Genomic DNA, 127,533 nt, shown 5'->3' with positions numbered 1-127,533 from the left:
GGTGGGGGAAGGGAAGGATGGAGTTTGAGCGTGCGCAATGCGCACAGCGGCGAACCGGACTAATCCCTTAGCGCTACGCCCCGAGAGGTGAGAGATTGGGCCACGCGCAGACGCAGACCGGATGGAAGTGGGGGTTACTGTCTGTCTGTAACTGGTTCCCCTGGGAAGGCTGTTCTGGTGATGAATTCAGCTCCTCGTCTGGGGCCCGGCAGTCGCGAGAATTGCGACCCCATGGCTCCTCCGGGGTGCAACAGCGCTGGAATTGTGTGGGTTTCCCGCATCTCGGGGGCAGGAATGGGCAGCGAGTGGCCGCCTGGTTGGAATAACCACCCCCACCTCTGGGCGCGGTTGGTGTAATTAGGTCACTCGTAGGTGGAGGAGCGAGTGCCTACCGTGGGAGTGCCGCGCAGTGCACCTGACTTCCCCGGCACACACCAGTCCCCTGACCTAGGTGTCTCGTCGGGCGCGATGGCGATGGCGAGGTTTGGGCTTTTCTTTGAGCCTCAAACCGCGGCTTGGTTCCAGGTGCACGGCTCCTCGCCGATGGTTGCTTTCCTCCAAGTTTGATTCCCCTTGGGAATGAGACCCTCAGCCCCTGCCCTCCCTGGCCTACTTTCTAGAGGAGAATCCCATAGAAGATGGATGCACCTGTCCTGACCGCGTCCCGATGGCGTTAGAAGCAGATGTGATCCGCGCTTTAAAGAGAGCTTGCATACCCTGGGATTGAATCTCTGTCTGGTTGTGAATCGCTTTGGAGTTTGCAAAACGTTTTCACATTCCATTGTCCCTGCTTTTACATACACATCTGGTTCCATAGAGCGCCAACTATGTGCCAGATCCAGAGGGGTAATCCAGACGGATGACCAGCCCTGGAGCTTGTATTCTCAACAGTATGGGCTAAATATGGTTTGGGATAGACAGAGATCATGATGCCCCCGAATTTGACAGATATAGAAGCTTTCCAAAGAACATTTAGCCATAAAGGGAAAGGCAAGAGCTGAACCTGGTCGCCTTTTCCAGGCGCCCCACCCTCAGTATCAGCCAACTCTTCCACACCAAGTGCTCAGCAGTGCTCGGAAGGAGAGTGCTCACTCTGCGGCTCTGAGGGCATCATCCCCACCAACAGGCTGAAGAAGGCACTGGAGGCCCCAGCAGCCAATAGCAAGACTGAAAATCCTCCTTTATCCAAGACAACCTGTTTGGCGAGGCCAACTGGCTTGGCCTCCTGGGCTGGAAATTGTTAATTCTGCTTTCCCTTCATACCTCCCCTTAGTGTGCAGAAAAGAAACTACCTCAGATCTACTCTTCCAGAAGTCTTCTCACATACTGAATTGACCAGACTGGGAAAAGACTCTAGCCCAAATTCTGTCCTTGTTTTGCAGTTAACATCCCCAAATGATAGAAGGGTATGAGTTAAGACCAAGTAATGAATGAGGAAAAATCATCACTTGGTGCCCATAATTATAAAGCCATATCCAGTATGCTAATCTTTTTTTTTTTTTTTTGAGATGGAATTTCGCTCTTGTTACCCAGGCTGGAGTGCAATGGTGCGATATCGGCTCACTGCAACCTCCACCTCTTGGGTTCAGGCAATTCTCCTGCCTCAGCCTCCTGAGTAGCTGGGACTTCAGATATGTGCCACCGTGCCCAGCTTATTTTGTATTTTTAGTAGACATGGGGGTTTCACCATGTTGGTGAGGCTGGTTTTGAACTCCTGACCTCATGATCTGCCCGCCTTGGCCTCCCAAAGTGCTGGCATTACAGGCTTGAGCCACCGCGTCCAGCCTAATCTTATTCTTTACCGTTGTCATGAACCTATGTGGGAATTGGTCCTGTCTGATAGGGCAAGAAGTAGACAAGCACTCAAGAAAGAGAAGGGACTTGCCCAATGTGGTGGTCAGGATTTAAAACTGCATACTCCCAAGTACAAGTTCTCAGTCATAGTCATGCAGCTGTCAGTTCCAAGATCTGACATATGGAACAGAATCAACATAATTTCTCTTTGCCTAGATTATCTTACCTGGAAAGGTGGTGGTGATGTTAGTTTGGTAGATGATGAAGTATGGAACACCCACTATATGCTAAAATTATAATGAGTTTTTCCAAAGTACTGTGAGCTCCTTGTTGGTAGCATTAGTGTAGGTGTTATTTATTTTCTCTTGATGCAGTTTACTTGGCTCACCACCATCACAAAATGGAGGGAACATATAATAATTTTATGTACTTAAAACATCCTGTCAAATAATTAAATGCCATGACTTAACTTCTTCAGGAATGTATTTTAGGAAGCTTTTTTCTTTTTTTTTTTTTTTTTGAGGCAGAGTCTCACTCTTCCCAGGCTGGAGTGCAGTGGCATGATCTCCGCCTACCACGACCTTTGCCTCTGGGTTTCAAGTGATTCTCCTGCCTCAGCCTCCCAAATAGCTGGGAGTATAGGTGTGCACCTCCATGCTCGGTTAATTTCTTTATTTTTGGTAGAGATGGGGTTTCACTATGTTGGCCAGGCTGGTCTCAAACTCCTGACCTCATGATCCACCTGCCCCAGCCTCCCAAAATGCTGGGATTACAGGTGTGAGCCACCATGCCCGGCGAATTCTAGGAAGCTCTTAGCATCAGACAGTGAAGCAAAGCATACATGATTATAAACAATACAGAACTAATCAGGATATCTTTTTCTTTAGAAGAAATCCAGAATGTTTGTGTATTTCATAGAACTCAAAATATCTAATTGACATGAAAATGAAAATTCAGTTTAACTTATCTGGTCTTGACTTGTTTGACCTCACTGAGTGAATTCTAGAGTTGAAGAATATTTGGAATAAAAATTTTAAAGCAAACCAAAAAGAATTGTCTTTTTAATTTCTTGGCAAACACCAGAGAGTAAATAAAGCAAATATGCTTTGAGAAAGAATCTTTGCTCAGATGGCAAATTCAGTATACAGCAAGTCTGAGTGTTGCCCAATGTTTAAACATAGCTATAAATAAAAATCATCTGATGGTGGGGCAGGGTAGGAGGAGGATAACCTTGAGCGAATAACTTTATAATAGGCACTCTTAGTCAAGATACACAAATTAACATTAAACCTGGAGTAGGAATGAGATGTGTCTTGACAGCAATTCTATTGGCATTAAGTTAGGTTTATTTTTTAGTTGTTCCTTCCAGTTCCCTGACTTCTAAACTTACTGAAACAGAAAGTAGAGCAGTGTTGGAAACGACTCTGGAGGCAGATGGAACTGGGTTTGAATTCTGGTTCTGCAACTGTCTAGGTGTGTGAAGTTTGGCAAGTTACCTAACTTTTTCTGACTCTTGGCTTTCTCATCTATAAAGTGAGAATAATTGTAATAGACAATAAGGTTCTTCGGATAATTAAATGAAATTATAAATGAATAAAACCAGGCTGGATGCAGTGGCTCCTGTCTGTAATCCCAGCACTTTGGGAGGCCAAGGCAGGTGGATCACCTGAGGTAAGGAGTTCAAGACCAGCCTGGCCAACATGGTGAAACCCCGTCTCTACTAAAAATACAAAAAAGTTAGCCAGGTGTGGTGGTGTTTTCATGTAATCCCAGTTATTCAGGAGGCTGAGGCAAGAGAATTGCTTGAACCTGGAAGGTGGAGGTTGCGGTGAGCCGAGATCGTGCCAAGATCCTGTCACTGCACTCCAGCCTGGCAACAGAGCAAGACTCTGTCTCAAAATTAAATAAATAAATAAATAACACCAGGCCGGGTACGGCGGCTCACGCCTGTAATCCCAGCACTTTGGGAGGCTGAGGTGGGTGGATCACGACGTCAAGAGATCGAGACCATCCTGGTCAACATGGTGAAACCCCATCTCTACTAAAAATACAAAAAATTAGCTGGGCACGGTGGCACGTGCCTATAATCCCAGCTACTCGGGAGGCTGAGGCAGGAGAATTGCCTGAACCCAGGAGGCGGAGGTTGCGGTGAGCCGAGATCGCACCATTGCACTCCAGCCTGGGTAACAAGAGCGAAACTCCATCTCAAAATAAATAAATAACACCAAAATAATATGAATTAATGTACAATAAGTGCTAGTTGTTAGTTTTATTATTATAATTTCTAAGTGGGCTCATTTTAAATACATACCCTTTAATAACAGGAGTCCCTCATGTCTGCAGTGAAATGCATAGTAGTATTTGGAAACAGAACATAAGGGTATCAAAATATCATGTAGGCCAGGCACAGTGGTCTGTAAATCCCAGCACTTTGAGAAGCCAAGGTGAGTGGATCACTGAAGGTCAGCAGTTTGAGATAAGCCTCACCAACATGGTGAAACCCTGTCTCCACTAAAAATACAAAAATTAGCCGTGTGTCATGGTGGGTGCCTGTAATCCCAGCTACTGGGGAAGCTTGCTTGAACCTGGGAGGCGGAGGTTGCAGTGAGCGGAGATGACATCACTGCACTCCAGCCTGGCTGACAGAGTGAGACTCTGTCTCAAAAATAAAATAAAATAAAATAAAAACATCATGTAGACACAAAGCCATTGTGAAGTGGAGATGGGGGAGGAAATTCAAGGAACAAAAAGAACAACTCCCGGGTGGGCGCAGTGGCTCACACCTGTAATTCCAGCACTTTGGGAGGCCGAGGTGGGCAGATCACCTGAGATTGGGAGTTGGAGACCAGCCTGACCAACATGGAGAAACCCCATCTCCACTAAAAATACAAAATTAACTGGGCATGGTGGCACGTGCTTGTAATCCCAGCTACTCAGGAGGCTGAGGCAGGAGAATTGCTTGAACCTGGGAAGCAGAGGTTGTGGTGAGCCAAGATCACACCATTGCACTCCAGCCTGGGCAAGAAAAGTGAAACTCTGTCTCTAAAACAAAACAAAACAAAAACTCCTCTCTTGCTTTGTCATCCATTCAGACTTGTATAGAGAGAAATTTACTTAGGAATAAATCCAAGAATTAACACAATCAGTCTCATGCTCCTTTCAGCTCAGAATCTTACATCTGAAAAGGGTGTCATAGTTGAAAAGGATAACATGCTCTTTGTACCAAGGCCTTTTATGCCTCAGAAGCCCCAAAATGAAGTCTGAGCAGTCAAAATCTTACTGGCTTTGGCTGTAGAAGACCTGTCATGCTCTGGCCAATAAGGCCTGCCCAGATACCATATTTCTTCACTCAGCTTACACAGTGATGTCTGCAACTCACTGGTATCTGTCTCTGTTCTTTGTAGTTTTCAGAAATATTAAGTTTATACTCCCCTTTCACCTGGAATTAGAATTGTATAAATGTAGCCAAAATTTTATGACCGGGAACTTTGCTACAGATATACAGCCCTTTCACCCAGCTACCACAGTCTGGCTAAAGAAAAAGGAGAGAAATGACCATGTCCCCTGGTGATACCCATGATTTCTGGAAGTGTTCTCAATTACAAAAGGAGACATTTTTCTGTTACAGGGAGGAAAAAAAAAACCCTGAAATGGAAGGCAAAGTTCATCACTCCGGAAGGCTGGGTAAACTTTAATAATACTGTCACCAACTCTGTAGCTATGAAAAATTCTATCACAGAAGTATGTTTGATATAGAATATTATTCATAGTATATTATTAAAAATACCTTATCAAATAGTATGCATGATATAACCCCAATTTCATTAATATATATTACAAATATATGTTTATAAGAAACTTTAGAAAGCCACACAGTAATAGTGGTTACTTCCAGTAAATAGGATTGTTTTTTAGTTTCTTCTTTTTACTAACTTGATTTTTCTGTAGTGAATACATAATGCTTTTATAATTATGAAACAAAATGTGTAGTCCTGGTGGCTCACACTTGCAATCCCAACACTTTGGGAGACCAAGGTGGACAGATCACCTGAGGTCAGAAGTTTGAGACCAATCTGGCCAACATGGTGAACTCTCATCTCTACTAAAACTACAAAAATTAATTGGGCTTGGTAGCAGGCACCTGTAACCCCAGTTACTCAGGAGGCTGAGACAGAAGAATTGCTTGAACTCAGAAAGCAGAGGTTCCAGTGAGAAAGCAGTGCAATCACACCACTGCACCCCAGACTGAGTGACAGAGCAAATCTCCATCTCAAAAAAAAATCGGGTGGGGGGAGCCAGGCATGGTGGCTGGAGCTGCTAATCCCAGCATTTTGTGGAGTCCTAGGTGGGTGGATCAGAGGTCAGGAGTTCAAGACCAGCTTGGCCAAGTGACCAACCTGGCCAATATGGTGAAATCCCGTGTCTCCTAAAAATACAAATATTAGCCAGGTGTGATGGCGAGTACCTGCAATCCCAGTTACTCAGGAGGCTGAGGCAGAAGAATTGTATGAACCCAGGAGGGAGAGGTTGCAGTCAGTCAAGACGGCGCCATTGCACTCCAGCCTGGGCGACAGAGCGAGACTCCAACTTAAAAAAAAAAAAAAAAAGTCCAGGCGCAGTGGCTCACACCTGTAATCCCAGTACTTTAGGAGGCCAAGACAGGCAGATCACGAGGTTAGGAGTTCAAGATCAGCCTGACCAACATAGTGAAACCCTGTCTCTACTAAAAATACAACAATTAGGTAGATGTGGTGGCACACACCTGTAATCTCTGCTACTCAGGAGGCTGAGGCACAAGAATTGCTTGAACCCAGGAGGTGGAGGTTGCAGTGAGCCGAGATCATGCCAGTGCACTCCAGACAGGCAACAGAGCAAGACTCCGTCTGAAAAAAAAAAAAAAAGGAAAATGTTGTCCAGCATATGTGAATAAACTTGACAAGGCATCTCTTGGGAGAATCACAGGTCTAAGAACATGTAGCCAATAGTTCTGCTAAGTATTACACTATTCCCTGCAGTGTTACTCATGGTCCCTCACTTTCTTATGGAAAGAAGTCTGAGCTCTCCTATGGCCTTCTCACATGGCCTTCTCTCCTGCCTTCTCTCTCACTATAAGCTCTCCTCAGCCTGGCTGGCCCACTCCCCAAACCAGTTCTGTACTCATCCAATTCCATTCCTTCTTTCACCCTTCGCTCACCCTGCCTTGGATCCCTGGGTTGCCCCCTGGTATCTATATGAACCTTACCTGTTATTTAAGGTCAGTTCAGGCCCCACTTTTCAGAAAAGACTCTGAAAAATATTCTCTGGTGACTCTAGGCCCCTATTGATCAAGAGTACTTAGTAGATTAGCAGGAGACTCTCAGAAACTGGTGGAACAGCACAGAGACCTGGTATCTGTCAGGGCAGAAGGGTGTAAATGGAGAAAGACTTGTTGGTGAGCCTATATGAGATGTTCCCTAGAGACTTACAGAAACACTGTGGAGGACAGAGATGCTTTGGAGGGAGCCAGAGAGGAAATCTGTTTATATTTTGTTCTTTATTTTCCGGATTAAACAGTTTACCAGTGTTCTACCTTGATTCCTGACAAAATTTAAAAATTAGATTCACCAAAGCAGATGAATTTGCAAGCACAGAGGTATCTAAACGGTGCTATGAAATTCATTTGCAAAGATAGAAACATAGGTCCATACTGCTCTCTTGTCTAATGGAAGAAAAAGAAACTCTCCCCTCATGGGAGTGTTTGTTTTCTGACCAATAGAGGGAACACCAAGCAGGAAGACCCCTCCAGTACCAGGTACTTCTATGCTCATGTTTAAATTGTGATTCTGGAAGATGGTAATGGAGTTGGGTCCCCAAACAAAAGAAGGAACAGATAGTACATACAGAGGAGAGAAACTGATGGGTGATTTAGTGTCTACAAGTTGATGGTTTGTTCTTAGAGGAAGGATTGCTGATCAGCTGTCTCCGTCTTTGCAGGAACAGGCAAGAGGAAATGAGCCTCTATCAAGGAGTAACAATGATAAGAACAAGCATTTATTAAGCACTTACTACATGTCAAATACTCTTCTAAGTGTTTCTCATATATTCTTCTGTTTTTGTTTGTTTTTTTGAGACAGAGTTTCGCTGTTGTTACCCAGACTGGAGTACAATGGCACGATCTCGGCTCCCCACAACCTCCGCCTTCTGGGTTCAAGCAATTCTCCTGCCTCAGCCTCCTGAGTAGCTGGGACTACAGGTGTGCACCACCATGCCCAGCTAATTTTTGTATATTTAGTAGAGACGGGGTTTCACCTTGTTGACCAGGATGGTCTCGATCTCTTGACCTTGTGATCCACCCGCCTTGGCCTCCCAAAGTGCTGGGATTATAGGCATGAGCCACCACACCTGGCCGTTTTTGTTTGTTTTTTGAGTCTGAATCTTGCTCTATCACCCAGGCTGGAGAGCAGTGGCAAAACCTTGGCTCATTATAACCTCTGCCTGCTGGGTTCAAGCGATTCTTGTGCCTCAGCCTCCCGAGTAGCTGGGATTACAGGAGTGTGCCACCACATCCGGCTAATTTTTGTATTTTTAGTAGAGATGGGGTTTCACTATGTTGACCAGGCTGGTCTCAAACTCCTGACCTCAAGTGATCCACCCACCTTGGCCTCCTAGAGTGCTGGGATTGCAGGTGTGACCCACCCCACCCAGCCATGTTTTCCATGTATTAATACATTTACACCTCACAATTTATGAGGTAGGTACTATTATTATCCTCCTTTTACAGATGGTGGAACTGAGGCACAGAGGGATTAAGTCACTTGTGTAAGGTCAAATAGTAAACAAAGGTGCTGGGATACAAGCTCAATCTCGCTTAAGTTCAGGAGAAGCACCAGACTCTTAACTGCTGGAGAGGCTTTAGCATCAGATCACGAGTGATTTTCATGAAAGAAAGATCTTGACCTTTGACCACCTGACAATTCCAATGCCTAACAATCTCCAAGGACAGCACAGATAATTCATGTCCTTACAGGTTCTGACTTGGTGAGCAGCCTGTGGCCCAGCCCACCACATAAGCCCTCTACTCCCTAAATATACTTGTTCTTTCTTCCATTGTCTTCTCCCCATACCATCCTCTTTTGCCCTCTTTTCTCCTGATATACCCCCTTTCTTTTTCCTCTCTTTCTTTCTCTCCTATTCGCCCACATGCCCAGCCTGCTGGGATAACTCATAGGCACTATTTGGTTCCTGTTTTGGTACTCAGAATCAAAAAGGCTGCTGGTCCCTGACCCACACCTTTCCAAGGCACCATTTTCAGAATGAGATCATCCATAGTCCACCACAGGCTGAGCACAGCCAGCCTAGGCAGCAATGGAATAAAAAAAATCCTAAAGACAAATTTCCCTACCTACACTCAGTGTTCTCTGCACACATCAGGGAATATCAGTTGCCTTGTTATATTGATTTGTCTTGCCTTTTTAAATCAAGTAAACAACACAATGTGAATAGCACTCTCTTCCTTCTAGCAACAAGTCGTAGATTAAGGAAAGGAGAGCTGGGCTCATCCTGCCTTGCCACTGTCAATCTGAATGACTTTGAACACATCCTCTCCCATCAGTTTCCCCAACCAACCATGCAGAAATTGGACTATATTAGAGAGTTCTCAATTTAGCATTCCTGGGTAGGTTCAGCTGGGGTCCACCAACTCTCAAAACATAATGTATGGGAATTTTATGTTTTTTAATTGAAATTTTTATTGAGATTATTTATTTATTTGTTTTTGAGAGGGAGTCTTGCTCTTGTTGCCCAGGCTGGAAGGCAGTGGCATGATCTCGGCTCACTGCAACCTCTGCCTCCTGGGTTAAAGCAATTCTCCCACCTCAGCCCTCCAAGTAGCTGGGATTACAGGCGCCCACCACCATACCCTGCCGATTTTTGTATTTTTAGTAGAGACGGCGTTTCACCATGTTGGCCAGGCCGGTCTTGAACTCCTGACCTCAGGTGATCTGCCCACCTCAGCCTCCCAAAGTGCTGGGATTACAGGTGTGAGCCACCGCGCCCAGCTGTGGTTATATTATTTTATCTATCTATCTATTTATTTATTTACTTGAGACAGAGTTTTGCTCTTGTCACCTAGACTGGAGTGCAATGGCACCATCTTGGCTCACTGAAACCTCTGCCGCCTGGATTCAATTGATTTTCCCACCTCAGTCTCCTGAGTATCTGGAATTACAGGTGCATACCACCATGCCTGGCTAATTGTTGTATTTTTAGTAGATAGGGTTTCACCATGTCGTCCAGGCTGGTCTCGAACTTCTGACCTAAGGTGATCCACCTGCCTCAGCCTCCCGAAGTACTGGGATTACAGGCGTGAGCCACCACACCCAGCCTTATTGAGATAATTTTAGATTCACATGCATTTATAAGAAATAATACAGAGAGATCCCAGTTTCTCAGTGGTAACCTCTTGCAGTATAGTGACATAATCACGACTTGGAAATTGAAATTGATTCAATTCCCCTATCTTATTCAGATTTCCCCAGTTTTACATGTACATAATTGTGTAGGTGTTAGTATGGGTATTTAGTGCTATACAATTGGGAATTTTCTTTTGCATGTGCTTTTTTCTGTTTTTTGTTTTTTTTTTTCTGGGGAAAGGCTCTTAGCTTTCATCGGATTCTCTCAAGCATCAGAGATCCACAAAGGGGTTTGAGTCCCAGCTCTGGGAATTCTAAGAAGACCATTCCCAAACCTCTCTAGCTCTCTATTTCAGCAATCAACATTTAATTAGCAATTACCCCATGGCAGGCATAGGAATGCATGTGAGTGAGAGGTGATAGAGAGGGGCGCTGGGAAAGGAGGGGAAGTTGCATACTACACTGTCCACTGAGCTTGTGCTCAGGTGAGACACACAGTCCAATAGGCAGGCAAATCATTTATTAAGCATACACACAAGAGGGATGGCCTTGTTGCTTGGGGAAACTGGGCAAGTATTTCCACAGAAGTTGATGCTCGAGTCACATCTTGGAGGATAATCCAGAATTTTTCAGATGAGGAGAGAAGAACTCATTGTTAAAATCATTCCCTCTAATCACATCTATTCTAGAAGTTTTGAAGAAAACATAGGAAACCATGCCTACATTTGTTTATTGTACAATGTTAAGGTGTCAGATTCAACTCCCATGTGCTGGTGCTGAGGCCAAGAGATTTTTTCCCCCTGAGTCTGTTTTCCACTATCTTGTCCAAATTGGATACCAGATCCTGTCTGCTTAGCTTGAGAAAGGCATTTTATCTCTGGTGCCTTGATGACATCAGAGCTTATATTAAAAGCATGAGTGATGAGAAGAGACCAAAGCTAAGACCTTGGCTCTGTCCCATCCCTAGAGCTCTCTCCTCTGCACCGAAGGCTCTAGAAGCCTGTCCTGCAATGGTTGGTGGGAGCCAGGGCGGGTCAGAGCCATAAATAAAACATCTCTGCCCTTGAGTTGATTCTCTGGTCACTGGGATGATCTCCTAGTCCCTCAAGGTCTCATCAGAAATCCTCAAGGGGACAAGAAATAAAAATTTAAAAAAAGAAAAGAAAACCTCAGGGGGATGCCAGGCGCAGACTCTTGCCTGTAATCTCAGCACTTTGGGAGGCCAAAGTGAGCATATCACTTGAGCTCAGGAATTTGAGACCAGCCTGAGCAACACGGCAAAACCCTGTTTCTACTAAAAACACAAAAATGAGCCAGTCATGGTAGTGGGCACCTGTAGTCCCAGCTACTTGGAAGGTTGAGGTAAGAGGATTGCTTAAGCCCGGGAGGTGGAGGTTGCAGTGAGCCGAGATGGCACCACTATACGCTAGCCTGGGAAACAGCAAGACCCTGTCTTAAAAAAGAAAGAAAGAAAGAGAGAGAGAGAGAGAGAGAGAGAGAGAGAGAGAGAGAGAGAGAGAGAGAAGAAAGAAAGAAAGAAAGAAAGAAAGAAAGAAAGAAAGAAAGAAAGAAAGAAAGAAAGAAAGAAAGAAAGAAGGAGAGAAAGAAAAGAAACCCTCAGGGGCTTGGGCACCAGTACTCCTCCATGTCTGCCCTCTCTATATTCAATGGTTAGCTGCCTTGAGTTACATCTTGGAGGATAATCCAGAATTTTTCACCTGAGGAGAGAAGAACTGATTGTTAAAATCATTCCCTCTAATCACATCTATTCTAGATATTTTGAAGAAAACACAGGAAACCATGCCTACATTTGTTTATTGTACAATGTTAAGGTGTCTCATCAGAAATGTGTAGGCTCTGGCTCAGACACCGCAAGGGGGCCTCTTTCTCTGTGTGAATTTCAGATTCCCATCAGATCATTCAGTTCTCAGTACTGTTCTCAGAGAAACCATTGAATCTCAGAGAAATATCTGGTGTAGCCATCCCTGGGTTTAGGAGACCAAGACTCTACCATTGTGTACCCTTTGAAGAACCTTCTAGAAACCTGATTCTACAGGGCACTATTTCCGCACCATTTCTTATCATCCATGTTCTTATGCAAGCTATTTAACCCCTTAAATCTTAGTATCCTCATCTGTAACATGGGGGTCATAATAGTACTATTCTCATAGAATTATTTTAAGTTTTAACTAAATTAATCCCTGTAAAACTATTAGCATATAATAAGTACCCTATCTATATTAGATATTACTAACATCTATTTTTATAATGTGATTATTTTTGGTTGTAAAAAAATCTTCGCAGCTAGGTGCAGTGGCTTATGCCTGTAATCTCAGCACTTTGGGATGTCGAGGCAGGTGGATCAGTTGAGGTCAGGAGTTGGAGGCCAGCCTGGCCAACATGGTGAAACCCTGTCTCTACTAAAAAAATATGAAAATTAGCTGGGTGTGGTGGCAGGCATCTATAATCCCAGCTACTTGGGGGGCTGTGGCAGAAGAATTGCTTGAACCTGGGAGGCCAACAAGAGCAAGACTCCGTCTCAAAAAAAAAACAAACAAAAAACTTCAGTATATTAAATTTGTGAACTACTGCAAGTTTAAGGAAGAAACAGTCTTACTTGGTATATTCTCTAAAGTTATTGGCTAAAAAAAAGAAAAAGGAAGAAATAATTATAACATTCAGAGATATGTGCTATTATCATTTTGACATATAGTATTCCCAGCTTTTTTTCTTCTTTTTCTTCTTCTTTTTTTTTTTTTTTGAGATAGAATCTTGCTCAGTTGCCCAGGCTAGAGTGCAGTGGCGTGATCTCAGCTCACCACAACCTCTGCCCCCCAAGTTTAAGCAATTCTCCTGCTTGAGCCTCCCAAGTAGCTAGGACTACAGGTGCACGCCACCATGCCTGGCTAATTTTTGTATTTTTAGTAGAGATGGGATTTCACTATGTTGGCCAGGCTAGTCTCAAACTCCTGACCTCAGGTGATCTACCTGCCATGGCCTCCCAAAATGCTGGGATTAAAGGTGTGAGCCACGGTGCCCCGATTTTTTTTTTTTTTTCGAGACATGGTCTTGCTCTGTTGCCCAGGCTGAAGTGCAGAAGTGCAGTGGTGCGTTCACAGCTCACTGCAGCTTTGACCTCCTGGGCTCAAGCGATCCTCTAATCTTGGCCTCCTGAGTAGCTGGGACCACAGGTGCTCACCACCATGCTTGGCTAATTTTTGTATTTTTTTTTTAATAGAGACAAGGTCTCACTATGTTATCCAGGCTGGTCTTGAACTCCTGGGCTCAAGCAATCCTCCACTTCAGCCTCCTAAATTGCTAGGATTACAGATGTGAGCCACTGTGCCCAACCCCTCCCAGCGTTTTATTTGTGCATATATATACTCAGGGAAAATAAAAAGCTGCGTTCATATTGTGTAACCTGTGTTATTCAATTTACGTACTATGAGCATTTGCCCATATACTTAGATACTATTAGAAAATAATATTTTTAGAGACTACTTAGTTTTCTAGCACATTGATATAACCCAATTTACATAGCTAATCTATTAGTTTGGTACTTATATTATTTCCTATTTTTATATTTATAAATACTGTGGCAAATGTTCTTGTTCAGAAATTTTTATATGTATCTCTGCTTATTTCCTTAAGATAAATGCTTAGAGCTGGGCACAGTGGTGCGTGCCTATAGTCCCAGCTATTCGGGAGGCTGAGGCTGTATGATCTCTTGAGTTCAGGAGTTCTGGGATGCCGTGAGCTATGCTGATCTGGTGTCCGCACTAAGTTCAGCATCAATATGGTGACCTCCCGGGAACAGGGGACCACCAGATTGCCTAAGGAGGGCTGAACCAGCCCAGGTTGGAAACGGAGCAGGTCAAAACTCCCGTGCTGATCAGTAGTGGGATCGCTCCCGTGAATAGCCACTGCACTCCAGCCTGTGCAACACAGCGAGACCCCATCTCTTTACAAATAAATAAATAAATAAATAAATAAATGTTTAGAAGTGAATTGACTGACTACACCCAAAGCTGTACCCTGTTTTTGTTTTTTTAACATCAGGTATACTGAATTAGATTAACCAGAATGCTTGGTTCATGGTCCACTCTCATAATTGGTATATGAATGTCCTGGTTTTGTTAATTTAGGTGGTAAATTCATTAATTTAATAATGTAATTAGTACTTGTGAATTTATAACCCCAAACAAAAGGTAGGACCTTGACAAAGCCAGTACTACCACAGCTCCCCTGACCCCCACTGCCCCAGCTCCTTTCTCCTCACCCAAGACAACCATCCTGAATCCTGTGCTCATTTCCTTGCTTTCTTTTTTATAGTTTTGTTATATCTGTATATATTCCTTTTTTGTGTGTGTGAGACAGAGTCTCACTCTGTTGCCTAGGCTGGAGTGCAATGGCGCAATCTCAACTTTCTACAACTTCCACCTCTTGGGTTCCTGCCTTAGCCTCCCCAATAGCTGGGATTATAGGCATGCCCCACCACACCCAGCTAACTTTTGTATTTTTTGTTTTTTTCAAGATGGAATCCTGCTCTGTCATCCAGAATGGAGTGTCGTGGCGCAATCTCGGCTCACTGCAACCTCCGCCTCGCAGGTTCAAGCAATTCTCCTGCCTCAGCCTCCCGAGTAGCTGGGATTACAGGTACACATCACCACACCTGACTAATTTTTGTACTTTTAGTAGAGACAGGGTTTCACTATGTTGGTCAGGCTGGTCTCAAACTCTTAACCTCGTGATCCACCTGCCTTGGCCTCCCAAAGTGCTGGGATTACAGGCGTGAGCCACCATGTCCGGCTCCTAACTTTTGTATTTTTAGTAGAGATGGAATTTCAGCATGTTGCCCAGGCTGTTCTTGAACTCCTGATCTCAAGTGATTCACCCACCTCAGCCTCCCCAAGTGCTGGGATTGTAGGCATAAGCCACCATGTCTGGCTAATATCTGTATATTTCTAAAGAATAGTTTTTAAATTATTCTGAGTTCCGTAAAAAAGCATATTATGTTGTACGCAATCTTTCAGGATTTCTTTTATTTTTCACTTAATATTATTTTGCTAAAATCCATCCATATCATTGCATTTCACTGTAGCATATTTGTTTCAACTGAGGTAAAATAATCCAATATATAAATATACCACAGTTTATCATCTACTCTCTTACTGATGGGTAACTGCATTGTTTCTAGGATTTTGTACTTGCACACACTGCTATTATGAACATTATTGTCAATGTCTCCTGTTGTACCTGTGCAAGTTTTTATCTAGAAAATCAATTGACACTTCCCCCAGCCATGGATGAGAGAGCCCCTGGATCCACATCCACTGGTATTGATATTTCCATCATGGTTTAGGATCCATGTTGTCGGGTTGCATTCCAGGTGGTTAGATCAGTTTGCCTCACCTCCAGCAATGTAGGAGAATGCCCATTGCCCCAAAGTCCTTCCGACACTGGGAATTTTTTTTTTGAGATGGAGTCTTGCTCTGTCACCCAGGCTGGAGTGCAATCGCATAATCTTGGCTCACTGCAACCTCCACCTCCCAGGTTCAAGCAATTCTCCTGCCTCAGCCTCCTGAGTAGCTGGGACTGCAGGCAGGCACCAGCACACCCAGCTAATTTTTGTAATTTTAGTAGAGATGGGGTTTCACCATGTTGGTCAGGCTGCTCTCGAACTCCTGACCTTGTGATCCACCTGCTTTGGCCTCCCAAAGTGCTGAGATTACAGATGTGAGCCACTGCGCCCAGCCTAATGTTGGAAATCTTTAAAAGATTTTTGACCATTTGATAGGAGAAAGATAACATCTTCCTGCTCTTCAACTTTGTGGTAAGGTACTGACTGCTTCAAAGCTGAGCAAGAAGGGATTTGGTTCAGAGAATCATTCCCAGTCTGGTCATTTCAATGACATTTCTGGAACTGATTACTCAGTGGCTCAGATGCTTTCCCATGTCCTAAAAGAGGTGACACTGTTGGGAGGGGGGAGTGAGGGGGCCAGGATGGAAACAAGCCCAGTCACCACAGTGCAAGCTTGTCTTCTGGTCCCAGCCCCTGCTAGTGTCAGATCACTTTATCTCCTAATGAAACAGGCATTATCTCCCCTACTCCCCACCCGAGAAAAGCCAGTATAATTCTACCCTTTGTTATTTGAATTGATAAATTTAAACCTCCTTCCCTCTCTTCAGTAAAAGAACTTTCTATTTTGGGCTCGGTGACATAGCCAACACCAAGCAGAGAGCAGCAGGCTGCAGCATGAATTAATAGTTTTTCTTCAAGGGAGAGAGAATCCATAAGCAAACAGAAGGCCCTTCCAAACCGTGTCGTCTGCATAGCAACATGCAGCCCATTTGCCTGTCTTTATGCTGACGAATATATTTATGAAAGGCTGAAAATTGAACACTACCTAATCTTCAGAGGAAGCTGGTGCATTAATTCTGAATTAATCAGATTTCTTAATTCAAATCAATTTCCCCCTCCCCCCCACTCTCTGCACTGGATTAGGTACTGTCAGGGAAGGGAATTCTGTTTTCAAGTGGATTTCTAGTCACCAAAAATTTGAGGAGTACCCAAAACACTTTCCTAATAATATGATTTCCTCTGCTAATTTGTTTTCATGCATGAAATCCACCATATTGGAGTAGGATCCTGGGTCTTAGAACCCGCCCCCCAGGCAGGCAGAGAGGCATGTTCAGAAGAGGGGAATCTATTTAAACCATTGGCACCTGTTTGCATGTAACTACAGCCTGGAAAAATGGGACAGAGACGTAAGTCCTCCTACCCTCTCCTTTGTTAAATTTTTTCTTATGGGAAGTTTCCAATACTCACAAAAGTAGAGATAATAATATGATAAACACCCTTACTTATTACTTGGCCTCAACGATGAACAATATATGGCAGTCTTGTTTTATCTACACCCTACCCCTCCCTCATCATCATTGTAAAGCAAATTTTAAAGCAAATCATAGTTACCTTCATATTTAAATACTATAAATTCTGTAACAAATGAGGACGTTTTTCAATAACCACCATGTCACATATAAAAAAATTAACAATAATTCCTAATGTCAACTGGTAGACAGCCCGAAATCAAATTGCCCTGACTTTCCTAAGTGTCATTCTGTAATAGTTTACTCTAATCAGGAGCAAAACAATGTCATTTGCATTTGTTATATCTCTTACATCTTTTTTTAGTTTATAATGTATGTATGTGTATATATGTGGGTGTGTGTGCATGTGGGCATGTATATACATGTGTGTGTGTGTGTGTGTGTGTGTGTATTATTTTTGTTGTTGTTTTTTGAGACAGCATCTCTCCCTGTTGCCAGAGCCAAAGTATAGTGGCACAATTATAGCTCACTGTAGCCTCGAACTCCTGGGGTTAAGCGATCCTCCCACCTCAGCCTCCCTAGTAGCTGGGACTACAGGCACATGCTCCCATGCCCAGCTACTTTTTATTTTTATTTTTTTCTGGAGACAGGCTCTTACTTTGTTGTCCAGGCTGGCCTTGAACTCTTGACTTCAAGTGATCCTCCCACCTTGGCCTCCCAAAGCTAGAGATTACAGGCATGAACCACTGTGCCAGGTCTTAATTTATAGCAATTACTTATTTTTTTATTGCTCTACTTTTTGGTGTTGTTGAAGATAATGGATCTTCTAGTTATTAGTGCTATGTAACAAACTACCCTAAACTTAGTGTCATAAAACCACCACCAATTTATTGTGCTTACAGATTCTGTGGGGCAGGAATTCAGAAATGGCGCAGTTGGGAATGGCTTCTCTCTGCTCTAAGCTGTCTGGGGACTCAGCTGGGAAGATTCAGCCTGAGGATGACTTCACAATTGGGAAATAGAAGCAGCTGAAGGATTGTTTACTCACGTGTCAGTGGCTGGGACTGATGCATTCAGAAACTAGGACTGCTGACCACAGCACCTACACATGGCCTCTCTCTGTGTCTTGGCTTTCTCACAAAATGGCAAGTCACACTTCTTACATGGCAGCTTAGGGATACAAATGCAAGTGTTCCAGCCACAAGGTAGGATGCTGTATCACTTTTTTTTTTTTTTTTTTTGAGACAGAGTCTTGCTCTGTCACTGAGGCTGGAGTGCAGTGGTATGATCTTGACTCACTGCAACCTCCGCCTCCCGGGTTCAAGCAACTCTACTGTCTCAGCCTCCTGAGTAGTTGGGATCACAGGCATTGCCACCAAGCCTGGCTAATTTTTGTATTTTTAGTAGAGATGGAGTTTCACCATGTTGGCCAGGCTGGTCTCGGACTCCTGACCTCGTGATCCACCTACCCTGGCCTCCCAAAGTGCTGGGATTACAGGTGTGAGCCACCACACCCAGCTGTTTTTTATTTTATTTCTTAGACAGAGTCTTACTCTGTCATCCCACCGGAGTGCAGTGGTATGATCTCGGCTCACTGCAACCTCCACCTCCCAGTTTCAGGAGATTCATTCTCCTGCTTCAGCCTTCCAAGTAGCTGGGATTACAGGTGCTGCCATTACACCCAGCTAATTTTTGTTTTTGTTTTTTTTTTTGAGATGGAGTTTTGTTCTTGTTGTCCAGGCTGGAGTACAATGGCATGATCTTGGCTCACTGCAACCTCTGCCTCCTAGGTTCAAGCGATTCTCCTGCCTCAGCCTCCCAAGTAGCTGGGATTATAGGCATGAGCCACCACACCTGGCTAATTTTGTATTTTTAATAGAGATTAAAAATACGGGGGTTTCTCCCTGTTGGTCAAGCTGGTCTCAAACTCCCGACCTCAGGTGATCCACCTACCTTGGCCTCACAAACTGCTGGGATTACAGACATGAGCTACTGTGCCTGGCAAATTTTTTGTATTTTTAGTAGAGACGAGGTTTCCCCATGTTGGCCAGACTGATCTTGAACTCCTGACCTCAGTTGATCCACCCACCTTGACCTCCCAAAGTGCTGGGATTATAGGCATGAGCCACCGTACCTGGTGCCACCAAGGCCCTTTTTTAATGTATGTATGTATGTGTGGATGGATGGATGATGGATGGATGGATATCCTTCTATCCTCCTTCCTGTCCTTCCCCATAGGCAACCATTCTCATATGTTTAATTATATATATATATACACATACACACACACACACACACACACACACACACACACACACACAGATTTTTTGGGGGCTTGTATGTGTTCATATGAACTATTGTCATTCCCAGCATTAGGTTCTGGCCCATGCTGAGGTCTGAAGGCAGATAATTGACAGAAGAACACTCAGGGGTCTGCAGGCAGATGAAGTATGATTTTATTCAGCAGCTCTCCTACACTGTCTGTCTCTGTCTTGGCTGCTTGCTGTGGCGCTGTGGCGCTGCGGCTCCTGCCACCCTGCGCACAGCTCCACAGCCAGCTCTCCCTACAGGGTCAGCAGCTTAACTCTTTCTATAGGCACAAGCCAAGCTGAGCCCTGGCTCCCCACTGTCCATCTACAGGATGGATAGCTCTGGCTCTGTTTCCCTAGGTGCATGCTGCATGCACAGTGTCAGCAGGGCAGTTATACCTTTTACAAACAATAGTGGCTCCAAGCCAGTTGATGTGCCTTCCCATGTTATGGCTACATAGCTTCAGTTATATATAACAAGTGGAGTTATGTGCCTGCACTTCAATCCCACTGAGTCATGCAGGATGTTTACCTTGGCCTATTCTTGACCAAAGCATATCCATGTACCTTACAAGTGTGTTGTTTGGTTTGTGTGTATTTTAATTTACATTAGTATTATTGTTATATATCTCATTCTGTCTTTCTTTTTTTTCACTTCTCACTCTGTTATTGTTGTGTGTTTTTTTTTTTTTGAGATGGAGTTTCGCTCTTGTTACCCAGGCTGTAGTGCAATGGTGCAATCTCAGCTCACTGCAACCTCCGCCTCCTGGGTTCAGGCAATTCTCCTGCCTCAGCCTCCTTAGTAGCTGGGATTACAGGCACATGCCACCATGCCCAGCTAATTTTTTTTGTATTTTTGGTAGAGACAGGGTTTCACCATGTTGACCAGGATGGTCTCAATCTCTTGACCTTGTGATTCACCCACCTCGGCCTCCCAAAGTGCTGGGATTACAGGTGTGAGCCACCGTGCCCGGCCCTTACTTTGTTTTTAAGACCTATACATGTTAGACTGGGCATGGTGGTTCATGCCTGTAATCCCAGCACTTTGGGGGGGCCAAAACAGAAGGATCACTTAAGCTCAGGAGTTCAAGACCAGCCTGGGCAACATGGTGAAACTTTGTCTCTACAAAAAATACAAAAGTTAGCCAGGCGTGATGGTGCCCACCTGTAGTCCCAACTACTCAGGAGGCAGAGGTGGGAGGACCAGGAGGTTGAGGCTGCAGTGAGCTGAGATCATGTCACTGCACTCCAACCTGAGCAACAGAGTATACATGTTGCTATGTACACATCCAGTCCATGATTCTGACTGCTGCATAGTGTGCATCCACACATTGGTCCTCTCTGCTTCCCCAGTACTGGGGAAAGTTGGAGGCACCCCCAAGTGTCTCCAACTTCCCACCACCAAGACAATGCTGCCATAGCAGCTGCACGTGTGATTTACTTTAGGCCCATGTGGGAATCTTTAGTCAGTCTCTCGCCTATATGGTGTCTTTATGTGCCTCAGAAAAGGCACCTTTTCCTCCTGGAAGATGCAGCCCCAATAGTAAAGCTGAAGGTTCAGGAATGTGGAGCGTGGGTTGGGTTTCAGCTCCTACTCACTCCGGTGGGTGGAGCCTAGTTAAGGATACAGTCTGTAAAACTGTGGGAAGTGGCCCTGCAAACAAACATCCTCTCCTTCTAACTTCAGCAGGTTTCTGTTGTTTGCAACATCTGTCCTGGTTGGTATAGGAAAGGGGAGGGTCCCAAGTGACTACAGAAATCTCATTATAGGATGTGCATATACTTAATTTGACCAAATATGCCATATTGCAAGAGCGCTTTATACATGGGTAGATGACACCATTTGTGTGTGGGAGTTCCATGGGAACTGGAAAGTCAAGTATGGCTGCAGCACACTGGTGGTAGAGCAGATGTGCCTGCCTGAGGCCAATGTACCGCACTCACCCACTTTGTCTTGGAGATGGCAGGGACACATCTTTTCCCTTAACACTATTGTCTTCTCATGTGTAGGACACAGGCAACGTGACTGGCCTTGTATACCTAGGCCAGCAGCTCTGAGTGACTCTGCCACAAGTGGTGGAGCTCTGGTCCTGAGCCATCCTGCCTCTGCCCTTTGGTGAGCAACCTGTGCCAGACACAAATGGGGACTAACAGTTCCCACTGAAGGACACCAGGACAGGCATAGATTCAGCCATCCAGGATAGCTCTATTCAACTGGTAAGGTTTAAAACCCATCAGAAATTCTTAGAATTCTTGAATTGATCTGAATTCCATTCAGATACATTTAAACTCTCTTAAAACAACCATGTGTAGAGGTAAATGAAACACCCAAATTATAAAGAAAGCTGTTACTCATTTTCATGCTGATATTTTCTCATGACAAATGAGGATAATCACAATGAGAACTTCTACAAGGAGACAGAAGACACAGTTCATGATTTTTTGGGAAGAAATCAATGAATTTTTCAGGTGATTTCTGAAAGATGATCCCAGAAATCAAACAATGACTATCTTTCTTGTGCTTGTGAACTTAGAATTACACCTCAGGACTTATAATAAGCCTGGGTAACAGCCCATTATGCAAGGATGTGAATCACTCTGAATACCATAGCTATGACCATTATTATGGGCAATTATAAGTAAGCAAGGAGGTGGGCTTTGAGAAACAGTACAAAGGAACAGAGGGAGAAATGTATACACCAGTGTGTGCATAAACAGGATCCAGAAGATACTTCCCACCAAAGGGGTCTAAACATAAAAACGGTAACATACACACGGCATTCCGAAAGATGAGCACAGGTTAAAACCTGGAGGCAGCTGCTATGTGACAAGACAGACCCAGAGATTCACAAATGGACTGGATGGCTCCCCTAAGACAAAGACATCCACCATCCAGTGGTGCCTGACTTACCCTTTTTGAAGGGCTCAGCGGGCTTTATTCCCTTCTATCCTTTGTCCCAGAAATGCATCACCCACTCAGGGTCCTAGAGCCTACCTGTTCCTGCCGTGCCTCTTTGTTAGAGCCCCATCCCTAAATACTCGGAGTCACTAACTCTCATCTTTGGGCTCTTGATGTTCCCTTTAAAGAGTCAGCATTGGCTTCTACTCCATGTGAATCCAGAGTCAGCATCTTTCCCTGCTGTGTCAGCCCGGGCCCTGCTCTTTCATCATAAAGAATGATATAAACCAGAATCGGCTCCTGTAACTCATTGCTAGGTCTCAGTTTGGGTTTGGATTCTCAGGCTACCTTTACTATCATCCCCATTCTACTTGATTCCAAGTCTAAGGTGTTCCCAGTTTGTTTATTTGTGTATTTATTTATTGGATTTAAAATCTCTTTCTTCTGAGAGGCTCAAAGCTCATAAAATTTTTTCAAGGAGCAGCTACTTAATAATGATAAAGAAGTTATTACGCTACCATATAACTAATCCAGAAATAGGTCCAAATTAAGGCAAAGAAGATTTGAGTTGGCTCCTGAGGAAGTAGTTGATAAAAGAGGAAGCACAAAGTAGGATTAGGCCATGGGCACATGGCCTGGAGTTCATCTCATCCTGGAGTTCTTCAAGGAGCAGACAGAGCAGTGGATCTCACATAGTCTAATCACCTGCCTGCCGGCAGGGTAAAGCCAGGGCTTCTTTTATATCAGGGAGCACTTTAGAAGGGTGGCTAGGTGTTGTACTTGCAAGCTATAATTCTGTATTCTTAATGATTGAAAAGCACCTATTTCAGAGTGATAATTAGGACTGAGAGCCTGCCTAGGATTCCAAGAGCTCAAATGGCCTGACATGTCTGGCCTTCTGGACCCTTGGAGCATGGGCCTGCCTGTTCACCACTCATTTTCCTAGCCACTGTTATAGGGCCAAGCAAGTGGAATCTTAAATGCTAATGTCCATTAAGTTAAAAACAGCTTCCAAATAATCAAATCTGACCTGCTGTATCCAAGCCACACTTGCCAGTTATCCATTCCCAACTACTATAGAAGGTTTCTATTAAAGAAAATTCTCCAGCAGTATTAATGCAAACAGAGAAGATCTCTCTAGGCAAAACCATTCAGGACATAGGCATAGGCAAGGACTTCATGAACAAAACACCAAAAGCATTGGCAACAAAAGCCAAAATAGACAAATGGGACATAATCAAACTCCACAGCTTCTGCACGGCAAAAGAAACAATCATTAGGGTGAATCGGCAACCAACAGTATGGGAAAAAATTTTTGCAGTTTACACATCTGACAAAGGGCTGATATCCAGAATTTACAAAGAACTAAAACAGATTTACAAGAAAAAAACAAACAAGCCCATTCAAAAATGGGCAAAGGATATGAACAGACACTTTACAAAAGAAGACATACATGAGGCCAACAAACATATGAAAAAATGCTCATCATCACTGGTCATTAGAGAAATGCAAATCAAAACTACATTGAGATACCATCTCACACCAGTTAGAATGGCGATCATTAAAAAATCTGGAGACAGCAGATGCTGGAGAGGATGTGGAGAAATAGGAACACTTTTACACTGCTGGTGGGAGTGTAAATTAGTTCAACCATTGTGGAAGACAATGTGGTGACTCCTCAAGGACCTAGAAATAGAAATTCCATTTGACCCAGGAATCCCATTACTGGGTATATATCCAAAGGATTATAAACCGTGCTACTATAAGGACACATGCACACGAATGTTCATTGCAGCACTGTTTACAATAGCAAAGACTTGGAACCAACCCAAATGCCCATCGATGATAGACTGGACAGGAAAAATGTGGCACATATACACCATGGAATACTATGCAGCCATAAAAAACAATGAGTTTGTGTCCTTTGTAGGGACATGGATGAACCTGGAAAGCATCATTCTCAGCAAACTGACACAAGAACAGAAAATCAAACACCACATGTTCTCACTCATAGGTGGGTGTTGCACAATGAGAACACATGGACACAGGGAGGGGAGTATCACACACTGGCGTCTGTCGGGGGAAATAGGGGAGGGACAGTGGGAGGTGAGCAGTTGGGGAGAGATAGCATGGGGAGAAATGCCAGATATAGGTGATGGAGAGGAAGGCGGCAAATCACATTGCCATGTATATACCTATGTAACAATCTTGCATGTTCCTCACATGTACCCCAAAACCTAAAATGCAATAAAAAATAATAAAAATTACAAATTAAAAAAATTTAAAAAACAGAAAAGATCTAACATCTCTAGAATTCCCATGAGCTGCTCAGAATGTGCAGGTGAACAGGCCAGCCCCAACAATCAGCAGTGCCCCACCCCTTCTCAGCTGGGGCCTGAGAACACATGAGTGAGAAAGTTTCACTCTGTTGCCTCAGCCAACAGCTAAAAATCCTAACTCGCATACCAGGCTCCTTAAGCAATGATAAATCTTCACTTCCTCCTTTATTTCCTTACCAAGAGGGTAGTTCCCAGTTTCAGTGTGGAGGCCAGAAAGAACAGATTACATCACTCTTCCCCCACAGTGATTTGCTCAGTCATCTTAGCAGGCTGCTTAAGAGATAAGTCACCCTCCCTATATTTCTTTTTGAAAGCCAAAACTAGAGATTATAGTTCTCAATATAGGGCAGTTGTTAAGATATCCCTTGATTCCTATCAGCCTAAGATCCTCAAAATAAGCCCTCAAGGTATATCTCTAGGACTTGGGTGGAGGTGGAGAGTAGGCTAATATACTGAACTCCAGGTTGAGGAGACCTGGCTTCTAGTCTGAGCCTTGGTGTATAACTATGAACTTGAGCAAGTCCCTGCACAATCGGAGAATGCCCAGCCTAAAATTTCTTATAGAGATGTGAAGGTGATCTCACCATGTTGCCCAGGTTGGTCTTGAACTCCTGGCCTCAAGCAATCCTCCCACCAACGCCTCCCAAAGCATTGGGATTACAGGCTTGAGCCACCACACTTGGCCAACAATAAAATTTTCTACAACTCTATACTAAAAGAAGAAAAGGGGCTACAGCTGCTGCATAAGACTTCTGGTAGCAAGTTCTTCTACTCACAAGAGCCACACCAATAAGAGACAGACCCTTAGTGGTGGGACAGCCACCTCAGGATAGGTCCATGGTCCCCATCACTTGGGAAAGACTGGGTCACAGGAGAACATGGCTGCCATCCCCAACCCTGTTTCTCTATTTCTCTCCTCTCCTTTCTCTTCTCTACCCTGAGACTAGATTATTTATACTTTACAGGAAGAAAAAGTGTGATACATTCTCCTGAGCTTCAGAGGGAATCACTGTCAGTGACTGAATTGAACTCAGATGTTTCTGACACATAAATCAACATTTATATAATCACCATTTCTTTGCCAGCCTTTTGAAAAATGTTGACTTACACTGTTTGATCTCATATTTAACAATTTATTTTCTCATACTTGAGACATCATAATACTTAGTGTCATAGGGTGAGGGGCCAGTTAAATAGAACCTGCTGTGATGAGATTTCTAATCTAATGAAAGAGAAGTCAGAGGTGAAAAGCTCTAAGATCACAGATAAAAGGCACAGACAAATGCATCCACAACTAATCACAGCTCTACAGAGTTAGTGTAGGCTTGGAGACAGTTGATGGATTGAATAGAGTATTATGCATTAAGAAGAGAAATTACTGGTCAGGCAAGGTGGCTCAAGGTGGCTAATCTCGGCACTTTGGGAGGCTGAGGTGGGTAGATCACCTGAGGTCAGGAGTTCGAGACCAACCTGTCCAACATGGTGAAACCCCATCTCTATTAAAAATACCAAAAAAGTATCTGGGTGTGGTGGCATGTGCCTGTAATCACGCTACTCGGGAGGCTGAGGCAGGAGAATCACTTGAACCAGGGAGTCGGAGGTTGCGGTGAGCTGGGATCGTGCCACTGCACTCCAGCCTGGCGACAGAGTGGGACTTCATCTAAAAAAAAAAAAAAAGAAAAAGAAATTATTACTGGGTATGCACATTTTTCTAGAAACAATTAATTAGCATTTTACCACCTATTTCACCACCAAATCTAAACATTGCCAATTCTGCTCTATACCTAAAGAGTGATCATTTTTAAGTTATAATTTCAAACATGGACAATAGCAGACCTTTTGTAAAATTAACAATTATTCGCTGATTTATATAGTGAGTAGTATAATAATCCATGTACTCACTATCCAGCTTCAACAATCATCAACTAAGGGCCATTATTATTTTATCTGCACTATGACTGACTTCCTCCATCCTGTGCTGTTTTGAAGCAAATCTCAGGCATCACCATTTCAACTTTAAATCTTTAATATTTAACTCTAAAAGATAAGAACTCATTTTAATGTAATCACTCCAACACTTAAAATTAATAACCCTATAATATCCAAGTGATCATGTTTTCGGTAGCAAGTGAAAACTGTTGGCCACTGGAGAGATGTGAAGTACTGTCACTCTCGTAGGCTCTGTGGTTAAATGCGACATGTTTCTAGCCTTGCTGACAAGACCCCAGAAAGTGGGTGATGAGATTTCACAGCAAATCTAATTTTTATTATTTGTTTATCCAGCAATCTCTGCCTCCCGGGTTCAAGCAGGGAAGTCATGAGCATGAACTCTCCATGAAAGGAAGATTAGGGAACCTGCCTCCTCATGAACAATTCAATTCTCCTTTGGAGAAGTAGAGACTGCATGTAATGAGCCAGTGCCATGGTGTCACACATTATGTCAGAGCTACACACATAGCTCAGGAATGTGAGTGAGTGCTGTGGACAAGGAAGTGCTTGCACAGCCAGAGCACAGTCCAGAAGCCACAGTCTATGGGAATTTCCCCTGTCTGATGCAGTTGGTTTCTGTTTCGTTGGAAATATTTTAAGAACTTACTTGACATTTTTACTTAAAGGTTTATTTAACCTATTTAGTGCCGTTCACAAGGGTTAGAAGAAAACATGGAGTCATGTAAAAAAATGTTTCATTGTTGTTTTGTTTGTATAGATTTGGGGGGTGTTATGTAGCTATGTTACATGGATATAATGTGTAGTGGTGAAGTCTGGGTTATGTCATGTAACCATCACCTGAACAGTGTACATCAGGCTCATTAATTAATTTTTCATCCTGCACTCCCCTCCCAACCTTTCACCCCTCTACGTTTCAAAAAAGAGTTTTAGTTATAAGGGATATATGCAAATTTGCCACATTCCTTTGTAACAAGGGATTGGTGATGTTCCTTTAAAGAATGTTATATAGGCTAGGTGTGGTGGCTCACACCTGTAATCCCAACACTCTTGGAGGCCGAGGCGGGAGGATCACCCGAGGTTAGGAGTTCGAGACCAACATGGCAAAACCCTGTCTCTATTAAAAAATGTACAAATTAGCTGGGCGTGGTGGCATGTACTTGTAATGCCAGCTACTTGGGAAGCTGAGGCTGGTGAATCACTTGGACCTGGGAGGCAGAGGTTGCAGTGAGCCGAGATCATACCACTGGACTCCAGCCCGGGCGACAGAGCAAGACTCTGCCTTAAATAAATAAATAAATAAATAAATAAATACATGGTTATATAAACAGAGGTCAATTTATGCAGTTCCTACAGTTTCATGTGCAAAAAATGTTATAAACCAAATCCTGTTTTAGAAGCTTTAAAATAGAGCACATAAAAAGCTAATAATTATTCCCTAATTTATGTTGTTTGGAGTCTAGATTTTTGAACACACTTTTTTTTTTCTTAAAATGAAACAATCTCAACTAGTCTTGAAGGATTGCATATCCTTGGGGCTATGCATGCCTTTTCACTCCTGCAATAGCCACCCAACTGGTTTTTATATCTCTCATCCCACCCTCTCACAATGAGTTGTCATCCTAAAGTACATATCTGGTCCTGCCACTTCACTGATAGGCATTTAATGTTTCTATTACCTTCCCAAAATCCCCTAGTTTCTTAGCATAGCATTCAAGTTCTCTGTGACCTGTTCCTGACTTGCCAAACAACCTTATTTCCCTCTGCTCTCCACCCTCCACATATTCCCTCCTCCAGCCATACCACTAGTAAATGCTTTTAGAACATAGTCCATATTTTTCCAAACACTGAACCACTGAATTCATTTCTAGAACTAGGGTCAATATAGCCCAGTATTTAAGAGTTGCAACACCAGGCCGGGCGTGGTGGCTCACATCTGTAATCCCAGCACTTTGGGAGGCCGAAGCAGGTGGATCACCTGAGGTCAGGAGTTCAAGACCAGCCTGACCAATATGCAGAAACCTTGTCTCTACTAAAAATAAAAAAATAGCCAGGCATGGTGGCACATGCCTGTAATCCCAGGTACTCAGGAAGCTGAGGCAGGAAAATCACTTGAACCCGGGAGGCAGAGGTTGTGGTGAGCATGTCAAATGCTTTGCCAGTGCCTGGCACATAATAAACATTCAATATATAGTAACTCTTATCCTCTACATTTCAATGTGTTAAGGTCCAGCTATCTGTCAAGACCTAGCTTAGCTGATACCACTCTGTGAAGCCTTTCCAGCTCCTCCAGCTGAAAGTCAGCTCCTGTCTTCTGGGATCCCACAGCTCATGCATACTCTCTTTCTCAGCCCTAACTACTTTCTGCCTTGTACTATAATTATTTATATATACATCTCTGCTCTGCTTTACTGAATCCCTGCTATGTGCTAAGTGCCGTAAGTTCCATGGGGGAATAAAAGATGAAGAAAACTTTGGTCTTTGCTGTACAACTGCTCACATTCTAGTTAGCAAACAGGGCAATTCAAATACAATTCACCAATGTTTGTTGAATAAAGTTGAGACTCATACTCATCATTAGAGTGTTCTGTTTCTCTGAGGTTCTCTTTTACAGAAGAATCTCAAAGTGTAAGCCAGATTTTAAGCCCAGGACCATTTCCCCACTATTAAGCAGAATTTATCTCTTGAGGGCAAACACACTGAAACATAACTTGAACATAGCTGAGTTTAGTGTATTATCAAGGGAAAAGTAATATTGGTGATGTCAGAGACAAATGATGCCATGGTACTATGACTTCCTTTGCTCCCAAAGCTTTTGCCAAAATAAATACACAATGTATTGGACCTAAAATATTGCATAGGGCTATAAATCACTTCTAGCCTCCTTTTCCTGAGGAGGTAGTTGTGATGAGCATTCTTGGTGTACTTGTAATTCAAGGCAGAGCAGATGGTAAAAAAGGCTGCATGCCCATACTGCATTCCCTGATCCTGTCTGCAAATGTTGAAGGCCATGAGGTAAACAGCCCCCTTGGGCATCCAATCCTAACTGCTGAAGGAGTCCTCTGTCTTGTAGTAAATGACACTTTAAGTCACCATCAGGTTCTGAATGTCACCAAGACTTCAAATGAGGCTGTTCAGTCTCCTGCCTCACCCAAATACCACAAGATGACACCTGTAGAGCCTACCACAAGAGGAAACAGAGCAGCTGGGCAGCATATTTTCACCATGTGAACAGAGCACATGTCATCAAGTTGGCTTCTCATGAAATGACTGCTCTGGGCTGCCAGAGAAAAAGTGGCTTATTCTCTCCTGGGCAAGGTATCCACTCCCTTTCTTCTCTGCCCTTCACTCCAGGCCCACTGAGCATGACAACCTTGTGAAAGGCCTAGGCTGGTTTCCTCACTCTATCTCCAGGGTTGTAATTCTATGGGTAACTGTGATAGAGGAAGCTTTACTCACATATGGGCCCTTCCATGTTTCTGAATGTAATGTGGTTCTGAAACACTGAAAAGACAAATGTATGAAAGTCAAACAATAGGCTTACCTGTGTTAAGGGCAGTTCATTCCCAGAAAGAGAAAAATATTATAAAATGCCGAGTTACATTTCACATTTTAATCACAGTATTGAGCAATGTATTTTTAGCATTTGTAGTTATTTTTTCTTTCTTTTTTTTTTTTTTGGAGATAGGGTCTTGCTCTGTTGCCCAGGCTGGAGTGCAGTGATGTAATCACAGCTCCATGTAGCCTCAACCTCCTTGGGCTCAAGTCATCCTCCCACCTCAGCCTCCCAGGTAGCTGGACTACAGGTACACAGCACCACACCTGGCTAATTTGTTATATTTTTAGTAGAGACAGGGTTTTGTATGTTGCCCAGCCTGGTCTCAAACTCCTGGGCTCAAATGATCCACCCGCCTCAGCCTCCCAAAGTACTGGGATTACAGGTATGAGCGATTGTGCCCAGCCTCTTTTTATTCTTAACAACTGAATATATGTCAGCCGACACGTGACTAAGAGTTCAGATGAGGCTAAAGATTCATTGCTCTCAGTGCCTCTGAGGAGCTTGTCTCTGTCTTCTTTTGGCACGCTTATGAGAGCAATGCTTCCAATCACTAGCATCTGCAGCCTCATTTATTTTCTCAGTTCTATTCATTTTTATTCTTAATAAAAAGAGGATAATAGGCCGGATGCAATGGTTCATGCCTGTAGTCCCAGCACTTTGGGAGGCCAAGGTGGTTGGATCACGAGGTCAGGAGATCGAGACCACCATCCTGGCCAACATGGTGAAACCCCCTCTACTAAAAATAAAAAATCAGCTGGGTGTGGTGGCACGTGCTTGTAATGCTAGCTACTCAGAAGGCTGAGGCAGGAGAATTGCTTGAACCCAGGAGGCAGAGGTTGCAGTGAGCTGAGATTGTTCCTGGTAACAGAGTGAGACTCCGTCTCAAAAGAAATAAAAGAGGAAAATAGAAATTGTCACTGAAACACCAGTGTGCCAACAACACAGAGAGCAACTGGCAAGACAGCATGCATTAGATCTTCATTGTCAAATGCCACACTGCAGCAGTCTAAATGGGAGATGAGAGTCCAGATATAAGACTAGGCTAAGAGGCTGTCAACGCTGTACAGTACCATACAGGTCACAGTTGACCTGTGTGGACACTATCTCATTTGCTCATTACCTCACTCTTTCATCTCACACCATACCCTTCACTTTTAAGGAAGAGCAAGGATGGTAAGATTATGGAAATCAGTATTTGCTCACCATGAATTATTAGTAAACAAGTATCATTTATCTTACTCAATACGGTAAATACTGAGTAACTGCATAACCATCTGATGAGATGTTAAGAAGAAAGATGTTAAAGGAGCTCTTTACACAGGACCACAGGAAGCACAACAAACCAACAATATTACAGAGTTAATAAATATCAGTGATGAGGCTGGGCTCACTGGCTCACACCTGTAATCCTAGCACTTTGGGAGGCTGAGGTGGGTGGATCACCAGAGGTCAGGATTTTGAGACCAGCCTGACCAACATGGTGAAACCCTGTCTTTACTAAAAATACAAAAATTAGCCAGGCATGGTGCCGGGCATCTGTAGTCCCAGCTACTTGAGAGGGAGAGGCAGGAGAATCCCTTGAAGCTAGGAGGCGGAGGTTGCGGTGAGCCAAGATCGCACCATTGCACTACAGCCTGGGTGACAAGAGTGAAACTCCATCTCAAAAACAAAAAAACGAAACAAAACAAAAAACACCAAAAAAAAAAAAAAAAAAAAACAAAAAAAAAGTGATGTACAAACTAGGCGTCTATGAAAAATGCTGTTGGGTTCTACAAGTTACCTGAAGAAGTCTAGAATCTTAACCCATCAATGGAGTGAGCCAAGTGCCCTTCACTGAGACTGTGCTCTGAAGAGTGAGATCTTCTGCATGGGGTAACACACCAGCAAGTAAAAAAAAAAAAAAAAAAAAAAAAAAATTAAAACAAAGACTTGGCCAGGCACAGAGGCTCACTCCTGCAATCCCAGCACTTTGGAAGGTTGAGCTGGGCAGACTGCTGAGGTCAGGAGTTCGAAACCAGCCTAGGCAACATGGAGAAACTCTGTCTCTACTAAAATTCAAAAAATTAGCCAGGAGTGGTAGTGTGTACCTGTACTCCCAGCTACTCAGGAGGCTGAGGCACAAGAATCACTTGAACCTGCAAAGGTTGCAGTGAGCCAAGATTACACCACTGAACTCTAGCCTGGGTGACAGAACAAGACTGTGACTCACCAAAAAACAAACAAACAAAACCACACAACAACAAAACAAAAATAAACACTTGATTCAAACAGAATGTAAAAAATGACACATGAGAAATTTGGGGATTTAAACACTGGATATTTGATGATACTGAGAAACTGGGCCGGGCACGGTGGCTCACACCTGTAATCCCAGCACTTTGGGAGGCTGAGGTGGGTGGATCAAAGCCTGACCAACATGGAAAAAACCTGGGTTTCTACCAAAATCACAAAATTAGCCGGACATGGTGGCATGCACCTGTGATTCCAGCTACTCAGGAGGCTGAGGCAGGAGAATCACTTGAACCCGGGAGGTGGTGGTTGCGGTGAGCAGAGTTTGCACCATTGCACTCCAGCCTGGGTAACAAGAGTGAAACTCCGTCTCAAAACAGAAAAAAGAAAAGAAACTGTTGGCTGGACGCAGTGGCTCATGTCTGTAATCCCAGCACTTTGGGAGGCTGAGGTGGGCGGATCACTTGAGGTCAGGAGTTTGAGACCAGCCTGGCCAACATGGCAAAACCCCGTCTCTACTAAAAATACAAAAAATTAGCCAGGCGTGGTGGCAGACACCTAGAATCACATCTGCTCTGGAGGCTGAGGCAGGAGAATTGCTTGAACCCAGGAGACAGAAGTTGCAGTGAGCCGAGATCTCGACACTGTACTCCAGCCTGGGCCACCAAGCAAGACTGTCTCACAAAAAAGAAACTGTTAATTATGTGTAGGTGATTATATCTTTACAAAAAGAACCCTAAGCTCTTAGTAATATATATTGAAATATTTAGGAAAGAATTATGTGATGTCTGGGATTTGCTTCAAAATAATACAAGAGGGTGGGAAATGAGTGGAGGAAGAGATGAAACAAAATTGATCACGTGTTGATAATTGTCAAAGCTAGGTGATGAGTAACAGGGGAATCATCATGAGATTCTATTTACTTTAGTATATATTTGAATTTTCCCATAACAAGAAGTATGTAAAATTTTGGAAAATTGGAAACATAAATTAAAACTGGATACAGAGAATCCTGCCACATCAACATGGACAAACATTAAGAAAAATATTGGGGGTAAGGAGTGGTGGCTCATGCCTGTAATTCCAGCTTTTTGGGAAGCCCAGGCAGGAGGATGGCTTGAGGCCAGGAGTTTGAGACCAGGCTAGGTAACACAACAATACCCTCTCTCTCCAAAAAAAAAAAAAAAAAAAAAAAACCAAAAGAAAAGAAAAGAAAGTAAATAAAAGAAAAATTATCCAGGCATATTATACGGACATAGTAGCATGAGCCTGTAGTCCTAGCTGCTCTGGAGGAGGATCGTTTGAGTCTAGGAGTTACAGGCTGCAATGAGCTGTGAGCATGCCACTGCACTCCAGCCTGGGTGACAAAGTGAAACCCTGTGTCCAAATAAAAACTGTAAAATAACATTGGGAAAAAACAGTTGCAGAAGGATAGGTACCAAATGATGCCATAATCTCATGTATATAAAATGTCAAACATGCCAAAAACTACAATATAAACCTTTAAGGGTACATGCATATATCAGTCAAATTAGGAAGACCAGCATAGAAAGGAGTGGTACAAATTTCAGAAATATGGTTACTAGGGATGGAGGAAGGGGAATACAATAGGAGAGGGTTATACAAGGGGCTTCAACTATTTTTGGAAAGTCTGACATCTTTTTGTTGTTGTTGTTGTTGTTCTGTGACAGTCTCCATCTTGTGGCTCAGGCTGGAGTGTAGGGTGTGATCATAGCTCACTGTAACTTCCAACTCCTGGGCTCAAGCACCCTCAGCCCCTAGAGTAGCTGGGTTGCACCAGTGCACCACCACAACTGGCTAATTTTTGTATTTTTAGTAGAGACGGGGTTTCACCATGCTGCCCAGGCTGGTCTTGAACTCCTGGTCTCAAGTGATCCTCCCATCTCAGACTTCCCAAAGTGCTGAGATTACAGGTGTGAGCCACTGCAGTTGGCCAAGCCTTACACCTTAAATTGGGTCATGGACACATAGGCAAATATGATATTATCTTCTATACCTTTCTGTATTTCTGAAATATTTCATAGGAAAAATATATAAATAAAATTTTAAATGAAAAAAGTGAAACAGGCTGGGCACTGTGGCTCATGCCTGTAATCCCAGAACTTTAGGAGGCCGAGGCGGGCATATCACCTGAGGTCAAGAGTTCAAGATGGGCCTGACCAACACAGAGAAACCCTGTCTTTACTAAAAATACAAAATTAGCTTGGTGTGGTGGTGTACACCTGTAATCTCAGCTACTTGGGAGGCTGAGGCAGGAGAATTGCTTGATCCTGAGAGGAGATTGCAATGAGCCAAGATCGCACCATTGTACTCCAGCCTGGGAGACAAAGTGAGACTCCATCTTAAAAAAAGAAAAAAAGAAAAGACAATTTGTTAAATTACTGGCAAACTTATTAAGAAAATAATTAGAGAAAACTCAAGATCAAAATCAAGAGTGAAAAGAGGCTAAGCATAGTGGCTCACGCCTGTAATCCCAGCTACTTGGGAGGTGCAGGCAGGAGGCTCAGACGGGATGATAGCTTGAGGCTAGGAGCTTAAGACCAGCCTGAACATTATTGTAAGACCCATATCTAAAAGAAAGAAGAAAAAAAAATCTAGGCATGATAAATGCCTGTAGTCCCAGCTACTTGGGAGGCTGAGGCAGGAGGATCACTCGAACCCAGGAGTTTGAGGCTGCAGTGAGCTATGATAGTGCCACTGCATTCTAGCCTGGGAGACAGAGCAAGAAGTGGAGGAAGAACTTCACTAGAATCTCACCAACATTACAAAATAGTAAAAGGATGTTATAAATAACTATATAATGATAAATTTTCAATTTTAAGTGAAATGGTAGATTACATACTTATAGCTTTCATTTATTCCTGATATTGTTAAGTTGTGTTTCTCTATTTCTTTACCAGTTTAGTAAGTTTATAATTTTTTTCATTCTTTTCAATCATCCAAATTTTGGTTACATTAATTTTTCCTAGTTAGTGTTTTCAATTTGATTGAATTCTTTCTTTTATTATTTCTTTCTTTATACTTACTATCAGTTCATTTTTTCTTTTCTAGCTTTTTTTCTTTTTTAAATTAAAGCTTAGGTCATCGAATTTAGATATTTCCTTTTTTCAAATATGAGCATTCAAAGCTATAAAATTCTCTCAAAGTACTGCTTTGGCTGCATTCTACAAATTTTGATATGTTGTGTTTTCATTATCATTCAGTTCAAAATATTTGCTAATATTCCTGGTGTTTTTTCTGTAATGCATAGATTATTTAGAATTGATTGTTTAGTTTCCAAATATTTGGGGATTTTTCTAAACGTTGTAGTTTTTTTTTTTTTCAGACAGAGTCTCACTCTGTTGCCAGGCACCAGGCTGGAGTGCAATGGCATGATCTTGGCTAATTGCAACCTCCACTTCCCGGGTTCAAGCAATTCTCCTGTCTCAGCCTCCCAAGTAGCTGGGACTACAGGCATGCACCACCACGCCCAGCTAATTTTTGTATTTTTAGTAGAGACGGGGTTTCACTATGTTGGCCAGGATGGTCTTGATCTCTTGACCTCTTGATCCGCCTTCCTAGGCCTCCCAAAGTGCTGGGATTGCAGACGTGAGCCACTGTGCCCAGTCACATTGCATTATTATTAATACTAATTTGATTCCATTGTTGTAGAAAGTAAAAAGTTCTTCTTCAAAGTTTATCTTTCTGTTAAAGAATAATAATAATAAATATTAGAAATAATAGTCTCTTTTAAAGACTTTCTTCAAAGCCTTCTTGCTTTTTGCTGGTAACTCTTTGTTAAGACTTAGCCTATGTAGCTATTAGATATAAAAGAATAAGGCTGGACGCGGTGGCTCACGCCTGTAATCCCAGCACTTTGGGAGGCCAAGGTGGGCAGATCATGAGGCCAAGAGATCGAGACCATCCTGGCCAACATGGTCTCAAAAAAAAAAAAAAAAGAAAAAAAGGGTGCGGTGGCTCACGCTTGTGTTCCCAGCACTTTGGGAGGCTGAGGTGGGTGGATCATGAGGTCAGGAGATCAAGACCATCCTGGCTAACATGGTGAAACCTCGTTTCTACTAAAAATACAGCCAGCATGATGGCACATGCCTGTGGTGCCAGCTGCTCCAGAGGCTGAGGCAGGAGAATCACTTGAAGATGGGGGTGGGGGGGTTGCAATGAGCGGAGATTGTGGCACTGCACTGGGCGACAAAGAGACTCCGTCTAAAAAATGAAACAAAACAAAACAGGTTTTATGGCCAGGTGCAGTGGCTCACACCTGTAATCCTAGCATTTGGGAGGCCAAGGTGGGTGGATCACCTGAGGTCAGGAGTTCAAGAGCAGCCTGGCCATCATGGTGAAACCCCATCTTAAAAAAAAAAAAAAAGAATAAATACATTCTATGTCCTTGTACTTTAACCAAGATATTTGTGCTGGACGTGCTCACAGGCATGTCCCAGCTCGCAGCCTATGCCCCTTCCTTATTTAGAAATGTTATAACTTTTCTAAGTCCTTTCACAAGCAACTTCCTCTTTTCCTTTGTTCTCCATTGCCTTTACCTACTTAGGAAAGTTTTAAGTTGTTAGTCAATCAGGTTTACCTTAAACTGTGAAGTCCAGCTCCAACCAACAGAAATAGGACACAGCAGTAAAGACCCAATGCATAAGAAGTAAATATTTCTGCCTTTCCTTTATTCAGTGTGCTTTCATGGCAAGATTGCTGACAGACAGCACCCTTACTGCAGAAAGTAAAATTGCCTTGCTAAGAAAACTTTTTGTCTAAATGCTAATTTTTCCTTGCGGCATATTACTACAATTTATCTTTACACTTAATATTTATTTGTATTTACCCACATATTTTCCCCCTTCAAATTTCCTTTGGGATTATTTTCCTTCTGCCCTAAGAATTCTCTTCAGTCCAGGCGCAGTGGCTCATGCCTGTAATCCCAGCACTTTGGAAGGTTGAGGTGGGAAAATCACTTGAAGTCAGGAGTTTCAGACCAACCTGGCCAACATGGTGAAACCCTGTCCCTACAAAATAAATTTAAAAATAATACCAAAAAAAGAGGCATGGTGGTGGGTGCCTATAATCCCAGCTACTTAGGAGGCTGAGGCACGAGAATCACTTGAACCCAGGAGACAGAGATTGCAGTGAGTTAAGATTGCACCACTGCAGCCTGAGCAACAAAGCATCTAAAAAAAAAAGAATTATCTTCAGCTTTTATCTCAAGGCAAGTCTTCTGGCAACAAATTATTTCCGCTTATGTATGCTTAGGTGGAGACTGCAATGAGCCCAGATTGTGTCACTGCACTCCAGCCGGGGCAACAAGAGTGACACTGTCTCAAAAAAAATAAAAATAAAAAAGAAGAAGAAAAGTCTTTATTTTGCCCTCATTTTTGTCACAGAGTATACAATTGTAGCTTGGCAGCTAGTTTCTTTCAGTACTTCAAAGGTGTCATTCCATCGTCTTCTGGATTTCATCATTTTTGTTGCGATCAGCTCCTTTAAAGGAAACATGTCTTCTTGCCTTTTAGATTTTCTTTTTATATTTGAATTAAGCAGTTTCACCATGATGTGCCCAGGTGGGGGTTTTCTTTGTATTTTTCCTGTTGGGGTTCACAGAGCTTCTTGAATGCATAAATTTTTTTCCTTCACCAGTTTGGTAGTATTTTTGGACATTCTCTTCAAATATTGCTTCTGCCTTATTTTATCTCTCCTCTCCTTATGGAAACCTAATTACACTTATGTTAGATCTTTCCACTCTGTCTTGAAGGGGAAATGAACTGTGTGGAGACTGTTCATGTCTCTGATGTTGTCACTCTAGCTGAATGAAACTACTAAAAATTTGTTAGTTTCTCTGTATCACAGTAGGGGTCCTCTTCCAGAGCTAAGTCTGAATTCTCAGTTTTTTCCTTGTTTCAAGCATCAGTCTATATTCCCCAGGGAAAAGCCACTGTAAACCATCAGCTCAACTCTCTAGGGTTGTCCCCTCAAATCACTATTGCATCATCAGCTCTCTGCCTTTAAACAGAAATTCCTTGCATTTCACCTGGCTTCAGTTGTTCTCAGTGGATATTTAATTTTGTTGCAAACAATCATATCTAGAAGCATAAGTCTCTTTTTCTCTTTTTAGCTATCCTTCTGAAGCTGGATTTTTTTTTTTTTTTTTGAGACAGAGTCTCACTCTGTCACCCAGGCTGGAATGCAAGTGCAGTGGTACAATCTCAGCTCACTGCAACCTCCACCTTCCAGGTTCAAGTGATTCTCCTGCCTCAGTTTCCCGAGTAGCTGGGATTACAGGCACCTGCCACCATGCCTGGATAATTTTTGTATTTTTAGTAGAGACAGGGTTTTTCCATGTTGGGTCAGGCTGGTCTCGAACTCCCGACCTCAGGTGATCCACCCACCTCGGCCTCCCAAAGTACTGGGATTACAGGCATGTGCCACCACACTTGTCTTTTTTTTTTGAGGCAGAATCTTGCTCTGTCATCCAGGCTGCAGTGCAATGGTGTGATCTCTGTTCACTGCAGTCTCTGCCTCCTGGGTTCAAGCGATTCTCCTGCCTCAACCTCCTGAGTAGCTGGGGCTACAGGTGCCCACCACCATGACTGGCTAAGTTTTGTAAATTTAGTAAAGGCAGGGTTTCACTGTGTTAGCCAGGCTGGCCTTGAACTCCCAACATCAAGTGACCTGCCTGCCTCGGCCTCCCAAAGTGCTGGGATTACAGACATGAGCCACCACACTTGGCTGCACTTCTAATGGTAAACTCATGTAGACATGGTGAAACCCAGTCTCTACTAAAAAGACAAAAAAAATGGCCAGGTGTGGTGGCTTACATCTGTAATCTTAATACTTTGGGAGACTGAGGTGGGTGGATCACCTAAGTCAGGAGTTCAAGACAAGCCTAGCCAATATGGTGAAATCCCATCTCTACTAAAAAATACAAAAAATTAGCCAGGCATGGTGGTGGACGCCTGTAGTACCAGCTTCTCAGGAGGCTGAGGCAGGAGAATCGCTTGAACCCAGGAGGCAGAGGTTGCAGTGAGCCGAGATCTTGCCATTGCACTCCAGCCTGGGCCACAAGAGCAAAACTCCATCTCAAAAAAAGACAAAAAAATAAACCAGATGTGGTGGCATGCACCTGTAGTCCCAGCTACTTGGGAAACTGAGGTAGGAGAATTGCTTGAACACGGGAGGAGGTGGTTGCAGTGAGCTGAGATCACACTATTGCACCCCAGACTGAGTAACTGAGAGAGACTCTGACTCAAGAAAAAAAAAAGTGAAATTGTGTTCACAGAATCTCTATTTGTGAAAATTCTTTAAGACCCTAGTTTAAAGTACATTATTCCAGAGAGGATTTGTGTTTGCTTCTGCCAGGTACCTGGTTTCATTACTTACCCAGTATCACTTTTTTTTTTTTTTTTTTTTTTTTGAGACAGAGTTTTGCTCTTGTTGCCCAGGCTGGAGTGCAATGATGTGATCTTGGCTCACTGCAACCTTGCCTCCTGGCTTCAACTGATTCTCCTGCCTCAGCCTCCTGAGTAGCTGGGATTATAGGCATGCACTACTACACCCAACTAATTTTGTATTTTTAGTAGAAATGGGGTTTCTCTGTGTTGGTCAGGTTGGTCTTGAACTCCCGACCTCAGGGGATCCACATGACTCAGCCTCCCAAAGTGCTGCGATTACAGGCATGAGCCACCGTGGCCGACCCCAGTATCATTTAAAAGTACATTCTAAGCTGGGCACGGTGACTCGTGCTCATCATCCCAGCACTTTGGGAGGCTAAGGTGGGCAGATCACTAAAGCCCAGGAGTTCGAGACCCCTGGGCTCCATGGCAAAAACCCATCTCTACTAAAAATACAAAAATTAGCTGTGTATGATAGTGTGTGCTTATAGTCCCAGCTACAGGGGCCTGGGTGGGGGTGCTGAGGCAGGAAGATCACCTGAGTCTTGGGAAGTCAAGGCTACAGTGAGCCATGATCATGCCACTGGACTCCAGCCTGGGGAACAGAGTGAGACCCTGTCTCAGCAAACAAACAAACAAACAAACAAAAAAGCTACATTATAATCTTGGGTATTTTGGATCACACATGTGGTGTGAATTCTGACACCAAACCTGCATGAAGGATGGTTATGAATTCTCAAGGAAAGGTTGTTAGGATTTTTTTTTCCATTCCATCCAGAGACAAGGACAAGAACAGCAAATTTTCCTTCAATATCTTTTTGAGAAGAAGATTTTTTTCTAATTCACTCTTTACCTAGGGTAACAAGTTTTTACGGACTTGACTTCAGGTGCAGTCTCAACTTCCAAACTTGCTTAGGCTCTCGGTTTATCTCCTTCCACCTGAGTGACCTATTCAAACCAATGCTCTAAACCATCAGTAACTTTTGGCCTTTGATGAGAGGTTTTATAATTGGAGCTTTTCAGGATATGCAGATATTTAATCAGATACCCACCACACATATTTCCAGAAATGAAAAAGTAGATTTGCTTTTGATCTAAGTCTGAAACTTCAGAAAATCTTCAACTACACTTACCTAAAGGCAAAGAGAACTGTGAATGCTCTGAAAATGTAAAGAATAACTACAGCATGACACTAACTTCCAACTCAAGATTTCTTCTGGCAAGCTTGCTCAGGGACATCTATACCTCAGATTCCTACTGATCATTTTTAACATTATCCCTTAATTCTCAAGCAAGTCTCAAAACTATCAAGGTTGTTTTGAATTTAAATTATTTTTTCCATACATATTAAGGTACATAATCATATAAAGGCGCTGGGGGTTGGGTGATAAGTTTGACAACTCTAACTTCCAAGAACTAATAGTTTTGTTGATAACACATAAATTAAGAGGTAACTAGCATCACAAAGCAGAATGTAAAACATGGTATAAACAATAGAATATGAGAACCTAGAAAAAAAGAAGATAACCTTGCATAGGAAGAGACCACGTCATGCAAGGAGGTCAAGCCATCTGAATGGCTATCAGATACATGGAAGTTGAAAAAATTAAGTTAATGCCAAGTTTCAAGCCAAGGAAAACCATAATATTACTCTTAAAAATAAGAAAAGCTGAGAGAGAAAGATAATTTGGGGAGAAATTAATGCAGTTTAGATATGGTAAGTGTATTAGTCTGTTTTCTCACTGCTGATAAAGGTATACCTGAGACTGGGCAGCTTACAAAAGAAAGAGGTTTATTGAACTTACAGTTCCACACAGCTGGGGAGGCTTCATAATCATAGCAGAAGGCAAGGAGCACCAAGTCATGTTTTACATGGATGGCAGCAGGCAAAGAGAGAGCTTGTACAGGATAATTCTCCTCATAATAACCATCAGATCACATGACGCTTACTCACTATCACAAGAACAACATGGGAAAGGCCTGCCCCGATGGTTCAGTTACCTCCCACCGGTTCCCTCCCATAAAGTGGGAATTCAAGATAAGATTTGGGTGGGGACACAGACAAACCATATCATTCTGCCCCTGGCCCCTCCCAAATCTCACATCCTCACATTTCAAAACCAATGATGCCTTCTCAACAGTCCCCCAAAGTCTTAACTCATTTCAGCATTAACTCAGAAGTCCACAGTCCAAAGTCTCATCTGAGACAAGGTAAGTCCCTTCTGCCTATGAGCCTGTAAAATCAAAGCAAGTTATTTATTTCCTAGATACAATGGAGGTACAGGCACTGGATAAATACAGCCATTTGAAATGGGAGACATTGGCCAAAACAAAGGAGATACAGGCCCCATGCAAGTCCAAAATCCAGTGGGGCAGTCAAATCTTAAAGCTCCAAAATAATCTCCTCTGACTTCGTGTCTCACATCCAGGTCACACTGACTCAAGAGGTGGGCTCCCATGGTCTTGGGCAGCTCTGGCCCTGAGGCTTTGCAGGGTAGAGCCTCCCTTCTGGCTGTTTTCATGGGCTAGCAGTGAGTGTCTGTAGCTTTTCCAGGCTCTCAGTGCAAGCTGTCAGTGGATCTACAATTCTGGGGTCTGGAGGACGGTGGCCCTCTTTTCACAGCTCCACTATGTGGTACCCCAGTAGGGACTCTGTGTGAGGACTCTGATCCCACATTTCCCTTTTGCATTGCCCTAGCAGACGTTCTCCACAAGGGCCCCACCTCTGCAGCAAACTTCTTCCTGGACATCCAGGTGTTTCCATACATCCTCTGAAATCTCTGCGGAGGTTCCCAAACCCCAATTCTTGACTTCTGTTTACTTGCAGGTTCAACATTATGGGGAAGCTGCCAAGGCTTGGGTTTGTTCCTCTGAAGCCACAGCCTGAGCTCTACATTGGCTGCTTTCAACCAAGCCTGAGCAGCTGGGAGGCAGGGCACCCAAGTCCCTAGGCTGGACAGAGCACAGAGACCCTGGGCCTTTCCTCCTAGACCTCTGGGTCTGTGATGGGAGGAGCTGCCACAAAGGTCTCTGACATGTCCTGGAGACATTTTCCCCATTGTCTTGAGGATGAACATTTGCCTCCTCATTACTTTTGCAAATTTCTGCAGCCAGCTTGAATTTATCCTCAGAAAATGAATTTTCTTTTCTATTGCATTGTCAGGCTGCAAGTTTTCTGAACTTTTATGCTCTGCCTCCCTTATAAAACTGGATGCCATTAACAGCATCCAAGACACCTCTTGAATGCTTTGCTGCTTAGAGATTTCTTCCACCAGTTACCCTAAATCACCTCTCTGAAGTTCAAAGTTCCACAATCTCTAGGGCAGGGGCAAAATGCTGCCAGTCTCTTTGCTAAAATATTACAAGAGTCACCTTTGCTCCAATTCCCAACAAGTTCCTCATTTCTATCTGAGACCACCTCAGCATGGACCTTATTGTCCATATCTCAATCAGGCTTTTGATCAAAGCCATTCAACAAGTCTCTAGGAAGTTCCAAATTTTCCCACATTTTCCTGTCTTCTTCTGAGCCCTCCCAACTATTCCAACCTCTGCCTGTTACCCAGTTCCAAAGCCACTTCCACACTTTTGAGTATCTTTTCAGCAATGCCCCATTCTACTGGTATCAATTCACTATATTAGTCTGTTTTCACGCTGCTGATAAAGACATACCTAAGACTGGGTGATTTACAAAAAAAGAGGTTTATTGGACTTACAGTTCCGCATGGCTAGGGAGGCTTCACAATCATTGTGGAAGAAGGCAAGGAGCAGCAAGTCATGTCTTACATGGATGGCAGTGGGCAAAAAGAGAAAGCTTGTGCAGGAAAACTCCCCCTTAAAATAACCATCAGATCTCTTGAGACTTACTGTCATGAGAACAGCACAAGAAATATCTGCCCCCATTGTTCAATTACTTCCCACAGAGTCCTTCCCACAACATGTGGGAATTCAAGATGAGATTTGGGTGGGGAACAGCCAAATCATCAGTAAGGCTGAACAAACAGCAAAATGATAAAGTGGAAACATTTAGCAAACATGTACAGACTGCAGCTTCACATAAATGTCTGTGGGAGAACTACAAATTTTGGAGTAATACCATCAGAGGTGGTAGCCAAGCTATAAGAGCAACACACTTCTCTCAAGAAAACAGGGAAGAGTGGAGGTCTTAAGAACTACCAGGGAGGCCAGGCGCAGTGGCTCACACCTGTAATCCCAGCACTTTGGGAGGCCGAGGCAGGTGGATCACATGGAGTTTGGGACCAGCCTGGCCAACATAGTGAAACCCTGTCTCTACTAAAAAGAAAAAAATTAGCAGGGCATGGTGGTGCACACCTGTAGTCCCAGCTACTCAGGAGGCTGAGGCAGGAGAATTGCTTGAACCTAGGAGGCAGAGGTTATGGTGAGCTGAGATCACACCACTGCATTCTAACAACAGAGCAAGACTCTGTCTCAAAAAAGAAAAAAAAAAAGAAAAGCACTTAGAAGTAAGAAGAAAATGATGACATGTGACAAAAATGATGGAGTGCTTTGAGGGGGAAAAGATGACTCATAGTGTCAAATGTGACACAAAGATCAGGAAAAATAAGGACTTTAAAAAGCCACTGAATTTGACAATTAGGTGATAACTGGTGCCCATCAAAAGCAAGTTTTTATTACTCTGGTGAAAACAGAACCCCAACTCAATTATTTAATGGATCAAATTTTAATTTTATTCTTCAAGGGGTGTTAAGCATAGGAGAGTGTTTCCTATCCTTGTGACTATGTTCTGTGTCCCTTCTTCCAAATGAAAGGTAATGAGTGCCACACAGCAGCAACCCACTGAGCAACCAGTTGTATCCCGTTTCACTTATGACAACTTCACATGGTCAAAGGACTAGAGACAGGACTCCCAATCATCACATGAATGCTACCCAACAGATTTTAAGACCTGGCCAGTTGACTGCCAATTCAGCTGCCACTGCCACTGCTATTGCCATAATCTACCTGTTTGCATGAGTTTTGGTGGCCACGGAGACCCACGTAGGAGCAATCCTATTAGCAGAGGCATATTTGTTGAAAGCCAGTGTGGCCCCTCCCTTGCACAGGCTCCACCCAATGCCATGGAAGCGGCCCTTCCAATTTCGCTTTTAAAATTTTGTGTTTTCTCCTCAAAAAGTGCCCTCATTTAAAAGCATCAGCTTCCATAAAACCTGGATCTGCCCAAATTAACCAGTAACTCATCCTCTCGACACCTTACTACAGTTATGTTTGTAACTTTACTTTTAAAACTCCGCTAATGCACCGACTCTAAGAAAATCCGATGTAACCCCTAAAGATAAAATTTGGGAAGTGTTGAGCTAAACTAACTTTTCTCAGGATGGAAAAGAATTATAGTACTAGTATCTCTCTTTTGACATGGCACAACTCTAACTGGGTCTCCAGAGATTAATTTTCCACCCAGTCACAATAGGGGACACATTATACAGTTCTCTTTTAAAACTGTAAATGCCATGTTTATTTTTGTATTTAATGAAACACTTTATGCATACAGAACAAATAACTCATGCCAGATTTATGTCTAAATAAATGGTGACCAGTGAATAGATATGCTAGGAATTTCACAGGCAGTATGCAACAAGAGTAGAGGACACTTTCAGACCTAGTTTATTCCCAAGGGGAATTAAGTCAGGATAAACTCAGACACCTTGCACAACAAAACTTAAAGACCATCATTCTTCATCCTTGAAGAAGACACAGAGACCCTGTGAACTATTAAATTTCATCACTACCAACCCACTGTGTCCTGTATGTGATAAATCTTGAGTCCTCACAATATCTCTGAGATAAGCAATTTTGTCCCCATTATCCAGCTGGGAAAACTGAGGCAGCAAAGCACCACACAAGCTTCCCAATGAAGAGGTGATAAAAAGCATTTGCCTTCTAACTCAGGTAGTCTGATATTAATCTGGACTCTCATAATATGTGGCTTTAAATAAAAATTGAATGTTCATTCAATAAACATTAAAAAATAATAATAAAAAAGAACCAGACTGGCCCATATAATGAGGCCCTGTCTCTAAGAAAAATTAAAAATTAGCCTGGCATGGTGGTGAACACTTGTAGTCCCAGCTATTCAGGAGGTCGAGGCCCAGAAATTTGTGTCCCTGCACTTCAGCCCAAACAACAGAGCAAGACCCTGTAAAAAGGAGAGAGAGAGAGAGAGAGAGAGAGCAAGCAAGCGAGAGAGAAAAGAAAAAATCCACAGGAGTTTGTAGATACACTTTCAATAAATATTCTGATACCATCATATTTTCTGTTTGAAGAGTAGAGAGAAATTAAAGAAACCAGTTTTCCAGACTCAACAACAATCCAAGGAATCCAACAATTATTATATAAGAAGAATTATTACATAATAAATCCTGTTGTTAAAGTAATTTCATGAGGCATCAGATGCTTTTAACATTATAATAATACTGTTCAATGTAATAATTAGTAGCCACAAAGAAATTACTCAGAGATGCCCAAGAGTAAATGTTGCCTGAAATGTGTATAATCTAGGTTTTGGTTTAAAATGTCCTAAGACTTTGGAGTCATTCATCTGAGGAAACCAACTTCCTGGTTTGCACTTTTGTTGCATCCTTCATCTAGGGGATTTAGAGCAAAAAGCACAGACATATTAGTACCCCGACTTCATACATTAGTTCAGTCCAACAGGAGACCAAATTGTTTGTCTTCTGTTAGGGGCAGGCTGACTTCAGCACCTGAAAATGAGGGACTGTGGACTCCCTCTGGCGGAGACTATGATAATCTAACTTCGAAGAGAATTTCAGAATCATCCTTACTCTCTTGAGCAAGAGGGGCATATAGACCATGTAATAGCTACTGGAAACCAACAGTCAATATAAAGTACTGTTATCCAGAAAATAAAATTAATACTAACATGACACAGAGAGCATATTCGACCCCACCGGTAAAATTATCTCATATTTCATTCTTCTTTTTTTTTTTTTTTTCCCTCAAGTGACTTGCTATGTGGGGTGCTTAGTAAATCCATTCATTCATCACACGCAAATGTTATCGAGTGCCAATATGTGCTAGGCATTGTTCTAAGCATGGAGAATATAGAAGCGAACAAGACATTAAAACCTTGCCTTCGGGGAGTCATTTTAGTCAAGGGACACAATTGATAATAAAGATTCAAAAGTAACATGTGGCCAGGTGTGGTGGCTCATGCCTCTAATCCCAGCACTTTGGGAGGCTGATGTGGGTGGATCACCTGACCTCAGGAGTTCGAGTCCAGCCTGGCCAAAGTAGTGAAACGCTGTCTCTACTAAAAATGCAAAAATTAGCTGGGCATGGTGGCAGACGCCTGTAATCTCAGCTACCTGGGAAGCTGAGGTAGGAGAATTGCTTCAACCCAGGAGGCAGAGGTTGCAGTGAGCTGAGATCAAGTCACTGCACCCCAACCTGGGTGAAAGAGCGAGACTCTGTCTCAAAAAAAAAAAAAAAAAAAAAAAAAAGTAACATGCATAGCTTGCCAGATAGGGAAATGCTATCTGATACAAACAAAAAACAGAAAAGAGAAATAGAAATGGGTAGAGTTATTATTTTAAGCAGGGTGGTAGAGGAGGCTTTGTACATGAATAAAGAGCATTGAAGAGTTTGTCTTGAACTGGAAGGAGGTGAAGAAAGAAATCATGCAGATGCCAGAGGAAAGAGATTTCTAGGCAAAGGAAACAGCAAGAAAAAATTTCTAAGGCAAAAGCATAACCATGTGCTGTAGGAACTGCAAAGGGTCCAGTGGGCCTGGAACATAATGAGCAATAGGGAGTAAAATAACAAATGGTGTCAAAGAAGGAACAGAGGCATACTGGGTAGGGCCATGTAAGTTATTGTAATGTCTGTGGCTTTTTACTCTGAATGAAGTTGGAAGCCATAAGGGTTTTGGGCAGAGCAATGACATCACCTGATTTAAGAATTTTTTTTTAAAAATTTTTGTACAGGTGGGGTCTCACCATATTGCCCAGGCTGATCTCAAACTCCTGGCCTCAGCGGATCTTCTTACCTCAGCCTCCCAAAGTGTTGGGATTATAGGCGTGAACCACCACACACGGTCTGACTTAAGTTTTATTAAGAACACCCAGGCGAGCCAGGCATGGTGGCTCTTCACTAAAAATAAAAAAAATTAGCCAGGTGCAGTGGTGCCTGTAATTCCAGCTACTCGGGGAGCTGAGGAAGAATTGCTTGAACCCGGGAGGCAGAGGTTGGAGTGACCCGGGATCACCCCACTGCACTCTAGCCTGGGTGACAGAGTGAGACTCTATCTCAAAAAACAAAAACAAAAACAAAAACAAAAAAGAACATGCAGGTGAGGCTGAGGCAGGAGAATCGCTTGAACCCAGGAGGCGGAGGTTGCAGTGAGCCAAGATCGCGCCATTGCACTCCAGCCTGGGCAACAAGAGCAAAACTCCATCTCAAAAAAGAAAATAAAAAGAACACCTTGATAAAAAATTGAAGGTTGAACAGAGGTGAGGGCAGGAGATCAGTTAGGAGACTTCTACAAAATCCAGACAACAGATGTTGTGAATAGCAGTGAAGTGGTATAAGATGGTCAGATCTTGTAATCCCACCTCTTAGGGAGGCAGAGGCAGGAGGGTAGCTTGAGCCCAGGAGTTCGAGACCTGCCTGGGCAATAGGGTGAGACCCTGTTCTCTTAAAAATAAAAAAAGAAAAGAAAAAGAGAGGAGTCGAGGATTACTACAAGATCTTGAGCAATTTGAAGAATGAAGTTTCCCTTAACTAAAGGGCAGAAAACGCTCAAGAAAGCATATGAAAGTGGGAAAGAGATCAAGACCTTAATTTTAGACATGTTAAGTTTGAGATACATATTACATATTTTAATATAGCTGTTGAATGGGCAATTGGAAATCTGAGTTTGGAGTTTATGGGTGAAGTCCAGGCTGGAAAGAGAGATTTGAGAATCATCAGCATATAAATGGTATTCAAAGTCATGAGTCTGGATAAAATTACCCAGGGAGGGGCCCGGCACGGTGGCTCATGCCTGCAATCCCAGCACTTTCAGAGGCCAAGGCAGGTGGATCATGAGGTGAAGAGTTCAAGACCAGCCCGACCAACATGGTGAAACTCCGTCTCTACTAAAAATACAAAAATTAGCTGAGCATGATGGTATGAACCTGTAATCCCACCTACAGGAGGCTGAGGCAGGAGAATTGCTTGAACCCAGGAGGCAGAGGTTGCAGTGAGCTGAGATCACACCACTACACTCCAGCCTGGGCAACAGAGGGAGACTCTGTCTCAAAAAAAAAAAAAAAAAAAAAATTACCCAGGGAGTGTAGACAAAAAAGAGAAGAGGTCTAAGAAGTGACCCCAAGTGTGTGAACTACAAAAACATCATGTCTCTTGCTTTCCCAATGTTTACAGTGTTCATCAAACTATTATTAAGAGAAACTAACCAGACTGGGCATGGTGGCTCACACCTGTAATCCCAGCACTTTGGGAGGCTGAGGCAGGCAGATCACCTGAGATAAGGAGTTCAAGTGTAGCCTGGCCAACATTGTGAAACCTAGTCTCTACTAAATACAGAAACATTAGCTGGGTGTGGTGGTGCACACCTGTAATCCCAGCTACTTGGAGGCTGAGACAGGAGAATCGCTTGAACTAGGAAGGCAGAGGTTGCAATGAGCCAAGATTGTGCCATTGCACTCCAGCCTGGGTGACAGAGTAAGACTTTGTCTCAAAAAAAGGAAAAAAAGAAACTATCCAGATAAAATAAAATCACAGTGATTATTTTATACCGTTTTTCCTGATTACTGTTAATCAACTTTTGGGATTCTTTCTAGGTCTCCAGGTTTCAAAATTAAGATAAACAAATTTGTTATTTTTTTGCCTTACATTTTTATGAAGGATGCTAGGATTGTCTGCCTTTTGAGAGATTTTCCAATAATAATTCAAAACTAATCAATAACACGTAATAATTTTTTAGCAATCCTAGAGTGAATGACAATATATTGGACCAGTTTGAACAGAACATGAAAAGCTCTTTCACTAGTCTTTTCCTTTCTTCTCTTTAGTTTGGGTTTTATCCCACCCATCATAAGTGCATTCTTCTGGTTATCTAACCGCGGGATGACTTTCTCAGAAAAGAAGAAAAATCATCATAATTATCTGCCTCTACACAGTCATCAGTTATCAGCTTTCCCTAGCCCTGCAGGAGGAGCAGGTGGGCAGTTGGGAGGTTAGTGAGATAGTAGGATATTTGATTTGTTTCTATACTTTTGCCTTTTATTAAAATCAAAGAATGCTTTCTTGCAATCTTTCATAATCTTATAATTTATGGCTCCCATATCACTTAAGAGTTCTCAATTGCTTCCCTATGTAATACTGCTAATTTTTTTTTGCTAACCTGGCCCAATTTCCATTTAGAGCCCTTTAATTTACACTTTCTGAATGTAGCCAACTTTGGTCACTGTGACCTGTTTACTCATTAAATATATCTTTCTCCATTTGGCTCTAAACAAACAAATAAACAAGCATTATTTTGAAGAAATGTGTCTAACTATTTATACAATGACAAGCCTAGAATTGCTAGCCATTTGGATAGTATAAGATAGATATAACAATTATTTCAATAATTAAGAAGATTTAGAATAGACTACTGTTGAACATATCAACAGATCAAACTCCAATAAAAGTTTCATAAAGCAAACATTTTATATTTAATATTCTGAGCATAATAGTCTTGCTTGTGAGAACCACAATAATAGTAATATTATTTTGAGACAGAGTCTTGCTCTGTCGCCCAGCTGGAGTGCATTGGCACCATCATAGCTCATTGCAGTGTCAACCCCCTGGGCTCAAGTGACCTTTCCATCTCAGTCTCCTGAGTAGCTGGGACTACAGGCATGCACCACCATTCATGGTTAATTTTTAAATTTTTTGGAGAGATGGGATCTTGTTATGTTGACTGGGCTGACCTCAAACTCCTGGGCGCAAGTGGTTCTTCTGCCTTGGGCTCCCAAAGTGCTGAGATTACAAGCATCTGCCACTTGGCTCCCAGCCTTATTTTTATTACCATTATTATTATTATGGAGACAGAGTCTTGTTCTGTTGCCTGGGCTGGCATACACCACTGGTGCTCACTGCAGCCTCAACCACTGGGGTTCAAGCCATACTTCCACCTCATCCTACCCCATCTGAAACCACAGCCACATGCCACCACACACGATTAATTTATTTTATGTCATTTTTCATAGAGACAAGGTCTTGCTACATTGTTCAGGCTGGTCTCAAATTCCTGGGCTCAAGCAATCCTCCCAGTTCGGCCTCCCAGAATGCTAGGATTATAGGTGGAAGCCACTGTGCCTGGCCAGAACCACATTTTTCTTTTCTTCTTTTTTTTGAGACGGAATCTTACTCTGTCACCCAGGCTGGAGTGCGGTGGCGAGATCTTGACTCACTGCCACGTCCACCTCTCAGGTTCAAGCGATTCTCCTTCCTCAGCTTCCCAAGTAGCTGGAATTACAGGTGTCTGCCACCATGCCCAGCTAATTTTTTTTTTTTTTTGTATTTTTAGTACAGACGGGGTTTCACCATGTTGGCCAAGCTGGTTTTGAACTCCTGACCTCAGGTGACCTGCCTGCCTCAGCCTCCCAAAGTGCTAGGATTACAGGTGTGAGCCACCATGCCTGGCCAACTTTTCATTTTTAATACTATTTATTGCACTCTGACTGAACAAATTGCTTCAATTCATTTTCTTAACAGCTTATTTACCTGTCTACAAAATGATATGCTTTGTAAACACTGGGAACACCAAAGGAAAAAAATTAGTTGCACATCCAGCATGTGGAAAACATTCTGCTTTACCAGATTTTTGTTCATTTGAAAACAGACCATAAAATCTTGACTAGCTCAATTAATATTCTTCCACAATGTAACGTGTTGTATCCCACCATATGAATGTACCCTAATGTACTTAATTAGTCACCTGCTCTTGAACATATTTGTACTGTTTTCAGCTTTTATTTTTTATTTTTATTGCATTTTAGGTTTTGGGGTACATGTGCAGAACATGCAAGAGAGTTGCATAGGTACACACACGGCAGTGTGTTTTGCTTGCTTGCTCCCCTTCACCCACATTTGGCATTTCTCCCCAGGCTATCCCTTACCACCTCCCCCTCCCACTGGCCCTCCCCTTTTCCCCCCAGTAGACCCCAGTGTTTAGTACTCCCCTCTCTGTGTCCATGTGTTCTCATTTTTCATCACCTGCCTATGAGTGAGAATATGTGGTGTTTCATTTTCTGTTCTTGTGTCAGTTTGCTGAGAATGATGTTCTCCAGGTTAATCCATGTCCCTACAAACGACACAAACTCATCATTTCTGATTGCTGCATAATATTCCATGGTGTATATGTGCCACATCTTCCCAATCCAGTCTATCATCGAGGGGCATTTGGGTTGATTCCAGGTCTCTGCTATTGTAAACAGTGCTGCAATGAACATTCGTGTGCATGTGTCCTTATAGTAGAACAATTTATAGTCCTTTGGATATATACCCAGTAATAGGATTGCTGGGTCAAATGGAATTTCTATTTCTAAGACCTTGAGGAATCGCCACACTGTCTTCCACAATGGTTGAACTAATTTAAACTCCCACCAACAGTGTAAAAGTGTTCCTATTTCTCCACATCCTCTCCAGCATCTGTTGTCTCCAGATTTTTTAATGATCGCCATTCTAACTGGTGTGAGATGGTATCTCAATGTGGTTTTGATTTGCATCTCTCTGATGACCAGTGACGATGAGCATTTTTTCATATGATTGTTGACCTCATATCTGTCTTCTTTTGTAAAGTGTCTGTTCATATCCTTTGCCCAATTTTGAATGGGCTTGTTTGTATTTTTCCTGTGAATCTGTTTGAGTTCTTTGTAAATTCTGGATATCAGCCCTTTGTCAGATGGGTAAACTGCAAACATTTTTTCCCATTCTGTTGGTTGCCGATTCACTCTAGTGACTGTTTCTTTTGCCGTGCAGAAGCTGTGGAGTTTGATTAGGTCCCATTTGTCTATTTTGGCTTTTGTTGCCAATGCTTTTGGTGTTTTGTTCATGAAGTCCTTGCCTACTCTTATGACCTGGATGGTTTTGCCTAGATTTCCTTCTAGGGTTTTTATGGTGCTAGGTCTTCTGTTTAAGTCTTTAATCCATCTGGAGTTAATTTTAGTGTAAGGTGTCAGGAAGGGGTCTAGTTTCTGCTTTCTGCACATGGCTAGCCAGTTTTCCCAACACCATTTGTTAAACAGGGAATTTTTTTCTCCATTGCTTGTTTTTGTCAGGTTTATCAAAGATTGTATGGTTGTAGATATGTTGTGTTGCCTCCGATGCCTCTGTTCTGTTCCATTGGTCTGTATCTCTGTTTTGGTACCAGTACCATGCTGTTTTGATTACTGTAGCCTTGTAGTATAGTTTGAAGTCCGGTAGTGTGATGCCCCCCGCTGTGTTCTTTTTGCTTAGAATTGACTTGGCTATGCGGGCTCTCTTTTGGTTCCATATGAAGTTCATGGTGGTTTTTTCCAGTTCTGTGAAGAAAATCAATGATAGCTTGATGAGGATAGCTTTGATTCTGTAAATTACTTTGGGCAGTATAGCCATTTTCACGATATTAATTCTCCCTAACCATGAACATGGAATGTTTCTCCATCTGTTTGCATCCTCTCTGATTTCATTGAGCAGTGGTTCGTAGTTTTCCTTGAAGAGGTCCCTTACGTTCCTTGTCAGTTGTATTCCCAGGTATTTTATTCTTTTTGTAATGATTGTGAATGGCAGTTCATTCTTGATTTGGCTTTCTTTGAGTCTGTTATTGGTGTAGAGGAATGCTTGTGATTTTTGCACATTGATTTTATATCCTGAGAATTTGCTGAAGTTGCTTATCAGTTTCAGGAGTTTTTGGGCTGAGGTGATGGGGTCTTCTAGGTATACTATCATGTCGTCTGCAAATAGAGACAATTTGGCTTCCACCTTTCCTATTTGAATACCCTTTATTTCTTTTTCTTGCCTGATTGCTATGGCTAGAACTTCCAGTACTATACCGAATAGGAATAGTGAAAGAGGGCATCCTTGCCTAGTGCCGGATTTCAAAGGGAATGCTTCCAGTTTTTGCCCATTCAGTATGAAATTGGCTGTTGGTTTGTCATAAATAGCTTTTATTATTTTGAGATACGTTCCACTGATATCAAGTTTATTGAGGGTTTTTAGCATAAAGGGCTGTTGAATTTTGTCAAATGCCTTCTCTGCGTCAATTGCAATAATCATGTGGTTTTTGTTTTTGTTTCTGTTTATGTGGTGAATTACATTTATATACTTGCGTATGTTGAACCAGCCTTGCATCCCCGGGATGAATCCTACTTGATCATGATGAATAAGTTTTTTGATTTGCTGTTGTAATCGGCCTGCCAATATTTTTTTGAAGATTTTTGCATCTATGTTCATCATGGTTATTGGCCTGAAGTTGTCTTTTCCTGTTGGGTCTCTGCCAGGTTTTGGTGTCAGGATGATGTTGGTCTCATAAAATGATTTGGGAAGGATTCCCTCTTTTTGGATTATTTGGAATAGTTTCAGAAGAAATGGTACCAGCTCCTCTTTGTGTGTCTGGTAGAATTGGGCTGTGAACCCGTCTGGACCTGGGCTTTTTTTGTGTGGTAGGCTCTTAATTGCTGCCTCAACTTCTGACCTTGTTATTGGTCTATTCATAGTTTCAGCTTCCTCCTGGTTCAGGCTTGGGAGGACACAGGAGTCCAGGAATTTATCCATTTCTTCCAGGTTTACTAGTTTATGTGCATAGAGTTGTCTGTAATATTCTCTGATGATGGTTTGAATTTCTGTGGGATCTGTGGTAATTTCCCCTTTATCATTTTTTATTGCATCTATTTGGTTATTCTCTCTTTTCTTTTTAATCAATCTGGCTAGTGGTCTGTCTATTTTGTTGATCTTTTCAAAAAACCAGCTCTTGGATTTATTGATTTTTTGAAGGGTTTTTCGTGTCTCAATCTCCTTCAGTTCAGCTCTGATCTTAGTTATTTCTTGTCTTCTGCTGGGGTTTGAGCTTTTTTGATCTTGCTCCTCTAGCTCTTTCAATTTTGATGATAGGGTGTCAATTTTGGATCTCTCCATTTTCCTCATATGGGCACTTATTGCTATATACTTTCCTCTAGAGACTGCTTTAAATGTGTCCCAGAGATTCTGGCATGTTGTGTCTTCATTCTCATTGGTTTCGAAGAACTTCTTTATTTCTGCCTTCATTTCATTGTTTATCCAGTCAACATTCAAGAGCCAGTTGTTCAGTTTCCATGAAGCTGTGCGGTTCTGGGTTGGTTTCTGAATTCTGAGTTCTAACTTGATTGCACTATGGTCTGAGAGACTGTTTGTTATGATTTCCATTGTTTTGCATTTGCTGAGCAGTGCTTTACTTCCAATTATGTGGTCAATTTTAGAGTAGGTGTGATGTGGTCCTGAGAAGAATGTGTATTCTGTGGATTTGGGGTGTAGAGTTCTGTAAATGTCTATCAGGTTTGCTTGCTCCAGGTCTGAGTTCAAGCCCTGGATATCCTTGTTGATTTTCTGTCTGGTAGATCTGTCTAATATTGACAGTGGAGTGTTAAAGTCTCCCACTATTATTGTGGTAGGAGTCTAAGTCTCTTTGTAGGTCATTAAGAACTTGCCTTATGTATCTGGGTGCTCCTGTATTGGGTCCATATATGTTTTGGATCGTCAGCTCTTCTTGTTGTATCGATCCTTTTACCATTATGTAATGGCCTTCTTTGTCTCTTTTGATCTTTGTTGCTTTCAAGTCTATTTTATCAGAGATGAGAATTGCAACTCCTGCTTTTTTTTGCTCTCCATTTGCTTGGTAAATCTTCCTCCATCCCTTTATTTTGAGCCTTTGTGTATCCTTGCATGTGAGATGGGTTTCCTGGATACAGCATACTGATGGGTTTTGGATTTTTATCCAATTTGCCAGTCTGTGTGTTTTGATTGGTGCATTTAGTCCATTTACATTTAGGTTTAATATTGTTATGTGTGAATTTGATACTGCCATTTTGATGCTAGCTGGCTGTTTTGCCCGTTACTTGTTGTAGATTCTTCATTATGTTGATGCTCTTTAGCATTTAGTGTGATTTTGGAATGGCTGGTACTGGTTGTTCCTTTCTATGTGTAGTGCCTCTTTCAGGAGCTCTTGTAAAGCAGGCCTGGTGGTGACAAAATCTCTGAGTACTTGCTTGTTCACAAAGGATTTTATTTTTCCTTCACTTCTGAAGCTCAGTTTGGCTGGATATGAAATTCTGGGTTGAGAGTTCTTTTCTTTAAGGATGTTGAATATTGGCCCCCACTCTCTTCTGGCTTGTAGTGTTTCTACTGAGAGATCTGCTGTGAGTCTGATGGACTTCCCTTTGTGGGTGACCCGACCTTTCTCTCTCACTACCCTTAGTATTTTCTCCTTTATTTCAACCTTGTTGAATCTGACGATTATGTGCCTTGGGGTTGCTCTTCTTGTGGAATATCTTTGTGGTGTTCTATGTATTTCCTGCATTTGAGTGTTGGCCTGTCTTGCTGGGTGAGGGAAATTTTCCTGGATAATGTCCTGAAGAATATTTTCCAGCTTGGAGTCATTCTCTTCGTCCCCTTCTGGTACACCTATCAAACGTAGGTTAGGTCTCTTCACATAGTCCCACATTTCTTGGAGACTTTGTTCATTCCTTTTTGCGCTTTTTTCTCTGATCTTGGTTTCTCATTTTATTTCATTGAGTTGATCTTTGACTTCTGATATTCTTTCTTCTGCTTGGTCAATTTGGCTATTGAAACTTGTGCATGCTTCGTGAAGTTCTCGTATTGTGTTTTTCAGCTCCTTTAATTCATTCATATTCCTCTCTAATTTATCCATTCTTGTTATCATTTCCTGGAATTTTTTTTCAAATCTTTTTTCAAGGTTCTTAGTTTCTTTGCATTGATTTAGATCATGTTCTTTTAGCTCACAGAAGTTTCTCATTACCCACCTTCTGAAGTCTAATGCCGTCATTTCATCACAGTCATTCTCCGTCTAGCTTTGTTCCCTTGCTGGTGAGGAGTTTTGGTTTTTTCTAGGAGGCGAGGTGTTCTGGTTTTGGGTGTTTTCCTCCTTTTTGCGCTGGTTTCTTCCCATCTTGGTGGATTTATCCACCTGTCGTCTGTGTAGTTGCTGACTTTTTGATTGGGTCTCTGAGTGGACACCCAGATTGTTGGTGATGAAGTATTTCTGTTACTTGGTTTTCCTTCTACCAGTTTAGCCCCTTCGCTGTATGACTGCTGAGGTCCACTCCAGGCCCTGCTTGTCTAGGGTGCACCTATATCAGCTGCGGAACAGTGAGGGATGCTACCAGTTTCTTTTTCTGCTATCTTTGTCCCAGGATGGTGCCTGCCAAATGTCAGTGTTTTGGATATAGAGGGGTCAGGGAGCTGCTTGAGGAGACAGTCTGTACTTTATAGGAGCTCAAGTGCTGAGCTGTGAGCTCTGTTGTTCATTCAGGGCTGTTAGGCTGCTATGTTTAATTCTGCTGCAACAGAACTCATAAAAAAAAACCTTTTTTTCTCAGATGCTGTGTCTTGGGGGGTTGGGGCTTTTTTTTTTGAGTGTCCGTTGCACTGTCCTGCCCAGCTAGGAGGCAGTCTAGTCACTATTTGCATGCCGAGGCTCCACCCTGCTGGTGTGAGGTTCGCCCTGTTGCTGCAGGCTCTGACCTTCTGCTGTGGTCTCCGCCCTGCTGCCACGGGCTACGCCCTGTGGTGGAGTCTCTCTGTTGTAGTGGGTTGCCTCGGCAACGGCAGGCTGCATCAGCAATGGGTGTGTACCTCAGTAGGGGCTGATTGCCTTGGTAATGGCGGACGCCCCTCCCCCACGGAGCTGCGCTTTCAGGAAACCTCCCCACCTGGAGCGTTTGGGATCGCCGTTTTGTTTGTCGCACTGCGCTACCCCAAACGCTGTGTCCCTAGAATCTCCTTGGCTGGCTCACTGTCCAAGTCCCGTTCAGTCTCAAGTTCAGCCCTCTCAAGTCTCAGGTTGCCGGTTCAACAGGGCACCTGGACCAGTGCCCTTTGTGCGGAGTGCTGTGGAGCACTGCTGTGCCACAGCATGGGCCGCCACCATACTGGCTGCCGGCTACACCAGCCAAAACCTCTGCCTGGCGTCCCGCGTCTCTTTTATACCTGGGAATTTCCCCGTTCTGTGGGCAACAAAGATCCATCTGGAAATGCGTCCCTGACTCACTCTCTCTGCGCATCCACTGAGAGCTTCAATCCTGGGTTGTTCTCACAGCACCATCTTGAGTCCTCCCCCCAGTTTTTATTTTTATAATTAACATTGTGCTTCAATTTTGAATAAATCACTTCCATATGTAAAAAGTTGGGAGATCCCATTAGAGATGAAGAATACAAAATACACAAAAAAACAAAACAAAACAAAAGTTGAGAGGGGGATAAACTCCATTGCTTACTTTTTCTAGTGAAAGTAAGTTGTGTTTATTTGGCCATTGTTTTTAATCCATAAAGTAAGATATTAAAAAGATTTGGAAGTGAAAAAAACAAAACTTGCTCCTGTCTAACTGGTGTTGTGGCAAAAGAAAAAACAACAACACTTTGACTTCTAAAGGTGGAAACCTTAACTTACTCTGCCCAAGTCACATATTAAATACATAAATTAAGATATATGAAGTTAATTAAAATTGTGAAAGCACTAAGAAAATAATGGCCTATTTTCATCTCAGGAATAAAAAAAGAAACTAAGCACATTTTTAAAGGTGTTAGAGGCTGGGTGCAGTGGCTCACACCTTTGGGAGGCTGAGGTAGGAGGATCCCTTGAGCCCAGGAGTTTGAGACCAGCCTGGAAAACATAGTAAGACTGTGTCTCTACAAAAAATGAACAAAATTATCTGGGCATAATGGCACATACCTGAAGTCCCAGCTAGCTGGGAGCCTGAGGTGGGAGGATTGCTTAAGCCCAGGAAGTCAAGGTTGTGGTTAGCTGAGGTCATACCACTATCCTTCAGTGTGGGCAACAGAGAGAGAGCCTGTCTCAAACACACACACACACAAACAAAAAAGTTCTAGAGCCTTAAAGATAGAGCAAAGGAAAAAAGAAGTAATGTTAAAAGAGGTCATTTTTTAAATGAGTAGCTTCTTGCCTTGCTTGAATAGGACCTGTATCCTCTTGCCTGCTATTAGGCATAACTTGTCCAGTAGATTGTGAAGAAGTTTGTTGCCTTTTTGCTCTCTCAGTTAACCTAATATTTAAAAATGAATAAGAAGTCATTAGAACTCCCCAGAAATGCTTTGTTTTTTTTTTTTTTCTTTTTAGGCAGAAGCTCACTCTGTCACCCAGGCTAGAGTACAGAGGCACGATCTCAGCTCACGGCAACCTCTGTCTTCCAGGTTCAAGCGATTCTCTTGCCTCAGCCTCCCACACAGTTGGGATTACTGGTGTGCTCCACCACACGCAGCTAATTTTTGTATTTTTTGTAGAGACAGGGTTTTGCCATGTTGGCCAAGCTAGTCTCAAACTGCTGCGCTAAAGTGATCCACCTACCTCAGCCTCCCAAAGTGCTGGGATTACAGGCATGAGCCACCACACACAGCTAATCTTTGTATTTTTAGTAGAGATGGGGTTTCACCATGTTGGTCAGGCTAGTCTCAAACTCCTGACCTCAGATAATCCTGCCTCAGTCTCCCAAAGTGCTGAAATTACAGGCATGAGCCACCGTGCCTGGCCAAGATTTTCTATTCACTGTGCTTATAACTCACTCTGCAATGGATCCAATTACTAATTGCTTCCATTCAGGTTAAATATTTTCACTCCAAAGGGAAAGAAAGTAAAAGCATATATTGATGCATTTAGGACATTTCAATCTGAACACAAACCAAAATGGTATTTAAATACCTTTTTTTTTCTTTTTTGAGATGGAGTCTTGCTCGTCAGGCAGGCTGGAGTACAGTGGCACAATCTCAGCTCACTGTAACCTCCACCTCCTAGGTTCAAGCGATTCTTCTGCCTCAGCCTCCCAAGTAGCTGGGATTACAGTCATGCACCACCACGCCCAGCTAACTTTTGTAGTTTTAGTAGAGATGGGGTTTCACCATGTTGGTCAAGCTGGTCTCGAACTCCTGACCTCAGGTGATCAGCCTGTCTCAGCCTCCCAAAGTGCTGGGATTACAGGTGTGAGCCACTGGCTCCCGGCCTTTAAATACTATTTTTAAATTATTAAGAAATACAGCCGGATGCAGTGGCTCACGCCTGTAAGCCCAACATCTTGGGAGGCCAATATGGGTGAATCACTTGAGGTCACAAAGTTATACAGCAGCCTGGCCAGCACAGCAAAACCCTGTCTCAAAAAAATCAGAATAAAAGAAAGAAAACAAATAATACAGTTGCTGAGGCCTGCCTCCTGGCTTAAGAGTGGCAGCCTCCTTCCAATTAGGCTGCACTTCCATAAACGCCAGCACGAGTGGTGCAGTACGTGCATGCAGTTTCCAGGCACCGAACACTGGCCAGCGCTGGACTCGGATGCCCAGGTTTGAGCCAGCATCATGCATCCCTGTCGCATCCTCCATTCTCTGCTTCCCTGAGCACCCCGTGTGCCCTTCAGCATGATAAGAATGATCTGCTCTGTGGTGTTCACATGGGGCAGGGAGAAAATCACATCATCAGGCTCTGGGCTGCTTGCTCAGTGACCCACAAGAGGCAGAAGCATTTATGCACCATCGCACGATTTCAGATGCAGGGAACTGACCACCGTGTTCACTCCCATGCTGCATCTGGTCCAGGACACGGTGAGTGTGGAAGGGTTGGGAATGGCAGAAAGCCAGCTGCTCTAAGCACTCACCTCCCCAGCCTGTTTTATTCAGAATTTGAGGAAAGGGCTGATGGAGTGACCAGCAGTGAGACTGGAGCTGGCAGCCGCCATCCCTGTGCTCTGCAGCCCCAGGGAACGCAGGCCCCGGGAGGGGTTCCAAGGTTGGCTACCATCTCCCACTGGCCGGAGGCCATCTTCAGGTGGGGAGGTGAAGGTGTGGCAGCCATGTGCTGTTTTTTCTCTCCTGCAAGATGCAGCTTAGACTTCCTGCTTGCAAAATGTCTGTTCTCTTCCATGAGGTCACCGAGCGCTCCCATGGTGCCCATGGCTCAGGCTCTCATGGCTTTGCAGATGCAGACAGAGCAATGCCAGCCAGGTGAGTGCACAGTGATCCTGGCAGCCCTCTCAGGAGTTCTGGGGAGCCCTGGTCACTGTGCTCTGGAGAGAGGAACTGAGGTTCTGTTTCACAACTGCATAGCAAGGCCTTCCCCACATGTCGGTCATCCAGCCAAAGGCTCCCGTGGGCCCAGGGTGCCAGGTGCCAGTCTCCCAACCTACACCAAGGCTGGGCTCAAGCCATAGCTCTGCTCCAGATGGCAAAAGGCTTTAGCTTCCCCACAGCTCTGCACCTACCCTGTACAACAGGGGGTCGATCCCTGAGCCAGGACCACTGGGTCCAGGAGGTGGGCTGGCTCCCCCCACCCCCAATGGGCAGCACACCCAGCTTTACCTCCCAGCATCCTCTTGGGTGGCAGGGCAGGCACCATCCAGTAGGGGAACTTGTGCAGAAGCATCTCCTGGAAGTCTATGAAGTCGCTGTACTGTCTGTACACGGAGGACTTGAAGTGCTGCAAGAGAAGGGCTTGGTGCTTACATCCAACAGTGGAAACTGTGCGGCTTCATCACTTCCCTCAACAGAACCCAGAAAACAACAGCACTGAGCACATCTTCTCTCACCAGGCATCTACTAAAGGAGGAACCCTGTAATGCCTTCATCTATGGCAATGTCACTTTCAAATTTTATATAGCTCTTAGGCTGGGTGTGGTGGCTCACGCCTGTAATCCCAGCACTTTGGGAGGCCAAGGTGGGCAGACCACCTGAGGTCAGGAGTTCGAGACAAGCCTGGCCAACATGGTGAAACCCCATCTCTAATAAAAATAAAAAATAAAAAATTAGCCAGGCTTGTTGGTGCATGCCTGTAATTCCAGCTACTCAGGAGACTGAGAGGCACAAGAGTCACTGGAACCAGGAGAAAGATGTTGCAGTGAGCTGAGATGGCACCACTGCACTCCAGCCTGGGGGTGACAGAGGGGGGAAAGAAGGTAATGGATAAGAATAACACATTCTTCACTTCATTCATGCTATTGCAAGCATCACTGTTTTCTCCTGAAACAGCCCCAACTCTCTTAGAACAGACCAAGCACTGACTATAAACTAATACAGAGCAGACGCTTGATCCAAACATATATGCTTACAAACTGCATTGTGAACACCACCATGAATACAACTTCAGACTCCACAAGGTTAGCATCCTATTCACTTGAGTAGCCTAATCTGGACCTAATGAAGAGCTTACCCAGGAAACACACATAAACAATTATCTTTAAAATTAAACATGTGTGGCCTGGGGTGGTGGCTCATGCCTGTAATCTCAAGACTTTGGGAGGCCAGGGCAGGTGGATCACGTGAGGTCAGGAGTTTAAGACCAGCCCAGCCAACATGATGAAACCCCATCTCTACTAAAAACAAAAACAAATTAGCCAGGTGTGGTGGCAGGCACCTGTAATCTCAGCTACTTGGGAAGCTGAGGCAGGAAAATCACCTTAACCCAAGAGGCAGAGGTTGCAGTGATCTGAGATCATGCCACAGCACTCCAGCCTGGGTGTCAGAGTGAGACTACCTTAAAAAAAAAAATTAAACATATGATATGAAGCACAGTGTCCCCACCTCCACTCAGCACATATCTACTTCACGTTGCATTTCCCAGGCTCCAGCCTGGAGGATGAGCAGGCACATGACTGGAGAACGCACCTGGCAGAGGTTTCCCACCTGGTTGGTGGCTGGCAGGCTGGTCCATGACAGCATCAGGGGGTGACCAAATTGCCCCCTTAACAATGTTCCCTACATGGCGACGAATTTACTTAACGGATGGGCACCTTAGTAAGACTGGCAGAAAGGCCAGCTGCTGGCTCCCTGACAAGGAATAGCATGTCTCACAAACTCAGAGCTGCCTCCCCATAGGCTGCCAGGCCCCAGAAGGAAGGACTAGCTCGCTCCGCTCCCCTGTAGCATCCCGCCAGCTGGTCCACATCCCCAACTGTGGCCCAGAAGGCCAGGAACCACGACAATGCCGGGCAGCAAGGCAGCTTTGACATGGTCCTTGAAGGGACGTCTCCCCTCTCTGACCCCCTTCATCCTTTGCTAGCGGCAGACAACCATTGGAAACGTGTGGCCACAGGCTCTGAAACACAATGAGGCAGAGCAGAGCAGATGGCAGGGAAGGGAAACCTGCTCGTTCGTCCTTAAGGCCAGGTAGGGAGGCTCATGCTTGTGAGCCCAGCAGTTTGGCAGGCCAATGTAAGAGGAATGCTTGAGCCAGGAGTTCAAAACCAGCTGAGACAACATAGCAAGCCTCCATTTGTAATTAAAAAAAAAAAAGCAAGTTTGGACATGGTGGCTCTTTCCTGTAATCCCAGCACTTTGGGAAGCCAAGGTGGGAGGGCTGCTTGAGCCCAGGAGTTCAAGACCAGCCTGGACAACATAGCAAGATCCCATCTCTACAAAAAAAAAAATTGCTGGGTGTGGTGGCATACACCTGTGGTTCCAGTTACTTAGGAGACTGAGGTGGGAGGATTTTTCTGAGCCCGGGAGATTGAGGTTACAGTGAGCTATGACTGTGCCACAGCACTCCAGGCTGGGCAAGACCCTGTCTGTTTAAAAACAAACAGCTGGGCTCAGTGCCGCTTGCCTATAATTTCAGCACTTTGGGAGACTGAGGTGGGTGGATCACAAGGTCAGGAGTTCAAGACCAGCCTGACCAATATGGTGAAATGCCATCTCTACTAAAATTACAAAAATTAGCCGGGCATGGTGGCACATGCCTGTAATCCCAGCTACTTGGGAAGCTGAGGCAGAAGAACTGCTTGAACCCAGAGGTGGAGGTTGCAGTGAGCCGAGATTGTGCCACTGTACTCCAGCCTGGGCAACAGTGTGAGACACTGTCTCAAAAAATAAATAAATAAAAATAAACACAAACAAACAAAAGGCACACCTTTTACCCAGGACCATTTGCTCATGATGTTTTTCAAACAAACCCCTGGTAGTGCTGTCCAGCTGGAGCTGGGCTGGGGCCACCCTCTCCCACATGGGAGTGGGCTCTGCTCTGTCTGTGAATCCCCCAATCCCTGCTGACTCCGCAGCTCCCAAGGACAGTGTTGGCTCATCAGTTACTCAATGCCCAGGACGAACAATGAAAACTCTTATCAGAATCTGTCCTAACAGAACTGAGATAATAAGCCAAGGACAGAGAGAGCCACGATTCTGATGCCAGACAGGTATCAGGCACTCAGTGTCTGCATCTGATTTGCCCAATATCGGAGTACCCAGCAAGAGGAGGGCCGTGTTATTAAAAGGGATTAGAATGACACATATTGATCCTGCCACGCAAATTTGATTCACTGTTTGGTGTCCGCTTTGGATGGGGCTGACATTCTAATCCTCGGGGGTTCCCCAGGATTACAAAGCTAAGCTAGTGTGGATCCTGCTTTGTGCACTTCAGACCATCCTCAAAAGATTCCTAAGAAACAGGACTCCAGAGCAGAGTGGTGGGGAGGACGAACTGTGCCAGGTGGGGATGTGGCTGGGCCAGAGCGAGGTGCAAGGAGCAGATGCGTGGAAAAGTCTGCTCTGCAGCCTGACTCTGCTGCAAGTTCTGGATCTCGCCTGTAAGCCAGGTGCACAAACTCACCCTTCAGCCTTCTTCTGTCACACCGCCCCTGCCTGGAGGTTTTGAGATGGGACCCTTTCATCTCCTCCTCCCCCGACACATGCACTAGTTGCCAGTTACCCAGCTGGAAACCTCATACTCCACATGCTTCAGGAAGAGGCCTTTCTTCTCCAGAATGAGCTCCACCTGCACCGTGTCCCTGGCCAGCAACTCCTGCAGGCTGTGAGACAGCAGCAGCGTGTTCCCCTGTGGCATCTGCATTTGACTGGGGGATGGGGCCTGCTGCACAATGGCCTGGGGCTCCATGGCCTGGGGCCATGTCTGCAGGAGACCTGTTGGCAGGTCTGCAGGAGAAAGGAGGAATGTCCAATGAGAATGGCTGCTCAAAAGGTGAACCTTGGCCGGGCACAGTGGTGCGCCCCTGTAATCCCAGGACTCTGGGAGGCTGAGGAGGGAGGATCACTTGAGCCCTGGAGTCCAGGACCAGCCTGGGCAATATGGTGAGACCCGATCTCTACAAGAAATAAAATAAATTGAAAAGCAGAGGCCAGGCATGGTGGCTCACACCCATAATCCCAGCACTTTGGGAGGCCAAGGCTGGCAGATCATGAGAACACAAGATCAAGACCATCCTGGCTAACACAGTGAAACCCCATCTTGACTAAAAATACAAAAAATTAGCCTGGCATGGTGGCCCACACTTGTTAGTCCCAGCTACTAGAGAGGCTGAGGCAGGAGAATCGCTTGAACCCAGGAGGTGGAAGTTGCAGTGAGCCGAGATCGTGCCACTGTACTCCAGCCTGGGTGACAGAGCAAGCTTCAATCTCTAAAAAAAAAAAAAAAAAGAAAAAAAGAAAAGAAAAAAAGAAAAGGGGAGCCTCCCTCTGCTGTGTGCTAGCTCAGCATGTGGACTCTGGCCCAGCAAGTTCCATCCTCAGCCAGACACACTCATTCTTTCACACTACAAAGTCAACACTGGGGGTACGTTTTTTTCTTCAAAAAAATCGTAGTCAGTAGCCATGGCTCATGCCTGTAATCCTAGAACTCTGAGAGGCCAAGGCCCGAGGATCACTTGAGCTCAGGGGTTGGATACCACCCTGGGAAAGATGGGAAAACCCTGCCTCTACAAAAAGTACAAAATTAGCCAGGCATGGTGGCTCACTGGCTAATTTTGTAGTCCCAGCTACTCGGGAGGCTGAGGTGAGAGGATCACCTGAGCCTGGGAGGTCAAGGCTGCAGTGTGAGCCATGATTGCACCACTGCATTCTGGCCTAGGCAATAGAGTGAGACTCTGTCTCAAAAAAAAAAAAAAAAAAAAAAATGACTGCCCTGGGAGGCTTCTGTTGTGAACTGGATACGAGCCTGGGAATCTCGTCCAGCGAGAGGGTCCCAAACCTGGAAGAGAGCGTGTGCAGAAAAAAGGAGACAGAGAGAGAGAGAGAGAGAGAGAGAGACAGGGTCTGGAGGACTGATTAGGCAGTGCCCGAACAGCAGTGCCCAAACAACGACTTTATTTGTGCAGTAGGTTCCATTATATAGTTTTCTTTTTAACATCATTACCTCAATGCAGATCATTATTCAAACAATAAAAGGAACAGAAAATTCCTGAGGGATGATTCTGAGGAACTGTCAAAGGGAACAAATACTGATATAAAAGATCAAGGGAAAAATAGGTGATGCTGATTATCAACATTGTCAGAACAATCAGTAACTTGGATAACAATCTTTAATTAACTAGAAGACACAAGCTCAGTAGTAAATCATGCATCTGCGAAAGACAAGGACCGCAGAAGAGGTCGCCAGGCTGAAACAATGCCTGGTAAACAAAGTCATAAAACAGGTTCAGATCAGGAGCCCAAAAGGGGGACACAATGCCTTGTGAGACCACTCGGCATTCACCTAGCCATTATCTCATTGGCCAAGAAAGCTGAAAATAGTGTCCTGCTTAATCATTCTCAATTTTCTCTTTCATTCTCTTCTTAATTTCCTCTCACTCATACCTCAACAGCCTCCATCCAGGAAAATGTCTAAGGAATCAAGCTCACCTAATGGCGGAGGCCAAGTTGTTAGCATCTCACAGGGGCGACCCCCACAGGCTTCCACCTGCTCATGAATCAGCAAGTACATCCATATTTCTGTGACTAAACAAATCTAGTCTTGACCTTGAGGAAGGAAAACAAAGTGAAATATGTACAAATTATGTGTGAAACAGAGTCCTCTTTTTCTCTAGAGCCAAGAGAAGGGACTCAAACCAAAGAAACTGGCCACAGGATCTTCTCTATGTCCCAGTGTGCCCACAGTGAACACGTTACTTTCATATGCCAAAAAATCATCCAGACAGGAGGGAGGGAAGGAGGAGAGGGAAGGAAGAAAGAGAAAAAACTCCAGGCCTACTTACAGCTCACACTCCCAACCATACACACTGAAGAATTAAGCCTCAAAATTCCAGCCGCCTTACAGACAAGAAGCCACTGTGGACCCACACAAAGCAGCACAGGCAAACCAGAGATTCCATGCCCAGCAATTTGCAAAGAAAAAACCAAAACAGGCCAGGTGCAGTGGCTCACCACTGTCATCCCAGCACTTTGGGAGGCTGAGGCGGGCAGATCACGAGGTCAAGAGATTGAGACCATCCTGGGTAACATGGTGAAACCCTGTCTCTACTAAAAATACAAAAATTAGCTTTTCTTTTTTTTTTTTCTGAGATGGAGTCTTGCTCTGTCATCCAGGCTGGAGTACAGTGGAATGGTCTTGGCTCACTGCAACTTCCGCCTCCTGGATTCAAGCGATTCTCCTGCCTCAGCTTCCCTAGTAGCTGGGACTAACAGGTGTGTGCCACCATGCCTGGTTAATTTTTTGTATTTTTAGTAGAGATGGGGTTTCACTTTGTTGGCCAGGATGGTCTTGATCTTGTGTCCTCATGATCTGCCAGCCTTGGCCTCCCAAAGTGCTGGGATTAGGGGTGTGAGCCACCGTGCCTAGCCTCTACTTTTCAATTTATTTTATTTAATTAATTTTATTTCTTGTAGAGATAGGGTCTCACCATATTGCCTAGGCTGGTCCTGAACTTCAGGGCTCGTGATCTTCCCTCCTAGGGTGAAATGGGAGGGAGGCTGGAAGTGCAGCAGGAGCTCAGCCCTTTGCAGAGAGGCCAGCACAGCAGCAGGAAAGCAACCCGAAATGCGGCTTCCTGCCCCCACTGCCCCCACCCAACGCTGAGCACTTTAGGGCAGGACCTGGGCATCTGTGGGGCCCACTTGCCCCTGGAGACCCTGTGGCATTAATCCAAGAGCCCCCTTGAGAAATTCTCAGTGACCTTGCAGATCCATCCCTGCTCTGCCTGGAGGGATGCATGCACAGGACGCAGGGATGGGGCATCCTCTGGAGTCCTACCCTCTCTACTTCCTCCCAGGCTGCACTTGCCATCCCTGTGGGCCCTGGGCTCCTCCAGTGATTCCTAAACTGTACATTCCAGCTAGGCCTTGTCACTGCTGGGCCTGCCTGGGGGCTCTGCTCACCTTCACGTCAGCCCCAACCTTCATATGGGCTGTCCCCGCTGCCTGGGGACATTGGAGCCAGGCTGACAAGGCTGGAGTCTCTGTTTCGTCACAGTGCTTTGGTTTCCTCATTTGTAAAGCAAGTCCACTGCAGCGTTGGTCCCATTAGATGGGCAATAGGATTCAACTGGCCACAGTGTGTCAAAAACTTAAACAGTGCCTAGAAAGCACTGGATATGTGTGTTTTAAAGAAAGAAAATCCTTCAAGATTCAGCTCAGGGGCCACCTCCCCTGGTGGCCCAAGGCATGCACCATTGTCCTTAGGTCACTTGCTTAATTTATCCTTTCTAAGCATGTGCTGTGTGGCAGAGTGCATCTCTGTGCTTTTCCAGGGACAGACTGTGTATATTTCCACCACATGTATACCTGTGACATGTGCTAGAGGGATGCTGTCACATATTAGACCCATGGGAGACCCTCAGAGGTCCTGGCCCTTGTTTCAGGAGACTCCCGAATTTTCCTGGAGCATGCCAAACCCTAGCAAGTTTCTCCCAGAAACCAAGAGTGGGAGCCATTGATAATGACTGGAACTTGTGAAAATCAGGCACCTTCTATTCTGTTTTCCACAAAGTTTAAGGAGCACCTAACTGAGTCACATGCTGAAAGGTTTTTTCAACATTTTGATGCTAGGCCACCATGTGAGTTTGGGCATACATAACTCTGGAAAAAGTCAAAGAATTGAGAGGTGCGTGACAACTAAGTGCTCCCATTTAATCTATTTATTTATGTGAACAAAGTTTTTCTCACATCTAGATCTGTAAAGTTTAAAAGCAAGATGGGGGGAGAGAGAAGATGGCACTGTAGGACCAACTCAGGATTGCAGCTCCCAGTGAAACCACAGATGGTGAGTGGACGCCGCATTTCCATATGGATCTTTATTGCCCACAGACCAGGAGATTCCCAGGTGCAGGAGCCTCATGGGCCGCCAGCACGGCTGTTTGGGCTGGCGCTGCTGTTTGGGCCAGGGCCGCAGTGCAGCAGCACTCCATACAAAATACACTGGTTTGGTTGCCCTGTTAAACCAGCAATTGGAGATTTTCAGTTTAATCTGAAGGCAGATTAGCACATTCATCTGATTAAACAGGACTTAAACAGAAAGCCAGGCCAGGAGATTCCCAGGCAGCAATGTGGTTCCAGCTGGCACAGTGGGTCGCTGCACGGGAAATCACACAGATCCCAGTGCCCTTTCAGCAGGCGACTGGAACACCTGGGAGAGAGTCAACCATTCAACTTAAAAAAAAAAAGAAGGGCTCCGAGCCAGGGAGCCAGGTGATCAGGCTCGGCGGGTCCTACCCCCAACAAAAACAAACAAAACAGCAATTGGAAATGCTCCAGGTTGAGAGTTTCATGGCAAGCACAGCTGAACCCAGGATGGTGGAGCTCGGAGAGGGAGGGGCGTCTGCCATTATCGAGGCACTCAACTCCTAGGGAGGTACACTGCCATTGCTGATGCAGCCTGCTGTTGCTGAAGCAACCCGCCATAACAGAGAGAGTCAGCCACTACAGAGGTGGGCCATCATCACCACGGCAGCTCTAACCACACTCATATAAACAGGACTACAGGGAATTACACACGGCAGCAGGGTGGAGCCCACAGCAGCAGGGCAGAGCCCACAGCAGCAGGGCAGAGCCCATGGCAGCAGGGCGGAGCCCATGGCAGCTCAGCATAGCCACTACAGGCAGGCAGTGATTAGACTGCCTCCTTGCTGGGCAGGACAGTGTAATGGATACTCATAAATAAAGCCCTAAGTTCCCGGGACAGAGCACCTGAGGAAAAAAAAGGGGCTTTATGAGTTCTGCTGCAGCAGACTTAAACGTACCTGCCCAGCAGCCCTGAGTGAACAATGGAGCTCACAGCTCAGCACTTGAGCTCCTATAAAGTACAGACTGTCTCCTCAAGTATAAAGTACAGACAGTCTCCTCAAGCAGCTCCCTGACCCCCGTATATCCAAAGAGTCACCTCTCAAAGGACTGATCAGCCTGACATTTGGCAAGCATCATTCAGGGACAAAGATAGCAGAAGAAGAAACTGGCCCTCACAGTTCCACAGCTGCTACAGGTGTACCCCAGGCAAGCAGGGCCTGGAGTGGACATCAGTAGTCCTACAGCAGAGGGGCCAGACTGTTAGAAGAAAAACTAAGAAACAGAAATACTTCATAATCAACAATCTGGACGTCCACTCAGAGACCAAATCAGGAAATCAGCAACTACTCAGACGACAGGTGGATAAATCCACAAAGATGGGAAGAAACCAGCACAAAAAGAGGAAACACCTGAAACCAGAACACCTCGCCTTCTACAAGGGACCACAACTCCTCACCAGCAAGGGAACAAAGCTGGACAGAGAATGAGTGTGATGAAATGGCAGAATCAGACGTCAGAAGGTGGGTAATGAGAAACTTCCATGAGCTAAAAGAACATGTTCTAAATCAATGCAAAAAAACTAAGAACCTTGAAAAAAGATTTGAGGAAATGATAACAAGAATGGACAACTTAGAGAGGAATATGTGTGAATTGAAGGAGCTGAAAAACACAACATGAAACTTTGCGAAGCATGCACAAGTTTCAACAGCCGAATTGACCAAGCAGAAGAAAGGATATCAGAAGTTGAAGATCAACTCAATGAAATAAAACGAGAAGCCAAGATTAGACAAAAAAAAAGCACAAAAAGGAATGAACAAAGTCTCCAGAAAATTTGGGACTATGTGAAGAGACCTAATCTACGTTTGATAGGTGTACCTGAATGTGACGAAGAGAATGAATCCAAACTGGAAAATACTCTTCAGGATATTATCCAGGAAAATTTCCCCAACCTAGCAAGGCAGGCCAATATTCAAGTCCAGGAAATACAGAGAACACCACAAAGATATACTGCAAGAAAAGCAACCCCAAGGCACATAATCGGCAGATTCACCAGGGTTGAAATGAAGGAGAAAATGCTAAGTGCAGCCAGAGAGAAAGGTCGGGTCACCCACAAAGGAAAGCCCATCAGACTCACAGCAGATCTCTCGGCAGAAACCCTACAAACCAGAAGAGAGTGGGGGCCAATATTCAACATCCTTAAAGAAAAGAACTTTCAACCCAGAATTTCATATCCAGCCAAACTGAGCTTCAGAAGTGAAGGAAAAATAAAATCCTTTGTGAACAAGCAAGTACTCAGAGATTTTGTCACCACCAGACCTGCGTTACAAGAGCTCTTGAGAGAGGCACTACACATAGAAAGAAACAACCAGTACCAGCCATTCCAAAAACATACCAAATGCTAAAGAGCATCAACATAATGAAGAATCTGCACCAACTAATGGGCAAAACAGCCAGCTAGCATCAAAATGGCAGTATCAAATTCACACACAACAATATTAACCCTAAATGTAAATGGACTAAATGCACCAATCAAAAGACACAGACTGGCAAATAGGATAAAAATCCAAAACCCATCAGCGTGCTGTATCCAGGAAACCCGTCTCACATGCAAGATACACAAAGGCTCAAAAATAAAGGAATGGAGGAAAATTTACCAAGCAAATGGAGAGCAAAAAAAAGAAAAAAAAAAAAAGCAGGAGTTGCAATTCTCATCTCTGATAAAATAGACTTGAAAGCAACAAAGATCAAAAGAGACAAAGAAGGACATTACATAACGGTAAAAGGATCGATACAACAAGAAGAGCTAATGATTCTAAATATATATTGACCCAATACAGGAGCACCCAGATACATAAGGCAAGTTCTTAATGACTTACAAAGAGACTTAGACTCCAACACAATAATAGTGAGGGACTTTAACACTCCACTGTCAATATTAGACAGATCAACCAGACAGAAAATTAACAAGGATATCCAGGACTTGAACTCAGACCTGGAACAAACAAACCTGATAGACATCTACAGAACTCTCCACCCCAAATCCACAGAATATACATTCTTCCCAGCACCACATCAAACCTACTCTAAAATTGACCACATAATTGGAAGTAAATCACTCCTCAGCAAATGCAAAACAATGGAAATCATAACAAACAGTCTCTCAGACCATAGTGCAATCAAGTTAGAACTCAGAATTCAGAAACTAACTCAGAACCACACAGCTGCATGGAAACTGAACAACTGGCTCTTCAATGTTGACTGGATAAACAATGAAATGAAGGCAGAAATAAAGAAGTTCTTCAAAACCAGTGAGAACGAAGACACAACATACCAGAATCTCTGGGACACATTTAAAGCAGTCTCCAGAGGAAAATATATAGCTATAAGTGCCCACACGAGAAGAGTGGAGAGATCCAAAATTGACACCCTAACATCAAAATTGAAAGAGCTGGAGGAACAAGATAAAAAAAACCTCAAAACCTAGCAGAAGACAAGAAACAACTAAGATAAGAGCAGAACTGAAGGATATAGAGACACAAAAACCCTTCAAAAAATCAGTAAATCCAAGAGCTGGTTTTCTGAAAGGATCAACAAAATAGACAAACCACTAGCCAGACTGATAAAAAAGAAAAGAGAGAATAACCAAATAGATGCAATAAAAAATGATAAAAGGGAAGTCACCACAGATTCCACAGAAATTCAAACCATCATCAGAGAATATTACAAACAACGCTATGCACATAAACTAGCAAACCTGGAAGAAATGGATAAATTCCTGGACACTTGTGTCCTCCCAAGCCTAAACCAGGAGGAAGCCGAAACTATGAATAGAATCGACCAATAACAAGGTCAGAAGTTGAGGCAGCAATTAAGAGCCTACCACACACAAAAAGCCCAGGTCCGGACGGGTTCACAGCCAAATTCTACCAGACACACAAAGAGGAGCTGGTACCATTCCTTCTGAAACTATTCCAAATAATCCAAAAAGAGGGAATCCTTCCCAAATCATTTTATGAGATCAACATCATCCTGATACCAAAACCTGGCAGAGACTCAACAAAAAAAGAAAACTTCAGGCCAATATCCATGATGAACATAGACGCAAAAATCTTCAATAAAATCCTGGCAAGCCGATTGCAACAGCACATCAAAAAGCTTATCCACCATGATCAAGTAGTGGGATGCAAGGCTGGTTCAACATACGCAAGTCTATCAACGTAATTCACCACATAAACAGAAACAAAAACAAAAACCACATGGTTATCTCAATCAATGCAGAGAAGGCATTTGACAAAATTCAACAGCCCTTTATGCTAAAAACCCTCAATAAACTCGGTATTGATGGAACGTATCTCAAAATAATAAAAGCTATTTACGACAAACCAACAGCCAATATCATACTGAATGGGCAAAACTGGAAGCATTCCCTTTGAAATCCGGCACTAGACAAGGATGCCCTCTCTCACCACTCTTATTCAATATAGTACTGGAAGTTCTAGCCAGAGCAATCAGGCAAAAAAAAGAAATAAAGGGTATATAAATAGGAAAGGAGGAAGCCAAATTGTCTCTATTTGCAGACGACATGATAGTATGTCTAGAAGACCCCATCGTCTCAGCCCAAAAACTCCTGAAGCTGATAAGCAACTTCAGCAAAGTCTCAGGAAATAAAATCAATGTGCAAAAATCACAAGCATTCCTCTACACCAATAACAGACTTAAAGAAAGCCAAATCAAGAACGAACTGCCATTCACAATTGCTACAAAGAGAATGAAATACCTAGGAATACAACTCACAAGGAACGTAAGGGACCTCTTCAAGGAGAACTACAAACCACTGCTCAACGAAATAAGAGAGGACACGAACAGATGGAGAAACTTTCCATGTTCATGGTTAGGAAGAATCAATATCATGAAAATGGTCATACTGCCCAAAGTAATTTACAGACTCAGTGCTATCCCCATCAAGCTACCATTGACTTTCTTCACAGAACTGGAAAAAACCACCATGAACTTCATATGGAACCAAAAGAGAGCCCACATAGCCAAGTCAATTCTAAGCAAAAAGAACACAGCAGGAGGCATCACACTACCGGACTTCAAACTATACTACAAGGCTACAGTAATCAAAACAGCATGGTACTGGTACCAAAACAGAGATATAGACCAATGGAACAGAACAGAGGCATCGGAGGCAACACAACACATCTACAACCATACAATCTTGGATAAACCTGACAAAAACAAGCAATGGGGAAAGGATTCCCTGTTTAATCAATGGTGTTGGGAAAACTGGCTAGCCATGTGCAGAAAGCAGAAACTGGACCCCTTCCTGACACCTTACACCAAAATTAACTCCAGATGGATTAAAGACTTAAACATAAGACTTGGCACCATAAAAACCCTAGAAGGAAATCTAGGCAAAACCATTCAGGACATAGGAGTAGCAAGGACTTCATGACCAAAACACCAAAAGCATTGGCAACAAAAGCCAAAATAGACAAATGGGACCTAATGAAACTCCACAGCTTCTGCACAGCAAAAGAAACAGTCACTAGAGTGAATCGGCAACCACCAGAATGGGAAAAAATGTTTGCAGTGTACCCATCTGACAAAGGGCTGATGTCCAGAATTTACAAAGAACTAAAACAGATTTACAAGAAAAAAACAAACAAGCCCATTCAAAAATGGGCAAAGGATATGAACAGACACTTTACAAAAGAAGACATATATGAGGCCAACAAACATATGAAAAAATGCTCATCATCACTGGTCATCAGAGAAATGCAAATCAAAACTACATTGAGACACCGCCTCATGCTAGTTAGAATGGCAATCATTAAAAAATCTGGAGACAACAGATGCTGGAGAGGATGTGGAGAAATAGGAACACTTTTACACTGCTGGTGGAAGTGTATATTAGTTCAACCATTGTGGAAGACAGTGTGGCGATTCCTCAAGGCCTTAGAAATAGAAATTCCATTTGACCCAGCAATCCCATTACTGGGTATATATCCAAAGGATATAAATCGTTCTACTATAAGGACACATGCACACGAATGTTCATTGCAGCACTGTTTACGATAGCAAAGATCTGGAACCAACCCAAATGCCCATCGATGATAGACTGGCCTGGGAAAATGTGGCACATATACATCATGGAATATTATGCAGCAATCAAAAACGATGAGTTCGTGTCCTTTGTAGGGACATGGATGAATCTGGAGAACATCATTCTCAGCAAACTGACACGAGAACAGAAAATGAAATACCACATGTTCTCACTCATAGGTGGGTGATGAACAATGAGAACACATGGACACAGGGAGGCGAGCACTACACACTGGTGTCTATTGGGGGGAATAGGGGAGGGACAGTGGTGGGGGGTAGCTGGGGAGGGATAGCATGGGAAGAAATGCCAGATGTGGGTGAAGGGAAGGAAGACAACAAATCACACGGCCATGTGTGTACCTATGCAACTATCTTGCATGTTCTGCACATGTATCCCAAAACCTAAAATGCAATAAAAAAATAAATAAAATAAAATAAATAAAAAAATAAAAGCAAGATGGGCCTACCTGCAGCTAATATCCTATTGAGTGTTGAAAGACTGAGAGCTGTTTGTTTTGATGAAAAAGTGCATCCATATTGGAAGGAAGAAATAAAACTATCTTACATGTAGAAAGCCCTAAGGAATCTGCAAATAAAAAAATCTATTAGAACTGATAAACAACTCCAACAAGGTATCAGAGTATAAGATCCATATGAAAAATCGTGTGTGTGTGTGTGTGTGTGTGTGTGTGTGTGTGTGTGTTCAGACAGAGTCTTGCTTTGTTGCTGAGGCTGGAGTGCAGTGATGCGATCTCAGCTCACTGCAATCTCCACCTCTTGGGCTTAAGTGATTCTCGTTCCTCAGCCTCCTGAGTAGCTGGGACTACAGGTATGCACCACCATGCCTGGCTCATCTTTGTATTTTTAGTAGAGATAAGGTTTTATCATGTTGTCCAGGCTTGTCTTGAACCCCTGACCTCAAGTTATCTCCCTGTCTCAGCTTCCCAAAGTTCTGGGATCACAGGCATGAGCCACCATACCCGGCCTCATTTGCATTTCTATACACCAGTGACAAACAATCCAAAAATGAGATTAATAAAACAATTTCATTCACAACAGCATCAAAAAGAGTAAAATACTTAGGAATATATTTAACAAAATAAGTGCAAGATTTGTATGCTGAAAACTACAAAATGTCATGAAAGAAATTAAAGACCTAAATAAATGGGAAAACATCCTATGTTCATGGACCAGAAGGCATAATATTAGTAGAACAGTATTTTCTAAATTGATCTACACATTCAACACAATTTCTAAAAATCTAAGGTTTTTTCTTTGCAGAAATTGATGAGCTAATACTAAAACTAATATGGAATTGTAAGGGCCTCCAAATAGCCAAAATAACCTTGAAAAGAAAGACAAGCTAGAGGACTTACGTATTCTAATTTTAAAACACTACAAAATTACAATAATCAAAACAGTGTGGCATTGGTATAAAAACAGACATATGGAACAATGGAATAGAATAAAGAGCCCAGCTGGGCTCGGTGGCTCATGCCTGTAATCCCAGCTTTTTGGGAGGCCAAGGCAGGCGGATCATGAGTTCAGGAGATTGAGACCATCTTGGCCAACATGGTGAAACCCCATTTCTACTAAAATACAAAAAAATTAGCCGGGCATGGTGGTGTGCATCTGTAGCCCCAGCTACTTTGGAGGCTGAGGCAGGAAAATCACTTGAACCAGGCGACGGAGGTTGCAGTGAGCCGAGATTGCACCATTGCACTCCAGCTTGGTGACAGAGCTAGACTCTGTCTCAAAAAACAAAAAAGAGCCCAGAAACAAATTCATACATCTAGGGCCAAATGATTTGCAGTAAGGGTGCCAAGACTATTAAAAGGGGAAAGAACAGCCTGCAACAGATGGTGCTGGAATAACTGGATTTCCACATGTAAAAGAATGTGACTAGAACCCTACCTCACATCGTCTATGAAAATTAAAATAAAGACTGAGATGTAAGAGCTAAAACTGTAAAATTATTTGTGCATGTGTGTGTGTGTGTGTGTGTGTGTGTGTGTGTGTGAATTTCACTTTTGTTGCCCAGGCTGGAGTGCAATGGTCTGATCTTGGCTCACCACAACCTCTGCCTCCTGGGTGCAAGCAATTCTCCTGTCTCAGCCTCCTGAGTAGCTGGGATTACAGGCGCGTGCCACCACGCCCAGCTAATTTTGTATTTTTAGTAGAGAGAGGGTTTCTCCATGTTGGTCAGGCTGGTCTCGAACTCCGGACCTCAAGGGGTCCACCCATCTCGGCCTCCCAGAGTGCTGGGGTTATAAATGTGAGACACTGTGCCTGGCCTAAAACTGTAAAATTCTTATTTAAAAAACCTAATTACACGAATGTTCATTGCAGCACTGTTTACAATAGCAAAGACCTGGAATCAACCCAAATGCCCATTGATAATAGACTGGATTGGAAAAATGTGGCACATATACACCATGGAATATTATGCAGCAATCAGAAATGATGAGTTCGTGTCGTTTGTAGGGACGTGGATGAATCTGGAAAACATCATCCTCAGCAAACTGACACAAGAACAGAAAATGAAACACCGCATATTCTCACTCATAGGTGGGTGATGAAAAATGAGAACACATGGACACAGAAAGGGGAGTACTAAACACTGGGGTCTATTGGGGGGAAAAGGGGAGGGCCAGTGGGAGGGGGAGGTGGGGAGGGATAGCCTGGGGAGAAATGCCAAATGTGGGTGAAGGGGAGAAGAAAAGCAAAGCACACTGCCATGTGTGTACCTACGCAACTGTCTTGCATGCTCTGCTCATGTACCCCAAAACCTATAATCCAATAAAAAATTAAAAAAAAAAAACCTAATTAAGAGTAGATCTTTATGACCTTGGGTGAGGCAATGGTCTCTTAGATATGGCCAAGAAACCAAAGGAAAAGTTGATAAATTGGAATTCATCAAAATTAAAATCTTGCATGCATCAAAGGACACCATCAAGTAAGTGAAAAGATGACCACAGAATGGGAAAAAATATTTGCCCATGATACAAAATAAAATCATGTACTGGATAAAGGACTTGTATGCAGACTATATAAAGCACTCTTACAACTCAACGACAAAAAGACAAATAACCCAATTAAAATGTAGGCAGAAGAGTGGAAGAGACATTACTCCAAGGAGGAGAGGCAAGTGGCCAATGAGCACATGAAAAGATGCTCAGCATCCTTGGTTGTCAGGGAAATGCAAATGAAAACTCAGTGAGACACTGTTCACACCCACCAAGATGGCACAAGCAGAAAATAACAAGTGCTGGTGGGGATGTCAGAATTCAGAACCCTCAGACACTGCTGACAGGAATGCACAATAGTGCAGACACTTTGCAATAGTTTGACAGTTCCTCAAAAAGTTAAGCACAGAGTGCCTCTATGACCCAATTCTGCTCCTAGGTATGTGCCAGAGAGAACTGGAAATACACATTCACACAAAAAACATTATTTATAATAGTCAAGAAATTGAAACAACCCAAATGCCTATCAATGAGTTAATGGATAAACAAAATATGGTCTAGCCATACAATGGAATATTACTCAGCCATAAAAAGAAGGACTTTCTGGTATATGACCAGGCTCCTAGGCCATAGATTTGGGGGCTCCAGAGAAGGACTCATTCAAAGGCCTCTCTTTGAAGCAGCTGGAGGTGCCATTGGGTTTAGGACCCAGTGGTATTCACCAACTTTGGGGCTTTGCATTCAACTGGCTGGCCCCAGCACCTATCTGCTGGCTGGGATTCCCATCTGTGCAGATCTGTGCCTTTCCATGGGCGTAGTTCAATCCAGACAGCAATGGCACAGGCTCCCCAAGGATCAGCTTGGAGGGCAGACCCAAGGATTCCTGAATGGTGTGACTCACGAGGCTAGCTTCCTCCTGGCCCCCAGCTGGGTTCAGCTGCCCAGGGTGAGAGTCAGCGAGCTGATGCAGGTGTCCTCCCCGCTTCCACAAGCGAGGGACACTCTGACATTCTGGAGGGCAATGGAATACTCTAAAGACTCCTGAGGGTAGCAGGGCTTTCCAGAATAGCGGGTTCCCCTCCGATCTCATGCAGCACAGCCTTCCTCCATCACTTGGTGTGTCTCCAAGCACAACAGGGTTCCACTTTCTTCCTAAAAATCCCTGCTTCCTTCTCAGCCCTAAGTACCCCATCCTGGCTCTGGAGCCAGCAGCCACATGGCACAGGGCCAGTCTGGTGCCTCTTGGCCTTCTGTAGTGTATGTGTTGCCCATGCCTCCTTCCATGCCACCACTGGCTACAGCACAGCCCAAGAATCCTAGCGGGCAGCAACTGCATTACATGCACACATAGGCATGCACACACACAAGCACACACACATATGCACAGCCACACACACACATGCACACCACAGCCACATGCACACGTGCACAACACAGTGACATGCACGCATGCACACCACAGCTACATGTACATGTGAACACCACAGCCACACACACACCTGCATGCCACAGCCACATGTATGCATGCACATCCACACACACACACCACACACCACACACGTGCATGTTGTGCACACATGACACTACATCACACCACATTCCCACACACGTGCACACTCACATGCCACACACACTCTCCAACACACTGGATGAGCTGCACAGCCCTGGGACCTGACCCCTATGTACCCTGGCAGCTGTGCCCAGGTGAGCTGCACTGGACACTACCCCAACCAGCAGCTCTGTGAAGTCTGACAAGCTTAAGTCTTCCATCTTATAAATGAGACACTGACGCTCCAGGAAGTGAGCTGCCCCTCACTCAAGGTCACAGGAAGGCCACCACCCAACCTCCCTTCACTCCAGTTTCTTTTCCTACAAAGACCCTAACGTGTTCATCAGAGATGTCCTCATTCCAGGCCCTCAGTGACCAGTGCCTGGGCTCTAAGCCTGACCCTCTTGTCCCCACTCTCTGCCCCGCAGCGCCTTCTCCATGCCTGAAGAACACAGGCCTGTGATGGGGGCTGGGGCATGGCCAGGACTGCCGGATGCTGGAGGGCTTCTGCCCCCGGATGGCTTCAGCCAGGCCCCGCCACCCCTGGAGGCAGTGTCAGCTGCACACGCAGGGGCTCTCCTAGTCTGCCATGCATGGCATGGTCCCCAGAGCCAGACCCCCCCCCACAGAGGACTGTGGTCTTCCTTCGCATTTGGCTGTACGGGCTAAGCAAGACCATGCTCTCCTTCCACAGCATCATCAGCTCATGGGGCTGAGTGGAGGGTCAAGGTGGGGTGAGGGTGTAGGAGTGAGCATGGGGGACACTCCTGAGGGAGCCTGTGGTGTGATCTCAGCTCACTATAACCGCCGCCTCTCAGGTTCAAGTGATTCTCATGCCTCAGCTTCCCAACTAGCAGGGATTACAGGCGCCCGCCACCACCCTTGGCTAATTTTTTTGTATTTTAGTAGAGATGAGGTTTCACTATATTAGCCAGGCTGGTCTCGAACTCCTGACCTCAAGTGATCTGCCCACCTCAGCCTCCCAAAGCACTGGGATTTCAGGTGTGAGTCACCGTGTCTAGCCTATCCATTTTTATTTTATAATTTTTAGACACAGGGTCTCATTCTGTTGCCCAGGCTGGAGGGCAGTGGTGCCATCATGGCTCACTGTAGCCTCCACCTCTTGGGCTCAAGTGACCACTCCTGAGTAGCTGGGACTACAGGTATGCACCACCATGCTTGGCTAACATATTTCATATTTGCAGAGATGGGGTCTTGATGTGTTTCCCAGGCTGGTCTTGAACTCCTGACCTCAAGCAATCCTCCCACCTCAGCCTCAGTGGCACTGATCCCACTCATAAGGCTTCACCCTCACGACCCGACCACGTCCCAGAGGCACGCCTAACCCTGTCACTTGTGGGTGAGGATTTCAATGTAGGTATTGGGGGGGGAGCGTAGACATTCAAGTGGTTGCAGGGAGGACAGAGAGGATGGTAAGGTGGCAGCCAGGGGCCCAGGGTCTTTGACCTGAGCAACAGAGAACTGGAGTTGTCCATTATGAAATGAGGGAGCAAGCAGAGAAGCAGATTTGTGAAGTGAGATGAACTTCGGCCTTGGGCATCCTGCCAGCAGCACCCCAGGATGGCGAGGTCCATGGGAGGACTTTCCCAGAGTGACCATCTCGCCTGTGTCCGAGCACCCTTCCATCAGCACCGTGGCTTCCCAGGTCTCCTGGGCCTACTGACCACATGCTCAGCACAGCTGTGGTCCCCTGTGTCCCAGGACTGCGCTGGCCCACCCTGGGGTAGATGGTGCTGTGCAATTCCACCCTACATGCTGGCCTCCCAAAGCAACCTTGACGCTCCATCAAGTGGTGGGATCAGTGTCCTTTTCCCAGAACTCAGCCTGGAACCCAGGAAGAAGCTCCGGGCCCTCCCAAAAATTAGACACAAATGGTTAGTACTAACATTGCTAGATCTCTGGAGGGTAGCTGAAGGGCTACCATAACCCAGCGAATGTCAAATTGAGGAAGCAGTGTGACCTTGCCCTCACAGGCAAGGAGAGTCTGGCGGTGTTTTCATGTGGTGGTGCCCACAAGCCTCCAGGACAGTGAAGTCCTGAAGACAGATGGGGCTGGCGTTCCCATAGTGGAGGGGAGCCCACCTCCAGATAGTTCTGGAAGGAGCAGAGCAGACCTTTTCCCCAAGGAATTGTTTGTCTGTTTTAACCTGTCTGGGTCAAAAAATTTCATTTTGCCTAACTCAGAACTCTCTCAGGATGGAGCAGTGGCTAATTGAAGGGTGGGCTTTGATAACTTTGAAAGTTCAATAAAAGCCACTGCCACCTGGGGCAACTGGCTAAAGGGCATTTGTGAAAAACCTGCAGCTAACACTGCTGAAAAAAATCATAGATGACACAAATAAACAGAAACACATCCCATGCTCCTGGACAGTAAGAATCAATATTGTGAAAATGACAATGTTGCCCAAAGCAATCTACAGCTTCTATGCAATTCCTGTCAAAATGACAACATCATTTTTCACAGAATTAGGAAAAGAAATCCTAAAATTTACATAGAATTGGCCAGGCATGGTGGCTCAAGCCTGTAATCCCAGCAATTTGGGAGGCCAAAGTGGGTGCATCACTTGAGGTCAGGAGTTCAAGACCAGCCTGGCCACCATGGCGAAACCCCATCTCTCCCAAAAATACAATAAAAATAAAAATAAATTAGCCAGCTATTGTGGCACATTCCTGTAATACCAGCTACTTGGGAGGCTGAGGCAGGAGAATCTGGGAGGCGGCTTAAACCCAGGAAGCAGAGGTTGCAATGAGCCGAGATTGCTCCACTACACTCCAGCCTAAGCAACAGAGTGAGAATCTGTCTCAAAAAAAAAAAAAAAAAAAAAAAATCGTATGGAACCAAGAAAGAGTCCAAATAGCCAACGCAATTCTAAGCAAAAACAAATATGGAGGGACCACATTACCCAACTTGAAATTATACTATCAGGCTATAGTGACTGAAACAGCATGATACTGGTATAAAAGTATGCACATAGACCAATGGAACAGAATAGAGAACCTAGAAATAAAGCCAACTACATACAGCCAATTGATCTTTAACAAAGTAAACAAAAACATAAATTGGAAAAAGGACATCTTACTTAATAAATGGTGCTGGGGAAACTGGCAAACCACATGTAGGAGCATGAAACTCAATGCCCATCTCTCACCTTACACAAAATCAACTCCAGATGGATCAAAGACTAAAGTCTAAGTCTTGAAGTCTGTTGGTCAGGCTAGTCTCGAACTCCTGACTCAGGTGATCTGTCCACCTCTGCCTCCCAAAGTGCTGGGATTACAGGTATAATCCCACTATGCCTGGCCTTATATACCACGTTTTCTTTGTCCACTCATGAGTTGATGGGCACGTAGGCTGGTTCCACGTCTTTGCAGTTGGGAATTGTGCTGCTGTGAACATGTGTGTGCAAGTGTCTTTTTCATATAATGACTTCTTTTCCTTTGGGTAGATACCTGGTAGTGGGATCAGGAAACTATAAAAATTCTGGAAGGATAATTCTATAAAAATTCTGAAACTAAAAAAAATTCCAGAAGACAACATTGGAAAAACTCTTCTAGGCATCAACTTAGGCAAAGAATTTGTGACTAGGAGCCCCAAAACAAATGCAACAAAAACAAAAATAAATAAATGGGACCTAGTTGAACGAAAAAGCTTCTACGCAGGAAAAGAAATAATCATCGGAGTAAACAGACAACCCACAGAGTGGGAGAAAATATTTGCAAACTATGCATTTGACAAAGGACTAAAAAACAGAATCTACAAGGAACTCGAACAAACCAGCAAGAAAAAACAAATAATCCCATTAAAAAGTGAGCAAGGGACATGAGAAGGTTTTACTTAGAATAATGGCCTCCGGCTCCATCCAAATTGCTGCAAAAGACATTATTTCATTCCCTTTAATGGCTGAGTAGTATTCCATGGTGTACATTCTCAAAAGAAGATACACAAATGACCAACAGACATAAGAAAAAATGCTCAACATCCCTAATCATCAGGGAAATGCAAATCAAAACCACAGTGAGCTACCATCTTACTTTTGCAAGAATGGCTATTATTAAAAAATCAGAAAATAGTAGTGTTGGCGCAGATGTGGTGGATGCTTATACGCCACTGGTAGGAATGCCAGTCAGTTCAGCCACTTTGGAAAACAGTATGGAGACTCCTTAAAGAGCTGAAAGTATTTGCACCATTCAATCTAGCAATCCCGTTACTGGGTATCTACTCAAAGGAAAAGAAGTCATTATATGAAAAAGACACTTTCACACATATGTTCACAGCAGCACAATTCCCAACTGCAAAGACACGGAACCAGCCTAAGTGCCCATCAACTCATGAGTGGACAAAGAAAACATGGTATATGAGGCCAGGCCCAGTGGCTCACACCTGTAATCCCAGCACTTTGGGAGGCCGAGGTGGACAGATCACCTGAGGTCAGGAGTTCAAGACCAGTCTGGTCCATATGGTGAAACCACCTCTCTATTAAAAAAACAAAAATTAGTGCGGCTTGGTGGCAGGTGCGTTTAGTCCCGGCTGTTTGGGAGGCTGAGGCAGGAGAATCACTTAAACCCTGGAGGTGCAGGTTGCAGTGAGCTGAGATTGTGCCACTGTACTCCAGCCTGGACGACAGAGTGAGACCCTGTCTCAAAAAACTAAACTAAAATAAAGAAAATGTGGTATAGATACACGATGGAATACTACTCAGGCATTAAAGGGAATGAAATCATGTCTTTTGCAGCAATTTGGATGGAGCTGGAGGCCATTATTCTAAGTGAAATAACTCAGGAGTGAAAAAACTAAATATCCTATGTTCTCACTTACAAGTAGGAGCTAAGCCATGAGCGCACAAAGGCATACAGAATGACATCATGGACTTTGGAAGCTCAGAAGCGGGAGGCCTGGAGGGAAGCCAGGGATAAAACACCACATATTGGGTACAATGCACATTATCTAGGTGAGGGGTACACTAAAATCTCAGCAGACCACTAACCATTCATCCAAGTAACGAAAAATCCTTGTGCCCCAAAAGTTATTGAAATAAAAATTAAAAATAAACAAATAAAAAGAAAGAATGAAAAACCTGCAGCCAATACCATATATGCAGGCAGCTGAAAGTTTTCACCCTAAGATTAGGAGCAAGGGAGTCCACTCTGACCATTTCTGTTCAACATAGGACTGAAAGTCCTAGCCAGAGCAATGAGGAAAGAAAAAAAAATAAAATAAAAGGCAACCAAATCAGAAAGGAAGAACTGCAGTGCTTTCCAGTCACAGATGACATCAACCTATGTGTAGAAAATTCTATGATTCAACAAGACCTTCTCAAAGCTAACAAACAAATTAACCACAGTTACAGTTGAGGATCAAAACTAAGAAAATATATTTTTTGTTAAAAAGTTGTATTTTTATGTATCAGCAAAGAAAACTCTGAAAAAATATTAAGAAAACAATTTCAAGCTTGTCATAGTGGTTCATGCCTGTAATCCCAGCACTTTGGAAAGTGGGAGAATCACTTGAGCCCAGGAGTTCAAGACTAGCCTGGGCAACATAGAGAGACCTCATCGCTACAAAACAAAACAAAATATACAAAAATGTAGCCAAGCATGGTGGCACTACTCAGAGGCGGAGGCAGGAGAACTGCTTGATCCTGGGAGGTGGCAGTGTAGTGAGCCTGGACGGTACCAGTGCACTCCAGCTTGGGCGACAGAGCCAAAAAAAAAGAAAGAAAGAAAAGAAAATGATTCCATTGATAATAGCATAAAAAAGAAAACAAGTACTTAGGAACACATTAACCATTGAGGTACACAACTCATATCCTGAAAACTACAAAACATGGCTGAAAGAAATTACAGAAGCCAGGCACAGTGGCTCATGTCCTGTCGTCTCAACACTTTTGGAGGCCAGGGCAGGTGGATTGCTTGAGCCCAGAGGTTAGAGAACAGTCTGGGCAACATGGCAAAACCCCATCTTCACAAAACATAAAACAATCAGTGGGGCATGGTGGTGCACACCTGTAGTCCCAGCTACTTGGGAGGCTGAAGTGGGTTGAACCTGAGGGTCGAGGCTGCAATGAGTGGTGATCATGCCACTGCACTCCAGCCTGAGCAATGAGTGAGACCCTGTCTCAAAAAGAAAAAAATTAAGGAAGAAGACCTAAATAAATGAATAAATGGAAAGATCCTGAGCTCCTGGATTAAAGGACTTAATATTGTTAAGGAGGTGATGCTCCCCAAGGCAACCTACAGAATTTATGCAATCCCCATGAAAATCCCATCAGTCTTTTTTTTTTTTTGCACAAATGGAAAAACCAATTCTAAAATTTATATAGAGTTGAAAGGGACCCCAAATAGCCAAAATAGTCTTTTTTTCCTGCCCCCCACAATCTGGAATTTTAAACAAAGTTGGAAAACTTACTCTTCCCAATTTCAAAACATACCACAAAGCTACAACAATCAGAATAGTGTGTTATTGATGACAGGACATACAAACCAATGGACTGGAAATGAGAGTACAGAAATAAACCTTCATATCTATGGCCAATTGATTTTCAACAAGGGTGCTAAGACCATTTGATGGGAAAAAGAACAGTTTTTTCAATAGAAGGTACTGGAATAACTGAATTTCCACATGCAAAAGAACGTGGTTGGATTCTTACATCACACCTTACACAAATATTAGGTGAGACACTTCAAAGTAAAGATGAACTATTAGGTTCTTAGAAGAAAACATAGATGTGAATCTTTGTGACCTAGGTTAGCAATTTCTTGCTTCAGTATGACATCTAAATAAGTTGGATTTCACTAAAATTAAAAAATTTTGTGTATCAAAGGACATCTCAGGAAAATGAAAAAACCTACACGATGAGAGAGAACTATTCACCAATTATACCTCTGATGTGCACCCAGTATCCAGAATATATAAAGAACACTCACAATTCAACATCAGAAACACAAAGAATCCAATTTAAAAATGGGCAAAGGACTTGACTAAACTTTTCATAGAATGGCCCCAAAGCCCATGAAATGGTGCTTGGTGTCATCAGTCATCCGGGAAGCACAAACTGAAATCAGGAGGTTCAACATCACACTCGAGGATGGCTAGAAGTGAAAAACACAAACCCCGGAAAACAGTGTGTCAGTGAGGATGTGGAGAAGCCAGAAACCTCAGACAAAGCTGGCAGGAACATAAAATGGTGCAGCCACTGCAGAAAAGAGTGCAATGGTTACAGACCATTGTAGCACTCACCTCCTAAGTTCAAAGTGAAACAGAATTACCCTGTGACCCAGCAATTCCACTCCTAGATACAGACACCAAAAGGTGTGAAAACAGGTGTTCAGACACACATATGTCCAAGAAGGCTGCAGCAGTGTTACTCACTGAAGGTGGGGACCACACTCACGTGCATCTGCTGAAGAACGAATAAACCAGAGTGGATCATCTATGAATGGAATATTATTCAGCCAGGAACAGGCATAAGTGCTGAAACTGTCTGCAGTGCAGGCGAATCAACTGTCCACAGCTCAGCGAAAAAAGCCAGATGCAAAGGATAGGTATTTAGCGATGCCATTTCTCAAACCCACAGAGTAGCTAAGTCCCAGGGGAGAAGGCAGGTGGGTGAGTGCCAGGGGCTATGGAGGGGAGAGGAATGGGAATGGCTGCTTAAAGGGGCATGGGTTTCCTTTTTGAGTGATAAGTGATATTTTGGAACTGGGCAGAGGTGATGGCTGCCAGTTCTGTGAATATACCAAATGCTACTGAGTTGAATACTTTAAAATCATGGACTTTCTGTTATGCGAATTCCACTTCAACTTTTTAAAAAACATGCCAATTTTGTAATCCTGTGCCTATTCTGTCTCTCTCTGTGTCTCTCTGTCTCTCAGTTTCTCTCTGTGTGTCTCTCTGTCACTCTTTGTCTCTCTATTTCTGTGTCTCTCTGTCTCTCTGTGTGTCTCTCTGTCTCTCAGTTTCTCTCTGTGTGTCTCTCTCTGTCACTTTGTCTCTTTCTATTTCTGTGTCTCGCTGTCTCTCTCTGTGTCTTTCTGTCTCTCAGTTTCTCTCTGCGTGTCTCTCTCTGTCACTCTGTCTCTCTATTTCTGTGTCTCTCTGTCTCTCTCTGCATCTTTGTGTCTCTGTCTCTCTATTCCTCTGTGTCTTTCTCCTTCAGTCTCTCTATCCCTCTCTGTCTCTCTCTCTCTTTCTGTGTTTGTCTGTCTCTGTGTGTGTTCTCTCTCTCTCTGTGTCTCTCTCTGCATGGCCCTGTCTCTATCTTTCTCCATCTCTCTGTTCCTCTCTCTGTGTGTCTCTGTCTCTGTCTCTCTCTGTGTCTCTGTCTGTCTCTCTGTCTTTCTGTCGCTGTTTCTTCCCCAGGGTGTCCCCAAACCTCTCCGTTCTTTTGGGTCTTTAAGTTTGTGTATTTCCTCTGCAAGCCTGGCCTGTGCCCTGGCTCCTGGGAGCAGCCCCACCGCTGGGAGTGGTGGAGTCACCCTAAGAACGCCGGCTTTCCTCTCCAGGGAGCAGAAGGAGGAGGGGTGCCTGAATGACCCCGCAGGCTCAGTCCTGCTCCAGCCTCAGACCATCCTCCCCGAGGTAAGTGGGAAAGACCCCAGTGCCCGTTCCCTCTGTGCACAGACAAGAATGCCAGGGAGCACCAGGCAGGAAGCTCTGTCCCATTCCAGACTCTCCTGCCCTCCCCAAGACCACCCCATACCTTTGTCCAGCACGGGCCCAAATATGGCCAGGCTGTCGTGGATGGTGGTGCAGTTCCACCAACGACCTTGGAACTGATGCTGGCACTCCTGGATGCCAATCTTGATGCCCTTGGCCACGCTGGGCATGATCACGTAGTTCCTGCAGAAGTGCAGCTGCTTGGGGACCAGACCCGGGATGCTGGCACACCGGATGGGCTGCAAGCCCAGGGAGGAGTACTGCGGCCAGACTGCCAGTGACCTGTGAGGACAAGAGCCGGTCGTGGGTGTGGCGCCGGGACGGCAGCACAGACTAGTAGGCCCCAGACCCACTCCAGGGGCTCCAGCACATTTGGGGGGCGAGATGCAGCTTTCATCATGAAGGAAATCTGATTGTTTTATTTCGCTGAGACAGGAGAATTGCTTGAACCCAGGAGACGGAGGTTGCAGTGAGCTGAGATCGCACCACTGCACCCCAGCCTGGGCAACAAGAGCAAAACTCTGACTGAAAAAAAAAGAATCCCTATTAAAGATTCTCTATGGCCTCTAAAATAATGTTTATAAACCATGCCTTCTAAATTTTTTTTGAGACAGGATCTCACTCTGTTGCCCAGGCTGGAGTGCAATCGTGCGATCACAGCTCACTGCAGCCTCCAGATTTTCTGGGACTATAGGGACACACCGGCACAGCCAGCTAACTTTCATTTTCACATTTTTGTAGAGGCAAGACCCTGCTATGTTGCCCAGGCTAGCCCCAAACTTCTGGCCTCAAGCCACTCTCCCGCCCAAGCCTCCCAAAGTGCTGGGATTACAGGCATGAGCCCCCTTGCCCAGCCCTTAAGCCTGTATGTTATATCACAATGCTGTGTGCTGAATAAACACTCAATGCTGGCTATTTCATTTTTTTTTTTCTAGATGTTTTGATATCATCCATATGTTTTTCTACATGTCTTATCTGGAAGTCTGATTTTATGAGGAGGCCAGGATCCTGCCCTGCCCTGTCCCCAACACTCAGCTCAGAATCCAAGCTGTCCAGATCTGCAAAAGGAAACGACGCAGCCCTAGGTTCCTGCCCAGCACAACTGTATGGGCTGCATTCACACCAGGCTGACCTGGAGCCACTGGTAGACTCAAGGCTAGAACCTACGAACTCAGGCCGGGGACTGGGTCAGGTGGGGACTCCCAGAGGAGGAGGCCTGGCTTCTGGGGCATAGGAGTGACCCAGTGCAGAAATCGCTGTGAAACTCAGGACCATCCAGCCAGCCCACAGGCCTGCACTTGGCTATGTACCCCCAGATGTAAACAAGTGTCCACAACGAGACGTGTTTGGAAATCTTCCCAGGCCTTTGAGCCTGAGAGCAGGATCTTGGAAGCCACCCAACCATCCATCAATAGAAGTACGAATAAACAAATGAAGGCCACCTCTAGGGTGCCATGCTGCTTGAAACCGAAGGCCTGGGCTTGGGTGCGCACATAGGGAGGAGGGGTGCTCAATGGTGAGATGCTCCTGGTGCCCTCCACACCCCCCAGTCTGAACCCAAGAGCAGGCAACACCCATCCGAGGGTGAGGTCAGCACCGTGGCCACCTCACTCCACAGCTCCAGGTCAGCAGCTCCCAGGCTATGCTCTGCTTTGGTGAAAGCACACCTGTGCCTTTTAAATTGATGTAATTAAGTTTAAAATTAATTAAAATACAAGAAACATAAAGTTCAGTCTTTCAGTGGCACCAGCCATGCTTCACGTGTGGCCCCGTGGCTCCCCTGAATGGGACAGTTAGACAGGGAATGTTCCTATTGTCAGGGAAGCTGTGCCTGGCCAGCCTGGCTGAAGTGCTCTGCGTTTGACTGGGATGCTGGTTACCTGAGTGCTTCACGTCAGAATGAATTGAGCTATGACGTAGGGTCTTCCATTTTGCTGTACAAAATACGCCTCAAATTAGAAGGAATCACCAGGTCCTTTTGGGTACTGGTGGAGGTGGGTGGAGGGAGAGGGTTCCTCATAGTTACGACCACCTGTCAATGTGCCCACTGGATCCAACCAGTCTGGCCTCCGGACTGGACTGCCAGTGTTCAGCGTCCCCAGCACATCCAGCACGTCCACACCCTGGAGACCTGGCCTCCCTCTTCCTGGCCACCCTCCCTCCTGCCTGGCCCCCATCTGAGTGCATAACCTCGAACCAGACCCCATGGGCATCCCCAACCCCTACCCAAGCCAGTGTCCCTGCAGTCGGTGCTTGCAGAGTGAGGTCCTCGGTCACTCCCTCATTCATTCACTACACGCTTGTTCCCTCCCTCATTCATTCACTACAGGCTTGTTCCCTCCCTCATTCATTCACTACAGGCTTGTTCCCTCCCTCATTCATTCACTACAGGCTTGTTCCCTCCCTCATTCATTCACTACACACTTGTTTCCTCCCTCATCCATTCACTACACGCTTGTTTCCTCCCTCATTCCTTCACTACACACTTGTTCCCTCCCTCGTTCATTCGCTACACGCTTGCTCACTCCCTCATTCCTTCACTACACATTTGTTCCCTCCGTCATTCATTCACTTTACTTTTGTTCCCTCCCTCGTTCGTTCACTACACACTTGTTCACTCCCTCATTTGTTTACTACACGCTTGTTCCTCCCTCATTCGTTTACTTTACGCTTGTTCACTCCCTTGTTCATTCACTACATGCTTGTTTATTCCCTCATTCATTCACTTCACACTGGCTCACTCCCTCATTCGTTCACTACATGCCTGTTCCCTCCCTCATTTGTTCGTTACACTCCTGCTCACTCCCTCATTTGTTTGCTACATGCCTGCTCACTCCCTCATTTGTTCACTACACGCTTGCTCCCTCCCTCATTCATTCACTACATGCTTGTTCCCTCCATCATTCATTCGCTACACGCTTGTTCCCTCCCTCATTCGTTCCTTACACGCTTGTTCCCTCCCTCATTCGTTCGCTACATGCCTGCTCACTCCCTCATTCGTTCGCTACATGCCTGCTCACTCCCTCATTCGTTCGCTACATGCCTGCTCACTCCCTCATTCGTTCGCTACATGCCTGCTCACTCCCTCATTCATTTGCTACAAGCTTGTTCCCTCCCTCATTCGTTTGCTACACGCTTGTTCCCTCCCTCATTCGTTTGCTACACGCTTGTTCCCTCCCTCATTCGTTTGCTACACGCTTGTTCCCTCCCTCATTCGTTCGCTACACGCCTGCTCACTCCCTCATTTGTTCGTTACACGCTTGTTCCCTCCCTCATTCGTTTGCTACACGCTTGTTCACGCCCTCATTCGTTTACTTTACACTTGTTCACTTCCTCATTCATTCACTATACACAGGTGCCCCACCCCAGGTGTCCCTGTGCACCCTCTCCACCGTCCTGCAGATCCCAGTACCCCCAGGAAGACCAGCCCTGGTGTAGGCTGGGTTGATGTCCCTGATCTAGGTAGCTAGGTGGTCTTTTTCTATGTTCCCGTCCCCATCCTCTCTCTTTCTTTGAATCCTGACCACTGGATGACTGTCCTGGGTCCCTAGGGTATGGTCTGCACTGCCACATGGGGGTGGCAGGAAAGCTCCCTGCCCAGTGGAGTGGTGGCCAAGGTCAGCTGTCTCTGACCTGGACTGTGGGAGAGACGCCACTGGACAGGAGAAGACGGGTTGAACCAGGCCAGGGAGGTTCCCATAGGGTTTTTAACCCATGCACCTCAGAATGCGCAGGAGCCCCAGCAAAGGGGCCTCAGGTGCCCATGTAGGGTGAGGCTGGGAGACCAACTGTCTGCTTCACCCAGGACTCTTGCAGGGGCTTCCAGGCTGGAGTGCAATGGCACGATCTCGGCTCACTGCAACCTTTGTCTTCTGGCTCAAGTGATTCTCCTGCTTCAGCCTCCTGAGTAGCTGGGGTTACAGGTGTGTACCACCATGCCCAGTTACTTGTTTTATTTTTAGTAGAGACAGGATTTTGTCATGTTGGCCAGGCTGGTCTCAAATTCCTGACCTCAGGTGATCCACCCACCTCAGCCTCCCAAAGTGCTGGGATTACAGGCGTGAGCCACTGTGCCCAGACGAGGGGCTTTTCATTTTTAAGCCAGGGTGAGGTGGTTGCTCCAGGTGAGGTGCCTCCATTCCATGAACCCAGATGCTCCCCCTTCACCCATTCTATGGTGTGACTCCATGTGGGATGTTACTTGCAAAACATCCAGCACTCGCCTGGCATGGTAGCTCATGCCTGTAATTCCAGCACTTTGGGAGGCCAAGGTGGGCAGATCATGAGGTCAGGAGTTCGAGACCAGCCTGACCAACATGTTGAAACCCAGCCTCTACTAAAAATACAGAAAATTAGCCAGGTGTGGTGGCATGCACCTGTGATCCCAGCTACTTTGGAGGCTGAGGCAGGAGAATCACTTGAACCCAGGAGGCAGAGGTTGCAGTGAACCGAGATTGTGCCGCATTCCAGCATGAGCAACAGAACGAGACTCTGTCTCAAGAAAAATCCAAAAACAACAAAAACACCATCCAGCACTGGTTCAGGATGTGCCTGCTGCAGTGCTTGGGACAGAGCAGACTGACGTCAGCATAAAAAGACAAGATGGGCAGATGGAGAATGGAGAGCAGCGGCTGTGGGATAAAGCAGGCGGACCTCGGGGTGAGGTGAGACTTTGATGTCCAAAGGCTGCCTCTTTTCCAGATGTTTGAAAAGCTTCCTAATGGAATGCCGTAGGGGAAAAGCATTTGAGTGTCATGGCTGAGGTCAGGGAGTGTGTCTGAGAAGGGCTGGGTACTTAGGCTCTGGGGTCAGTCCGACTCACAGCTGGGGAAGTGAGCCAAAGGTGTCAGAAAGAAGGAAAAGCCTGAGTAGCTGAATGTCTTGTTTACTTGGAGACAGGATGAGGAGAGACAAAGGAATCCAGTTGCAGGTAGCTGCTTTCAAAGTAGGGACTGCCTGGGGGATGTGGGAGGCGGCCATTTCCAAGGCGCGTCCCTTCACCATGGCTAGATGCTGGATTCATTCTGGGGACTGCCACTCTGCCAACCCCAGAATGGCATGACCAGCATGGCGCCGGGGCCACCTTGGCTCACAGGCTTGGGGCTCAGAGGGGCGGCCTTGTCCCTGGTCTCTAGGGAAAGCAGAGAGGGAGACTCCTAAGTCTGAAGCCTCCATCCTCAGGGTGCTGAGTCAGCCAGCCAGCTCTGGCCCCCTCTCATCCTCCTCCTGGGCGGGCCCTCAACTACCACCTTCCTGAGTGTGGCCAGGGTGCAGGTGGCCAGCTGCCAGCCCAGAGGTGGCTCCAGTATCCCCGGCCTCTGCCAGCCCTGATGGGACCCCTCCCTTGACCGGCCCTTGTGGACTTGGGGTCGGGGTGGGTTCTCCTGCCTCCTGTGGACCAGAGGGCCTCTCCAGTTCCTTGAGTTGCTTCCTGAGAGATTTCTCCTTCTGATAGCACCAGGCCACCAGAAGAGCTGGGCCACACAGAGCCTGCCTGAGGAGGGTGGCAAGCTGACAGGTGCAGGGAGCTGCTGTGGGGCCAGGGAGCAGCGCAGGGGAGGCCCACTGGCTGCCAGATTTCGTCTGGGCCTTGAGGATCAACTGGGTCATTAAAAAGAAAATCAAATGTAAGGCTGGGCACGGTGGCTCATGCTTGTGATCTCAGCACTTTGCAAGGCTGAGGCAGGTGGATTGCTTGAGGCCAGGAGTTCACGACCAACCTGTGTAACAAAGCAAGACTCCAACCTGTGTAACATAGCAATGCTCGGGAAACCCTGACCTGTAACTGCCTCCTCCCACACCCTGTGAGCCAGGCTTGCCTGGGGCAAGGGACAGACAGGCCTATCTCAGGGTCTTGCCAGGGACTAGTGACCAGCGAATCAGGGAGAGGCTTTGCAAATGGCGAGTGAACGGGATGCCCTGTCCTCCTCCTCGGGGTTGTGTGTTCCCAGGGTCCCGTTCTCAGCCCAAGTTCTCACAATGCATCAAATATTACGAAACCTGGGCTCCCGGATCCGACTTTGGAACATGAAAAGGACATTCACGCCCACACTGGGGAGGTGGGTCTGCTTAGCCAGTGTTGACGCTGCAGTGCTGCTCTCTGGCTTTGTATTTTTTGTAGAGCTGGGGTCTTGCAGCACTGGGAACCAGCAGACCCTGCCTCCCTCTTCCCTGCTCACGCTGGCGTTTCCTGACCACCTCTGAGTTCCAACACCTAAGCTTCTCAGACCCAGAGAAGGGTAGGGATCTAAGGGCCCAACCACCACCTTGGGCATCTTGCTGTGTAAGCTCCAGGGACCTGGCCGCCACTGTCTCCACCATCCCATCACCATGGCCTTTATTATTTGTAAAATTTTATTAAAACTATAATATAGCAAAGACCTGGAATAAACCCAAATGCCCATTGATAATAGACTGGATTGGAAAAATGTGGCACATATACACCATGGAATATTATGCAGCAATCAGAAATGATGAGTTTGTGTCGTTTGTAGGGACATGGATGAATCTGGACAACATCATCCTCAGCAAACTGACACAAAAACAGAAAATGAAACACCGCATATTCTCACTTATAGGCGGGTGATGAAAAATGAGAACACATGGACACAGAAAGGGGAGTACTAAACACTGGGGTCTATTGCGGGGAAAAGGGGAGGGCCAGTGGGAGGGGGAGGTGGGGAGGGATAGCCTGGGGAGAAATGCCAAATGTGGGTGAAGGGGAGAAGGAAAGCAAAGCACACTGCCATGTGTGTACCTACGCAACTGTCTTGCATGCTCTGCTCATGTACCCCAAAACCTAAAATCCAATGAAAAATTTTAAAAAAAATTATAATATTCTAATTTGCAAAATTAATTATTTTAATTTAAAAAATTTATAAAATTTTTTTAATTGCATTTTAGGTTTTGGGATACATGTGCAGAACTTGCAAGATAGTTGCATAGGTACACACGTGGCAGTGTGATTTGCTGCCTTCCTCCCCTTCACCCACATCTAGCATTTCTCCCCATGCTATCCCTCCCCAGCTACCCCCCGTCCCTCCCCTATTCCCCCCAATAGACCCCAGTGTGTAGTGCTCCCCTTCCTGTGTCCATGTGTTCTCATTGTTCATCACCCGCCTATGAGTGAGAATATGCGGTATTTCATTTTCTGTTCTTGTGTCAGTTTGCTGAGAATGATGTTCTCCAGATTCATCCATGTCCCTACAAATGACACAAACTCATCGTTTTTGATTGCTGCATAATATTCCATGGTGTATATGTGCCACATTTTCCCAGTCCAGTCTATCATCGATGGGCATTTGGGTTGGTTCCAGGTCTTTACTATTGTAAACACTGCTGCAATGAACATTTGTATGCATGTGTCCTTATAGTAGAACGATTTATAGTCCTTTGGATATATACCCAGTAATGGGATTGCTGGGTCAAATGGAATTTCTATTTCTAAGGCCTTGAGGAATCGCCACACTGTCTTCCACAATGGTTGAACTAATTTACACTCCCACCAGCAGTGTAAAAGTGTTCCTATTTCTCCACATCCTCTCCAGCATCTGTTGTCTCCAGATTTTTTGATGATCGCCATTCTAACTGGCATGAGATGGTATCTCAATGTAGTTTTGATTTGCATTTCTCTAATAACCAGGGATGATGAGCATTTTTTCATATATTTGTTGGCCTCATGTATGTCTTCATTTGTAAAGTGTCTGTTCATATCCATTGCCCATTTTTGAATGGGCTTGTTTGTTTTTTTCTTGTAAATCTGTTTTAGTTCTTTGTAAATTCTGGACATCAGCCCTTTGTCAGATGGGTAAACTGCAAACATTTTTTCCCATTCTGTTGGTTGCCGATTCACTCTAGTGACTGTTTCTTTTGCTGTGCAGAAGCTGTGGAGTTTCATTAGGTCCCATTTGTCTATTTTGGCTTTTGTTGCCAATGCTTTTGGTGTTTTGGTCATGAAGTCCTTGCCTACTCCTATGTCCTGAATGGTTTTGCCTAGATTTTCTTCTAGGGTTTTTATGGTGCCAGGTCTTATGTTTAATTCTTTAATCCATCTGGAGTTAATTTTAGTGTAAGGTGTCAGGAAGGGGTCCAGTTTCTGCTTTCTGCACATGGCTAGCCAGTTTTCCCAACACCATTTATTAAACAGGGAATCCTTTCCCCATTGCTTGTTTTTGTCAGGTTTATCCAAGATTGTATGGTTGTAGATATGTTGTGGTGCCTCCAATGCCTCTGTTCTGTTCCATTGGTCTATATCTCTGTTTTGGTACCAGTACCATGATGTTTTGATTACTGTAGCCTTGTAGTATAGTTTGAAGTCCGGTAGTGTGATGCCTCCTGCTGTGTTCTTTTTGCTTAGAATTGACTTGGCTATGTGGGCTCTCTTTTGGTTCCATATGAAGTTCATGGTGGTTTTTTCCAGTTCTGTGAAGAAAGTCAATGGTAGCATTGAGTCTGTAATTACTTTGGGCAATATGGCCATTTTCATGATATTGATTCTTCCTAACCACGAACAGGGAATGTTTCTCCATCTGTTTGTGTCCTCTCTTATTTCGTTGAGCAGTGGTTTGTAGTTCTCCTTGAAGAGGTCCCTTATGTTCCTTGTTAGTTGTATTCCTAGGTATTTTATTCTCTTTGTAGCAATTGTGAATGGCAGTTCGCTCTTGATTTGGCTCTCTTTAAGTCTGTTATTGGTGTAGAGGAAGGCTTGTGATTTTTGCACATTGATTTTATATCCTGAGACTTTGCTGAAGTTGCTATTCAGTTTCAGGAGTTTTTGGGCTGAGGCAATGGGGTCTTCTAGATATACTATCATGTCGTCTGCAAATAGAGACAATTTGGCTTCCTCCTTTCCTATTTGTATACCCTTTATTTCTTTTTCTTGCCTGATTGCTCTGGCTAGAACTTCCAGTACTATATTGAGTAAGAGTGGTGAGAGAGGGCATCCTTGTCTAGTGCCGGATTTCAAAGGGAATGCTTCCAGTTTTTGCCTATTCAGTATGATATTGGCTGTTGGTTTGTCATAAATAGCTTCTATTATTTTGAGATACATTCCATCAGTACCGAGTTTACTGAGGGTTTTTAGCATAAAGGGCTGTTGAATTTTGTCAAATGCCTTCTCTGCTTCAATTGAGATAATCATGTGGTTTTTGTTTTTGGTTCTGTTGATGTGGTGAATTATGTTTATAGACTTGTGTATGTTGAACTAGCCTTGTATCCCCGGGATGAATCCTACTTGATCATGGTGGATAAGTTTTTTGATGTGCTGTTGCAATTGGTTTGCCCGTATTTTATTGAAGGTTTTTGTGTCTATGTTCATCATGGATACTGGCCTGAAGTTTTCTTTTTTTGTTGAGTCTCTGCTGGGTTTTGGTATCAGGATGATGTTGGTCTCATAAAATGATTTGGGAAGGATTCCCTCTTTTTGGATTATTTGGAATAGTTTCAGAAGGAATGGTAACAGTTTCTCTTTTTGTGTCTGGTAGAATTCGGCTGTGAAGCCATCTGGACCTGGGCTTTTTTTGTGTGGTAGGCTCTTAATTGCTGCCTTGACTTCAGACCTTGTTATTGGTCTATTCATAGTTTTGACTTCCTCCTGGTTTAGGCTTGGGAGGACACAGGAGTCCAGGAATTTATCCATTTCTTCCAGGTTTACTAGTTTATGTGCATAGAGTTGTTTGTAATATTCTCTGATGATGGTTTGAATTTCTGTGTAATCTGTGGTGATTTCCCCTTTATCATTTTTTATTGCATCTATTTGGTTATTCTCTCTTTTCTTTTTTATCAATCTGGCTAGTGGTCTGTCTATTTTGTTGATCTAAAAACATGGAACGCTTCACGAATTTATGTGTCATCCTTGCGCATGGGCCATGCTAATCTTCTCTGTATCGTTCCAATTTTAGTATATGTGCTGCTGAAGTGAGCACAAAATTATAAAATTTTAATAACATTTTTAATTCTTTTTTTTTTGAGACAGAGTCTTGCTCTGTTGCCCAGGCTGGAGTGCAGTGGCATGATCTCTGCTCACTGCAACCTCCATCTCCTGGGTTCAAGCTATTCTCCGGCCTCAACCTCTGGAGTAGCTGGGATTACAGGTGTCAGCCACCACGCCTGGCTAATTTTTTATGTTTTTGGTAGAAATGGAGTTTCACCATGTTGGTCATGCTGGCCTTGAACTCCTGACCTCATGATCTGCCAGTCTTGGCCTCCCAAAGTGCTGGGATTACAGGCGTAAGCCACCATGCCTCGCCTTAATTTAGTTTTTCAGACATGTGGTCTTGCTCTGTGGCCCAGGCTGAGGGCTCACTGCAGCCTTGGTCTCCCGGACTCAAGGGATCCTCCCATCTTAGCCTCAGCCTCCCAAGCAACTGGAACCACAGGCGAGTACCATGATGCCAGACTAATTTTTGTATTTTTTGTAGAGATTGTGTCTTGCTATGCTGCCCAGGCTGGTCTTGAACTCCTGGGCTCAAGCCATCCTCCCACCTCAGCTTCCAAAATGCTGAGATCGCAGGTGTGAGCCTCCGTTCCTGGCCACCGTGGTCTTTAGTGAGCTCGCCCCTCCTCTTCCCTCCTGGGGCCTCCCCACCTTTCCAGTGCTCTTGTCTCTGAAAGGGAGCCCTGCTGAAGCCAGTTACCTCTCCTTTTACCACCCAGCACAGCTCCTCTCACTGCCACCACCCAGCCCCTTACCTGCCTTTATCTCCTGGGCGGAGCTCACTGGTGCCCTGCCCACAGGCTCTGTTATGTGGCTCCCCAAAACCCACATGACCTGGAGAGGTGGCACTGGGACTTTCCAGAGCAGGAAGCCGAGGCTCAGGGGATGGAGCTTTGCCATGGCCACTGGCTAACACAGCAGAACAGGGCTGGCATATTGGCCTCCCTAAGATCCTACAATGACCTTAAAGTGTGTTCATGTAGTTTGGATGTGTGTCTCCTCCAACTTTCATGTTGAAATGCGAACCCCAGTGTTGGAGGTGGGGCCTGGTAGACCCCACCCATTTAGGTCTCAGAGGTGGATCCTCTGTGAATGGCGTGGGCCCTCCCTGTGGTAATGAGGGACTTCTCTCTCTGAGTTTGTGCAAGAGCTGGTTGTTAGAAGGAGCCTGGCACCCTCCGCCACTCCCTCTGCCTCGTGTGACACACGTACCCCCTCCATTGCCTTCCATCATGAGGCCTCAGCAGAAGCAGATGCTGCACAGTCTGCAGAACCATGAGCCAATGAAACCTCTTTTCTTTATAGATTATCCAGTCTCAGGCATTCCTTTATAGCAACGTAGAATGGACTAATACATATATGAAGCCCCAGTCCTGCGAAGTAACATTTTTGAGGACATTTTGAGTCAGAGATAAATGGCGCCAGTCACACAGGCCTGTGCAGCCTCCTTGCAGCTGAGGACCCAGGACATCACAGGGCCTCCTGTCCTCAATGCAGCCCCTTTTCTACCCCAGGAGGCCACCCAGGGGGATGTGGAAGTAACCCTAACTGTTGCACCTACAGCTTTGGGACTCTCAGAGCCTCAGTTTCCCCAGCTGTACTGGGCAGTCGTGGATTAGACCAGGGTCCTCCCAGGGTGGCGCCCTGGAGCCTGAGTGCCACGGGGAATGTGTGCTGGGTTCATTGCTGGCCTCGGGGGGCTTCCACTCATGTTGGAAGGCAGGGGTCTGTAGGTGTGTCACATGCAGCAGAAGGAGCAGGGGAGGGTGCCAGGCTCCTCCTAACAACCAGCTCTTGCACGAACTCAGCATGTGCTGCCTCTGGCTTGGACATTCTAAGGCTGACGGGGAAACTTCTAAAGCTTTCTTGGGTTTAAACTGGTGCCACAGCCTCTGTCTGTCTTCACGGGGACTCTGAGCATCCTTTGGGGGCTCCCTTGGGCCGAGTCTCCAGGGAGTCAGCCTTGCTGATAATCACCCTGTGAGGTCAGGGACCTACCCCCACCCTCTAGTCAGACGGGTCCTCAAAAGAGCAAGGTCGTAGCAGACCCTTGAAGTACATGTGGGGGACAGAAAGTCACAACATTTGGTGCCCAGAAAAGGACGGGTGAGGCCAGACCCTGAGCCCTGGCTGTCAGTCCGTGGCTCCTGTCTGTTCCATGGGTGGCCTCTGCCCTGACGGGGGCCTTGAGACAAGCATGGCCCCGGCCGGCAGTCAGGGCCAGGGGTTCCCACTCGGGCTTCTCATGAATTCCCCCATCTCCACTTTGACCTCTCCCACACTTTGCAGGCGTGCAACAAGTGTCCGGTCAGGGATGAAGGTCCTCACTGAGGGTCACTCACACAAGGAACCACAGGTGAGCACTGGGGCGGGGATGATCTTGTCATCTGTCACTCCCTGCTCACTTCCTGTCATCAATCTGGGTCGCAGTGAAGTCCAGGCCTTGCCTCTGGGTGGTGGGAACAGCAGGGGCAGGAAGGCTGGGCTCAGTCCCCCGGGATAGGCTGAGTCCGGCCTGCCCTCCCTGCCCCCATGCCTTGCACCCTGAGTCTGTGATTTACCGGATGAGGGATTCATTCCCTTTTCCCTCCCACTGCCAACACCATGGTGTCCCAGGAGGAGTCCATGTTTCCCACATCCAGCTGCCACCCAGCTGATGGCTGGAATTCTAACTACCCAACTGGATGGGATACCAGATATTCCTCAGGCCATATAAAATCAGTGTCCCCAGGAAACTCGCCCCTGCTCCTCGATATCTCCCTCCTCTCCCATTCTGTCCCCTCTCCCTGGAATCCCACCTTCGAAGGGAAGGGCAGGGCTGAGCTAGCAGACCACATGCTCCGGCACCACGGGAGCCTGGAAGACCTACATGTGTAATCATCCAGAAGGCCCCAGAAATGAAGATGATGCTTAGCAAGTTTTCAAAAACAGTACACAAACTATTGCTATCCTTAAAAAACATAAAAAGTTGATAAGATCAAAGACTTGTCTTTCCTTCCAGATTTTCACTAAAGCCATTTGCCTGTTTTTCCTAATAATAGTTTGTTTTGAAGGGAGGCTGTCATCTTCCACTCGGAACACACACAAATGTAGTTTTGCAGAATGGCCCCAGTCCCTAGGCCCACAGCTCACACCTGTGGTGGAAGTCACAGCATCCATGCCTGCAGCCCACAAGCACTAATGGTTTTCCTTCCCCACTCCCCTGCTTCTGTTGAAAGGCCAGGCAGCTCCTCACCAGGGATATGGCAGAGATAGTGGCCGTGACATGAAGGGGAGGAAGGAGGCTGGCCCAGGACCACAAGGCGGGTGGCAGGCCAGCCCAGCCTGGGCCACGCTGGCCTCCCTGGCTGGGTTTGGTCCCACATGCAATTTCCCATCTTGTGTGGCGGCACTGGAGGCGCTACCTAATCCCCGTGGATGGAGGCTCAGGGCAAAGTGTGGGGCTATGGCCACAGCCCCTTCTCGCAGCCACACAGCTATGGGGGTCCTGAGTGCCCAACAGATCTGGCCTCCACTGTTCCTGTGCAAGTCCTTCTGAGGCTGGCAGGCTCTTAGGTTTCTCAAGTCCAGGCCTGGTGTCTTCAGCAGTAAAATTTAGCAAACTCAGAGCCCCCATGCCCCAAGGGCACACCTCTATGCTTGCCTGTTTGCTGGAGGTGTGGGGACCTCACAGTGACACTCCACGCAGGTGTGTGGAGAAGAAGCCTGGGAGGCAGACGTGGGCTCCAACCTGGGCCCTGTTACTCTCTCGTCTGTTCGTTCTTTCTCTCTTCCCCCCCGGGCCTCAGTTTTCCCATCTGTCAAATGGGGTAAGGGGCCCCTCTCCTACCTGAAGCTCTGAGATGGGAGGGGAGCAGTTCGTGGAATGGAGGTGCTGCTCCCAGGCCCTGCTGCTCTGCTGGATGTCACCTCAGCCTCCTCCTGACCTGAGAGTAGCCCAGTGCACCCAACTTGCCGGCCTGACAGGGCTGCCCCTCCAGGATGTGATTTATGCCCTGAGTCCAGCTGGCTGCCTCCTGGGACCCCTCTGGCTCCAGCACAGCCACAGTGCAGGAGGGTGTGGAGGACCAGGGTGGGGGGTGTCTCTGCCACAGAGGGTCCTGCTTGGGCAGGTGAGCTTCCCCTCTGTGGGGGCCTCTGGAGCAAACATCCTGTTCCCAAGCTTTGTCTTCCTAAGATCAGACTGGCTCTATGGGTGGGGATAAGGCTTCCATCCTCAGATCTGAGGCTCAGGGTGTTTGCCTGTCGGTGGATGACCTCCCAGCTGGCCAGGGCTGAGGCTGCCCAAGGGTGCCCACCTGCCCGGGAGATGCCCAGGGCTCTGGTTTCTCCTCACACCCAGTGGTGGAACTGCAGCTGCCTGGAGACCACTCTTGGCAGCTTGAGCACCTTGTGAGCGGGGGCGGGGTTCCTGGGACCCCAGTCTCCAAGGTCCCTCCCGGGTGTCTGTACCCCTTCCCAGTCCAGGCTGCCTGGCCCTGCCTGGAGCCCTCCCAGCTGGCACCTCCTCCTGCCCGCCGGCCCAGCTGGGATTACTGACACATACTTTGAGCAAGTCCCAGCAGGCGCAGTGGCTCCTGTGCCCGCGGCCACGTACTTGCCAGGGTCCCTGGGTGGCAGCGGCATGTTTTGCTGGGGAAGGAATGTGGAAGCAGCAATGTGAGAGACACCTCCAGGGCGTCACCTGGGGAAGCCAGGTGGGAGGCCGAGGCAGAGACCGTGTGCCCCTCACCGGCCTCAGGGCTGTAATCCAGTGAGGGGTGGGGTGGGGGACTGCCTAGTATTCAAGTGCACAGCCTGGACCATGGAGCAAGACCCCATCTCAACAAAAAATAGAAACATTAGCCAGGCATGGTGGCTTGAGCCTGTGACCTCAGCTACTCACAATGCCAAGTCAGGAAGATTGCTTGAGCCCAGGAGGTGGAGACCAGCCTGGGCCAGATGGTGAAACCTGTACCTACAAAAACACAAAGTTAGCTGGGTGTGGTGATGTGTGCCTGTGGTCCCAGCTACTCGGGAGGCTGAGGTGGGAGGATCGCTTGAGCCCATGAGGGTGGAGGCTGTGGTGAGCCAAGATCATGCCACTGCACTCCAGCCTGGGTGACAGAGCAAGAACCTGTCTGTCTGTGGGGCTGTACAGACAGGGGACGTTGTTTGTGGGGCCTTCCCTTCAGCCTTGGTGGCTGCAGCTCAGCACCTCCCAGGCACTGCTCCGGGCACTGGCTCTCATCCCTAGGGAGGCTTTTCCAGTCCAGAGCCAGAACCAGCCTCCTTGGCACCTGCAGCCTCTGCCCCAGCCCCTGTCCCTTGAGCCACAAAGTCCAACCCTCCTTCCCCAACCAACAGCCTTCAGAGACATGACGCGGTCTTCTGAACAGAAACAGCAGCCCAGACAGCCCTTCAACTGCTCTTAAAGGGGACAAGTTAGAAGTCTCACGTTTGGTTCAAAAATCCAATGGGCGAGGGCTGCAGGGAGTGGTCCACAGGGAGAGACCCTCCCCACCCCCATCACTCCAGGTGTGGCTTCAGGATGGCTTTCTCAGACTAGAGTCTCAAGAGGGATGTCACTGGTTTGTTTTTAAATTTTCATTATTATGAAAATCCACAGAAACAACCGGAGCACTGTCAAACCGCTACAATGTCACCAAATCCTTTTTAAATTCCCATTTCTCTTCTGATTGCTTCATGGACAGGTGGCCAAGCATTCATGGTAAGCCCCACATTGAGAAGCCCCAGCAGGGTCCCTGGATGGAGCTGGCCATCTCGGGAGGGCTGCTGGACACCGCAGCTTCCCTCCCTGAGGGCCGGCGACAGGCGCAAGGGACCCGGGGGAAGAAGCGGCCCCCAGCGGTCACCACCCCTAAGACTGGGCTCCACGATTGTATGTGCTCACCCCCCACAGAGGATTCCAGGAGGCCTATGCCAAGCAAACACCCTTAGAACAAGCCCTGGGGGGTTGGAGGGGCAGCCAGCCTCGAGGGCCCAAGTCAGTCAGTACCTGTGGTGTGAGCCCCAGGCAGGAGGAGCTTTGCGCTCAGCTCCGGAAAGGTGCTGCAGTGGCTACAGACCCTGGTGGTCACCCAGGGCCGATGTCTGGTTGCAGACAGTTGACATGTGGCCACTCCTGGTCATTACCCTCAGGAGGGGTGTAGGCAGCTCTGAGGGACAATGCCACCCCCAGGTACCTGAGCCCACAGCTCTAGAAGAGCTGGCCTATTGGCTCCACTCAGCTTATTTCATGAGTTTTATTTGCTAATGACTGCTGTCCTCAGGGCCAGAGGTACAGAGACAGAGAGGCAGAGACCACAAGAGACAGAGAGACAGAGATGAAAAGAGATAGAGTGACAGAGACAGGCAGGGAGAGAGGGACAAAGAGTGACAAATGCAGAGACAGATACAGAGAGCTAGAGATACAGATGAGCAGACAGAGACAAGGAAGAGAGAGAGATGGACAGGGAGAGACTGAGAGACAAAGGTATGGAGATATGGAGAGACAGAGACAGGCAAGAGAGCAGCAGAGACAGACACACAGACAGATGAAGGGGAAGGGAGAAGGAAGAAGGGGTGAGGCCAGGCCTGGGAAGGAGCGCACGTCTCAGGCTAATGTGGAGGCAGAGTGGCTCCCATCCCTCCTGTGACAAGGCCCTTCCCATCTCAGCTTCGGGGTACCCTGGGCCATGTCCCTTCCCTGCCCAACTGGCCCCTCTCAGTCCCCGAAACATCCGTACTGCAGCCCCCTACCTGCCTGCTCTACACCTCTGCCTGCCCCATCATTCCAGCCGGGTTCATTCCCTCTCTGTACCCCCTCCTGGCTCCTACCCACCCTGAGCTGCTCTTCACCTGTCCCATGTTCCAGTCAGGCTGTCTCCCACTGCAGTGAGGCCCACCCGGACTGAGGACACTGGCCAGGTGCCTGGTCAGGGGTGTGGATGCCTCTGAGCAGGGCCTCCAGGGGTGCCGGCCCTCCAACCCATTAAGGGGTGGGAGGAGGGGCTGAGCCCTGTGCCCAGGTTGTTGGCACCCATAAGTGTGCAGGGGAGTGGGGGCCTGAAAGGGCAAAGATGTTCTGCTGAGGGCTGCATGAGGGACCCAATAAAAATGGGGGTCACGATGTGTTTTACAAGCTTGAGGCCCAGAGGGATGTGAGGGGACCCTGGAGGGAGCATGATCCAGGCTGTGGAGCAGGCCAGAGGTAGGGAAAAGGCTGGGCACAGCTCACACCATGCTTCCCTGGGACAGCTGGGGTGGCCATCTGCGGGCGGCCAGGCCTCCATGCTCAGGAGCCCACTGTGCAGCAGGAGCTGGTGAGGCCCGGCAGAGGGAAGGGCCTGAGAGGGACAGCGGGCGTGGGTGAGGAACAGAGCTTGCCTTGGTCGGCCAGGCCGTGGTGGTGGCCATGACCAGGCCTGGCAGCAACTCCAGGTGGTGGGGAGGGTGTGGGTCCCAGGGGAGAGAGTGTGGCCACCACTGAGAACGGAATCGGGAGGCAGCCATGGCGGGACTGCCACAGCCCAGTCTGGTGACGGCCGCAGGGGGACTTGAAAGATGAACAACATCCAGTCCCCAACCCCGAAGTGGGCTTGGACCCTGGGGAGGCGGTGTCAGGTGGCACAGGCAGACCTCTAGGGTCCTGGCAGAGTCCCTGGGGAGATAACAAGATGCCATTAACCCAGACATAGGAAGAAGGAGGGAGAGGTGCTGGGAGCACAATGGAGGGCGGGTGACGGGGATTATCCTCAGATGGGGTTGTGGTCTTGCAGCTCAACTGCCTTGTCTCTGTCCACGTGGGCTCGTCTGTGAATTCTGGTTCTCAAGAACTCAGCTTGGAGGGGGCGTGCAGGGAGGTGGGGGCCACTGCGTCCCTGCCGTCTGTGGCCTAATGGGATGCAGGTGGTCAGGTGTTCAGGCCTGTCTGGTCCTCTGCCTGGCTCTTTGTCACCGGATGAGCTCAGAAGGAACTCTCCTGGACATCTGCACAGCTCTGGGCCATTCGGTCTCAGGCCAGGCCCACCTCTCTGCATTTAAGACCCGCTGGGCCTTGGGACCACTGGCATCTGCTGCGTGGTGTAAGACACCTCTGGGCCACTGGCCCTGGGGAGGCAGGTGGCCCTTCACATTCTCGCAGGGCTGCTGGCCACAGCGACACCTTTGCCTCTCCCTCTGCTGACTTCAAAAGCCTAATTACTCTGATTTGGGCTGTTTCCTGGTTTGTTTTTCCAGGTGAGGAGATTCCCCTTCACTTTCACTTTTGTGTGTCAGGGATGGTGGAGCCCTGAGAATCGAAGGGGCCAGCAGTGCGTATTAGGGAGGGGCTGGGGGCGCAGGTGAGGAGTTAGAAGCCCCCACCCCAGCCGGCTCCGCTGCACTGGGGCTCACCAGCAGTCCACCTGGCAGGGGCCAAGGTCCCCCTCCTCTCCGGTCATGCTTAATCAGGGGTGGATGTGAGGAGGCAGGAGAAAGGAGACTCTGTGCTGGGTAGAAGATGCAGAGGAAGGAAAAGAATCTTCCGCTATTAAACTGCAGGCCGTCAGCAGCAGGGGTCCAGAGGCTGTGTCCTGTGAGTCTTCCTCCCTGGGGTGCCTGTGTGCTACTCACGCGTGCCCCCCTCTGGGGAAGGCAAGTCCTTGCTCATGCCCCAGAGCCTGCCTGGGGGCAGAGAGGGGATCAAGAAGGGGGCAGTCTCATCCCCAGGGAGCCAGTCTCCCTGAAGAAGATGCTGCTTCTCAGGAAGTAGAGAATCCCCAAGAGTGAGAACCCTACTGAGAACAAAGTGGGGGTGGGGACAGGGGAGGGGTCCTCACCACCCACCCACATCAGTGTCAGGTGGGGTTCCAGGCCACCCTTCCCTGTGTGGCCAAAGGGCTGTTCTGGTCTCTTGATGAGAAGGCAGAGAAAGTCCAGGGACTTCACGTCTCTGCTCCTCCTGGCTCCCCTGAAGAATGTCTGACTGTCCCGAGGGTGTCTCAGGGTGTATTAAGAGCGGAACACAGGGGGCCGGGCTGAAAGCGAGGTGTACATGGGTATGAGGTGGGTGGGGACGGAGGCTAGAAACCCTCAGGGCAGACAAGACAAGGATCCTAGGGCGCAGGGTTGACAGGAGGCTGGTGACATTGATGGGAAGGGCGCGGGGGCGAAGGCGCTTCCTTTTGCGCTCAGGAACGTGCCGGCAGGTTCTTCTTTTTTTAAAAAAAATATATATTTTCATTGCATTTTAGGTTTTGGGGTACATGTGCAGAACATGCAAGATAGTTGCATAGGTACACACATGGCAGTGTGATTTGCTGCCTTCCTCCCCTTCGCCGGCATCTGGCATTTCTCCATTAGAAGCCTCTCTCAGGCGGACGCGCTGCCCTGGTCCCCTGCGGCCGTGGACGCGCGTCAGTATCCGCGCGCACCAAGGCGCGCCCGGAGCCTGGAGCTCAGGTAGGCAACCGGGCGCCTCAGGTGTTGCACGGGAAACGGGCACGCGGAAGTCCGGGCGCGCGCGCGCGCGGGGGGGGCCCTGAAGCGCGTTCCCGCGGAGAGGCCCTTCTGCCGCCTAGGGCTGCCCCCTTCCCCACCCGGGTGCTCCTGGCCCGGCGCCTCTACGGCGGGAGCCCCGGCTCCTGAACCATCTCTAAGAGAAAAATTATTATCGGATTAGATGTACCTCAGCTCGCTGGGTCTCCCCCAGTCCCCTCGGCGTAATTATTATAATTCCAGGCTGCCGTCGGAGAAGGCTGGGGGGAGTGTGCATGCTTGTGGGGAGGCTTCTCTCCAACTGCGGGTCCTACAGCGCTGCGCCTGGCTCTGAGCGCCCACAGTCCTCCCACTTGTGTTCCTCAATCTTGGGCATCTCAGAGCGCCCTTAATTCGCAACTGGGGTGACCCTTGCTTGGTGAGGGCTCTGAGGGATCACAAGCACTTAGGAAAGTGTGGCCTCCGTTCCCCTTTCCACATGATGTGTGCGGTGGAGGCTGCAGGCCTGGGAGAGACCTTTGGGGACCCTTCCTTTGATTTATCCGCACTTCCATCACGTGGCTAGGGAGGGACTCACAGAACGCCCCTTTTCCGGCGTGGAGGGCGCAGCACAGCGCTTTCTGACTGAGGGTCCTGGAGCCCCTCACACTTGGTGCTGAGCTTCCCCTTACCTCTCTCTACAGCAGCCCCTCCTTGCCAGGCGGACCCAGGCGGAGGGCTGGCAGAGAGGGGCCCTGGAAATCCCCGCGCCCGGACTGCGGCGGGGAGGCGCGCGGGGCCCAGAGCCGGTCCCCAGTGCCCCCAGCCGCTGGCTCTGCGCCACTCCCTGCCGGGTCCCAGCTTTCTTCACGTAACCGTGCGGCTCTGAGCTGCTCAGTCTTGTCTTACCGACTTTTTTTTTAAAAACGTGTGTGTGTTTGTGTGTAAGATACGGTTTTTGAGGAATGTCTCCAGCGAATTCCCTCTTTCTGGCCCTCTTTCCTAGCCTGTCCCCTGGCCTCGGCGACCGCGCGTGCAGACCTTCTTTCCGCCTCTCCCCAGCCCACTACTGCTCGCCCAGTCCGACGCCAGGGGCAGCTGGGACCTTCTCCGCAAGCTCCCCCACCCCCACCCGGGAATCACTGCCTCCGGAAGCCCCGACACCCACGCGTCCCAGCCTGGCCTGAACAGGTCCAACGTGGCGGTCCAGGAAAACCAACCGCGGGCGGTCGGTATGCGGGGCGGGAGCAGGAGGGCGCGGGCTCGGACCACCGCGGGGTCCCTGCCCGACGGGCTGTCTGCTGCGGGCGCTGCGCACCGGGGCAGGGGCGAACGCGAGGAGCCTCACTCACCACCAGATCGGGTAGCTGCCCAGAACCTGCTTCAGGCTGCAGAGGAGTAAGAAGTATCGAGCGGGGCCATCGCCGCGCGGAGGGTCTGGAGTCCGTCCTGTGAGCTGGCGCGGCGGGGTCTCTGGGCTCTCCTGAGGCCGCGGGTGCGCGGGCTCCGAGGGCGGCGCTGCGCCAGGTGGGCCGGCGGCCGGGCTGCCAGCCGAGGCCCCGGGCGGCGCTGGGCGGCGGGGGCGGGGCAGCGCCGCGGGGGGCGCCCGTTGAGGCCAGGGCCCGGGCAGGGCGGGCGGGGCCCTGGGAACCCGAGCGGCGGCGGCGGCGGCGGCTTTGGCCCCCTCCCGCGGCTGTGGGTGCGGGGTTGTCCAAGGGCGTGCCGGTGTGCGGGCTCCCAGGTGTGCGCGGGGCGCTGGGGTGCGCCAGATGGCCAGGCGGCCGGCCCCGGGCTGCGCGGTCCGCAGGCGCCCTCCTGGAGCTCCAGGACCGCGCCCCTCAGGACTCCCGGGCAGCGTCTTCGTTTCCAGCCCCGCGAGCCCTGCGCTCACCGTGGGACATGCAGTCCCCCTCCCGCCCCTGATCTATGGTGAGCTTCTTCTGTTGGCCTGGAAGTGGCTGGGCTAGGGCTTCCCTTCATCCATCACCCTGCCGGGGCGCAGGGTTGGGGCGCGAGCCAGCGTTTGTCGGGTGCACATCCTTTGGCCCCGTCTGCCTGCGGCCGGACTCCTTCCCCTGAGACCAGGCTGCCAGCGCGTGCGGTGGATAGAGAGGGGCGGGGAGGGGAGCAGCCTGCAGTGAGGACAGCCGCCGGGTGGACCTCCAAGGTGCAGCCACGCGCCTCTGAATCACAGTTGGGGGCGAGTGGGACTGTGTGACACAGGGATTGACCCCTCCATTTTTCTCCCCATCACTCCACCAGGGAAGTCCCTGGCGCTCTGGGTCTGTGGGGAAGCGCAGCGCTGCTCCGGGTTCTGGGACCACCGACCTCCAGGTGTGCCCGGGCTACGCAGCCTCTTCAACCAGAGGGATTTCTGATTATTGAGGTCAGCCGGAGGAGTCTGCTGATAGAGAGGGGAAGACCAGAGCGGGAAAGTGACTTGCCCAAAGTCACCAGTGACCAACCAACTCTCCAGCTCCCAGTCATTTGCATATCCCTGTGCAGCCCGGGAGCCGCCAGGGGAGATTGTAATTTAAGGAGGGGAAGTGTCCCCAGTTCCCCATCCCCCGCACCTGATAACAGGGGTGGTTACGAGGCACTCTTCCACCGTGGCTGGTCCTCCCGCAGTCACTCTGTGACCTAATCTCAGCAGGTATCTTGGTTACCGCATAGGTATTGGGCGAGGAGGCTCCAGGAACTTCTGAGAACTAGAAGCAGCCCCGCACTCGTCAGTGCTGTGTTCTCTGGGGATCCTGCACTACCCAGCCCGTGGGCCAGGCCTTGAGTGCGGCTGCAGAGTGTGTGTTGCGGGAGGGAGGTGCGTGGAGAGGCAGGGAGGACATGGGGCTGCTTTTGTGCAGCTTCTCAGGGCCAGGGTGGCTGAGATTTCTGTCCCCAGCTGTGTCACTGGCTGGGGGACTGAGGCAGGCACTTTCCACGGTGTGCCCCACTCACAGCTGGTTCTGCATCTGCAGAGGGAAGCTGTGATCCTGGGGAAACCCGCCTGGGGGTCGCCTGGTGACTATTTCAGGGGTCCCTTCCTGAATTCAGAATGACAGCCGTTCTCTCTGAAGAAAAGTTCCTTTTGCTCCTCACTGCCTGGGGAATCCAGTTCCCTCTACGCATGCCCAGCCACCCACCCACTTCTCCGAGGTACTGCAGGCCCCTACCCTCTGAGGGAAGGAGGGAAGAGCTCTGGAATGAAGCCGCGGTGGGGGCAGGGAGGGGGAGGGGAGGGAGCGTGTTTGTGCTCCTCTGGACTTTGCCTTGCAGCAAAAATCCCACCCAATTATGGCATTACTGGGGGGAAACCTGGGCTGCGGGTGGGGTGGGTGACCGAGCCCAGCCTGAGGCACGCAGTCTCTTGCTACCCCCACCTCCCCAGCAGTGAGGCTCTGGGATTAGAGCCTTGGTGATGGGGAGCCCCCCAGAGGATACCAGCTCTGCACACGCAAAGGAGGGCCGCCGTGCCCACCGGCAGGATGGGCCTACGTGACCCGGTGACTGAGCGCAGCCTGCACCATCCTGCCCTCCTGCCCCTTGGCTTGCCAAGCCCCTTCTCCTGGCTGCTTTCTTCTCCCCCGTCAGGCCCCGTCCTCTGCCCATGCCACCTGGTAGTGGGCACACTGAGAGCCGTCCACTTCCCAGGCTGCAGAAGATAAAGGGAGGAGCAGTCGCCAAGGATCTAGGCAGGAGCTCCAGCCCCGGGCTCTCAGGTGAGGGCTCCTGTTTCTGAAGACTCGGCCTCAGCAACGTGCCTCAGGTTACTGGGAGCCGGGGCAGGCTGCGTGGAGGAGCTGGTGGGGTCTTCTGGGGCCAGCTCGCGGCACCTGCCTGCACCAGGCAGGGCTCCTTCCCCTGTGAGCCTCCTGGGAGCCTCGGCTCCTGAGTAGCCAAGTCAGTGGGGCTGGGCTGGGTGGGGAGGAGAGCAGAGCGATGAGGAAAGGTGGGACCCCAGCTGGGTGGCAGGGGCCTGAGGGGCTGCCCCGAGTCTCTTCGAGGCTCGGGTGGTGCTGGGACAGAACCTCTGGTCCCTTGCTTGGGGTGCCGCGGAAGGTGAGGTGCCTCCCTGGAAGCGCCCTCTGCTGGCACATAACGGGAGCTGTCCCTGACCGTGACCCGCCTGCCAGGTCTGAGTCCCACCTGAGCACTGGCCCTGGGACTGGGAGGGCACTGGTGTCGGGGTCAGAGCTTCCAGCAAGCTCCTGGGGGTGGGTGCTGAAAGGTGACTGAGACTCGGCCCTGTCTCCACAGACCTCCCTGTTGATGGGGACACAGACCTGTCCTGCATTCCAACAGGCAGGACAGGGAGGTGGTTGAGACCTTACAAGCCGGCATCAGAAAGGGCCATGGTCCTGAGAGGGGGGCGGTGTGAGAAAACCTTACAGCCACAGCCGGGCAGGTCTGGAGCTGAGCGCCGAGCCCCCAGCCATGTGTTTGATGAAGCAAAACTCCCCATGTATGGATGGTGCTGGAGGGAAAGTTTCTGGCCTGCTGGAGGGCCCAGGGAGGTGCTCCTTCCAGAACAGTCCTCCTGGGGAGAGAGGTGCTGCATTTGCTGAACAGTTATCCCACCTCTTGCTCAACCATCTCAGGTAGATCTGACATATGCAGGGAGAGTGGGGGCAGGTGAAGCTGTATTTTTTCTAAAGAAGTCTGGCCTTTCAGACATTATCCTCAGGAAGGTAGGTGAAGATAACTAGTTTTTTTTCCTGTGGTCTCCCTCACAGCTCTGCCTGGCAGGTCAGAGCCAGCCTGTGAAGATTATTTTCCAAGGGGCCAGGCCTTTTAGTGATTGGCCTGGTAACTGCAGACCTCTCAGATAGTAATTGTTGGATATAAATGCCCAGGTGGTAGCCCTCACTACTTGGGTAGCAGAGAAGAGACCTGAGAACTTTTGGGTTCTTGACAGCTTACAGATGTTTGTTGGGGAAATAAGGATGTCATAAAAACCACTGGTTTGGGAGCTGAGTGCACCTTGATGTGCTCTGGGTCCTGCCACCGACTGGTTGTGTGCCCCTGGACAGATCATTCACCTGCTCTAAATTGGCCTATTCATCTGCAGTGCAGCTTTGAAACAGTTGCTCCTGCCCCGCAAGGCCCTTGGTTTGCAAGGCTAGTGGTGTGGTGGTGGCGGCTCTTGTTTTTGTTAACACACGAGCAAAGATTAGCAGTCATGCTTTTGAGCATTTTTGTGTTTCTGCTTATATGGGACTTAGCTGACCCAGAAGGTAAAGGGTTCTTGGACAAACAGGTATATATATGTGTGCACAGAACAAGTGGCGGGGCTGGGCAGAGCCCCCAGGCTGGGTGACCTCTATGCCTCCTTCCATGTTCCTCCACTGTCAAGTATTACTAGGCAGGAGCACAGCTATCAAACTTAACATGGGAAGATTTTACTTTAAAATAAACATCTTTTAAACGCTTGGAGTCATCTTTCATGGCTAGAGTATCTTTTAGTATTTTGTAACCTTATGTGTGATTAAAAAATGGAAAGAGCCCGTACATGACCCTTAGCTACTAAGACAGAAACTAGTTCAAAGTAAGGGGTTACAACTTTCCCACGACTGGCAGGGAGATGAAACCCCTCCAGGATACCCTGTTGCCAAAAAACCCCAGTGGGAGTATAAACAGTAGGAAGAATACAATAACACCACCGGGAGTTGTCCTTAATACGAGAAAGTTTTTGCTGGGACAAGGCATCATGAACTAATTGTAAAGCCACCTTGGCAGGAGCTGTCAAAGAACGAGAAGAAGCTGGATTAGAGGGTCCTTTGAGAATGTCAAATAAGGGCTTCAATTGTCCTGTGGTAAGTTTCAAACTTGGGTGAATCCAGTTAATATCTCCTAAAAATTTCTGAAAGTCATGCAATGTAGTTAAATTTGCTGTGGAGAGAATAGGAGTCTTAAAGGAAACTTGGTTAGATTAAATAAGCCTTCCCAAGTAATGGTAGGGAGTGGTAGTCTGAACCTTGTCTGGTGCAATAACAAGGTTATTTTTTGTCAAACAGGTTTGCAAACATTCAAAGGCTTGATAAAGAAGGGTCTCAGTTGAAGCAGCTAAGAGAAGGTCATCCATATAATGCAACAGTTGAATGTCAGGGAATTGTTGGCGACAGGCTGAATAGCTTTAGATACAAAAGTCTGACACAAGGTGAGGCTATTAGCCCTACCTTGAGGCAACACAATCCACTCATACTGCTCATATGGTCAATCGAAATTAGTGGATGGTATGCTAAAGGCAAAACGATGACAATCTGAGGGATGCAAAGGAATGGAAAAGAATCAGTCTTTCAGATCACCAACAGTTTCCAAGTCTGAGGCACAACAACAGGCGAAGGCAGACCTGGTTGTAAGGGACCCATGACTTCCATAGTTGCATTAACCTTTCTTAAATCCTGCAGAAGCCTCCATTTACCAGAGCGCTTTTTGATGACAAAAATAGGAGAATTCCAAGGGCTGTTTGTAGGTCTAATGTGACCCGCAGAGAGTTGTTCCCCAACCAACTCGCGAGCCGCTGTAATTTTTTCAGCAGAAAGGGGCCACTGCTCTACCCAAATCAGTGTATCTGATAACCAAGTAATTTTATCAGCATGGGAATCAGGAATCACGGTGACCCGTTGGAAAAATATCCTAGGCCAGAATGGTCAGTTTTCTGGTGAAGGGCAAGAGGCTCAGGATCTCCCTGCAAAGTTTTCCCAAGCCCTTGCCAGGCAAGTAGCCCTGTTTAGTCATAATGTCGAGAGCAATGGGATTAGTCACCAGTCGAGCCCCCATGGCTTCTAAAACATCACGGCCCCAAAGATTGAGTGGGATACCAGGAATTACATAGGGGCAAAAGGAGCCTGAGTGACCCTCATCATCAGTCCATGTTAATAAACTTGCAGATTGCATAGGATTGTTAGTCATTCCTATGCCTTGTAAAGAAGTCATGGCAGTAGTTGTAAGCCATTGAGAAGGCCAATATTCATTAGAAATTACAGACACATCGGCCCCTGTGTCCAGGAGGCCTTTAAATGTTTTGCCATTAATTTAAATGGTAAGTTCAGGTCTGGTAGATGAAATAGCCTGAACCCAGTAAGCATAAGAAGAGGAAGGCTCAGAACCTTGGCTACCCATAACTTTAGTCGACAATTCAGAGTCAGCTGAGGTATCAACAGGAATGAGAAGCAGTTGAGCAAAGGACAATTCAGGACTCAGTGTGAAAAGACCTGTGGGTGACCGGGCAAACACCTTAATTTCTTCAGCATCAACAACTCCAGGAAGTACATGTAAAACTCTTAAGGAACAGCCACTATGACCTAAAATAAGACCGATATATCCCGAGGGAAGGGGGCCAAAAAAACCCGTAGGAATAGTTTGGGGTCCCATGTTAGGTGTCAGTACCTGTTGGGCAGTGGGACAGAGGTCAAATCTGGTGCCTGTTGGTGTTGTTCTGAAGAGTTTAGAAATGGATTTGCGTTCGACATCAGGTCAGGGGCCTGCAAAAAGGGTGTCCCGATGTTTTGAGGGGGCCAGGACCACCCCCCCGGGAGTTTCCTGACCTCGGGGGAAGAGGATCGCCCTGGTCATCGTGCTTAGAGCGGCACTCATTGGCCCAATGGATACCATGGCGACAACGAGGGCATTGCCCTGGTTGGCGAACCTGGGGTTGGGCAGCAATGGGTCAGAAGGTGCCGGCAAAGCCAGCAACTGAGACTGAGGGATAGAAGGAGCTTGGCACTGTCTAGCTACGTGCCCCAGACTGCCACAATGAAAGCATTTAAGAGGTGGTCTAGGCTGAGTAGGCCTCTGCTTCAGAAAAGCTGCAACAGTCATACCAGCCTGGGCAGCTGCTAGAGCAAAACCTTGTTGATAAGCAGGTCTGATAGCGCAGAGGCGAATATAATCAGTTAAGGTGCCTTTACGTTTAAAGGGCCTCATGGCTGCCTGGCATGCCGTATTAGCATTTTCAAAAGCCAATTGCTTTGCCAAAAGGGAGCTAGCCTCATCATTACCAACCTGGCGTGTAACAGCCTAGACGAGGCGCGAGACGAACTCCTGAAAAGGCTCGTCAGGTCCCTGATGAATTTTAGCAAGCTCCTCCGTTCTAACACCGGATGAAGGCAGTTGTCTCCAGGCATGCATTGCCAAGGAGGTAATCTGCATATAAGCCTCATTAGGGTAGTTTAGCTGGTCACATAATTCTGAATGTGCTCCTCTCCCCAAAAGCATGTCTAGAGTCACTGGGGACTGCAGGAGGCAGTTTTGAATTGATTGATCAAAAGCTGCATCCTTGTAATAAGCTTTTCACAGCAAAAAATCACCACCAGAAAGACAAGCCATAGCAAGATGACCCCAATCACCCGGACGGAGGGCTACAATGCAAAGGTTATCCAAGATCGTTAAAGTGTAGGGAGCAGTTGGGCCATATTGAGAAACAGCATCCTTCAAGTCCCTTAAAGTCTTAGAAAGGTGGGGTTCATAATTTCTGACTGCATTACCATCATTGCCCACAGTCTCAATGATGGGGTATGTAAGAGAAGCTTCAGGGCCCGTAAGTCCCCTGCGAAGAAACATAAGGGCATGAGACAACAGTGAGATAGGCGAGAGGGGAGTGGATTGCATGTGAACTGGAACAGGTGGTCCAAGGGGTCGCGACTGCTGGGTGATAGGATAACACTGGTGCTGTTTCGAGAGAGCGTGGGAGCAAAGCAAAAGTAAATCTTGAAATTGGTGACTTAAATCAGGCAAAGAGGGATGGGTGGAAGGACCAGGAGTCCATTGTGCAAGATGGGAAGAACTGTCTACGACCACTTTGGCCATAATCTCAAAAATATCCTAGGCGGAGGCTCAACATGAGAGTGATGAGAGCCGTGTTCCCCCAAATCAAGAGGATCAGAAGACAGTGGAGGAGGAGAGACAGAAGCAGCCGCAGGGGTATAAGGCCGGGCTGAGGGAGAAATGTGAATAGGACAAACGCAATCACGCAACTTAGACCAAATAGAAAGCAAAATATCAGTTTGAGGTAGCGACGTGTTGTGGGTAGAAAAGTGATCAATTTTTTCACTTATAACCTTCCAAGTGGCTTCATCCAAGAATCCACCCTCTGGAACCCACAGACAAAGCCCACACACTATCTGCATAAATTCCTCAACAGCTTTAAGTTTATTTTTATTTATTTTTAAATTTTTATTGCATTTTAGGTTTTGGGGTACATGTGCAGAACGTGCAAGACAGTTGCATAGGTACACACATGGCAGTGTGTTTTGCTTCCTTTCTCCCCTTCACCCACATTTGGCATTTCTCCCCAGGCTATCCCTCCCCAGCTCCCCCGACCCCGCTGGCCCTCCTTTTTTCCCCCAACAGACCCCAGTATTTAGTACTCCCCTCCCTGTGTCCATGTGTTCTCACTTTTCATCACCCTCCTATGAGTGAGAATATTCGGTATTTCATTTTCTGTTCTTGTGTCAGTTTGCTGAGAATGATGTTCTCCAGATTCATCCATGTCCCTACAAACGACACAAACTTATCATTTCTGATTGCTGCATAATATTCCATGGTGTATATGTGCCACATTTTCCCAATCCAGTCTATCATCGATGGGCATTTGGGTTGGTTCCAGGTCTTTGCTATTGTAAACAGTGTTGCAATGAACATTCGTGTGCATGTGTCCTTATAGTAGAACAATTTGTAGTCCTTTGGATATATACCCAGTAATGGGATTGCTGGGTCAAATGGAATTTCTATTTCTAAGGCCTTGAGGAATCTCCACACTACCTTCCACAATGGTTGAACTAATTTACACTCCCACCAGCAGTGTAAAAGTGTTCCTATTTCTCCACATCCTCTCCAGCATCTGTTGTCTCCAGATTTTTTAATGATCGCCATTCTAACTGGCGTGAGATGGTATCTCAATGTGGTTTTGATTTGCATCTCTCTGATGACCAGTGATGATGGGCATTTTTTCATATGATTGTTGGCCTCATATATGTCTTCTTTTGTAAAGTGTCTGTTCATATCCTTTGCCCATTTTTGAATGGACTTGTTTGTATTTTTCCTGTGAATCTGTTTGAGTTCTTTGTAAATTCTGGATATCAGCCCTTTGTCAGATGGGTAAACTGCAAAAATTTTTCCCCATTCTGTTGGTTGCCGATTCACTCTAGTGACTTTTTCTTTTGCCATGCAGAAGCTGTGGAGTTTGATTAGGTCCCATTTGTCTATTTTGGCTTTTGTTGCCAATGCTTTTGGTGTTTTGGTCATGAAGTCCGTGCCTACTCCTATGTCCTGAATGGTTTTCCCTAGATTTTCTCCTAGGGTTTTTATGGTGCCAGGTCTTATGTTTAAGTCTTTAATCCATCTGGAGTTAATTTTAGTGTAAGGTGTCAGGAAGGGGTCCAGTTTCTGCTTTCTGCACATGGCTAGCCAGTTTTCCCAATACCATTGATTAAACAGGGAATCCTTTCCCCATTGCTTGTTTTTGTCAGGTTTATCAAAGATTGTATGGTTGTAGATATGTTGTGTTGCCTCCGATGACTCTGTTTTGTTCCATTGGTCTATATCTCTGTTTTGGTACCAGTACCATGATGTTTTGATTACTGTAGCCTTGTAGTATAGTTTGAAATCCGGTAGTGTGATGCCCCCCGCTGTGTTCTTTTTGCTTAGAATTGACTTGGCTATGCGGGCTCTCTTTTGGTTCCATATGAAGTTCATGGTGGTTTTTTCCAGTTCTGTGAAGAAAGTCAATGGTAGCTTGATGGGGATAGCGTTGATTCTGTAAATTACCTTGGGCAGTATAGCCATTTTCACGGTATTAATTCTTCCTAACCATGAACATGGAATGTTTCTCCAACTGTTTGTGTCCTCTCTTATTTCATTGAGCAGTGGTTTGTAGTTCTCCTTGAAGAGGTCCCTTACGTTCCTTGTTAGTTGTATTCCCAGGTATTTTATTCTTTTTGTAGCAATTGTGAATGGCAGTTCGTTCTTGATTTGGCTTTCTTTAAGTCTGTTATTGGTGTAGAGGAATGCTTGTGATTTTTGCACATTGATTTTATATCCTGAGGCTTTGCTGAAGTTGCTTATCAGTTTCAGGAGTTTTTGGGCTGAGGCGATGGGGTCTTCTAGGTATACTATCATGTCGTCTGCAAATAGAGACAATTTGGCTTCCTCCTTTCCTATTTGAATACCCTTTATTTCTTTTTCTTGCCTGATTGCTCTGGCTAGAACTTCCCGTACTGTATTGAATAGGAGTGATGAAAGAGGGCATCCTTGTCTAGTGCCGGATTTCAAAGGAAATGCTTCCAGTTTTTGCCCATTCAGTATGATATTGGCTGTTGGTTTGTCGTAAATAGCTTTTATTACTTTGAGATACGTTTCATCGATACCGAGTTTATTGATGGTTTTTAGCATAAAGGGCTGTTGAATTTTGTCGAATGCCTTCTCTGCGTCAATTGAGATAATCATGTGGTTTTTGTTTTTGGTTCTGTTTATGTGGTGAATTACGTTGATAGACTTGCGTATGTTGAACCAGCCTTGCATACCCGGGATGAATCCTACTTGATCATGATGGATAAGTTTTTTGATTTGCTGTTGCAATCGGCTTGCTAATATTTTATTGAAGATTTTTGCATCTATGTTCATCATGGATATTGGCCTGAAGTTTTCTTTTCTTGTTGGGTCTCTGCTGGGTTTTGGTATCAGGATGATGTTGGTCTCATGAAATGATATGGGAAGGATTCCCTCTTTTTGGATTATTTGGAATAGTTTCAGAAGGAATGGTACCAGCTCCTCTTTGTGTGTCTGGTAGAATTCGGCTGTGAAGCCATCTGGACCTGGGCTTTTTTTGTGTGGTAGTCTCTTAATTGCTGCCTCGACTTCTGACCTTGTTATTGGTCTATTCATAGTTTCAGCTTCCTCCTGGTTTAGGCTGGGACACAGGAGTCCAGGAATTTATCCATTTCTTCCAGGTTTACTAGTTTATGTGCATAGAGTAGTCTGTAATATTCTCTGATGATGGTTTCAATTTCTGTGGAATCTGTGGTGATATCCCCTTTACCATTTTTTATTGCATCTATTTGGTTGTTCTCTCTTTTCTTTTTAATCAAACTGGCTAGTGGTCTGTCTATTTTGTTGATCTTTTCAAAAAACCAGCTCTTGGATTTATTGATTTTTTGAAGGGTGTTTCGTATCTCTATCTCCTTCAGTTCAGCTCTGATCTTAGTTATTTCTTGTCTTCTGCTAGGTTTTGAGTTTTTTGATCTTGCTCCTCTAGCTCTTTCAATTTTGACGATAGGGTGTCAATTTTGGATCTCTCCATTCTCCTCATATGGACACTCATTGCTATATATTTTCCTCTAGAGACTGCTTTAAATGTGTTCCAGAGATTCTGGCATGTTGTGTCTTCATTCTCATTGGTTTTGAAGAACTTCATTATTTCTGCCTTCATTTCATTGTTTATCCAGTCAACATTCAAGAGCCAGTTGTTCAGTTTCCATGAAGCTGTGCGGTTCTGAGTTGGTTTCTGAATTCTGAGTTCTAACTTAATTGCACTATGATCTGAGAGACTGTTTGTTATGATTTCCATTGTTTTTCATTTGCTGAGGAGTGCTTTACTTCCAATTATGTGGTCAATTTTAGAGTAGGTGTGATGTGGTGCTGAGAAGAATGTATATTCTGTGGATTTGGGGTGTAGAGTTCTGTAAATGTCTATCAGGTTTACTTGCTCCAGGTCTGAGTTCAAGCCCTGGATATCCTTGTTGATTTTCTGTCTGGTTGATCTGTCTCATATTGACATTGGAGTGTTAAAGTCTCCCACTATCATTGCGTGCGAGTCTAAGTCTCTTTGTAAGTCATTAAGAACTTGCCTTGTATATCTGGGTGCTCCTGTATTTGGTCCGTATATGTTTAGGATCGTCAGCTCTTCTTGTTGTATCGATCCTTTTACCATTATGTAATGACCTTCTTTGTCTCTTTTGATCTTTGTTGCTTTAAAGTCTATTTTGTCAGAGATGAGAATTGCAACTCCTGTTTTTTTGCTCTCCATTTGATTGGTAAATCTTCCTCCATCCCTTTTTTTTGAGCCTTTGTGTATCCTTGCATGTGTTATGGGTTTCCTGGTTACAGCACAGTGATGGGTTTTGTTTTTTTATCCAGTTTGCAGGCTGTGTCTCTTGATTGGTACATTTAGTCCATTTATATTTAGGGTTAATATTGTTATGTGTGAATTTGATACTGCCATTTTGATGCTAGCTGGCTGTTTTGCCTGTTAGTTGATGTAGTTTCTTCATTATGTTGATGCTCTTTAGCATTTAGTGTGATTTTGGAATGGCTGGTACTGGTTGTTCCTTTCTATGTGTAGTTCCTCTTTCAGGAGCTCTTGTAAAGCAGGGCTGGTGGTGACAAAATCTCTGAGTACTTGCTTGTTTGCAAAGGATTTTATTTTTCCTTTACTTCTGAAGCTCAGTTTGGCTGGATATGAAATTCTGGGTTGAAAGTTCTTTTCTTTAAGGATGTTGAATATTGGCCCCCACTCTCTTCTGGCTTGTAGTGTTTCTGCCGAGAGATCTGCTGTGAGTCTGATGGGCTTCCCTTTGTGTGTGACCCGACCTTTATCTCTGGCTGCCCTTAGTATTTTCTCCTTTATTTCAACCTTGTTGAATCTGATGATTATGTGCCTTGGGGTTCCTCTTCTTGTTGAATATCTCTGTGGTGTTCTCTGTATTTCCTGAATTTGAGCGTTGGCCTGCCTTGCTAGGTGGAGGAAATTTTCCTGGATAATATCCTGAAGAGTATTTTTCAGCTTGGATTTATTCTCTTCATCCCCTTCTGGTACACCTATGAAATGTAGGTTAGGTTTCTTCACAGAGTCCCACACTTCTTGGAGACTTTGTTCATTCCTTTTTGCACTTTTTTCTATAATCTTGGTTTCTCGTTTTATTTCATTGAGTTGATCTTCGACTTCTGATATTCTTTCTTCTGCTTCGTCAGTTCGGCTGTTGAAACTTGTGCATGCTTCGGGAAGTTCTCATATTGTGTTTTTCAGCTCCTTCAATTCATTCATATTCCTCTCTAAGTTATCCATTCTTGTTATTATTTCCTCGAATCTTTTTTCAAGTCTCTTTTCAAGGTTCTTAGTTTCTTTGCATTGATTTCGAACATGTACTTTTAGCTCACAGAAGTTTCTCATTACCCACCTTCTGATGTCTGATTTCGTCATTTTGTCACAGTCATTCTCCGTCCAGCTTTGTTCCCTTGCTGGTGAGGAGTTTTGGCCCTTTGTAGGAGGTGTAGTGTTCTGGTTTTGGGTGTTTTCCTCCTTTTTGTGCTGGTTTCTTCCCATCTTTGTGGATTTATCCACCTGTCGTCTGAGTAGTTGCTGACTTTTCGATTGGGTCTCTGAGTGGACGCCCAGATTGTTGATGATGAGGTATGTTACTTGGTTTTCCTTCTACCAGTCTAGCCCCTCCACTGTATGACTGCTGAGGTCCACTCCAGGCCCTGCTTGTCTGGGATACACCTGTAGCAGCTGCAGAACGGTGAGGGATGCTACCAGTTTCTGTTTCTGCTATTTTTGTCCCAGAATGGTGCCCATCTGATGTCAGTCTGATCAGTTCTTTTTGAGGTGACTCTGGATATAGAGGGGTCAGGGAGCTGCTTGAGGAGATAGTCTGTACTTTATAGGAACTCAGGTGCTGAGCTGTGAGCTCCGTTGTTCATTCAGGGCTGTTAGGCAGGTGTGTTTAATTCTGCTGCAGCACAACTCTTAGAACCCTTTTGTTTTCTCAGATGCTCTGTCTTGGGGGGGTTGGGGCTTTCTTTATGAGTGTCCGTGGCACTATCCTGCCCAGCTAGGAAGCAGTCTAGTCACTATTTGCCTGCTGAGGCTCCGCCCTGCTGATGTGGCATGGGCCCTGTTGCTGCGTGCTCTGCCTTGCAGGCGTGGGCTTTGCAGCTGGTCCGCCCTGCTGCCACCAGCTCTGCCCTGCAGCGCAGTCTCTGTTATGGCGTGTTGCCTCAGCAATGGCAGGCTGCGTCAGCAATGGGAGTGTACCTCCGTAGGGGCGGATATCCTCGGTAATGGCGAATGCTTCTCCCCCACCGAGCTGCATTGTCCTGGGTTCAGCTGTGCTTGGAGTGAAACTCTCCACCGGGAGCATTTTGAGTTGCCATTTTGTTTGTCCCTGTGGGGATGAAACCCACTGAGCCCACTCACCTGGCTCCCTGCCTCAGAGCGCCTTTTTTTTTTTTTTTAAGTTGAACGGATGGCTCTCTCCCAGGTGTTTTAGTCGCCCACTGTTAGATCACCGGGATCTGTGTGATCTCCCATGCAGCTAGCCACTGCGCTGGCTCAAACGCCACTTCCCAGGAATCTCCTGGTCTGGCTCACTGTCCAAGTCCCATTTAATCAGATGGATATGCTAATCTGCCCTCCAAATCTCAGATTGCCAGTTTAGCAGGGCACCAGGGCCCGTGTGTTTTGTGTGGATTGTTGGGGAGTGCCTGCGCTGTGGCCCCGGCTGAAGTGGCTGCAACAGCCAAACTGGCTGCGCTCGTGTCCCATGTCTTTCCTACACCTGGGACTTTCCCCGTTCTGTGGCCAACAAAGATCCATCTGGAAATGTGGCTTTGACTCACCCTCTGAGCATTCACTGAGAGCTGCGATCCCGAGTTGTTCTTACTGTGCCATCTTGAAAACCCCCTCAGTTTTAAGTTTAATCTCATGACCATGTGACTTAATCATAGATTGCAAAAGCTGTACAAACAAATTATGCTCTTTAGTTTCTATTTGCTTCATGTTTTCCTCCAGATGAAAAAAAAAAAAAAAGGTTATTCACTTACTTACACTGTAGCTTCACCTCTATAGTTTGTAGGCATTGTGATTGTCCCTCGTGTCCAGGCCCCAAGTTCAGGGTGCCAGCTGTTGGAAACTGAACATGAACCCAGGAGTCTCGTCCAGTGAGAGGGTTCCAAACCTGTAAGACAGCATGTGTGTAAAAAGAGACATAGAGCGGGGTCTGGAGGACTGATTAGGCAGTGCCCAGACAGCAATTTTATTTGTGCAGTAGGTTCCATTATATACTTTTCTACTTAATGTTGTTCACGTCAGATCAAAGCTTTTCTCCAATAACAAAAGAAACAGAAAACAATTCTGGGGAACTAGGTGATGCTGATTATCAATATTGTCAGAATGGCCAGTAACTCGGATAACAATCTTCAATTATCTAGAAGTCACAAGCTCAGCAGTAAATAATGCATCTGCAAAAGACAAGGACCACAGGGGAGGTCACCAGGCTGAAACAATGCCTGGTAGACAAAGTCATGAAACAGGCTTAGATCAGGAGCCAGAAAGGGGGACACAATATCCAGTTAAACCACTTCGGTGTTCACCCAGCCATTATGTCAGCGACCAAGAAAGCTGGAAATAGTGTCCTGCTTTGTCACTCTCCTCTCGATCCCAAGCATTTCGAATGAAGGATACATAGTCTGTACTTGTAAGTATTTTAGGTGGTTATATATGGCTGTTTTGTTGGAAGGGACCTTGTTTGTGCTATGCCATGGCTTGTAATCCAGTTTTTGAAGAAGGCATCTTTACTTGTACCTCCCTTTGAGATTCATGGTGCACATTTGTATGTTTTTTCTTTTCTTTTTTTTTCTTTTTTTGAACCTTGCTCTGGTCCCTATGCTGGAATGCAGTGGCAGAATTAAGGCTTACTGCAGCCTCTACCTTCTAGTCTCAGGAGGTCCTCCTGCCTCTGCTTCCTATGTAGCTGGGCTCAGGCATTTACTGCCACATTTGGCTAATATTTTATTATTTTTTGTAGATATGAGGTCTTACTATATTGCCCAGGATAATCTAGGCTTAAGTGATATGCCCATCTCAGCCTCCCTAAGTGCTGGGATTACAGACATGAATCGCTGCTCTCAGTGTCACTACTGCACGTTAAGTATTCTGAGAATTCCTGTGGAAAAGAAATTTGACTTGACTTTGCTTAACATAGTTCCCCATAACCATTTTTTTTTTTGAGATGAAGTCTCACTCTGTCACCCATGCTGGAGTGTAGTGGCATGATCTTGGCCCACTACACTCAAGAAATTCTCTGCCTCAGCCTCCCAAGTAGCTGGGATTACATGCACCCACCACCATGCTCTGCTAATTTATTTTTTTATTTTTAGTAGAGACAGGGTCTTACCATTTTGACCAGGCTAATATTAAGTGTCTGACCTCATGATCTACCTGCTTTAGCCTTCCAAATTGATGGGATTACTGACATGAGTCAACATGCCTGGCCAACCATTTTCTTTTCTCGTTTATTTTTTTCAAAGTATCTATGTATTAATTATTTTCTTTTCTCAGACCTTGCAGGAATTAAATTCTCCCTTCCACAACACCCCAGTATGGTCCTCTACACTCTACAAGGGCTTCTGAGGACAGCAGGCTCAGAGAGACTGATTTTAGCACTTAACATTTTGAAGACATTTTAAGAACTCTAACTGTATTTATTTATAGCTTTAAAACTATTCATGTTTCTAGTCCAGTTAATTAATTAAAAAAAATGGTGATGCATCAAGTCCCCTAAGCATATGGTGTGGGGGGGTTCTGGGTTCAAAGTGGAGGCACCTGATGGTCAAGTTCAGGTTCTTTGTCCCGTGTGGGAACTGGAGTTCATGTCAGTCTGCTGGAGGTGAGCAAGGGATGCTTTGTTTAGCAAGGCTGAGGGGATAGTGGTGAACTGCAGATATAAATTTTTAGCCAACTGCATTTATTGCAGATTGCTTTTTAAAAAAATTTAACACATAGCTTGGTTCAGTGGCTCACAGTTGTGAGCCTAGCTACTCAGGAAGTGAAGGCAGGAGGACATAAATTTGACACCAGCCTGGGTATCATAGCAAGATCCCATCCCTTAAAAAGATAAAAGCTTAGCTGGGCATGGTGGTGCACATCTGTGGTCCCAGCTACTTAGCAGGCTGAGTCAGGAGGATCATTTGAGCCCCAGAGTTTGAGGCTACAGTGAGCCATGCTGTCACCACTGTGCACAGGCCTCGGTGACACAGTGAGATTCCATCTTTAGAAGGAACAAACAAAAATTCAGCACGTTTGTTTCCTCACTTTTTACCTTAAGCATGTAATTTTGTTGCTTTATACAATCTAACCTTTCCTAAATATTGTGAACTCAAGATATTTGGAAAATACCTGCATCTGAAATTTTACAGAGTTCCAGATGCAATGAGCCAAGTGAATTTTATTCTATTCATTTTAACAGTGTCCTCAAGGTGAATCCAGTTCAGCCCAATTCTCCTGAGGGCTTTTGTGCAGCCTTCATTGTTGAAGTGGACCTCCTCTTTCCCTAAAGCCCACTGTTGGAGACAGCTCCCCCTGCCATCAGTGGTAATATGCTGCTGCTTACTCCTTTCTTTTCTTTGGACTTGCAGGGTTCCTGTGTTGCACTGAGACTGGTGGGTTATGCACAGAATGGCCACAAATTTACCTTGAGCAATCTGAATTTGAGCCTGCGACCACCTCAGTTTGTGAGTGTCCAAGTCCATCAAGTTCTTTCTTCTAATAGCATATGTGTGTGTGTGCATGTGTGTGTATACTTCCATGTTTTCTCTAGTCCTCCCTTTTTATTTCAGTGAAGTTCACGTAATAAAGAATTAATAATTTTAAGGTGAACTATTCAGTGGCATTTACTGCATCCATAATTTTGTACAATTATGACCTCTATTTCCAGAACATTTTCATTACCTCAAAATGAGACTCCATCTGCATTAAGTCACCACTCGGATTCCCCTGTCCCAGTCTCTGGCAACCACTAATTTTATTTCTATCAATGGATTGCTTGTCTTGGACATTTCATATCAATGGAATCATATAACATAGCCTTTTGTGTCTGGCTTCTCTCCCTCAGCATCGTGTTTTCAGGGTTCATCCATGTTGCAGCATGGATCAGTCCTTCTGAATCATATTCATTCATGTGGCTGAATCATATTCCATTCTGAGGATAGACCACTTCTTTATCTATCTATCTACCTATGAATATGTAGGTTCTGTCCACTGTTTTGACTGTTGTAAATAGTATGTGCTATGAGTATTCATTTTAACACTGGTTTTTAATTCTTTTAGTTAAAATCACCGGTTTTTAACTTAATATCTAGCAGTGGAATTGCTGGATCATGTAGTAATTCTGTTTAACTTTTTGAGTATTCTTTTTTTTTTTTTTGCGAGCACTATGAAATGTGTATTCTTTTAATCAAATCCACCCTCCTATAATTTAATTCTAACCCAGACACAAAAGAATGTTTCCCTTTCTTCTCAGGATGGCACCAGCAATCCTCTGATGGTCACACCACCCTCAGCAGAGGCCCACTGGGCTGTGAGGGTAAGTGAACAGGACAGCTTCTTGGCTGTCTTCCAAATAGAATTGTTCTAGTAGTTGTTCAAGAATTGTTCTGGAATTCTAGTTTGACATAGTTCTGAGCACTTTATAGAATTATTGTGTCCCTCTTCTGTCTCAGTGTGAGTGGCCACAGAATGTGCATGAAACACCTCTTCAGATGAATATTTATTTTTCTGTTCTTTTTTTCACCTTTCTGTGTCTGAATTATATTTTATTATGGAGATATATCACTTCTTTATTCATCTACAAATGAACATGTAGGTTCTGTCTACCCTTTTGACTGTTGTGAATAGTATGTGCTATTTTTTTCATTTAATCTCATAACAAGTCTATGTACCTTGTTTTTCATAAGGTCTATGGTCTAACTTTCATATATATGTATGTGTGTGTGTGTATATATATATATATATATATACATATATATACACACACACACATACATATTATTGCACTTTAGGTTCTGGGGTACATGTGCAGAATATGCAGGATTGTTGCATAGGTACATACATGGCAATGTGGTTTGCTGCCTCCATCCCCATCACCTATATCTGGC

General features: G+C 45.9%; 1 protein-coding gene and 1 non-coding gene across 2 annotated transcripts; both read right to left on the bottom strand.

Moving 5' to 3' along the window:
- Positions 1-21,730: 21,730 nt before the first annotated feature.
- On the bottom strand, positions 21,731-116,096 carry LOC128931425 (uncharacterized). Its single transcript, XM_054252388.2, has 13 exons — positions 116,091-116,096; positions 115,216-115,305; positions 114,994-115,088; positions 111,936-111,962; positions 111,751-111,812; positions 111,219-111,256; positions 110,274-110,365; positions 108,960-109,526; positions 88,279-88,517; positions 61,298-61,415; positions 29,969-30,013; positions 25,147-26,222; positions 21,731-24,460 (listed from the first exon to the last, which is right to left on the bottom strand). Exons 1-12 carry the CDS (start codon positions 116,094-116,096, stop codon positions 26,219-26,221), a joined length of 1,383 nt encoding a protein of 460 aa, XP_054108363.2. The 3' UTR covers positions 21,731-24,460; positions 25,147-26,218.
- On the bottom strand, positions 98,052-98,158 carry LOC118151778 (U6 spliceosomal RNA). The gene has a single exon (XR_004740188.1). It is a non-coding gene; the product is annotated as a U6 spliceosomal RNA (small nuclear RNA).
- Positions 116,097-127,533: the final 11,437 nt, after the last annotated feature.

Source organism: Callithrix jacchus, chromosome 2 (assembly GCF_049354715.1).
Source record: "Callithrix jacchus isolate 240 chromosome 2, calJac240_pri, whole genome shotgun sequence".
Lineage (NCBI taxonomy): Eukaryota > Metazoa > Chordata > Mammalia > Primates > Cebidae > Callithrix > Callithrix jacchus.
This window is presented reverse-complemented; position numbering and strand designations above follow the sequence as displayed.

Bases quoted from the DNA above. Each gene is read 5' to 3' on its own strand.
- LOC128931425 (XM_054252388.2), bottom strand. The intron at 110,366-111,218 runs GTGGCATGGGCA...CGGGCTGGGTAG, and splicing joins CTCAGTGTGCCCACTACCAG to TGCAGGATCCCCAGAGAACA. The intron at 109,527-110,273 runs GTAACCAAGATA...ACCATAGATCAG, and splicing joins CCTCGCCCAATACCTATGCG to GGGCGGGAGGGGGACTGCAT.